This window comes from Delphinapterus leucas, chromosome 16 (genome assembly GCF_059928025.1).
Source record: "Delphinapterus leucas isolate spDelLeu-1000000601 "Yukka" chromosome 16, BTC_Dleu_Yukka2, whole genome shotgun sequence".
Lineage (NCBI taxonomy): Eukaryota > Metazoa > Chordata > Mammalia > Artiodactyla > Monodontidae > Delphinapterus > Delphinapterus leucas.
Genome location: NC_143144.1, coordinates 69339582 through 69461647, shown reverse-complemented (window position 1 = coordinate 69461647; position 122066 = coordinate 69339582). Strand labels below are relative to the sequence as shown.

At 43.4% G+C, this 122066-nt stretch overlaps 1 protein-coding gene across 9 annotated transcripts; it reads left to right on the top strand.

The window, feature by feature from the left end:
- Positions 1-16303: 16303 nt before the first annotated feature.
- On the top strand, positions 16304-62542 carry GPAM (glycerol-3-phosphate acyltransferase, mitochondrial). 9 transcript variants are annotated; one of them, XM_089898171.1, is made up of 21 exons: positions 16304-16338; positions 16856-16908; positions 18230-18360; positions 19523-19645; positions 21876-21949; positions 24525-24638; positions 26369-26515; positions 36799-36895; positions 37538-37674; positions 40523-40622; positions 41173-41385; positions 43180-43293; positions 44659-44744; positions 45485-45600; positions 47587-47657; positions 48451-48715; positions 49270-49406; positions 50580-50657; positions 51282-51422; positions 52939-53128; positions 54438-54971. In XM_089898171.1, the coding sequence occupies exons 2-21, from the start codon at positions 16872-16874 to the stop codon at positions 54698-54700; spliced, it is 2634 nt and encodes an 877-aa protein (XP_089754297.1). In that variant the 5' UTR covers positions 16304-16338; positions 16856-16871; the 3' UTR covers positions 54701-54971. The 9 variants fall into 9 exon arrangements, 8 of the variants coding, with proteins under 8 accessions (XP_089754297.1, XP_089754296.1, XP_022424494.1 ...); XM_089898170.1 differs by having other exon boundaries at positions 16334-16422; XM_089898173.1 differs by lacking the exon at positions 16304-16338 and having other exon boundaries at positions 16445-16908; positions 54438-54496; positions 54864-55274.
- Positions 62543-122066: the final 59524 nt, after the last annotated feature.

The following is a 122066-nucleotide window of genomic DNA, read 5'->3' as shown; positions in this document are numbered from 1 at the left end:
GGGTTGCTGTGAGAATTCAGTGAGAGAGTATTTGCGGCCCTGTGCCTGGTACAGACGAAAAGCTCAATAAATGTAGCTATTATGATGATCATTCATTCCTTTACCCACCAAATGTATTTCTGGTGCTTTCTCTCTGCTAAGCCTGGGGGGCTGCAGCAGTGATCAAGACATAGACGATCCCCGCTCTCATGGAGCTCACAGTCTAATGGGGAAGACTGACAACATGAAGAAAATAAATCAAGAGATTACTTTCAGACAGTGATAAGTGCTATAAATAAAATAGGACAGTATGAAGGAAAGTGCCAAAGCAGGGGACAGAAAGTTGCTAACTGAGCTCAGACTGAAACATGAGAATGAGTCAGCCATGCAAATACCTAGAGAAGGAATGTTCCTGGCAGAGAGGACAATAAATACAGAAGCCCTGAGCCAGGGGTGAGCTTGGGATGGTCCAAGAACAAAGAGATGGCCTTGGGGACTGGGGCAAAGTGGAGGTTTTGGGGTAGGGGAGACGGTAGAAGACAAGGCAACAGAGGTCAGCACAGGTAAAAGCATGTCATCGCTCACAGATCCTAAGAAGATGTTTGGCTTTTAGAGGCAGGGATGCAATCTAAGGTCATAATGGGGCAGAAATGTAACTGGGTCCTTGGCCTCATTCTATGACCTTTGTTGTAAATATATTATTCTTCCTCTTTGGTCTCTGGCATTCATCACTGTCAGAAATAGGAGATGAGTAGGGGCTCTAGTGAGCCCTAGTCGAAGTGCCAAGCCCATCACATGGCCCCAGCAGGACACATCCACCTCACTTGGGCTTTCTCCTTACAGTACCCCTGACTCACCAAAAAAAAAAGTCTTCTGGCCAATGCCATTACCTCTTTGAAATCATTCCTTATCAGGAGACTTTAATGCTTCTCCAGGTGGAGCACTTAAGGTAAAAATCAGTTAATGTAATCTTAAAACCCCCTAATAAATTTCCCCGCAACTTAAGACAACCAGATAATCATTTTGTCCCTAGGGTCACTCAAAATTCACAGCTCAATTCCCATAATTAGCATTTCTTTTGTATCTCAGTCATTGAACAGGGGGTGAAGAGCCCCAGTGATAATATTTTACCTGTTTGAGGTTTAAAAGAAAGCTTTGATACAATCAGATAAACTGCCTCCAGTGTTGCCAATAATTACAGCCATACAGTACGTTTCAGTTCCAAGCAGTGTGCATACTTGGCTCGCTTAAAGGTAAAAGTGTACATTTAGTTTATCAACTTTGATCCATTTGGGGTGACTCCCCCTCCCCCTCGTGTTCTCCTCTTCATTCTCCTCCTCTTTCATCACCTTTATCCTCACCAGAACCCCTTATTTATCGACCCCCTTGGCTAACAGTAGTTAATACTTCCTTTACAATGTGCAAGTATGTGTTTCTGTCTCATTTTGTTTCAGACATCCTTAAAAGAACAAGATCCAAAGGTGGCTCTCTTCCAAGCCATGCTTTCGAACACTGATTCTTAATCTGGGGTCCATGAATGATCATGGCGGGGGGCGATTATGAGCCCCCTGAAATGGAATGCAAACTTTTACATGTATGTTTTTTTTTTTAATCAGGAGGAAGTCTACAGTTTCATTACACTCTCAAAGTGTTCCCTGATTCTAAAAAGTTAGGAAATACTGCTTTAAAGACTTTACTGACTCAATCTATAACATGGTTATCAAAGGAAAATCCTAGAAATTTTCTATCTGAAAAAGGAACGTTTGTTGAGTTGGAGCTGGGCAAGCCTGTGATTCTCAAAGGCCACATTTATCACTTATGACCTGTGAAAGCAAGGGGGATTGATGGTTGTTGGGTCAAATGCAGCCTTTCTTTCAGAGGACTACATATTCTCCTGGGGATTCTTGTCATGACTGCAAACATTATATAGTTCCCACTATGCACCAGGCACCGTCCTAGAGCCTTATATATTTTAATTCTTAATCCTCACATTAACCCCATAAAGTATGTCCTATTATTAGACTTGTTTTGCGGATGAGGGAAATAGGGCACACACAGATTAAAACCATAGAATGAGCTTTATACTCAACATTCCAAGACCCTTCACAGGTCTGCATAATACAGTTTGCCCAGCTGTAATTAACGGCTCAGAATAATTATCATTTTGGATGTGTCTGAATGGCAGCCATGTTGTAAAACCGTGAAGCACATGCCTGATTAATAACAGGATTCCTATTTGTGCCACCTTTGGTTTTGTGAATAAGAACAGATTGCATGTCACATGCAGAGGAGAGCCAGCTGACTACTCTGCTTAATTTGAATTTGGCTAAGAGTCACCGTGGTTTATAAAGTGAGGTTATTGACCAAGTAGATAATTTTATTATTGTAACTATTATTTTTTTAACATCTTTATTGGAGTATAATTGCTTTACAATGGTGTGTTAGTTTCTGCTGTATAACAAAGTGAATCAGCTATACATATACATATATCCCCATATCTCCTCCCTCTTGCATCTCCCTCCCACCCTCCCTATCCCACCCCTCCAGGTGGTCACAAAGCACCCAGCTGATCTCCCTGTGCTATGCGGCTGCTTCCCACTAGCTATCTACCTTACGTTTGGTAGTGTATATATGTCCATGCGACTCTCTCAATTCATCCCAGCTTACCCTTCCCCCTCCCCATGTCCTCAAGTCCATTCTCTATATCTGCATCTTTATTTCTGTCCTGCCCCTAGGTTCTTCAGAACCATTTTTTTGTTTGTTGTTTTTTAGATTCCATATATATGTGTTAGCATATGTTGTTTTTCTCTTTCTGACTTACTTCACTCTGTATGACAGACTCTAGGTCCATCCACACAATTTGTTTTAAGAGTAGTGTTTTTTGCGGGGGCTGGGTGGGTAGGAGGCTTTATTCTTTTGGCAGATCCTCTCAGTCATTACAGATACTGCTGCACTGTTAATAAAAAGTATATGCTTCTCTGTAAAGCATTAAAAAAAAAAAATCCAAGGATGAGATGGCTGAGGTCTCAGCTCAAGTATCTCCAAATACATTGTTGTCCATTCCCTGACCTTTCCATGTGTTATAGCTGATTCACTTTGTTATAAAGCAGAAACTGACACACCATTGTAAAGCAATTATACTCTAATAAAGATGTTAAACCAACCAAACAAACAAAAAATCAAATTGTGACGGGCAATGAAAAGTGGATACTGTACAATAATGTGGAACGGAAGAGATCGTGGGGCAAGTGAAATGAACCACCACCAACCACACCAAAGGCTGGTCTTCATCCACAGATGGTGATGTTGTGTATATGTTGGGATTGGAAGGGAGTCCTCTATCATCAGCTCCTTCCGGAAAACCAAACGATTAATTCCAACAAGTACCACTCCCAATTAGACCAAGTGAAAGTGGCACTCGACGAAAAGCATCCAGAATTAGTCAACAGAAAACGCATGACCTTCCATCAGGATAATGCAAGACCGCATTTTTCTTTGATGACCAGGCAAAAGCTGTTACAGCTTGCCTGGGAAGTTCTGATTCATCCGCCATATTCACCAGACATTGTACCTTTGGATTTCCATTTATTTCAGTCTTTACCAAGTTCTCTTAATGGAGAAAAATTCCATTCCCTGGAAGACTGTAAAAGATACCTGGAACAGTTCTTTGCTCAAAAAATTTTGGGAAGGTGGAGTTATGAAGTTGCCTGAAAAGTGGCAGAAGGTGTGGAACAAAAGGGTGAATAGGTTGTTCAATAAAGTTCTTGGTGAAAATGAAAAATGTGTCTTTTATTTTTACTTAAACACCGAAGACACTCTTTGGACAGCCCAGTATCATCAGCAGTTAATGAGCAGGTGGCCTAGAAGTGTAGACAGACTGTCCTCTAAGAAAATCACTTATAAATAATCTACAGAGAAACCAACGTTGTGGGCATTAAGGTTTGTGTGATTCCACCCGTAGCCTATAGTGGTTACTAGGAATTCTACAATTCATGTATGTGGGCTAAATTTATAGACAGAGGTGAAGTAGGAACCCTGGACCAGAATAGAAAGCCTCTGGAAAAAGTAACTGTAAAATAATTTGATAAAGGGGAAAAGGTTTTGCCATCTCCTAAGCAGAATTGGATGTGCAACAGGAACAGATGAGGTGTAAGTCATCCTAACTGAGTGAAGGGTCAGACTGAATCCCCTCCCAAGACAGCGGAATAACAAAGCGGGGCTGGGAGAGAGGATTGCACCCTGTGACCCTCAATTATGGAAAGCCTGTTTTCTAATATCTTACCTTCATGTTGGAGGTCATCCTTGTAATAAACTTCAAATATTTTAAGGAATAATATGATGATGACCGTCAGAAAATATCTGGTTGAAACCGCAATCAGCGGCATCATGCTTATTCAGGTTTCACTTTATATCAGGCAATTTAGATCATTGGAAACTGGGTTGATAACACTCTTTACTTTGGAAAATTGTTCTTTTGGGAAATCTGTAAGTTAAAAGCCAGACACAGTTTTAAGGAGTATGTTTAGAATACCCAGGAGAATAATTTTCCAGAAGAAAATCTTAGAGCTTCTATGTCCCCAAAAGTAATGAAAGTAAATTTATTTAAAAGTATTCTAAAAATGAGCCTCAGCTGAACTTCAATTGATCTTCCTTTCAATTAGACTTAATAAGTAAGTTTCTAGCTTACTTTGAACTCATTAGAAAAAGAATAAATGCAGAGTAGTCCTGTTTCTCCTTGTCCCCTTCATGAAATTTTTTTTTCTTTTTTGACAAAGACTGATTCTGAGGGAAGAAAAATAAAAATTAGTCTGTCTACAGCCATGTCTAGCTTTCCTCTCAAGTATTTTCAAATTCCTTCCTTCAAGTGTATTGGGCACTAGTGTCTTTCTTTCTTTTTTTTTTTTTTTTTGGTGGTACGCCGGCCTCTCACTGTTGTGGCCTCTCCCTGTTGCGGAGCACAGGCTCCGGACGCGCAGGCTCAGCGGCCATGGCTCACGGGCCCAGCCGCTCCGCGGCATGTGGGATTCTCCCGGACCGGGGCACGAACCCGTGTCCCCCGCATCGGCAGGCGGACTCCCAACGACTGCGCCATCAGGGAAGCCCTGCCTTGTACTTAATTGTGGTGTTCTTATCCATTGTGGACCACCTCCCACTGTGTTGCTGGTTACCACTGGAGAGTTGGGCCCCTGTTCTCCCTTGTATTATGTTCTTCCGCCTACTCTGGCTCAGGAAGTTGGGGTGGGAGAGGAATGGGAAATCTGCTTCCTATCTCCCTGTCAAGCTTGGATACATGTCTTCCCCAAGACCCGTGAGTCCTGAGCCCCCAAAACTCTAGGTTCATATATCTCTCCTTGAATACTCCTGTTTCTAGAGCTACCCTTGTCCAGGACTCTTGACAGTTGTCATAGCCATTCACACCTTCCTTTGTTAGTATTGTTGTATTTAGATATTTGACAAATAGATCTTAAGAATCTGTATTGTACAAGGTACTGTTAGATGCTAGGAATACAAAGGAAAGGAATGGGAGAAATCAAGATGGACATTCAAGAGGGAAAGGCAGATCTTAAATGGCTAATTCTACAATTAATTAATATTCAATTATAATTGTGATAAGTCCCTTGGGGAAGAAGCATATGATATGGGGCCTGCCTTAGTCTGAGGGTCAAAAAGTTTTTCATGAGGAGGTGAGATCTGAGCTACGTTATGAAGCATGAGTTGGAGAGAAAAAAGGGTTGTGCTCTCTCTGCTGGCAGAGAAAGCAGTTTGTGCAATGGAAGAGTAAAGCCTGTTTTTCCTGGGGACTGAAAGAAAGAAAGGGTGACTGAAGTTGGAGAAAAAGAGGGCAAGTGGGAGGAGATGAGGGTGGTGAGATTAACAAGGGTGGAATGTGCCAAGCATTGGCAGTTCTAAAAACTATAAGGAATAATTGAAAAGATTTTAATCAGTTGGAGTGGGGATCAGGCAGAGAAATGGGGGTGTTTGACATCGTCAGTGTTGTACTTTCAAATGTTCATCCTGGCTGATATGTGGGGTGTTTGGGAGGGTGGTGTATAGAAAGCAGACATGAGGAGTCCAGGTAGTAAGCTGCTGTGCCGCCCAGGGAAGATGGTGGTGGCCTGGAATAAGACAGTTCAAGTAGAGAGGACGATAAAGAGATGATTAGTTTAAAGCTATCTAGAAGGTAAAGTTGCCAGAAGTTAGTATTCGATTGGATGTGGGAAGCAGTTAAGAATGACTCCTAGGTTCCTGGTCTTCTAAGGACAGAGTGTGGAATGAGAGTGAAGGAGGGCTTTGAACCAGCAAAAGATGCCAAGAAAGAACATTCAGGTAGGTAGAAAGAAATCCAGCAGGACGTGGGGTTGTGAAAGCTGAGGAAAGGCTTACACCCAGAGCTTGAACTTGCTCCACGAGCCATCAGTACGCAATAATCTGACATCAGGTTATACAACAGTGGAAGAAAGGTCCCGGGTAAGTACGGGCATGAAGAATCTAGCCTACATTAGGATCCCTCTCCCAGAAGACAAGATGCTTTGTTTACAGTCAGCATCTCAGCTCCACAAACCATGTTGGATCATATGTTCCAAGAACCAACAGCGGTTTTCAGAGAAGTGGTCTTAAGCAATATTTAGGAAGAAAGTTTTTCCTAAAAGACAATGTCTTCGGAGATGCAATTCTAGGCACAACAAGGACAAACTTTTGTGATGTCATATAGGGTAGTCTGGCCTGTTAGAGGCTCCTGAATCCCTTCATTCCAGATTGGGGCCTTTGCTTTATCCAGCCCAACCAGAAGTTTCACTGAGGTTGTTCTGATAGTCATTAGGGTTGTTCATAAATGTTTAGTTACCTTGTTTGGGGCACATGGTGGGATTACACCACCTCTTGCTTCACTCTCTTGCTTTATATGATGCTTTAGCTAATGAAATGGGAGCAGAAGTGATGTGTGGATTAAGAGCCAGTGCATGGTTCACTATACTCTCTGGTCCCAGCCTCAGCAATCAAGGAAGCAAGTGTCAAGATGGAGCCTCCCTTAGTGACCTTATAAGCAGAGCCCCTGTAATAACCTGCAGTTTCCATGTAACATAGTCAAATAAACTTTGTTGTCTCAAGACTCTGAGACATTTGTTACTGAGTCATAACCTAGCCCATCCTGACTGATACAGAGACATTCTTCCCAGAACAAAGTAAAGTTAACGGTTGCTATGAGTTCCAAAGATTTTAGGATAAATTCTTCACTAGGATTCAAGCTCAAAGGAATAGGACCTCTCTTTTGTCTTCAGAGTCTACGCAAGAGGAGACTAACAACAATCATAATAATAGCTACTATCTAGTAAGTCTCACCATGTGGCAGGCAATATGCTAATTATCTGTATACATTATTCCATTTTACCTTAAAATAACCCAGTAAGTGAACATTAGCAAATCCACTTTTAAAATGAGAGAATTTGGGGGCTCAGAGAGGTTAAATCACTTTCTCAGGGTCACACAGCTGGTAGATGGCAGACCATGATTGAAACCCAGGTTGTCGGGCTCCAAAGCCCTGTCACAACTCTCAGGCGTTCTGCTGGAAGGACTCGGGGTTAGTCCACTGATGTCCCAGCTAGCAGCAGCTCAGTGTTTAAGCCAGCCACCTCTTAGTATCACTACCCTCAGCTCCTTCATGAGTGGGGTTTAACATACAGATAAGCTTTTCAGACCTGGGATCTAGTGGCCCAGTCCTAACTCCCAGGCTCTCACCTATGCTGGCTGAGTAACGCTATCAGTTACATGTTTGGGCTCTAGAATCAGATGGATCTGAATTCAAATCAGGGTTCTTCCACATACCAAATTCACCTAACCTCTCCCTGTGCCTCAGTTTTCCCATATAGAAAATCAGGGTAATAATAGTTCCTAGCTCATGGGGCTGCTGGGACGATGGGTACCTTATTTGCCTACTTGCTCTCAGATCCAATCCCCATCCTTCTCTGCTCTACTTTATGTCTGGGGAGGGGCTGGGTGGGTGGGTGAGGTAGCCCCCCTGCAAATTCATTCCTTAGATTCCCCTGCAGTTTGCTTCAGCCAGTAGGAGGGCTGGCAGATGAGGCCAGAAAGAGGCAAAAGCCAGGGAGGGTATCCCCCTCTTTCTCAGGGGGCATCTCCAGCGGTGGCAGCTCTGTGATTTCGGCTCCCCCTAGGCAGCCCCTCTCTCCTTGGTCCCAGCTGTTGCCTAGGGGCTCTGTTAGCACCTGGCTTTGTCACTCCAGCCCTAGGGAGGGTAGTGATCTTCCATTGTTGCTAATCTCCAGGCTGCCTCACTATCCCCTTTTGTCCTCTCAGTCCTTCTAAGGCCTTTCTAAGTAGAATTCTGTATTAAAGTCTACCAGTGGCTGTCTGGCACGGGCTCTTTTTCACACAGCACCATGCCTGCTACAAAGGATTGCTTGAGATAATGCCTATGGAGTGCTAGAACAGTGCCTGGCACACAGTAAGTGCCCAATAAGTGGTAGCTTACAAAATGTACTTACCTCTTGCCTAGGTTCTCTGAGGCCAGTTTGCAGCAGGTAGGCCCCTGCCCACATCATAGCTCCTGAATCAATGCCCATTTCTCCTCCTCCTGGGCTGTCCAGGTCCACAGACCTGGGTTTGTTTTGATGCATTCTTTTCTAATCTTTATAAGGTAAAGGGCATGTGGATTCCGCCACAACATGTATGACATGTCACCATTTTATTTCTCATTTTTCAAACTTCTTACTACGGCTTAAAAAGTCCTGCTCTATCTGGCCCCTTCTGTCTTCCCAACCCCTCCCTCTGACACATCCCCTTCACTCCCTCCAGCCTGCACTGGCCTTTGTTCACTTCTGTCTGCCAAGCTCTGTCCTCCTTCAGGGCTTTGGCAGGTGTAGTTCCCTCTTTTTAGAAAGATCTTTCCTGGTCTCCTTTCATATCCTTCTCACACCCCAGCCTCAAGGTAGCTGCTCCTCCCTTAGAGAGGCCCTTCCCATCACCTTATCTAATGTTGGTCACCTCTGTTATTCTCTGTGACAGATGCTGTTGGATCTTCATTGCAGTTTCCAAAACTTGTCATGATTTTATTTGTTTGCTTGTTTATTACTCTCCCTACTGCCTCCCTCCCAACATTCCATAGGCTGTTAGACTATTAATTCCATGAGGGCAGGATCTATGTGTGACAGCCTCATCTGTGTATCCTCGGTGCCTGAAAAAGATGCTTGGCACAAAGCGGGCCCTCAGTCAATGTGTTATGCATGAATTGATGTTGAATTAATCTGTCTCCAAACTGCTCGTGTCAAGGGTCCCTAGAAGTCCAATGGTGATCAGCGTTGGGACTCCCCTCCTCTCCCTTTCCCTGGCACATGTGTTGTGAGCCAGAGGCCCTGGCTCTGTTCAGGCTGGCCCTCTTCACCACTGTTCCCTGCCTACACCCTGCACGGTGCGTGGAGCTCTGTTTTCCCAACGGGCTCAGCCACCGGGACCTTCACCGAGGCTCCCAAGACTCTCTATTCTCTCCATAGTGCTTCCACTTTCACACTCCTTCTGAAGATCTGCCACCTCTAGGGCCTACATTGGAGCCATCTCCAATCAGATCCATGAGCAGAGTCCTCCATCCTGAGCCCCTTCTCAGCACCTGGGCCTTCCTGGCCTCTACTGCCTCAGACAACCTCTCCCTGTCACACGATCCAGCTTGATTCCACAGAGGAAGTGAAGGCCCGTTCCGGTTTTGTCTCCTCTGGTGACCAAAGACAGTCAATAGTTTCTCATTTTTTGTCTTTCAGTAACAAAAAGGCTGCTAATGGCAATGACTTAGCCTCTTTCAACAGAACCTCAGGACTTAAACCACAGAGCCTGGCTACACTCCTGGGACAAGGAAAAATAACTTTCCTTTTTAAGAGTAAACTAACAGTTGTAAACAAAAGAACTTGACTTGGAAGCTAATTTCTTAATTACAGCTCTAGCAGTTACTGATTCAGTGCCCTGCTTCCAACTCTAGAGCTGGTGCCCTGCCCTGAGGCCCTGCTTGTGGCTGAAAGCCTGGAACCCTACCTAGTTCCCACTGGCCTTGCTTCCTGGGGTGCATCAGCTTTGTCCTGCAGCCCACACAGTAGATGCCAAGCCAGCTCTCCCAGAAGCATGACTGCCTCCTGCTTGGCTTATTTGAAGTTTTTGGCTTAATCTACTATGAAGCAGTTTTCAGTCAAATTGAAGTACCTGTTCTGTCACACATGTGGTAAAAGTGAGTCAGAGGGGATTCCATTCTCTTCTGGCCTAAGGTACGTTCTAAATGGCAGGCTCCAAGGTCACGTCCATTGCCATCCCCCAGCGTGATATACTGGCAGGGACTATTTCTCAATGCTCTTTTTCTCCCATATGTTTGAGTTATTCTAGCAGCCGGAATCACTGTGCTTAAAAATTAAATATGAGTCAGGAATGCAATTTGTCTGTAACAGAAAAAAAGATTTCAGTGGCTTAAAATCCAGAGGTGTGTGATTGATAATGTGGGGTTTGGACATTAAATTATAGAGCAAATGGGGAAAAAAAGTGAAAAAGAAGCAGTGCCAGCTGTATCTGTTCCCTTTTCCTAGGAAAGAAACACTTCTCCAGAAATCCTCAAGTTTGATTTTCTCTTAGGTGTCATTGCCCAGAACTGGGTCATAAGACCATCTTGGCTGCGGGGGACAGTTAGACTATTAGAGAACAAGATTATCATAATTAACTCAGATACTTTGATTCACTCTTTTCTCGGGGCTGGGCAAGAGATCACTCTGAATAAAATCAGGCTTCTGATAGCCAGGACCCTGCAAGGAATGGGTATTGGACAGACAGGTCTCATTGCCTGCCCCAGATCAACAGAGTTGTAGAAGCCACAGGCTACTGAACTTGATGCTGATTTTTGAATCTTTTGGGACACAATTATCAAACAGTTGCGTGTAAGTCTCCTAGGCTATCTTATCCTATGCTCCCTGGTGGGCGGTAGGTGTGCTGTACATGTTTATTAAATAAATGAATGAAGAAAACAAATCTAGAGGAAAGTGGACCATGGGAACAGCATAGATTCAGTAAGGGTAAGTCAGGCCAAACTTTATAGCCTTTAAAAGTCTGTGATGGAGTAATTGTTGTATTTGAGATCAGGGCGTGTCATAGATATCTTGTCATTGGATTTCGGCAAGTCAGTTGACACTGTTCCTCATAATATTCTCGCAGAGAAAAAAAAGCACACGTCACAATTTGACGGATGTAGCTGAAGCAAAACTTAGTGAGGAGTTCATAGCACTAATATATCTGTATTAGAAGAGAAGACGGGTCTCAACTCAAATCACTGATCTCAGTGCGGTATTTCAAGGTGTTGAGTCCCAGCCTTTATAAGAGTGTTTTCACCATCATTCAGCCCACAGTACTTTCTAATTTTCATTCTATTTATTCCTTAAACGGTGGGGTGTTTTTGTTTTTTTAGAGGCATGTTAGTTTCCAAATATTTGGGGATTTTCCAGATACTTCTAAGTTAATGATTTCTAATTTCCGTTGTGGTCAGAGTATGTTTTATGTGATGTGAATCCTTATAAATCTATTGAGGCTTGTTTTATGGCAGGTTTTACCAAGACACGTTCCGTATTCACTTGAAAAAAATGATATTCTATCTATGCGTGTAGTGTTCTATAAATGTCAATTAGGCCAAGTTGGTTGACAGTATTGTACAAGCCTTGTATATCTTTACTGATTTTCTGCCTAATTGCTCAGTTATGGAAACAGAGGTGCTGAAATTAGTTTGTAATCATGGATTTTTCTATTTCTCCTTGAAAGTCTGTCCGTTTTTGATTCATATATTTGGAAGCTTTGTACTAGATGCATGAATATTTAGAATTGTTTTTTCCCCTTGATGGATTGACTCCTTTATCATTATGAAATGATCCTCTTTATTTCTGGTAATATTCTTTGTATTGAAATCTACTTTGTATGATATCAATATAACCACCCATATTTCTTCTGATTATCATTAGCATGGTACATTGTTTTTCAATCGTTTAACTTATTTGTCTTTATATTTAAAGTGATTTCTTTTGATAGATGGCATACAGTTGGTTCTTGCTTTTTTCTCCAGTCTGACAATCTTTGCCTTTTAACTGGGGTGATTACTTATATGCATGAATTTAAATCTACCATCTTGCTATGTGTTTTTTCTTTCTCAATCCATTTTTCTTTCCTTTCTCCTCATTTACTGCCTTCTTTTGGATTCGAGTGACTTTTTTTTTTTAATGATTCTGCTTTATTTTCTTCGTTGATGTATTAGCTACAACTCTTTGTTTTACTTTTATGGCAGTTGTTTTAAGAGTTGGAGTATACATCTTTTTATTTTATTTTATATATATATTTTGGAGTATACATCTTTAACTTATCACAGTTTACCTTCAAGTATATTACACCACGCTATGCTTAGTATAAGAATATTACAACAACAGATACTTCCCCCTTTCTGGATGTTGTGCTGTCATCATACATTTTATTTCTACATATATTATAACCCCCCCATATTGTTTTTATTTTTGCATTAAGCTATTATCTTTTAAAAGAGTTTTAAAAGGGAAAAAAATTATTTACCTACAGATTTATGATTTCTTGAGCGCTTGATTCCTTTACGTAGATTCAAATTTCCATCTGGCTGTATTTTCTTTCTACCTGAAGGAGTTTCTTTTAACATTTCTTGTAGTGTCTGCTGGTGGTGAATTCTTTCAGCTTTTGTGTGTCAGATATGTCTTTGTCTTGTGTTTGAAATACATGTTTGGGGAAAGAATCCTAAACTGACAGTTTTCTTTTTGAGTACTTTAAAGATGCTGCTTCACTGTCTCCTCATTTGCATATTCCTGATGAGAAGTCTCCTGACATTCTGATCTTTGTTCCTCTGCACTGTAATGTGTCTTTTTCCCTCTGTTTTTAAGATTTTTCACTTTATCACTGGTTGCAAGCAATTTAATTGAGATGTTCTTTGGTATAGTTTTCTTCTTGTTTCTACTTAGAGTTTGTTGAGCTTCTTGGATTTGTGAATTTATAGTTTTAATCAAATATGGGAAGTTTTCAGCCATTATTTTTTCAAATATGTATTTCTGATATTTCTCCTTTTCTTCAGGGATGCCAGTTGCATATATATTAAGCTCACTGATACTCTGTTCATTTCTAGTTTCAGTCTTTACTTTTTTCTATTTGTGTTTCATTTTGGATAGTTTCTATTCCAACATTTTCTGGTTCTTTAATTTTTTTTTTTTCCAGTAACGTCTAACTTGCTGTTCATCCTGTACAAGTGATGTGTGCATGTGTGTGTGTTAAAAATCTCAGACAATGGTTTTATAATATCTAATGTTTGATTTGGGTCTTTTTTAAGTTTTCCACATCTCTACTTAACTCAATCTTTCCTCTACTTTCTTGGACTTACAGAATATAGTTGTAAGTATGTTTTAGTGTCCTTATTTACCAATTCTATCATCTCTGTCATTTCTGGGACTCTTTCAGTTAATTAATTTTTCTCCCCATTGTGGTTCATTCTTTCCTGCTTCCTTTTGCATCCCTGATGATTTTTTTTTTTTTTTTTTTTGCAGTATGTGCACCTCTCACTGTTGTGGCCTCTCCTGTTGCGGAGCACAGGCTCCGGACGCCCAGGCTCAGCGGCCATGGCTCACGGGCCCAGCCGCTCCGCAGCATGTGGGATCTTCCCGGACCGGGGCACAAACCCGTGTCCCCTGCATCGGCAGGCAGACTCTCAACCGCTGCGCCACCAGGGAAGCCCATCCCTGATCATTTTTGATTGGAAGAGTAACATTGTGAATTTTACGTTGTTGGGTGCTAGATATTTTTGATATTCTTTAAGTATTCTTGTACTTTGTTTTGGGATATTTTGTTCTTCTGAAGTTTGATCCTTTGGGGGCTGCCTTTTAAGATTTGTTATGTAGGTCCAGAGAAGTTTTACTCTACGGTTAATTTTACCCCACTACTGAGGCAAGACTTTTTGAGTTGCGACTTATGGGATTTTCCAGGCCTTATTCCTGGTCCCATATGTTCACTGGTTATCTTTCCACTCTGCCTTGTGGGAAGAGGCACACCACTCTGGTACTCTACTCCCAGTTCCAGCTGTTTTGGCCTTCCTGGTCTCCCAGTTCTAGCTTCTCACCTCAGAAAGTCTACCTAGCTCTTCCTAGATTACCCCTGTCTGCACTATAGCCTGGCAACTCTTTCTAGGCAGTAGGCTGAGGCAATCATAGTGCTTAACCTCATTCACTTCCTTTCCCTTATGGACCACAGTCCTGCACTGCTTGCTGTTTTATATATTTTGCTTTTTAAAAAAATTTTTTTTTATTGTTGTTGTCATCTTAGCAGGAGAGTAAATTCAATCCTTCAGTCCTTGTTGCTCCACCTTGGCTGACTAGATTGGATCTGGATTACTATAAGTTATTGTGGTTCTGTTGATAAAAGACTGCCAAGGGTGTCACTTGCTTCCAAAACAGTTCTCATTTAGTAATCTGTGCACTGCAGTCCACATCTCCTCCAAGTACCGTAAACTCTTGTGCAGTGGGTGTTGCAGAAGAGTTGCGTACAAATGAAGTTTATATAAGAACCTAATTTTCCCCTCTGGCTTACACTTTAATTCCTGTGGTGCTCTACGTCATTTCTCATTACTTTAACAGTGACTTCAAATCCTGTGACTTTCCTGTATTTTCTCCCCTCCTTTTCTTTTTCTTTCTTTCTTTTTTTTTTAATGTCAGGGGTCAGTAATCTGTACACAAATTTCATGATATTTTGGGATGAGAATTCATCTTATTCTAGTCATCATAGGCCTTAAATACTTAGGTGTGTGCTTAGAGCTAAGTTGTGTGGGGGGGGTTGAATAAAGACAGGGCCCTTGACTTCAAGGAGCTCAAAATCTTTTTTTAAATGAATAACAATTCCTGCTGTTTTGAATTGTTTTGGGATGGATTTACAAACAGAAGTAGGAAGTGCCAGAGAAAGAACTCTTGTTTTACTTCTTGTTCCTTAGCTTCAACAAGTAGTTACTGTGTTTACTGTTATGTATTTACTATAACAAAGTATCATAGTGATACCTAAGAAACAGGCACTGGGACTTCCCTGGCCGTCCAGTGGTTAAGGCTTTGCCTTCCAATGCAGGGGGTGTGGGTTGGATCCCTGGTGGGGGAGCTAAGATCCCATGTGCCTTGTGGCCCCAAACCCAAAATGTAAAACAGAAGCAATATTGTAACAAATTCAGTAAAGACTTAAATGACAGTGTGTTTATGGAGGGCTGGAGACATCAGGGAAGGCTTGGAGTCCTAGTTCAACACAGAACTTGTCAAATTTAGCTGAGAGAGGTGTGAGCACAGTTAGGAGTATGAGGGCCCAGGGCTTGACAAGGGACGATGGGAGAGGCTGAAGCAGGGGCTCTTGATGGAGAGCAGTGGGAAAAGTAGAAGCCTCTCTGTGTAAGCCTTAGATGCCAGGCTCAGGCATTTGGACTGTGGGAGCTGTGGATGGTTTTTGATGGATGGACATGGGCAGAGATTGTTTGGAAGAGAGGGTTAGGGTTCATGTGTGCAGAGGAGATGAGGACTGGTGGCAGAGGCGTGAGGGCAGGGATTATGCCTTAACGATCTTTGTACCTTCTGCTAGTTCATAGTTAATGCTTGTTGCTTAAGTGCATGTAAAAGGTTATCTTTTCCCTTCTAAATTGCTAATCTCTTGATAACCACTGGCCTTGTCAATGGTACAACAAATACTGTGAAAGAAACTCTTTGTGCCCCTTGTTAATTTGTTTCAAGGACCAAAGGCAGAGAAATTTGGACTCAGGCTCGTCCAAGCCTTATTTATCTCTCTTTTAATTCCTTATATTCTTCCTTTAGGAAAAGGCACTCAGCCACTGTTTGGAAAACTACACAACAGGGTCATTCCCAATCCCTACCTCCCTCATGCCCAATAAATTCTGCAGTCCTACAAATCTCATAAAAAGACAGCCCACGTGCAGGCTCCCAGGAGAGCCGGGCGGAGATACAAACTTCTAGAGGAACAGAGGTCACACAACGCAGACAGATGCACCCACACTCACGTGACTCAGCGCCCAGGCAGAATCACCGCGCGTTTAGGCAGCACACGCCGTACCTGGCCACGCAGACACACTTGCGGGGACACCTTCTACTCTCGGACCTATCCCCAGTGCACGAGGCCACGAGCCACGCAAAGCCCCGGCCGCCGGGCCCTGGCGCCTAGCCCCAGACCTGGCCCTCCCGGAAGTGGCTGGCTCTCGGCTGCGCTCGTCACCCCGGGCGCCGGTTGCGTCATCATGGCGCGACGTTGCAGCAGCGCCGGCGGAGGTTTAAAGTGCGGGTAGCTGCAGAGGTGAAGCCGGTGGAGCCGAGGGTGCGAGCGGCCAGGGCGGGAGCGGGCTGCGGGAGGCTGCTCGCGCCGGGAGCGCCGGGACAGGTGCGTGGTCGCCCTCTCACCGGGCCCGGCGCTACTCCAGCAAGCTGCCGGGCGGTCCGCTCCCCCCGGCCCTCTCCCTCGAGCTCCCGGGTTCCCCCTGAGAGATGGGGCCGGCTCGTGCCGGCGTGGGGGTCGGGCTTTTTCTCTCCCCGGGAGACCGGGCTGCGGCAGGCTTCCCCTGGGCGAGAGGGAAGTCCCTGTGGGCTCAGTCCCCCGCGCACCCGAAGGGCACGTGGAGTCATTGGCTTTGGCGTTGAGGCAGCAAGCGTGCTCTGGGAGCAGCTGGTGCTGGGGACAGTCCGTTGACAGATGACCACTGATTGAACTGAGCACTCACTGTGCGTCAGACACTGTGCCAGGCGTCTTAGGGGTATTATCCAGTCCTCCCAGCAGCCCAGGAGGTAAGATTTATCATATCATGCCCATTTTCCAGATGGGGAAACCAAGGCATGGAAGTTAACCGACTCGTCCAAAGTCACACAGATGGTAAGCAGGGGGGATTCGAACTCTGATCTGTTTGGCTTCAGAGCTGGCCCTCCTGCCTCTGTCGCTTTTAAAACCCACAGTTGGCTCCCCTCAGCCCACAGCCTGGCGCCTCCAGGATTCTCTTTTTTTTTTACGGGGGGGTGTACTTTTCAACCTTGGACAAACATGGGGAGGGAGGGGTGAAGCGTGCACTTCCTATTGGCACAAGACTGTTTCCACCTCTCGTCCTGCCCCCGTCACAGGGGCCAGACGAGTCTTCATTTTCCCAGGCAGCAGCTGGCTCCGCCGGTTGTAGCTACATTCTGCACCTGAAACTGATAGCTGAGTTTTATTTTATAATACAGAAGAGCTTTCATGCCAGGTGCATTGCTTTACTATTCCCTCCCCTCGCCTATTATGGTAGATTGTTACTCACATAAAATTGTTAAGAATGTGTATAGTCATGCTGAGGGTAACAGTTACCACTGTAAATCCACATGGGGATTGTAAAGAGATCGGCATCTGCCCTCCAAGGAACACTGTTAACTTGAACATGACCTTTCAAGGTTTTAAAGGACTAATTTAAGGCCAGGTGAGAAATAGTCAAATGCTAAAATAATTTGAGAATTATGTTAGAAAATTCTTATATTTTAAGTTAATATCTGTTTTCTTTAGCAGTTCACTGTTAGTGAACATTTTTTCCTAGGGTAGGAAAAGGCTTATTGAAAAGATATGAAAACTTATAAATCAGATATTTTAGAACAGTGTACTTTTGTCTTAGAGCTGTGTAGATGTATTAAAATTGCAAACATCATTTCATTTAAGGCAGCACAAGAAAATTCAGAGCTTAATTCAGTTTAAGTGGGAAACTTGAGAGGTGCCCTCATTACTGTTACCCATTTTACATTGCATAGTGTGTATGACGAAAAATTCCCAGCACATAATTTTTCAAAATTATCTACTTGTGTGCATACATGTAACTTTAATTTAATAAATGCGTATCTTCATACTTCCAGGAACTATTTAGTTACACAGGTGAAATAATTATTTGTCACGTACCTGAAATCAGCTGTCATTTACCCTTGTGAATTCATAGCTGTTTTGTTCATGAAGTCCAAAGATAACGAATGCTGTTTTTTGTTTTTTTTTAAAATCAGGATGGCCTGGATTCATATACACACATCAAAGTCCTTTTTTACACATTGACTAAACATGGGGAAGTCCTCCATAGTTCATTTGACATCCTATCATGGGGCAAAATAATATAGAAATCAGAATTTTGAGTTCTAGTATTTGCTCTCTGGATCCCTCATTAACTTATATGGTATACATTTTTTTATAGCACATGATTTGGGAGTTACGCTTTGTGACATGGATGAATCTGCACTGACCCTTGGCATGATAGATGTTTCTTATTTGCCAAATTCATCTGAATACAGTATTGGTCGATGTAAGCATGCAAGTGAGGAATGGGTAAGTTTAAGATACAGGTTAAAAGCATTCAGCCTAAAGATGTTCATTTCAGTGTGTATGAAGGTGGAAACACTGGAAGCAACAGAAATTCAAATAGAGGTTAATAGCTACAGAAACTACCTCCAGCTGTTAGAAGATTTGTTTATGAAGTCTAATATTTAAAAATTCTTATGGTATTATGTTATTGGGAAGAGAAAATTGGGTAGGAAATTTAAGTACAGTGATTATGTTAAAAAGCAATAGGAAAAAAAACCTATTAGTTGTTTTGGGTGGTGTAATTATAAAGAGATTTTTTTTTCTTTTCGTATCTGTTTTCCATGATTGCATTTCAGAAGTGTGAATTTTGTAATGGAAGTAAACTTTATTTCAAAAATTGAAAATAGGAGATTTTAGTATGTATCTCAATCCAAAGGGCATGCTTTTTTTTTTTTTTTGTATTGTTTTCCCTATGTCAATATAACATGGCATGTTTTAAATGTTTCCTGAACAGTATCTGCTTTAGATAAAAAATGATGTTGGAGTTTTGGGTGGTTTTTTGGTTTATTTTTGAGAATGTGATATCAGTGGGATTTGAGCAACTGATGAACTCAAAGTTAAGAGAAAATTATTTAAAACAGAAGAGCAGAGTTTGACCCTAATTGGATAGTATGGCTATAATTTAAATTCCAGACTTTAAACTCTATTGTTAGGATAAAGGAATATTATATAAGTTTACCTTGTTTTTCATTTAAAGTAAAATATTTTAAGCCGTATTATAACAACTTGTTTACTCTCTGAGTAAGGCCTTTGTAGTTCTTTTGTGGGCGTGTGTGATTTAAGAGGGAGTGAGGTGAATTGTTAGCATAGGGCTCCAGGAGTCCGACTTTATTCCTTCTGCTACTGTCAGAAGGCTATCTGACCTTTTATAACTTAGTTTTTAAACCTTTGAATGCTGCTTTCAGTGTTGCCAGCTATTGCTATTCTTAGGTGCTCAATTTTTGCTTATGTTCCAAGTGTTGGTCATAGAGGGAGCACCTTGAATGAAAAATCACTCTGAGAAACACATGCCACCAAAAAGAAAATATGTCAGAAGTTTCTCTTCTATCTGAAATAGCTTAGAGATCAAGTGGACAAGTATAATTTTCTTGTTACTGACACACTATTTTTTCTTAATATTCATTAGGGTGAGTGTGGTTTCAGACCGACTGTCTTCAGATCTGCAACCTTAAAGTGGAAAGAAAGCCTAATGAGCCGGAAAAGGCCCTTTGTAGGAAGATGTTGTTATTCCTGTACTCCCCAGAGCTGGGTAAGAATGCTACCTTTAATACCTTTGTTGACCTTTAATAAACAGAGTGAAATATGTGACCTAGATTTCCTACTTTGTGTGAATTTTATTATTGTGTGGTCTTAATGGACTTAATGTATTTTTAGAACTTAGGCCCATCTTTATAAACCAAATATTCCAAGTAAAGATGTTGACTCAGTTTTTCTTTCCATTCATTTATTCAGTGAATGTTGGTCTAATAGTTGATGCCAGACTATATTTTGTTTTGTTTTTTCATTTTAGTATGACTTTAGAGGGAGAGTAGATCTTACTTTAAGATAACCCTTCCAAAGAGTTGGTGGGAACCTTCATGTAACTTCAAGATGTTGCAATTTAGCACTGAAAGTTAAAATCCTAGCAAGATGGATGAGAGAGAGAGAGAGAGAGAGAGAGCGTGCGCGCGCGTGAGAGAGAGCTCACACACGAGCGTGGAGCAGGACAGAATAAGAAATTAAAGCAGTGGCTTTGCCCTTTTGCTAAGTGTCTGTTCCTGCGGTGGAGGGAGTGAGGGGTTTCGGTTGGCTCTGTGATAGGGAAGGATGGTCACTAGAATGTTATGATGAAGATTTAAGAAGGAGTGTGCATGCGCTTATTGTTCGTATTTGATGGAAAAACACAAGCCATACAAAATCTTCCACATTAGAGTGTAGTGTTTGGGAAGAGTCGATTGGATGAGAAGTATGCTTCTGAGGGCATTTTGCCAGAGGGATGAGTTAGCACAGGAATGTAGACTCTAATGTGGCTGTGTTCTAAGGCAGTAGACTTACCTTTTAAAACGTATAACTGGATGGTAAGCTCTCTCTGGGATGGGCCAGTTACCAGGACATTTAAGTGCCATTTATTAACCCTGCAATTTATAGAAGTTGCTTATAACCTGTGTGAATAGCTAACAGTGCTGTGAGAATTCTCCACTCAGGTTTGGCTTGGCAGAAAGTCTTGTATAAGGAATTTGCTAATCTGAGAGAGATTTGTGTGATACCCAAGCAGTTTATGTTAAATATTCATGTCTGCTCAAGAATATCTTGATAGAAATATTGTTCCTCTTAAATCACAAGTGCCTTGATGCAAGATTATGGTGGAAGTGAAGGATCATGGCCATTTCTAGTCTAGGAGTAAGGCCAGTTCAGATTAATAGGCCAGTAGAAATAAAGATTTAAATAGATCGTGTGGCTTTTCTTTTTGGATCTGGCATCTCATCTAATTCTAATTTTGAATGCTTAAAAGATCAAAACAATACCTTAACTCTAATGTGTTCTTCAGTCAGAAGAGAGTGTAAGAAATTATTTGGTGGTGGTGATGGTCTGGGGTGGGGATAGGTGAGTAGTATAACAGATAATTGATTTTTGCCTACGTATAGTACCTGATAGAGCTAAACTTGATCTTATATTCTTCCATGGCATGTTTTTCTAAAATAATTTTTGTTTGACAGTATTTTTGTAGTAATTTTTTGACATTTGCTACCTTTTCTATGAAATCCTATTTTCCTTTTCTCTAAGGAGATATCACTTAAGTATTTTGACATCTTTTGTTGAGGGTACATTGTGCTTTCTCAGCATTTATTTGTGGAAAGTTTACCTTTTTGCCCACATTGTTAAAGTTATGGCCTTTCTCTTTTCAGCAGAGCTATTTCTGGATTATCTTGCAAGATTACCTGTAAAGAGGGTGACCTTTAGCCATATGTTTTCTCATTAAGTAGACAGTCATTTTAGGGGAATAGAAAGACCACATTCTTTGAAGCAAGATCTGGGATTGAATCCTAAACTTCTGCAAGCCTCAGTTTTCCTGTCTATAAAATGGGGATAATAATTCTTATGTGTCAGGATTATTGGGAGATTTAGTAATCTCACAATAACTACATGATACTTAGCATAATATTTTTGTATTTTGAAAACACTGAAGTCTCCAGTATTCCTGTCAGTGACTTAAGCTGTCTCTGGCTTTAACTCTTTTTGGTTGGGGGTTGGGAGTAGGGCAGGAAAGTGAGAGACAGTAGTTCCTTTGAAAGCTGCTGCTGATTAGTTTTGAGTCTGTGACCTTCTTAGAAGGCTAAAAAGTAGTTTTCAATAAAACACCATTTTTCTTCATCTCAGATTTTTGAAGCAATGCCTTACTTTATGCTTGAATTATAAAAGTCCTCAAGAACTAATAATGTGAGTCCTTCACCAGCAATCCGGTCATATATTTATGTCTAATTTTATTTTGTTTTATGTAGGATAAATTTTTCAACCCCAGTATCCCATCTTTGGGTTTGCGGAATGTTATTTATATCAATGAAACTCACACAAGGTAAAAAGACATTTCTTATACTTCTAATGCATGTCAAGAGAAAAATTCCATAATAACCAGTTAACACACTTTAAGATGAATCTCTTTATTTATTTTTTTTAGAGTTAATAAGATACTAACTTCTGACACAAAAGGCTTTATCTAAAAATTGGAACCTGAGAAGACCTATTGCTATTTCCTGCTGTAATTATATAATATTTTCATGAGCATGTATATATCACTTCTGGCTTTCTTTACCTTATTGAAATATTGATGCTGCAGCTGAAATGTGCCAAAATGTGACAGAGATATGTGTGAGGAGAGGTGTAGGTTTGAATGTCTTATGATCTATTATTATTTTATACCTCAAAGAAAGTGTAACTTTTTGAAATCTGCCTATCTACAGAGATTTGGAAGATATTTTTCTCTATTGAACAGATGTTCTTTGATTTATTATTAGCTTAAGACTTTTCTTAGAATTCTTACTTCCAAATTCCAGGCATATGGGGATAGGCTGTTAGGCATCAGAGTGGGAGAAAAGAGGCTTTGTTCTAAGTGAATTTAGTCTAGGGGATGAGGAAAGAGGGGGAATGTCTGCGAGACAAGAGAGAAACGGCAGCTAAACATGCTACCAGTCCTTATAATTCTGAGATTAAATACCTGGAGTAGGTAAGTAGTAGGCTCAGGTGATGAGAAATACGCAAAATTCCATTAAAAAACTGATCCAAGAAGTCAAATACTTAAATTTTAAGTCTTTCTGATTTTACTACTCATTTTTGATGATGATATTTAAGTGAGCATGATAATATTTGGGTATATATTAAGTTTTTTTTGAATAGAACTAAAGTCAAGGGATGTGTTTTTTCCAATTTCCATGCTACCCTTTCTTCTCTCTCTCTCTTGCTCTCAAGTTTGAAGGAAAGAGGAGAAATTTTTTTTTCCTTTGGTTGACATGATTAAGATCCTAAGCAAAAGAATCCCATTGAGTCTTTTCTTTATGTAAGTAGATATTTTACATACAAAACCGAGGAGTTCATTTGTGGTCCTCAGTTGGAGGCAGTTAAGAAAAAAAAGCATATGAGATACACACACACACACGCACACTTTTTAGCGTATGTTGTATTGACCAGGCAGTGTGGAACTATTCATACACACACACACACGCGCACTTTTTAGCGTATGTTGTATTGACCAGGCAGTGTGGAACTATTCAGTGTAATAAGCTACCTGTGCAAGTGAGGTGGCTGTTTAGCTCTTCTGTGTGTTGCATGAAGCATAGCCTAAACATTTTTACACACACACACACACACACACACACACACACACACACACTGCTTTCAGTCCATTGTGAAGGGATTTCATCAAGAGTTTGGACTTTGTACATTCCAGTAATAATTTTGACAATGTTCACTGATAGAAGAGTTTAGAATTAAACACTTAACATATTGGGCTAAGTTTTCAGAGAAATGAGACAAAGGAAAGGAGGAAGAAAAAGAATGTCAGGAAGGAGAGATGAAGGAACTTTTTTTTTTTTTTTTTTGCGGTACGCGGGCCTCTCACCACTGTGGCCTCTCCCGTAGCGGAGCACAGGCTCCGGACGCGCAGGCTCAGCGGCCATGGCTCACGGGTCCAGCCGCTCCACGGCATGTGGGATCCTCCCGGACCGGGGCACAAACCCGTGTCTCCTGCATCGGCAGGCGGACTCTCAACCACTGCGCCACAAGGGAAGCCCCCTCGAATTACTTTTCCTCAATTGAAGTCTTTTTGGATCTTTCCAGAATTACTTTATAATTGAAATCTTCTACTGTTTATATGCTTATCATTATGGAGGACATGATAATGAGGCATTATATAATCATTACAAATGGTTTCAAATCACCACATAATGGAAGTTTGTAGCATTCTTATTCTAGATCCCTGTCCTTAACCCCCATCCAGATAACACATAGTCACTGTCCCTGATGGGAGTATGTCTTATTCCCTAGGTATGCTGAATGTGTTTTCAAAAAAGCTACCCAAACAGTAAGAGCTTCTGGCTTCATAAGCGCAGAGCACAAATATTCAGACCACTGTCTAGTTTCCTTGACTTCTCTCAACTGATCAACTTTGTCAAGTCAATTTGACAGTCAGTGATCACCTTAGAAGAATTACTGTAATAACAACAAAAAAAGTAGCCCTTCATGGTAGGAAAAGACTCCCAAATTATTTTTTATGGCCCATAGCTATAGATATAAGCTATATAGCTTATATATAAAGCATTCAACATATTTGGTTTTTCAAATGGTATTAAAGTAAGATGCTTTTCTTTTGTTTTTATATTTGGATTATTAGTTTGCGGAGTAACACTATTCAAGCATTAATACATAAATTCCAAGTTTAAGTTTTAGCTGAGAGTACATGAAGGAAATTAGAAATACAACTGTCTGCATAGCATCCTGAACTACTTACTAAGGAGAATTTGCTACAGGAGAACCCTAAATCTCTGGAATAGATGAAATGAGGATTTATTTTTACAGGAGGGGAACCTGTGTAGTTTAAGCAACTTGCTTTAGGTATTCCTAGAGTACTTCTCTGCTAAATCATTTTCACGTTGCAGGCATCGAGGATGGCTGGCAAGACGTCTTTCTTACGTGCTTTTCGTTCAAGAGCGAGATGTCCATAAAGGCATGTTTGCCACCAACGTGACTGAAAACGTACTGAACAGCAGTAGGTAAGGGTGGGACGCTGCTGTAAAGGGGAAATGTAGGGATGGGCGGTGGGTGTGGGGAAGTAATTTCCTTTATCAACCTTTAGTTTCTCTGGGACTCTGTCTCAAGAGGTGTTTGTGTTTCCAAACGTTCAATGCTCAAGCTCCAGAAGAAAGCAAGGGAAGGCAAGAGAACGGATGGTTTTGGTGCCATGTAGGAATAGCAGTCTTGTTTCATGCATTAATAATTGAATGGGCTTCTAATAAATGAAAGGCGAGTTGGAGTTCAGATATGCACATATTTCCAGAGTTCTCTGTTAAGTGTTCTGTAATATGAATGTTTGGGACAATGCATTTCCTATTTTATAGCCAGAAGAGAAGCGAGTTTGATATTTCTGTCAAATAATTGTTAAGTACCTGGGCACAAATTCTTGTATTAGAAAGTCATTATTAGAAATTTTAAGAGAATGAGATAAGTGTCCTTGCCCTCAGAGGATCTTGCTTAAAAATGGACAAGACTGACTTGAACTCAAAAGGATTGGGGAAATCGTTATGAAGCTCAGCCATTAGACTATGGGAGTTTGGGTGAAGGTTGGTTTCTATTCCACCTCATTGTTGTGGCCTGTGTTAGACACCTACCTGGATTTGGGAAGCTGGAGACCAGAGTGGGTTGAAAGATGCTTAGAAATGCAAGCCCAGTGGTATGGTTGTTAAGGGCTGAACAGTAGTGGCACGTAGTAGGTACTTTTATATTTATTGAATAAATGAGTGAATAGTTGATAATGGAGATATAATAATTACATGAATTACTTGCAAAAACATTCCTGGCTGTATTGAAATAAATGCTATTCATGGAATAGAATTAGGGATGGTGCATAAGTGTCATGTGGAATTGATCTTTCTGTAGTAACGAATGATGGGGCTCTGTGGAGTTTTGCTGTACACTAGCCTAAAATCAGCAACACTGGGAGAAAAAAACAATTATTTGAAACTCCCTTGGATTATTATATATTCTGTTTTCTAGGTAAAGCCCCTCAAGTATGTTTCATTCCATCCAGATATTTTGAGTAATAACTAGGATTTTAGAAGTGATTTAAGGAGGTTTAAACCTCATTCGTTCTTCCCTAAGCCATGTGGAAGATTTACAAGACTGGGTTAAATCTTCCCTTTTACCTTACTGCTTACTGGTCTGTGCTATTTAAATCTAGAGCTGTGCCTTTTTAAAATTACTGGTTTAATTTGGAAAATACTTGTAAATATTTATGTCCACCTTTGATCCCTCCTAGAGAGTTTTACAAATAGTTCCACTAATAAGCCACAATGTAAATGAATAATAAGTTTGGTATTCAAAAGAAAAATCACACATTACTTGGGCAAGTGGGCTTGGGATACCTCTGAATTATATGCCTAAAGGGATAATCTTCCTTTTCTTCCTTTCTGCCACAGTGTAACTTTGTGTCCCTCACAGCATAACTGGAACATTCAAATTCACATAGTTGCTACCCAGTGAATTTGAATTAAATTTTCAAATCTGCCTTCCAGCTTCCTCAGGAATTCATTGATTTAGGAATATAATATCCTTAATATTTAATAGACAGCCAAGGAAACCACTTCTAACTTGAGCTTATTCTCTTGTGTTATCACATAAAAGAGAAAGTATATTTTGTTTTGTGATTTGTTATCTGTAGTTTAGAAAATAATACAGAATGTAGCATAGAGCCAGTTACATTGTCTGTCTTCCACTTTGAAATCAGAGTACAAGAGGCAATAGCCGAAGTGGCTGCTGAATTAAACCCTGATGGTTCTGCTCAGCAGCAATCAAAAGCTGTCAATAAAGTGAAAAAGAAAGCCAGAAAGATCCTTCAAGAAATGGTTGCCACTGTCTCACCGGCCCTGATCAGGTATAAAAAGCAAAGCAGAAAACTTTCAGCAAGAGTCATCCTGTTTTGAGCAGACAGGACTGAACCGTTGCACTTTCCTAGCACAATGCTCTTGGTCCAAAAGAGGTTTTATCATATTCTGATGTTAAAAACCAACTCCTCTTTTTTTTTTTTTTTGCGGTGCACGGGCCTCTCACTGTTGTGGCCTCTCCCATTGCGGAGCACAGGCTCCGGACGCGCAGGCTCAGCGGCCATGGCTCACGGGCCCAGCCGCTCTGCGGCATGTGGGATCTTCCCGGACTGGGGCACGAACCCGTGTCCCCTGCATCGGCAGGCGGACTCTCAACCACTGCGCCACCAGGGAAGCCCTTTTTATTCTTTAACTGTCATGAGAAGTAGCACTTGGGAGGCTTCAAGGTGCATTAATCTCTGTCAGCTGTTACCAGCCATTGTATTACTGCTGACATCTTCTAGACTAGTTGTGAGCTGGGTTTCACGTGCCCATGTCTTTTTGTTTTCTTTCAGTTTTACTGAGATATTACTGACATACAGCACTGTATAAATTGAAGGTGTACAGCATAATGATTTGACTTACATATGTCATGAAATGATTACCTCGATGAGTTTACTGAACATTCATCATCTCATATAGATACAAAATCAAAGATATAGAATGAAATTTTTTTTTTCTTGTGGTGAGAACTCTTAGGATTTACTCTTAACAGTTTTCATATATAACATACAGCAGTGTTAATTATATTTATTGTGTTGTATGTTACATCCCTAGCACTTATTTATCTTATAACTGGAAGTCTGTATCTTTTGACTACCTTCATTCAATTCCCCCTTCCCCCACCACCTCTGGTAACCACAAATCTGATCTCTTTTTTTGAGTTTGTTTGTTTTGGAAGTATAATTGATCTACAACACTATATTAGTTCCTGTTATATGACATAGTGATTCAATATTTCTGTACATTTCAAAATGATCACCACTATAGGTTTAGTTATGATCTGTCAACATACGAAGATATTACATAGTTATGAACTGTATTCCCCATGTTACATTTCATACTTGTGACTCATTTATTTTACAACTGAAGTTTGTACCTCTTAATCTCCCTCACCTATTTCTTACATTCCCACCTGCCTCTCCTCTAGCGACCACCTGTTTTTTTCTGTATCTATAACTGTTTTATTATGTTGTTTTGATTTTTAGATTCCATACTGTATAAGTGATATCATACAGTATTTGTCTTTCTCTGTCTGACTTTTTTCACTTAGCATAATGTCCTCTAGGTCCATCCATGTTGTCACATACGGCAAAATTTCATTCTTTTTTTATGGCTGAGTAATATTCCATTGTGTGTTTTTGGGTATATGTGTGTACATACGACATCTTCTTTATCCATTCATCTATTGATGGGCACTTAGGTTGCTTCCATATCTTAGCTATTATAAATAATGCTGCAGTGAACATAGGGGTGCATATATGGCTTCTAATTAGTGTTTTCATTTTCTTCAGATAAATACCCAGGAGTGGAATTGTTGCATTATATGGTAGTTGTATTTTTAATTTTTTGAGGAATCTCCATATTCTTTTCCATAGTGGTTACCCTAATGTACATTCCCACCAACAATGTACAAGGGCTCCCTTTCCTCTACATTCTCCCCAACACTTGTTATTTGTTGTCTTTTTGATAATAGCTATTCTGACAGGGGTGAGGTCATATCTCATTATGGTTTTTTTTTTTTTTGTACAGCAGGTTTTTATAGTTATCCATTTTATACATATTAGTGTATACATGTCAATCCCAATCTCCCAATTCATCACACCACCACCCCCCTGCCACTTTCCCCCCTTGGTGTCCATACGTTTGTTCTCTACATCTGTGTCTCAATTTCTGCCCTGCAGACCGGTTCATCTCTACCATTTTTCTACGTTCCACATATATGCGTTAATATACGATATTTGTTTTTCTCTTTCTGACTGACTTCACTCTGTATGACAGTCTCTGGATCCATCCACATCTCTACAAATTACCCAATTTCATTCCTTTTTATGGCTGAGTAACATTCCATTGTATATATGTACCATATCTTCTTTATCCATTCGTCTGTCGATGGGCATTTAGGTTGCTTCCATTTCCTGGCTATTGTAAATAGTGCTGCAGTTAACATTGGGGTGCATGTCTCTTTTTGAATTATGGTTTTCTCAGGGTATATGCCCTGTAATGGGATTGCTGGATCATACGGTAATTCTATTTTTAGTTCTTTAAAGAACCTCCCTACTGTTCTCCATAGTGGCTGTATCAATTTACATTCCCACCAACAGTGCAGGAGGGTTCGCTTTTCTCAACACCCTCTCCAGCATTTGTTGTTTGTAGATTTTCTGATGATGCCCATTCTAACTGGTGTGAGGTGATACCTCATTGTAGTTTTGATTTGCATTTCTCTAATAGTTAGTGATGTTGACCAGCTTTTCATGTGCTGCTTGGCCATCTGTATGTTCTCTTTGGAGAAATGTCTATTTAGGTCTTCTGCCCATTTTTGGATTGGGTTTTTCTTTTTTTTAATATTGAGCTGCATGAGCTGTTTATATATTTTGAAGATTAATCCTTTGTCCGTTGTTTCATTTGCAAATATTTTATCCCATTCTGAGGGTAGTCTTTTCATCTTGTTTGTAGTTTACTTTGCTTTGCAAAAGCTTTTAAGTTTCATTAGGTCACATTTGTTTATTTTGATTTTTATTTCCATTACTCTAGGAGGTGGATCAAAAAAGATCTTGCTGTGATTTATGCCAAAGAGTGTTCTTCCTGTGTTTTCCTCTAAGAATTTTATAGTGTCTGGTATTACATTTGGGTCTCTAACCCATTTTGAGTTTATTTTTGTGCATGGTGTTAGGGAGTGCTCTAATTTCATCCTTTTACATGTATCTGCCCAGTCTTCCCAGCACCACTTATTGAAGAAATTGTCTTTTCTGCATTGTATGTCCTTGCCTCCTTTGTCATAGATTAGTTGACCATAGATGCATGGGTTTATCTCTGGACTTTCTATCCTGTTCCATTGATCTGTATTTTCTGTTTTTGTGCCAGTACCATATTGTCTTGATTACTGTAGCTTTGTAGTATAGTCTGAAGTCTGGGAGCCTGATTCCTCCAGCTCCGTTTTTTTCCCTCAAGACCGCTTTGGCTATTCGGGGTCTTTTGTGTCTCCATACAAATCTTAAGATTTTTTGTTCTAGTTCTGTAAAAAATGCCATTGGTAGGTATTGCACTGAATAGATTGCTTTGGATACTATAGTCATTTTCACAATATTGATTCTTCCAATCCACAAACATGGTATATCTCTCCATCTGTTTATATCATCTTTAATTTCTTTCAGCAGTGTCTTATAGTTTTCTGTATACAGGTCTTTTGTCTCCCTAGGTAGGTTTATTCCTAGGTATTTTATTCTTTTTGTTGCATTGGTAAATGGGAGTGTTTCCTTAATTTCTCTTCCAGATTTTTCATCATTAGGGTATAGGAATTCAAGAGAGTTCTGTGCATTAATTTTGTATCCTGCAACTTTACCACATTCATTGATTAGCTCTAGTAGTTTTCTGGTGGCATCTTTAGGATTCTCTATGTATAGTATGATGTCGTCTGCAAACAGTGATAGTTTTACTTCTTCTTTTCCTATTTGGATTCCTTTTATTTCTTTTTCTTCTTTGATTGCTGTGGCTACAACTTCCAAAACTATGTTGAATAATATTGGTGAGAGTGGACATCCTTGTCTTGTTCCTGATCTTAGAGGAATTGCTTTCAGCTTTTCAACATTGAGAATGATGTTTGCTCTGGGCTTGTCGTATATGGCCTTTATTATGTTGAGGTTCCCTCTATGCCCACTGTCTGAGAGTTTTTATCATAAATTGGTGTTGAATTTTGTCAAAAGCTTTTTCTGCATTTATTGAGGTGATCATATGGTTTTTCTTCTTCAATTTGTTAATATGGTGTACACATTGATTTGCGTATATTGAAGAATCCTTGCATCACTGGGATAAATCCCACTTGATCATGGTGTACGATCCTTTCAATGTGTTGGATTCTGTTTGCTAGTATTTTGTTGAGGATTTTTGCATCTATATTCATCAGTGATATTGGTCTGTAATTTTCTTTTTTTGTAGTATCTTTGTCTGGTTTTGGTATCAGGGTTATGGTGGCCTCATAGAATGAGTTTGGGAGTGTTCCTTCCTCTGCAATTTTTTGGAAGTTTGAAAAGGATGGGTGTTCACTCTTCCCTAAATGTTTGATAGAATTTGTTAGAATTCACCCGTGAAGCCATCTGGTCCTGGACTTTTGTTTGTTGGAAGATTTTTAATCACAGTTTCAATTTCATTACTTGTGATTGGTCTGTTCATATTTTCTATTTCTTCCTGGTTCAGTCTTGGAAGGTTATACCTTTCTTAGAGTTTGTCCATTTCTTCCAGGTTGTCCATTTTATTGGCATAGAGTTGTTTGTAGTAATCTCTTAGGATACTTTGTACTTCTGTGATGTCTGTTGTAACTTCTCCTTTTTCATTTCTAATTTTATTGATTTGAGTCCTCTCCCTCTTTTTCTTGATGAGTCTGGCTAATGGTTTATCAATTTTGTTTATCTTCTCAAAGAACCAGCTTTTAGTTTTAATGATCTTTGCTATTGTCTTCTTTGCTTCTATTTCATTTATTTCTGCTCTTATCTTTATGCTTTCTTTCCTTCTGCTAACTTTGGGTTTTGTTCTTTCTGTAGTTCCTTTAGGTGTAAGGTTAGGTTGTTTATTTGAGATGTTTGTTGTTTCTTGAGGTAGGATTGTATTGCTATAAACTTCCCTCTTAGAGCTGCTTTTGCTGCATCCCATAGGTTTTGGATCGTTGTGTTTTCTTTGTCATTTGTCTCTAGGTATTTTTTGATTTCCTTAGTGATCTCTTGGTTATTTAGTAACGTCTTGTTTAGCCTCCATGTGTTTGTTTTTTTTACGTTTTTTTCCCTGTAATAGATTTCTAATCTCATAGTGTTGTGGTCAGAAAAGATGCTTGATATGATTTCAGTTTTCTTAAGTTTACTGAGGCTTGATTTGTGACCCAAGATGTGATCTATCCTGTGCGCACTTGAGCAGAAAGTGTAATCTGCTGTTTTTGAATGGAATGTCCTATAAATATCAATTGAATCTACTTGGTCTGTTGTGTCATTTAAAGCTTGTCTTTCTTAATTTTCTGTTTGGATGATCTGTCCATTGGTGTAAGTGAGGTGTTAAAGTCCCCCACTATTATTGTGTTACTGTGGATTTCATTTATAGCTGTTAGCAGTTGCCTTATGTACTGAGGTGCTCCTATGCTGGGTGCATATATATTTATAATTGTTATATCTTCTTCTTGGATTGATCCCTTGATCGTTATGTAGTGTCCTTCTTTGTCTCTTGTAACATTCTTTATTTTAAAGTCTATTTTATCTGATATGAGTATTGCTACTCCAGCTTTCTTTTGATTTCCATTTGCATGGAATATCTTTTTCCATCCCCTCACTTTCAGTCTGTATGTGTCCCTAGGTCTGAAGTGGGTCTCTTGTAGACAGCATATATATGGGTCTTGTTTTTGTATCCATTCAGTGAGTCTGTGTCTTTTGGTTGGAGCATTTAATCCATTTATGTTTAAGGTAATCCTCTATATGTATGTTCCTATTATCATTTTCTTAATTGTTTTGGGTTTGATTTGTAGGTCCTTTTCTTCTCTTATGTTTCCCAGTTAGAGAAGTTCCTTTAACATTTGTTGTAGAGCCGGTTTGGTGGTGCTGAATTCTCTTAGCTTTTGCTTGTCTGTAAAGCTTTTGATTTCTCCATCAAATCTGAATGAGATCATTGCCAGGTAGATCTTGGCTGTAGATTTTTCCCTGGCATCACTTTAAATATGTCATGCCACTCCCTTCTGGCTTGTAGAGTTTCTGCTGAGAAATCAGCTGTTAACCTTATGGGAGTTGCCTTGTACATTATTTGTCATTTTTCCCTTGCTGATTTCAGTAATTTTTCTTTGTCTTTAATTTTTGCCAATTTGATTACTATGTGTCTTGGTGTGTTTCTCCTTCGTTTTATTCTGTATGGGACTCTCTGTGCTTCCTGGACTTGGGTGGCTATTTCCTTTCTCATGTTAGGGAAGTTTTCGACTATAATCTCCTCACATATTTTCTCGGGTCCTTTCTCTCTCTTCTCTTTCTGGGACCCCTATAATGCGAATACTGTTGCGTTTAATGTTGTCCCAGAGGTCTCTTAGGCTGTCTGTATTTCTTTTCATTCTTCTTTCTTTCTTCTGTTCTGCAGCAGTGAATTCCACCATTCTGTCTTCCAGGTCACTTATCCGTTCCTCTGCCTCAGTTATTCTGCTATTGATTCCTTCTAGTGTAGTTTTCATTTCAGTGATTGTATTGTTCAGCTCTGTTTGTTTGTACTTTAATTCTTCAAGGTCTTTGTTAAACATTTCTTGCATCTTCTCGATCTTTGCCTCCATTCTTTTTCTGAGGTCCTGGGTCATCTTCACTATCATTATTCTGAATTCCTTTTCTGGAAGGTCGCCTATTTCCACTTCATTTAGTTGCTTTTCCTGGGGTTTTATCTTGTTTCTTCATCTGGTACATAGCCCTCTGCCTTTTCATCTTGTCTGCCTTTCCGTGAATGTGGTTTTTGTTCCACAGGCTGCAGGATTATAGTTCTTCTTGCTTCTGCTGTCTGCCATCTGGTGGATGAGGCTATCTAAGAGGCTTGTGCAAGTTTCCTGATGGGAGGGACTGGTGGTGGGTAGAGCAGGCTGTTGCTCTGGTGGGCAGAGCTCAGTAAAACTTTAATCCACTTGTCTGCTGATGGGCGGGGCTGGGTTCCCTCCCTGTTGGTTGTTTGGCCTGAGGCGACCCAACACTGGAACCTACCTGGGCTCTTTGGTGGGGGTAATGGCGGACTCTTCCCAGAACTTCTGCTGCCAGTGTCCGTGTCCTCATTGGTGAGACACAGCCACCCCCCGCCTCTGCAGAAGACCCTCCAACACTAGCAGGTAGGTCTGGTTCAGTCTCCCCTGGGGTCACTGTTCCTTCCCCTGCATCCCGATGCGCACACTACTTTGTGTGTGTCCTCCAAGAGTGGAGCCTCTGTTTCCCCCAGTCCTGTCAAAGTCCTGCAATCAAATCCCGCTACCCTCCATGTCTGATTCTCTAGGAATTCCTCCTCCCATTGCCGGACTCCCAGGTAAGGAAACCTGACGTGGGGCTCAGAACCTTCACTCCAGTCAGTGGACTTCTGTGGTGTAAGTGTTCTCCAGTTTGTGAGTCACCCACCCAGCAGTTATGGGATTTGATTTTATTGTGATTGCACCCCTCCTGCCGTCTCATTGTGGCTTCTCCTTTGTCTTTGGATGTGGGGTATCTTTTTTGGTGAGTTCCAGTGTCTTCCTGTTGATGATCGTTCAGCAGTTAGTTGTGATTCCTGGGCTCTTGCAAGAGGGAGTGAGAGCACGTCCTTCTACTCTGTCATCTTGAACCAGTGCAATCATTGTGGTTTTGATTTGTGTTCCCCCAATGATTTGTGATGTGGAGCATCTTTTCATGTGCCTGTTGGCCATCTGTATGTCTTCTTTGGAAAAAATGTCTATTCAGATCCTCTGCGCATTTTTTTTTTTGCTCTACACAGGCCTCTCACTGTTGTGGCCTCTCCCATTGCAGAGCACAGGCTCCGGACGCGCAGGCTCAGCGGCCATGGCTCACGGGCCTAGCCACTCCGCGGCATGTGGGATCTTCCCAGACCGGGGCACGAACCCGTGTCCCCTGCATCAGCAGGCGAACTCTCAACCACTGCGCCACCAGGGAAGCCCCCTCTGCGCATTTTTTAATTGGATTGTTTGTTTTTTGATGTTGAGTTGTTTGAGTTTTTTGTATATTTAGGGTATAAGCCCCTTATCAGATGTATCCTTTTCAAACATCTTCTCCCATTCAGTAGGTGGCCTTTTTGTTTTGTTGATAGTTTCTTCAGTCTGAAAAAGCTTTTTAATTTGATTTAGTCCCATTTGTTTATTTTTGCTTTTGTTTCCCTTACCTGAGGAGACATATCCAAAAAAAAATATTACTAAGACTGATGTCAAAGTGTATATTGCCCATGTTTTCTTCTAGAAGTTTTATGCTTTCAGGTCTTAGATTTAAGTCTTTAATCCATTTTGAATTTATTTTCATGCATGGTGTGAGAGAGTAGTCCAGTTTGAGTTTTTTTGCATGTAGCTGTCCAGTTTTCTCAGCACCATTTATTATAGAGACTCTTTTCCCCATTGTGTATACTTGCCTCCATTGTCATAGATTAATTGCCCTTATAAGTGTGGGTTCCTTTCTGGGTTCTCTGTTCCGTTCCACTGATCTATGTGTCTGTTTTTGTGCCAGTACGTGCTGTCTTGATTACTGTAGCTTTGTAAGATAATTTGAAATCAGGGAGCGTGATACCTCCACCTTTGTTCTTCTTAAGATTGTTTTGGCTATTTGGGGTCTTGTGTTTCCATACAAATTTTAGAATTATTTATTCTAGTTCTGTGAAAAATGCCATTGGTATTTTATAGGGATTACATTGAATCTGTAGATTACGTTGGGTATATGGTCATTTTAACAATATTAATTCTTCCAGTCCATGAACACAGTATATCCTTCCATCTGCTTGTGTCATCTTCAGTTTCTTTCATGAGTGTCTTACATTTTTCCAAGTACAGGTATTTTACTTGCTTATGTAGATTTATTCCTAGGTATTTTATTCTTTTTGATGCATTTATAAATGAAATTCTTTTCTTAATTTTCCTTCAGATAGTTCATTGTTAGTGTATAGAAATGCATCTGATTTCTGTATATTAATTTTGTATCTTGCAACTTTACCAGATTCATTGATGAGTTCTAGTAGTTTTTGATGACCTCTTGAGGATTTTCTAAGTATAGTATCATGTCATGTATATACAGTGACAGTTTCACTTTTTCATTTCCACTTTGGATTCTTTTTATTTCTTTTTCTTGTCTGTTTGCTGTGGTGAGGACTTTCAATTCTGTGTTTAATAAAAGTGGCAAGAAAGGGCATCCTTGATATGTTCCTGATCTTAGAGGAAATGCTTTTAGCTTTTCACCATTGAGTCTGATGTTAGCTGTGGGTTTGTCATTTATGGCCTTTCTTATGTTTAGGTATGTTCCCTCCATATTCACTTTGTTGAGAGTTTTTATCATAAATGGATGTTGGATTTTGTCAAGAGCTTTTCCTGCATCTTTTGAGAGAATCATATGATTTTTATTCTTCAATTTGTTAATGTGATGTATCACATTGATTGATTTGTGGATATTGAACTATCTTTGCATCCTGGGATAAATTCCACTCGATCATGGTGCGTGATACTTTTAATGTACTGTATTGTTGAATTTGGTGTCCTAATATTTTGTTAAGGAATTTTGCATCTATGTTCAACAATGATACTGGCCTGTGATTTTCTTTTTTTGTGATGTCTTTGGTTTTGCTATCAGCGTGATGCTGGCCTCATAAGATGAGCACAATGCAGAAGTGTTCCCTCCTCTGCAATTTTTTGGAATGGTTTGAGAAGATATGTGTTAACTCTTCACCAAATATTTGGTAGAGTTCACCTGTGAAGCCATCTGGTTCTGGACTTTGTTTGCTAGGAGTTTCTTTTTTTTTATTACTGACTCAGTTTCATTACTGGTAATTGGGCTGTTCATATTTTCTATTTCTTCCTGGTTCAGTCTTGGGAGATTGTACATTTCTAGGAATTTGTCCATTTCTTCTAGGTTATCCGTTTTATTTGCATATAATTGTTTGTAGTAATTTTGTATGAACCTTTGCATTTCTGTAGTATTGGTTGTAACTTCTCCTTTTTCATTTCTGATTTTATTTATTTGGGCCCTCTCTCTTTTTTCTTGATGAATCTGCACATGCCCATGTCGTGGAGTGATTTGTATGCAGGAGAGGGATCACTCTACTCACCTAAATATTTGCTTGATCATTAGCTTCTGAAGTATAAAGTGTGCAATTAGAATGAAATGTAAGATTTTAGTACATAATAAATGGATGCTTCTATAAGTAGTATGTGTAAGGTCAGTTATTTAAGTTCACAATTCAGATGTACACATACACACACATACATGCACACGTGCTCATAAAAAGTCAATTACAGTCACTCACATTGTAGGTTCAAAACTTTAGGTAGACTAATGTCAAATATATATGTTTATATATATAAATATATGTATATACATTAAAAAATTTTTTAACTTCCTTTCAGACTGACCGGATGGGTGCTGCTAAAACTGTTCAACAGCTTCTTTTGGAATATTCAAATTCACAAGGGTCAACTTGAGATGGTTAAAGCTGCAACTGAGGCAAGAATTATATGAATCTGTCATTCTATATTCTCCACATTTGCAGAGTGATTTTGGAATTCTTTTTCAAATGTTTTCTTGTATACTGTTGTGCATTCCTACACATTTGCAAGATTTTCCCCCGTGTAAGATAACTACAGTAGTTATGTATTTGTGGGAGATAAGTGGGGTAAAGGAACACCTTCCAGCAATATGCAGGATTCCTTCTGTAAGTTATCTTGCAATAACTCTGAAAATCAGGTAGAACAATCCTTATTTTATACATGAGGAAATAAAGGCACATATAGATTAAGAAATTGTCCCAAGTCACAGCCAGTAAGCCACTTGCCCAGGATTTCAAACCAAACCAAGCTTGTGGCCAAAAACTATGTTCTTTTTATATCATTAGGGCTTCCTTTCAGAAGATATATAGTCAACTTGAACTCTTGTTTGTTCTCCTCCTTCCCTGATTCTTTTCTGTTGGTGTAGTTGTTTTTAGCTGGATGATATTAAATTGAAAGAAGTTCTTATTACGGAAAAATGTTTTTAAAGAATGAGTCACTAAGTAGCTAGCGTTTGAATGACTTTAACCAAATGTGAAGTTGCAAACTATAATTGAACTTTCCATCTGAATTTTAAATTTGGTGTTTTTCCTTTTGCTAGATGAATTTGCCACTTATATTTCTACCAGTTCATAGATCACATATTGACTATCTCCTGCTCACTTTCATTCTCTTCTGCCATAACATCAAAGCGCCATACATTGCTTCAGGCAATAATCTCAACATCCCCATCTTCAGGTAAGATCAGCTTATTTTGAAAGTTAAGGTATGAAGATTATATTTTGAATTTTTCTTTTTTTATTATACCTTTTGATACATTTATTGTAACGAGGACATTAACTTTTTTATTTTTATTATAAAAGTAATGCACGCTTATTGCAGAAAATTTGGAAAGTACAAAAAAGCATTAAGACCATCATCATTTGAACTTATTCGCAAAGCAGAAATAGAGACACAGAGGTAGAGAACAGATGGGGGAAGGGGTGGGTGGGATGAATTGGGAGACTGGGATTGACATATATACACTACTGTGTATAAAATAGATAACTAATGAGAACTGACTGTATAGCACAGGGAACTCTACCCAGTGCTCTGTCGTGACCTAAATGGGAAGGAAATACAAAGGGGATATATTTATACATGTGGCTGATTCACCCTGCTGTACAGCAGAAACTAACACAAGATTGTAAAGCAACCATACTCCAATAAAACAACAACAACAACAAAAGACTATCGTCATCATTTCTGTGTTTTATATGGGATATTTGGTGAACTGTGAATAGCTAAACTTATCAGCAGTATTTATCAAACATATAAAAGGCAATTAGAAAGATAAGATAGCAAACTACTATATCTGACTTGGCAGTGCGCAGGTGGGGTCAGGGTGGTGGTAGGCAGGTGGTAATGGTATAAAGGTAAGAAAGAACCTTACCTGTTACTTTGACCTCATAATTTAGTAGAGCTAGAAACATAATAATTACAGTGTAACATAAAAGGTATGTTTTAGAGGTTTTCAGGGGAATGCAGTGCATTCCATTCAGAGGGAATAGTATGTGAAAAGACAGAGTGATTTAAAAGCATGATATGGTCATGAACCAGCAGACAATTCTTAGACTCTAGGGTTAGAATGTAGGGTGCGTTAGCAGGGTTCAGAGGCTGGAGGTGGTGACTGCATAGGTGGTGAGAGTTAGGTCAAAACAATTTCTAAGCCAAGAGTTTAGACTGTATCCCATACTTGAGAAATGATACGTTCAGATTCGCATTTTGAAAAGTCATTCTGGATTAGAGGGAGTTAGATCAATTCTGACTCTATCGCAGTAGTTTAGATAAAAGGTAATGAAGGCTTAAATAAAAGTATAATAGTGCTCTTGGAGAAGAGGTCACAGATTTGAGAAGTATTTAGTTTCATACTTCAAAGTACAAAGCATCTCTCAGGTCAGCTCTGTGAGTAGTAGAGAGCACGAGGAGGATGAATGTGGAGCGACTGGAAGGGAAGCAGGCTGTGCAGGTGGCGCTTCACAAGGGGGCAGTCACTGCTTTGCGTGCCATGAAACCTGATCCTCAGCCTCGCAGTACGAGGAGCTCCTTCCTAATCCCTTGGCTCAGAGTTCTGTAGCTAATCTGATGCATGCATGTGGATGACTGAAGAGAAGCCATTCATTCATGCAGTAAGCCAGTACTTACCCAAATATGCTCTAGACAAGGGAGAACAAGATACATAGTCCTTACTTTCAAATAGCTCATAAAATAATGGGGAATGTAGGCAAACAGCTAGCTCTAATCCAGCGTGATATGACCCTACAGGGCAGACATGCTTTTCCAAGTATCAGAATATCTATGTTTTCTCTCATGGGTACCTCTTCCCAGTGTCAAGGAACCTGGAAAGTTGAATTAGAAAGTCATCAGAAAGGTGCTTAGGCGTGAAGAAGACTGTTCCAGCTGGGCTCTTAGAGAAGCCTTGCCCCATAATAGTTTGCCTCTTCTGTAATCAGAACAACTCATGTACTCATTCCCTCCAGGTTGGATTGGTTCTCAAGGTGGATCTCTGGGGAAGTACTTAATAAACATTGATAATTTCTCATAAGCCAACTTCCCTTTTCACCACCTCTATGCCAGTCATTGCTCAGCTTATCATTCCTTCAGACGTGACAGACTCTCGATAACCTGGCCTGTTTATTTGCAGTGTTCTTTTGTTACATGCCAGTCTGTACATTCACAAACCACTTTTCAAGGGGGCTTATTTTTGTGGATGGTTCATCTCATTTATTAAGAATTTATTCTGCAGAGTTTTACTTTCAAAGAGTGACATTAAGTTCTGGATATATCTTACTGTGGCCTCCTTATGCTGACTGTAGAAGATTCCAAAACTATATATTAATATTTATATTAATATCACTCTGTTTGAACAGAATAGGAGGAGGCTCTGAGTTTCGAAAAGTTGACTTAAGTTTTGGAAAGTTTCAACCTCATATCAAAATAATTCGTCAGTGCTGTAGACAGAGATGCGGGGTTGTGCGAATTGTTTTATTCATGTATGTGTAAATGAAGCAAATTTTGGTTTCATGTTTTGGGGGGATGGTTATGCTTGGTTCCAGTTTGATAAAGTTACTCTTGTCTTACTGGGATACTCTCTAAGAAATACTTACTTGAGAAGGTTTCCCCAAAGGAGCTTTGGTAACATCACATTCATCTTGTAGTAAATGTGCCATAGGAAAATTTTGGGATGTCTAAAGGTCAGTATCTTAAGACCCTGGACAGGGTTTTTAAATTTAGCAGTATTTTATAATCCTCTTAAAGTCTGTACCAGCACCTTTGCGGGATAATATATCGTGTAAACTCCTTTTGGCTTAGAACAGATGTAACAGAGCTTCATTATACACAGTGATGTTCTGAAAGCTAATGAATAATGTAAATGACTGAAACACGTCAATATATGGAAAATGGAAAAACGTCCACATTTTCACAATCAGCAACTCAAACAATACATGAGGTTTATATCCAAATGACACGTTTCGAATAACTTGGAATTTGAGTACTCTTTTTAAATTTTTCTTTTAAAAAAATTAATGCGTTCTTAAATTTATAGTACCCTTATCCATAAGCTTGGGGGCTTTTTCATACGACGGAGGCTAGATGAGACGCCGGATGGACGGAAAGATATTCTCTATAGAGCTTTGCTCCACGGGGTACGTGTGATCTCTAATTACTCTTAAAGTCATTATGGTAGCTATCACAGTAGAAGAAAATGAGACTTGATTCAGACTTTTTTTTTTTTTTTTTTTTTTTTCGGTATGCGGGCCTCTCCCGTTGCGGAGCACAGGCTCCGGACGCGCAGGCTCAACGGCCATGGCTCAAGGGCCCAGCCGCTCCGCGGCATGTGGGATCTTCCCAGACCGGGGCACAAACCCGTGTCCCCTGCATCGGCAGGCGGACTCCCAACCACTGTGCCACCAGGGAAGCCCCTTGATTGAGATTTTTAAAAAACAGTTGTCTGAGTAATTATTTTAGTGATTATTGCTTGGATATGGGTTTGATGATTACTTTTTGTTATCACCAAAATATAACATTGGAGAAGCTCTTTTGATATTATCTGTGTGAGCAAAATATTTTGTCAGAAGTTATAGGTTTTGTTTGTTTGTTTGTTTTGTTTTTTTAGGTTTAACTTTGCTGAGCTTATTCTAAGTTGGGTGATCTTGAGTTCATGAGTTCATGTTTTACTTTCTCCTTATATTCCAGCATATAGTTGAACTACTTCGACAGCAGCAGTTCTTGGAGATTTTTCTGGAAGGCACACGCTCTAGGAGTGGAAAAATCTCCTGTGCTCGGGCAGGACTTTTGTCCGTTGTAGTAGATACTCTGTCTACCAATACCATCCCAGACATCTTGATAATACCTGTTGGGATCTCCTACGATCGTATTATTGAGGGTCATTACAATGGCGAACAACTGGTAAGAGGACCACCTGCACAAAAGCCATCTTTGCTTTTCCAGTCTTTTGCTTTTAGATAAGTGCTTTTAGCATTAGTTGAGAATATTTTTGTTACTCTCTAATTTTATAACACTGTAGGAAACTTGGTAGGGTGGGCTTTCATCCCGTATGGCAGCCTGATTGGTAGGGATGATGTGGTAATTTCCTGCATTTGGAGGAAGTGGCATGATTAGATTAATCACGCCTTGGTCATGGGGTCGGGGAGTGGAAGAATACTTGGTACTGAGTTGCCACCTCTGCCCTGGGGAGGGTATACGTGGCTCGGTCTCCCCAGGGCTTATTGCTTATGTGTAGAGTTTAAGTTAAACCTGAAGAACTGGTGGGATCATGTTGGCAAAGCAACTGCAAATTAATTTTGAGACTGCAGTAATTTTTTTAGTGAACTTTTTTACTGAAGTAAATAGTTACAGAAGAATGCACCCGTCATACGCATGTAGCTTGAATTAGCACAAAATGAATACACCTACATGACCAGGACCCAGGCCAGGGGTGCTAGAAACCTCCCTTATCCCTCTCTCATTGTTTTCCCCTCGAGGGTAACCACCTATCTTGACTTCTTACCGAATAGATTAGTTTGCCTATTTTTGAACATGATATCAATGGAATATTGTAGTGTGTGGACTTGTTATCTCTGGTTTCCTTTGCACAAGCAACACCTGTTTGTTGTTACAGGTAGTTACAATTTGTTCATTGTCATAGTTGTACCGTATTGCAGTGTATGAATATACAATTTGTCTATTCTACTGCTGAAAAAAAGTTTGGTTTCCTGGTTTCAGCTGTGATCATTCTTGTACATTTCTCTTGATGACCATATGTATGCATTTTGTTGGGTATGTGCCTGGGAGTGGAATCAGTGGATCATAAAGTATATGTATGTTCAGCTTTGTAGATGCTGCCAAACAGTTCTCCAAAATGGTTTTACCAACTCACTATTCCTCCCAGCAGTGTGCAAGTTCCAGAGGAGTTTAGTTTTGTTCTTATTTAGTGTGGAAGTCTTGGTCATGATACTTGTTTCAAGCTTATTGCCCAAAACATATCAGAAGCTCAAGGACTCCTAATAATTGGAGGCTTTAGAAATAAAGTGATAGACCTGGATTATTATTATTATCTCTTGTGAGACCCCTCCTTGTGTTGCCTGTGTCAATTCTGAACATATGCTCCACTCACCCTGACTGCGTCTCATGACATGATATCTGAGTCCTGTGTCCCTTATACAGCTGACATTGTGCCTTATGTGTGTTAAATATTCAGGAAACACTTACTGAATGAAAAATTGGCTCAAAGGCCACTCTGGGGCTGAATTTGGCATTTGGTTGCCTAATGTTACATGCTTGGACCATCGTGATCATCAGACCACAATAAGGTGGCCTCTTCGACATCTTACTTTTATCTGAGAACTGCAGAACAGTTTTTCAGGCTGTTACATCATTTTTGTCCTTCAGTAGTTTGCAATTCTATTTTTGTGAATGATGTAAACAATGCACTAAATGAAGTTGTGTTAAATGTTTCCTTTTTCAATGGCCAAATTACCTCCCCAGTGCGTGATTACATCTTTTAGCATCTTGGAGTGCTAAACATTTTCTGACAGGTCTCAGTCAATGAATACTTATTTTCTTTCATTCGTTATTATCTTTTTCCAGACAAATCATTGGTTTCCATAAAAAAATTAATAAACTTTATTCTTTGGATAATGATGTTTGTGTATTTGTTAGCTTTATTTCTTACCATGCTATTCTTTCAAAATTGCAAATTAGGGAAAACCTAAGAAGAATGAGAGCCTCTGGAGCATAGCAAGAGGCGTTATCAGAATGTTACGAAAAAACTATGGATGTGTCAGAGTGGATTTTGCACAACCATTTTCCTTAAAGGTGAGTGTCTGTTGCAATGAAGCTGTGTCAGCCTTGGTGTAGCTCAGTGTCACAAGATCTGGGCTCTAGTCCGGCCTCTGATGCCTCCTCTCCATGTGAGTTTGGGCCTCACTTTCTTCTCTTATAGAATGGGGACTCTGACAAGGATAGTGTTTCCTAAATTATTCCACCGAAATGTGCGTGTTGACAAAGGAGCCTAAATGTCTATGTTTGGGAGATATCAGTCTCAAAATGTATTGCTATTTTTTTTAATTCATGAGAATTTTGCATGTTGCTTTATCTATATCAGTATTTTATATGATTTTTTTTTCTTTTTTTTTTTTTTTTTGTGGCACGCGGGCCTCTCACTGTTGTGGCCTCTCCTGTTGCAGAGCACAGGCTCTGGACGCGCAGGTTCAGTGGCCATGGCTTACAGGCCCAGCTGCTTCGCGGCATGTGGGATCTTCCCGGACCGGGGCACGAACCCGCGTCCCCTGCATCGGCAGGCGGACTCTCAACCAGTGTGCCACCAGGGAAGCCCTATGTGATGTTTTAAAATTGCCCTTAAGAGAAATTTTTCAAAACGTATCTCACAGCTGGCTAACATTGATAGTCTAGGATGATGCCGTATTCTACTGAGTGGAGTCTAATACTTACATAGTCAGAGGAATAGTGCCATCCTCATGGAGAAGCCTGGGGCTGGTGGGTCCCTGAGGTCCTGCAGTTTTAAATTCTTAAGATTTTCAGATTGGTAAAGGAGAAGAGAAGGATAGGGAGTTGGGAACCTAAAGATAAGGTGCAGAGATGTCCTGCTTCTCCTTCTGTTCCACATTTTGGTTTTATTTTGAAAGAGTCAAACTGCTATGCTAGATGAATGCTTTCTGGCCTTAAGTGCTTTTGACTTTTAGGGACCTCATCATTTCTTATCGCTTTTTGTTGTTGTTAATATTGCACAGCTTCTCTTGTTTATGATTTGCTTTTGAATTGAGGTTCTTTTGAGTATAACGTGACCTTCAGGTTGTCAGATTTCCTTTAGAAGGTATGGTTGATGACTTATCACTATTAGTAATATTGGGAATGCCAAATAATTTCATGAAGATATGAGAAAAGTTAAATTTTCCCCTTAATTTTTAAATGATTTTACTTAAGCATCATCCTGTTTTTTGGAGTTTCTGTTCTTAGATTTCATGCTTAACAACATTCTATAAGTTATTCTGCCGTTCTGAAGACAGTTTAGGATATAGAAAGTATTTCTCATGTTATGTTATACGGCTCATTTTATTAACATCTCCCTTCTTACTTTTTGAAGGTGAAATTATATTTTATATATGTTTATGAAAGTGAGACAGTGGGAGTAAATGATAATATTTTATTTTATTTTTCCAGGAATATTTAGAAAGCCAAAGTCAGAAACCTGTTTCTTCTCCACTTTCTCTGGAGCAAGCGTTGTTACCAGCTATACTTCCTTCAAGGTAAGGTTCATGGAAATTTTTTATACTGACCCGTCAAATATCTGTTATTTCTTCTATTGCATGGAAGAATTTGTTAACTTTATTAAGGGCATTCATGTTCTTGTTTTTACTTCCTCACTTGAGTGACTTTTCTCTTGGTCTGATAAAGGATCTTGAAATTATGTGTTTCCGTATCAGTTTGAAGGTTTTTGATTACTTGCATCATAAAATCTTCTTGATTTTGTGAATCATGTAAGAGTTCTTATTTGATTTATATTTTTGAATGTTTGAAATGTTCTTTTTGGTAGTAACTTAGGCTATGCATGTTGCATGTTCATGCAGCATATGAAAGAGTTTTCCTATGTGAATTTCCCAGAATTCAAATCGAATTGTCACTTAGAGAAATAGAGTATTAAGCCCTTCCTTTAAAATATGTTCAAGTATTGAATTTTTGAAAATGTTTTAAAATGAGGCGTCTTGCTTTATGCATTCTTTCTGCCGGTGAGTTCTGGAAGTGATGTACCAACAGACTATTTAGTCATAATTAAGTAACACGTTTTGGTCAGGAGAGTGTATTAAACTTAATAAGGTATATTATGGAGTAAAACAACCCATAGAAATAATCTGTCTGTGGCTTAAATTTAGAATATGTAGAAATTTAAAGTGTCTAATACATTGTATCTTAAGCCCATGTAGTATGCTTTGTGAAAGAGCGGGGTTATAGAAGTCTAATTAAAAAAACAAAAACAAAACCTTTTTAGACCCAATGATGCTGCTGCTGAAGGTACAGACACGTCCATTAACGAGTCCAGAAATGCAACAGATGAATCCTTCCGAAGAAGATTGATTGCAAATCTGGCTGAGCACATTCTCTTCAGTAAGTAGAATTCCGGTCTTTAATTCCATAATTCAGATACGGTGTGATGCAGTACGAACCATACAGGTTTTGGAATCTGCCAAAGTTAGATTCCACTTCTGGTTCTAGTACTAATACACAGGGGGTGATAGGTAAGTTATTAGAAAGAAAGTGGTGCTGAGAGGATTTGAGGTAACCCAGTGAAACATCTCACACCGTGCCTGATAATTAGCAGGTACTCATGTGGTAGTTCTTAGGCATTTAAAAAAATTGCCAAAATGATTTGTTGCTTCTTTTGCTTATGAATTAGTCTCTTTGAACTAACTTGTGGTACAACATCTAGGTTTACAGTTGCATGTCCCTTTCCCCTGTGACCCCATGATCATTTTTATCTGGCAAATATTTTGCGGCTGTTACGTGTAAATTTTTGTTTTAGCCGTGGGGAATACACACTGAATAATGCTTCTGTACTGAAAGACGTATGCTCTTCTCAGTGGGATAGTTGTACACAAACAATGCAAATGGGCGCGACTCAGAGTGGGGTGAGTTACCTGCAGAATTAGCCGTCCTGAAGTTCCGAATGGTAGCATGGTGTCGTGTTGTAGAGGCTGCTCTAAGATTGCAGAGCAGCAGCAGCGCGGGGCCCTTGGGGTGCCACCCAGGCGCGCTCTCCTCGCCATCCCTGTGCCTCCTCCCCGTCAGGTCAGACTCTCAGCATTTCCTGCCGACACCAGTGTGGAGGCTTCCTCACCTCTCCCGCTCCTTTCACTCTAGCTGCCTCTACTCCTGCTTTACGCCGGGCCAGGGTAGTCTTTCTGGAGCACATTTGATTGTGTCTCTCCCTTGCTTAAATTCTGGATGCTAAAAATAATTCATCCTTAAATGTTGTAAAGTTGTAAAATAAAGGTAAAACTCACTACCCAAATAACCAGATGTGTTGCTGTCTAGTCTATAAAAATATTTTTTACCGTTTTGTATTGTGCTATTTTCCATTTATAACACAAATAATTAAAAAAAACCTTTTAAATATCCTTTTTAAAGGCCAAATATATATGGTACTCGGTACTTTTTTGTTTCTTAAACACTGGAGACAACATCAATTGTGAATGAAGTATTTATTCATGAATTCATTATCATCTTAGAAAACCCACAGATGGTATCTTATTTTAGATTATTCCATAGATGTTCTCATATTTGATTCGTATGATTAATAATTTTCTACAAATTTAGAATATTGAGTTATGGACTATAGTCATTCTCAAATGTATTTCTGTCCCCTTCCTTCCTACCTCTGACCTGCCTCTGGGCCAGGTTGAAAAGAGGAAATTAAAATGTATTGAGCACCCATTACTATGCGTCCTGTGCCAGGTCAGTCATCTCGTGCTTACACAGCCCAGTAAACCAGGTGGATGCTCATTGTACCAAAGGGAAGCTGAGGCTTGGGAATTTAAGACATTTCCCCCAAGTCATGAAATTAGTGTAGAAGTTAGGATTTGACCCCAGATTCCTGACTTTAACTACCTGTCCCCATCCCCTTCCCCACCCCCCACCCCACCCCCACCCCGACTTTGTTGTAATGTGGTGGTGAATACCTGCAGGAGGAGTGAAGTAGAGTTGCAGGTGTAGTAGCCTGAGGCCAGGAACAAGTCAAGAAACACTGAAGTAGGATATCCTGTAGAGCTCTTAGAATAGGCTCATGCTTTGGGTCTTGGTATTTCCATAAAGATGTCTCTTGGTCACTGAGTAACTAACTTCCATTGGTTTGGACTGAGAGTGGACCTGTCTTAGACTGAATTCTATTATGTGATGAATAATGATCTCTAATGAGGTTCCATTGGCCCAGAACATGGTATAATGTTGTAACTTCCCTTTGGTAAATTGGTTATAGGAAATGTGGCAGAGGACTTTTATAATTTTAAATACTCCTGATTAAGATTTAGGTACTTTTAAAAAGTTTTAGCTATATTAAAAAAAAAGTGCAACTAAAGATCTGTGTTTGCCTTCCAGCCGCTAGCAAGTCCTGTGCCATTATGTCAACACACATCGTGGCCTGCCTGCTCCTCTACAGACACAGGCAGGTATGTCTGCAGTGTCACCTGGAGTTCAATAGAAAGCATGAAAATGCTTTGTCAGCTCTTCAAATACTTGTGCACTGATAGATTTGGCCCCCTTCCAGCTAGTCCTGTGAGATAAACAGTAAAATAAGCTGAGGACTCTGCCGACAGGTGCTTAACACCTGATGGAGGAAGAAATCTACATAAAAAAACCTCAGACTGTTTTATATGACAGTAAGACATTCTTTGAGTAATACAGTTAATGTAAATAAGGTGTATCTCATCAACATGCGGAAAGTATTCTGATAGCTAATGGTTTCCAAGCTATTTGATTTGTATTTTGGACCTGCGCTCTGCCTTCCCACAATACACTTGTCTAAGCCCTGTGATGGGAAAGACTGTGTCTGTCTGTCTGTCTCTCTCACAGTCATGTTCTCAACACCGAACATAGTGCCAGTATATAGACACCAAATAAATATTTGTCAGATAAATATTTAGAATGAGGGGAATTCTTGCTAAAAAATAAGTACTTCTCACTTTCAGATGGTAGCTTCTCCCTTTTGTGATCTTACGTGCTCGTATCACGTGTTGTGGCTAGAGTAGTCTCTGGATGTGGAGTACCTTGACATTCCTGGGGGACAGCTTTTTAACCAGTCTTCTGACTTTCTTTACACGGTGTTTTGGCTCTTTTTCTGTGTGTGCCAACAGCGAGCTGCCGGAAAGCCAAGGCAAGAAAAAAAATCCTTGGAACGGTCTCTTCCTCTTTTGGGAAGGAGTTTTTCTGTTCTCAAGAGACCACTTCTGTCTGTTTCTCTAGGGAATTGATCTCTCCACACTGGTGGAGGACTTCTTTGTGATGAAGGAGGAAGTCCTGGCTCGCGATTTTGACCTGGGTTTCTCAGGAAATTCAGAAGATGTAGTCATGCATGCCATACAGCTGCTGGGAAATTGCATCACAATCACACACACCAGCAGGAACGATGAATTTTTTATTACTCCCAGCACAACTGTCCCATCAGTCTTTGAACTCAACTTCTACAGCAATGGGCTGCTCCACGTCTTTATCATGGAGGCCATCATAGGTATGTCGGACCCTGAAATATTTTCGTGGCAAATAAAATGGCCAAAAGCACATGGTGGTGTCTACTTCAGTTTGGATGATAGCCCCTTGTTTGAGGGAATGTGTTGCTATAGTTTTAGTTTTCAAACAAAAGTGTCATCTGCTATGTCACTGTTTATCGCTTATTCTTACATTTATTGTTCAACAAGTAGTAACTGGATTACTGTATGCATAGTATTACACGTTTTACTAGGGAGGAGAGGTAAGATGTCTTGCTGTTCATGAGCTGAAAATCTAAGTGAGATGAGACATACACGACAGTGAAGTGAGTGGAGGCAACAGAGGAGACGGAGAGCGGACGGGATGGAAGCTTCTGAGGAAGGTTTGATAGGGTTGGGATCACATGGAATCACAAGAAGTAAATTCTGAAGGGATTTACTTAAATTTCTCCAGTGAATGCAGATAATTATCTTTGATGTATTAATAATCTGTTGAGGTGATCCAGCTAATCTGAGCCAGTTGAAGTTGTTCTTGGAGACCCAAGGCTGCCGGCTTCATTGAGCTTTTACTTCTCAGCCTGCAGCCTTTACGCAGTTCTGAAGAAGAGGGGCCCGGGAGCGACTGTGTCTCCCAGCTTGATCAGCCAGGAACAGCTGGTGCGCAAGGCCGCCAGCCTGTGCTACCTGCTCTCCAACGAAGGCACCATCTCGCTCGTAAGTGAAGCCTCTTTAGTGTTGCCTCTTCTCTTTTTCTTGAGCGTCTTTGTGAAATCATAAAATGCTTTCCTTTTAGAGAGCTTTTGGCCCATTATTGAAGCTTTATATCCTGCTCCTGGGTCTCCATGACCACCAGACCATTATGTCGTTACTATCTTGGTTTGCTCTTGGGGTCAGGGGTCAGTGCTCCAGCGAACCCTTCGCGTGCTGTGCGGTGTGATAGGACAGATGGCTCAGCGTCCTCTATCACTGCGATCCAGAGGTATTGAGCTCTTACTGTGCTTAAGCCACTGGGTCAGGGCTTTGTAAATAATTAACATGCCCACTCGTGGATGATAGAACCGTAGAAGATAAGAGTCAGAAACAGTCATAAAACTCATCTGCTCAACCCCTTCTCCTTTACAAATGGGGAAAGCAAGGCCCAGCGGAACTAATGAGCATTTATATTATATTTAAATACTTCTAGACATTTATAATGAGGCATACATATTAAGCAGTAGAGAGATTTTTTTCCTCAAAATCATCAACAAATAGAATTTATATTTTAAAGTCTGTTCTTTTCCACTTATATGAACGTGCCCTTGGACATTTATGAGCACAGGTATTGTGAGTACAGCTCTCCTCCACAGCGTTCTTTATATATGTTATGTTTGTGGTCCTGTTGGGGAATCTGTTTTGCATGAATCTTGGGGGCAGGGCGGGAGGGGACAGGGTAGATAAGGCTCTCAAGTTTGACCTTGTCTTTCACTTGGGTCTTCTTTGAGTTATTTGAATACATGTTGTGTTTCCTCATCCACCACCTTTGTGTACAACATTTACTGTAAGAGAGCTTTTGCAGAGAAATTGTCTTACAAAGGAAGAAACAGGTGTAGGGTCCTGACAAGCAGCCCTTCTAAGGCCTTGCTCCACTTGGGGAGACACAGCTCAGGAGCCCCCTCTGCAGGTGGTGCTGCATTGGGTGCTCTGCCAGTCAGGTTACAAGGTCTCTTCTTTTGTCCACGACATGCACTCATCAAGAGGGCGGGCGCCGGAACTCTTAGGGCTTGCCCAGTGGAGGGAGGCAGGTGATACTGGGGAAGTATCCAGCAGCTACCTTGTATACTATTTTCTGTCTTTAAAAAAATAAGTGGAGGACAGTGACATTTACATTGAAATGCCTTTTCTTTTTAGCCCTGCCAGACGTTTTACCAAATTTGCCATGAAACAGTAGGCAGGTTTATCCAGTATGGCATTCTTACAGTGGCGGAGGTAAGAGCACATGCTTGCCTTTGTTTGCCTTTATTTAGTTTCTTGCTCTTCAGTATCTTTCCTACCAGCCACCTGAACCAATAATTCCACTCGATATATAGTCGAGTCCAGATGAGATGAAGAGAAAAATAAGAATGGGGAGAATAAATGTCCTTTGGGACTGCTTAATATTTTGGCTCCTTTTGTGTAATGGGTGTTGTGTAAGACGTATCTTGACTAGATTCCCTGACATCCAGAAGTCTCCCTTCCAAGATCAGCTCTTCTGCATATCTGTGTGCTTGTAGCTTGCACATGTGCATTTTTCTTTTTTGAGATTTTGTTTTAATTTTGGCACCTTTAGTATAGAGGGTATGGCCTGAGAAAATAGGTACCAATTTAGGAGAGGGAAGGGTATTTTATTTGATCTGTCTGGTAGCTTTCGCCCTCACTCTTTCTTTTTTCCCTCCCCTGCTGTCTTCCGAGTGATTTTGAGTTTGGAGAGGGCAGTGGATTGATGTTGTGAATGGCTAAACAGAGCAGAGTAGGGGAGGGAATGAGAGAGGACTGCTTTGTCTGGGGTCCAGCCGGGCAGGTGTTTGCGTGCCTGTGCATGTTTATTTACTCTTGGTCATCTCCCTGGCATAGCCAGATGATCAGGAAGATATTAGTCCTGGTGTTGCTGAGCAGCAGTGGGACAAGAAGCTTCCTGAACCTTTGTCTTGGAGAAGTGATGAAGAAGATGAAGACAGCGATTTTGGTGAGGAGCAGCGAGATTGCTACCTGAAGGTACTTGGGTGAGGAGTTCTGGTGGACGTGGCAGTAATGAGTTGAGGCTTATGTTGCCACAAGTTGTAAGGTTCTTTTTTTTTTTTTGCGGTACGTGGGCCTCTCACTGCTGTGGTCTCTCCCGTTGCGGAGCACAGGCTCTGGACACGCAGGCTCAGCGGCCATGGCTCACAGGCCCAGCCACTCCGCGGCATGTGGGATCTTCCTGGACTGGGGCACGAACCCGTGTCCCCTGCATTGGCAGGCGGACTCTCAACTACTGCGCCACCAGGGAAGCCCTATGAGGTTCTTATAAACTGGGACTCTGGTGACTAATTCACGTTCAGAGCACCCACAAACTATCTGGGGTGCTTTCTGCTCAGTTAGGATACTGAAACTGTTTGAATTGAATTAATACCTTAAATTGTTCAGTTTGGGTATAGATAAATGGAAAAAGAGACAAGAGTCTGAAAATTCGGGAAGATGATCGTCATAGGTGATACCTTTCATGACCCTCTCATCAGAATGCACAGGTGCACACCTGTTTACCCACACCTGCACTCACTCCTAAAGAGGCAGAGTGGTTTTGTTCAGTCATCACTGAAGCAAGGCAGGACCGCACCAGGTATGGGAGAGAATTAATATTCAGCTGCCACTGGCCTGGGTGCTCTTTTTGAGCCATGCTCAGTCTTGCCATCTCCCCCAAAATTTCCTACATCAAGCGCTTTGCCTTCAATTAAGACAAATCCTATCACAGGAGAAAATTTGATTTTTAAAAGATTGTCCCTGCTTTAGAAAAAGCAATTTTGTCTAATTTGTAATTTTAGAAATTAGTAATAATGACCCTTCTTTTCTGAATACCCTAAGTGGATTACTCTCTTTGCAGCGGGATAATACCCCTAGTTTACACACACACACACACACACACACACACACGAGAGTCCAAATGACTTTTGGAGGTTTTCCATGTTGGGTATTATTAGTTTCGAGATGGGGCAGTGATCTTGCTTCCACACTCCAGAGAGGCTCGTCTGAACGTGCATGTTTTGGGGGAGGGGTGCAATGAGAGCGCCTCCTGCCCAAAGCACCCCGTCATCACCACCACCATTCCCCCGCTGTGCCGGACTGTGGGCCCGAAGCCACGTGGGGATGGCAGGCAGTGAGGGATGGGAGGGACTGAGATGATCTCAGGGGTCTCGGCATGTGGCCTTTTTGCACACTTGAGTGACCGTCGAGCCAGGCTTCAAAGTCTGGAGGGTCCGGCCTCTGGAGCAGCTATTTTCAGGGATGACAGTACGGCATAATTTCTCTAGGCAGCTGTTCAATGAGCGCAAACCTCAAGTACTTTGAATGTCAGTGGTTACAATAAAGAACGCATGTCAAAACCAGTAGTCATTTCCAGGGGCGATTCTGCGCACACGGAGCAGTAGGCCGCTTCTGTGTGGAGGCAGTGAGAGGCCGTCTTCTCGAGCCCCTGGTGCTCTGAGGAGGTTCCTTTGTCCCCCAGTGACTGGGTCTCCCGCCCCTCCCCTCCCAGGTGAGCCAGTCCAAGGAGCACCAGCAGTTCATCACCTTCCTGCAGAGGCTCCTTGGGCCTTTGCTGGAGGCCTACAGCTCTGCTGCCATCTTCATTCACAACTTCAGTGGTCCCGTTGCAGAGCCTGAGTATCTGCAGAAGCTGCACAAATACCTGATAACCAGGACAGAAAGAAGCGTTGCAGTGTATGGTATGTGTGAGCCTATTTTGGCTTCTTTTAAAAGCTACACATTTTTCGACTATAGGAATCTGCTCATTGTGGATAATTGGAAAAGAGAATGCAAAATTATCCTGACCTCTAACTCCATAGATTACTACTACCACCTGTTTGGGTGTGTTATATAAATTGAATGATACAGATAGATATTCTTATGTCTGGCTTTTTTCATTTAACTTTGTAAGTGAGATTCATACATGTCGTTGCATGTAGTTGTCTATTCTTGTTGCTTTGTAGTATTCCACTGTATAAGTATTTACCACATTTTATTTATTCACATCCATCATTGATGGATATTTGGGTGTTGCAGTTCAGAGCTACTCTGAATAGTGCTGCTGTGAACATGTTTGAATGTGCCTTTGGGTGAACACAGGGACTCATTTATGCTGGGCTGTATAGGAGAATTGCCTAGTCACAGGGTGTGGTGGGTTCAGCTTTAGTGGGTACTGCCGAGCGGTTCTTAAGTGCTGAACCAGTTTGCACGCCTAGTAGCAGTGGGTGTTTCATTTGCCCCCCATACTGGCCGGCACTTGGCACTGTCTGCTACAGAAGAGGTGTGATTGGGGTGGGAGTAGCATTTTATACAGTTACGGTTTAGGACTGAAACTACTTTGAATCAATAATTTTTAGAGCCGTGAGGGATCTAGAGATAATCTATCTAGAGATATCTAGTTATAGTTATTAGAGATATCTAGATCTCTCTTTCTATAGATAGATAGATAGATGTGTAGATATATCCCTAGATATCTCTCTAGATCGCTATCTAGAGCTAGAATCACCTCACTTTATAGATGAGGACACTATTCCAGATCACATAGCTAGTTAAAGGGCAACCTGGGTTTAGAATTCTTTTTTCCCAACCTCTAGACTTGTGCTCTTTCTGGTCCCACTGGTGTAGTAGTCATGTATGCATCACTGTGCAGTTTAAAAGAATTTCTACACACTGTCTTGAGTCTTACAAAATTCCTTCAAGATGGATGTTTTGGGTGTTTCTCTTTCCCTTTCTCTTCTCTCTGTCCTTCCCTGCCTCCCTCTCTTCTTCCCTCCCTGTTTCTCTCCTTATCCCTCTCTCCTCTTTTTTCCTTAAAAGATGACAAAGTAGCTTTAAAGGAACGGCAAATCCTTTGAGGCCTCACAGGTTGCCGGTAGCGAAAGGGAGCTTGACCCAGTCCTGGGACTTGCTCTGACCCTCTCCCTACCTCCCGCGCTCTGACTGTGGGTATTGGGGTTTACTTTGTTGCTGGGCCTAAACGTTTGACGGGGGCTTTTTCTTTCTTCACAGCTGAGAGTGCCACCTATTGTCTTGTGAAGAATGCTGTGAAAATGTTTAAGGATATTGGGGTGAGTGTCCCCTGCTTATGGTATAAAAGAGTGTGTTCACGTCTGTCTTCTTTCCATTTAGATCTAGTCTATGTGAGGCACCTTTGTGTTGGGCTGAACCCTGGGAGAAGCAGTTTCTGCTGGATTAATCATGCAGGCATTTCTGGGGGTTGGGAGAAGAAGGGGCACGTTGAAGGTGAGGTCCATCAGCACAGATTTATTTGAATGTTTCAGAATTTTCCTGGTTTTCATCTTCATTCCAAATGAAGGTGTCAGTGTGTTTCAAAATTCTACTACGGTTTTGGTGGGGATGTTAATTATGCCATGTGATTTTCAGTTATTTTCTCTTTTTTTTCTTGGCTGCGCCGTGCGGCATACGGGACCTTAGCTCCCCAACCAGGGATTCGAACCCATGCCCCCTGCATTGGGAGTGTGGAGTCTTAACCACTGGACCGCCAGGGAAGTCCCTTCAGTTATTTTCTTGTGCTTTTACCAATATTTCTAGAAGTATCCTCATGTATCCCTTATCTTCACATATCATTTGGAACATGAGTTCCATGAAGGTACTAGTGATCTTTGTAAGGGAATATTTGTGACTTTATTCCAACATAAATTAAAAAATATAGTACACTGGTTGAACTCCACCCCCAAAACCCCACACCTGCCCCCATAACCTCCCCACCCCACACTCGCACACGCCTACACGGACGTTTACTTCAAGCCCGCATATGGCTCTGCGTGCCTTACTGCATTTTCTGGTCTAGGACACAGAGCAGGGTTGGTGATAGAAATTCCACCCCCCCCCCCGACCCTTTTTGGTTTGTCTTTAATTTAATCTAAACTTTCTCTCTAGGTTTTCAAAGAGACCAAACAAAAGAGAGTGTCTGTTTTAGAACTCAGCAGCACTTTTCTACCTCAGTGCAACCGGCAAAAACTCCTAGAATATATTCTGAGTTTTGTGGTGCTGTAGGTAACTCCTGGCACATCTGGCCAGTGACGAGTGTGGGACGAGTCCCTCGTAGGCTCCTGCTTGTGGCTCGAGAGTGGAAGGTGCCATCGTGTGGTCGGGCCTGACCTGTCCTGATGTGACCTCCTGGAAGACAAGTGCCTTCTCCCCTTCATGATCTGTGATCATCGGACTCTGAGATGACACAGCCGCCTACAGATCACACTTTGGGGGCCCTCAGCCTCCGTTCACAGTTCATAATCAGTAGATTACAAAATGAAATCGCAAACGATTATTTTGGAGTTTATTAAAGATTTACATTTTAAGTATAACTGTTAAGGACTAATTACTGTGATGGACACAAAAATGTAGTTGATTCTAGAACTGAATCTTGTATAGATAGTATACTTAACGCTGTCAGGTAATTTGTTGGCGTATTTTCTGATTAATCGTTAATGCTTCCTTTAAAAATAATTGCGTCATCCATTCCCTGGATTTTTTTTGTTGGTTTTTGTTTTTTTGGTTTTATCCTTGTCAATCGTAGCTAAATTTTAAGTGGGAACACTTTTCATCTTAAAGTGCTTTACAAATGAATGGGCTAATGTACATCACACCCAGGTATCACTGTGCTGTCTGTTGCAGTCAGATACAGAAAGTGTTTTAAGAGCTAAGTGAAGACACAGTATTAGTTTAGGTCAGGAATAGAGATAATGTGACCAAACAGCTAACACCAGGAAATAAATTTGGCTGGCGAAATTCAAGATAAACCTGGCCAGAAAACTGACTTTGAAAACGTTTGTTCATGTGAAAAAGTGCCATTGAGTTTTAAATGACCAGCAAGTATTTAGGAACAACTCCTATTTTATGTCTGTATACCTTCCCACCCCTCAGGTAGTACCTGCCTATCACAGGTACAGCTGTTTCTTAGAGAGAGCAACTGTACTAACTTATTAGCTTGGCCTGATAGCCTGTGTTAAAGTGCCCTGGCTTCAGGCTACTGACCCAGTCCTCTCATGCCATTCAGACAGGTCGTGCACTGCACGTCTTCTGGGTGGCTGGTACGCACTCACGTTGGGCAGAGTACAACCTGCACAGTATATGTGATAGCCCTGCGGACTGGCAAATGGTCGGAGGCATTTATACGTTTTTTAGCTTTGAGGAAGAAAAAAACCATGGTTCTTTAAAAATGTGTGTGGGTTATTTTCCTAAACCCTGATGCCACATAGTGGCAAATAATTATGAAAAATTGTTCATAACATGTAGGTGCCTTTTTGTGAGCAGGGATCATAATTGTTAGCTAATTGTGGTAATTATAGTGATTTAAAAATCATGTGATTAAACGTTTTCTAACAGCTTACTGTTCCTTCTCTTCTCTCCATGGTATTATGGAATAGGAATTTTTCATGATGAGTATTGCAGGTAATCTTTGAATTTAATCGAAAAGTACTGAGAATTAAGGTTGTGCTTTCATCTGCTTGGATTTTAAACACTAATAATATCTCATGAATATTCTGTGTGTTTTGCGAGAAGGAAAGGCACTAATTGGTATTTCACATTGTATGAAGCTTTTGAAACTCAGAGCAATAATGCCATGCTTTTGTGATTTTCTTCCACTCTTCTCAAATTCCGCATTTAAAATATATGTTTTCTTTGTAGGCGTTCACGTACTATTAAGCAGTTGTCAGTGTTGCAGCGTCTCTGGTGTGAAGCGGGGTCTTCCCCACGTAGCATTCCTTTTTCCTAAGTAGGATGGAGCTCTGTGTTTGGGGGAACAGCCAGGGAGGCTTATTTATCCCCTTGTGTGTTCCTTGTCTAGGCAAGCAAATATTTCACTAGTCTCTGTTACTCATCCACTAAATTATAGACCAAGGATTACTCAGACCCTTTAAGTCAAGGTTGGGACTGACCTCCCAGTGGATTCTGCTGCCCCGCCTGTGACTTCTGCTAAGAGCTACTGCGGCACCAGCCTGAGCAGGGAACAATGGCTTCTCTGGCTTTATTTTTCCCTTTCAGTTGGTTTGTTTTCTAGAAATCTTCTCAGATGCTTTGGGGAATGCAATATATGATTTGCTAGCTCTCTCTCCACTTAACTCACTGTGAGAATAAATATGCATGCTTTCTGTAATTAACTGGTGCTTTGAAAACCTTTTTTAAGGAAGACAAATCTCAACCAAAGTTCTGCTCATCCAGACAAGCTCACCCTCGAGTTAATTTTCGCACAGCTCATTCTTGAGTGCCTCGTTACTGAACGAACATCCATCATCCCAATAAGGCTTCCAGATAGCACTGTTTTGCTCGAAGATTTATTCTTGTTTTCCAAAAGTGAATGGCTTTCCTGTAAGATTAAACAAACTAGGTGCTTGTAAATAATTTACTACAGTTTACTCTATTGCATTTCTATAAAACTGAAATGCATGTCCTCCAGGGGAAGACAAGCTGTGACTCAAGTTAAAAAGCAAACAAAAAGACCCAATAATAAGCAATGTGAAATTGCACTCTTTGAAAATGAGAAAATCCTAAGAAATTCAAAAGAGGAGAAGGAATTTTCACTCTCAAAATTTAAAGAAAAACAAAGGGAAAGAACTAGCATGAAGTGTGTAGAACTAGTAACAGTTATGACTGTGAGTCTTCTCAGATCTATTCAGATCTATTAAGTCTCACAAAGCCACAAGAGTGAGTGGGGGAAACATCAGGGATTGCAATGAATATAAGATTGTGGAATTTCCAATCTCAAGGGGAAAAGCATTCCCCAAAGTTCTCCACGTATATGAGTGCTCTGTGAGATGTTCATAGGTGTTTTGTATATAGAAAAAGTGTTGCTGGTAAAATAAATTTGCACACGGACCCTCTTTCCTAGAAACTCACAGTGCACTTTAGTGCAGTAAGGGCTCAGGGCCTGCCAGTACCAAGCCTGTTTAACCCAGCACTTCCCAATCTGTGTGATCCCAGGGCCTTTTCCCCCTTTGGGACACCTGTGGACCTCTCCTTAGGGTCATAGAAAACATTTTGGGAAACACTATGTTAGGTAGTTCTGTAAGGGGTCAAAACAAGAACTGCCATGTGGCACAGAGGCAGAATTTGTATGCATTTTGTATAATCAAATGTTGCATTTAATGGATGTATATTTCCTCCCCTAGAGACAATAAGCACAGAAAACTATAGTGTAGGTGGTCAGAGCTCTTTTCTTGGATGAAAGACCAGCCCTCAATGTGTCTCGGTTTTTCACTGAAAGTAGCAAAGTTAACACTAGGATTAATTGGGATAAAAAATGAAGATTTTAATTCAAACCTAGAAGAAAATATTGTACAATCGAATGCAGCTTTTTATCCACAGATAGTTCTAGTGTTTAGAAACGAGAGGACTTACCACTGAGGTGTATAAGATTTAATTGGGATGTAAATCTGTCTTTTAAAACACATTTTAGGAACTTGAGACTTAGCATCTGGCATTTCAGTTTAATACAAGCTAATGATTAAATTTGAAAGAGACTTTTGACTTTATTTCTAAATGTCTAACGTTCTGAAAAGCCTTGATGGAAGGTGTTAAACTATTTGCCCATTGTACAGAGAAGTGTCAGATTGTTATAAAAAGATTTATTATAAAGTACCATGTGACGCTGTGGGTGAAACTTATTTGGAAACATTGATTTTTATGCTTGTCAGTATATTGTAAGAAGCACAGAAGTGTAGTTTTGTTTTAATAAACCGAAAAGTGAATATATTCTTGATGTCTTGCATTTGTAGTTAAAAGTTCCCTACATAATTCATTGTACAAACGGTTCTTGTTTGACTTCACATAGGCCTTTATTAAAATGCTTATAAGAAATAGTCTTACATAAATTTGTGAACCTGCAGTGCGTGATTTTATTATTGACCCAGAGCTCTTCAAATTTGATCAGGCATTTGGGGATGTAGATATCTACAGCTTGGCTACTGCCCTTCTCTGTAAATATTCACATCACAGAGAGATTCTTTGGGTTTCTGTAAGTATTCCTTTAAACGTGGTGCTTCTGATATATTTTAATATGTTTAAGTTTATAAAAGCATGAACTGAAGTCTTAGGTTTTTCCCACTAGTTCATGATAGTTGCTCAAAAGAGTTTACTTTTTTTGACAAGTAAGACAAGTATTTTACTAGAGCACAGTTTTCTGTGGATGATTTGAAACTGCTCAAATGCAGCCTTCTCTCAAAAGTGTGCCCCCTGGAAAGGGTGTTAAACAGGTGCCTGGTGATGCCATCCATGCCCTTTGGGTGCATGACAGTGCGTGACAGGGCAGTGAACCTGATCAACACCCAGGATCATCCCATGTGTTCTGCTCCAGCTTCTCGATCTGAACTTTGTACTTTAGCGCCTTTGATTTCCTCTGGGATGCTGTTGCTGCGCGACTGTGCCCTCACCCTTTGGTGTATTCGTTCTTTCCTTTGCATGAGCAACTTTCTTGCTCCTGCATTGTGGACTTAACCTTGCCTTCCGTTCATCAAGGCAAAATTCTAACTTTTACAACCACTCGTTTTTAAGTGGATATTAATTTTGAAGTCCAGTCTTTTAATGTTTAGTCCTATATTCACTAATTGTAGTCCCAGTTATGCCCCTTTTAGACACCTTACAGTCTGTCTGGTACACACCTAACTAGCAAAATTCTGATGTACAAATAGGCATTTTCTGAATTGTCCACAGCATCTGTGATGTCCGCGCAACGGCCACTGCTTAGCCGTCTCTAGATGCCAGCATAGCTCCTGCATTGTGTGACTTGTACCACAAAGCTTGGCATCAGGATGCTTCTCAGCCCTCAATCTAGGAAAAGGAGGCCTCATCCAAGTTGTGTTCTGTATGTGGATTTTATATAGCCTTTCAAATCTGTTGTTATTATTTTTAAGAAAAGGAATATACCAGAGAGAGCATGGGGTTTGAGGAGCAAAAAACTTAAGATTGAGTCTGGCTCTCTTCTGCACATGCTGGAAGACATTGAGCTGGTCACCTCACCCCAGTGAACATACATGGGTGTCCTCTGTGTTGTATGGGGACAACAGTGGATTTCTGAAGATGAAATAAGGTGGAATGAATGCAGAAGTGTTTTGTAAGCTTAAGAGTGTTACAACTGTGTGGTATTTGGTTTTCTCGATTTCCTACTTAGGAAAGAAATGTAGCTCTGAAAGGGAAATTAGGAGTCACCTGGTATTTGGCACCCAAGTTTTACAGAAGAGGACATCACCGGTGCTCGCACGGTAAGTGATGATAGAATCTAGAACAGAAGCAGCATCGTTGGACCCTCAATCCCACCCCACTTCAATCCCACTTCAATGACCACCAGCCAAATGGAAAGTGAACAAGAAAGCAAAATGATCAAGTCCCATCCAGTGAAGTAGGGACCATCCTTGTGTTTGGTGTCGACCTTGGCAAATTATAGGTACATAAGGTTGTGAAACTGGAAGGAAGTTTATTGGCTCCAGCAAAACAATGCGCTTGACATGCTGGTACCTGGGACTTCTTTGTGGGTACAGAGTTGGGCACTGCGCTAAGAACTTTCTATGCATCACCTCAGTCCTCCGGGGGTAGGTACAATACTATTAGCCCCATCTTACCACTGATGAAACTGAGGGCTGAAGCAGTTTGCTGAAGGCTTCTGCCAAGGCAGAGTGCAGATTTGCTCTCCATCATGGTGACACACTTTTCTCTGGGTTTGCAAGTTCTGCCCTTGTCCTGGAACAACTGACAGGCACAGAGGAATAAGGCAGAAAGCAGTATGTCTCATCAGGACAGGCGGAAAAGGACGTAAGGACTCTTTCCCTTCACCTAATTTCCTCTTGAAAAATCCACTGTTAAGGGTGTCCCTGTATGATTCAGAGGGCAACCATGTCACCAAGGTGATGTATCCAGCTCGCAGGATTTCTCAGAAGCCCTCCTACACTGTTCCCTTTGCACAGAGGTAAGCAGAAGGAGAGCTTTTGAGGTTGAAGACGGCTAGAATTTGTCGCCACTTACTGTGGATTTGTCATGATGCAGAGCCCAAATTCAGCAATGATTAGCATATGTGTTGGAGGGGATCACGGAGAGGAAGTGACCATCGGTTGACTGGAGAGTTGGACCCGGGCAGCAGGAGACTCCTCACCCCCTCCTCTGTCCTTGGAATGTACGTGCTGCTCACTATTCCCATGCTGACAGCCATTTCAAGGATGCAGCCTTGAGCGAGTAAGGTGTTCCCGAGACCAACTCGACTGAATACGTGATTGAACCCAGTTAAGGCCTCTGCATAGACTTTTAAGATTCTAGCTGATGGGGGCAGAGATCTACCGTCTGGCACCGCCCAAGACAATCCTCGTAGGTAAGTTCCCTTATTAAACCTGCCACTACCAATCTGGAACAGTCTGCCTCTTCCTCTGTTCTCTCCTTGCCCTCTGTGGAGAGGGGCCAGTTTGCAAACCAACAATGTAATAGTATTTTTATGAACGTGTGTGCCGGGTGCCACGCTGATCATGAGGTAGGGGTCCTAAAGACCCTAAGAGGAAACTGAATGTAAGCTATTTCTCACGGTCATCTTGCTGGCAGGCTGTGGGGCTGGTTTCCAAACTTGATCTTCAACACTGCATTTTACAAGGGCTCATTGGAGGCACTCAGCCTCCCCAGTGGGTCATGTCTGGAAGAGAGAACAAATAACACTGGAACAGAGTCTGGAGGTGGCGTTTACTTGGGAGGGGTTTTGAGCACAAGGCAGGCTTTGGCTGGGCTTGCTCTGAAGTCTTCCACTGTGTTCACTGAGTTGGAAAAGTCTCTGCCTCTTGTGCAGAAAAAAAAGAAAAGTCTCTGCCTCTTGTGCAGTTCCACCCTGGCCTCCCACGCTGCAGGCTGCAGTCCTGGCCCCTCCACTTGGGGTCAGGAGATAGCCCTTCCCTCCCAGGCACTGCATAAATCACTTCTAAATCTGCAATCCTGAGACAGTAATGGTATCAACAGGGCCACAGTTTTTAACGCTTTAAAGACTCTAAACTGCAAGTCTTTTTTTTTTTTACATCTTTATTGGAGTATAATTGCTTTACAATGGTGTGTTAGTTTCTGCTTTATAACAAAGTGAATCAGTTATATATATACATATGTTCCCGTATCTCTTCCCTCTTGCGTCTCCCTCCCTCCCACCCTCCCTATCCCACCCCTCCAGGTGGTCACAAAGCACCGAGCTGATCTCCCTGTGCTATGCGGCTGCTTCCCACTAGCTATCTACCTTACGTTTGGTAGTGTATATATGTCCATGCCACTCTCTCGCTTTCTCACAGCTTACCCTTCCCCCTCCCCATATCCTCAAGTCCATTCTCTAGTAGGTCTGTGTCTTTATTCCTGTTTCACCCCTAGGTTCTTCATGACATTCTTTTATTCTTAAATTCCATATATATGTGTTAGCTTACGGTATTTGTCTTTCTCTTTCTGACTTACTTCACTCTGTATGACAGACTCTAGGTCTATCCACATCTCTACAAATGACCCAGTTTTGTTCCTTTTTATGGCTGAGTAATATTCCATTGTATATATGTGCCACATCTTCTTTATCCATTCATCTGTCAATGGACACTTAGGTTGCTTCCATGTCCTGGCTGTTGTAAGTAGAGCTGCAATGAACATTTTGGTACATGACTCTTTTTGAATTATGGTTTTCTCTGGGTATATGCCCAGTAGTGGGATTGCTGGGTCATATGGTAGTTCTATTTGTAGTTTTTTAAGGAACCTCCGCACTGTTCTCCACAGTGGCTGTACCAATTCAGATTCCCACCAGCAGTGCAAGAGGGTTCCCTTTCTCCACACCCTCTCCAGCATTTATTGTTTCTAGATTTTTTGATGATGGCCATTCTGACTGGTGTGAGATGATAATCTCGTAGTTTTGATTTGCATTACTCTAATGATTAGTGATGCTGAGCATCCTTTCATGTGTTTGTTGGCAATCTGTATGTCTTCTTTGGAGAAATGTCTATTTAGGTCTTCTGCCCATTTTTGGATTGGGTTGTTTTTTTGTTATTGAGCTGCATGAGCTGCTTATAAATTTTGGAGATTAATCCTTTGTCAGTTGCTTCATTTGCAAATATTTTCCCCCATTCTGAGGGTTGTCTTTTGGTCTTGTCTATGGTTTCCTTTGCTGTGCAAAAGCTTTGAAGTTTCATTAGGTCCCATTTGTTTATTTTATTTTATTTCCATGTCTCTAGGAAGTAGGTCAAAAAGGATCTTGCTGTGATTTATGTCACAGAGTGTTCTGCCTATGTTTTCCTCTAAGAGTTTTATAGTGTCTGGCCTTACATTTAGGTCTTTAATCCATTTTGAGCTTATTTTTGTGTATGGTGTTAGGGAGTGATCTAATCTCATACTTTTACATGTACCTGTCCAGTTTTCCCAGCACCACTTATTGAAGAGGCTGTCCTTTCTCCACTGTACGTTCCTGCCTCATTTTTTTTTTTCTTTACATAAAGTTTGCTTCCATCTCTGGATTGGGAATTTTTACAAAATCTCTCTTGTTGAAGTCTTGCAGCCTCATTCACTTTTCCCCATAGATGTTCCCTCCCAATAGTCGACTGAAATAACAACCCACAATACGAGAGCTGTGAGTTTCAGTTTTATGTGGGGACTTCCTGAGGATTATAGCCCAGGAGACAGACTCTCAGATAGCTCTGAGGAACTGCTCCAAAGAGGTGGGGAGAGAGGTCAGCATGAGAGTGATCCTGGAGAAGGGGTAGATGTAATCAGGCACACATCTCCACAGGAGGTTGTTGCCAGTCACGAGAAGCAGGTGTCTCAGTTAATGACTTTAGTGCTTGTATGAGAAGATGCAAGAAATCGGGTTCATAAAATTTTCTCCTGAAAATATCCAACTCTCTGAAGGCCTGTTCTGCCAGTTTTCCCAGAGCACGGAGTGCCTCATTCCTGATCTTTCCCCAATCTCCTTTCAGGGTATGTTAAAGGTCAGCAACGGCGGTGGCTAATGACTTAATCCTTGTAGAACCAGATGGCGAATGACATTCTTTTCGTTGGCACAATGCAGGCATAAAGCAGGCACATTAATTTGGAAAGTATGTCTAACTTGGGTGGTAGAACACAGCCATTGTCTTTGATCAGGATGAAACTTAAGTTCATTGGCAACAACGTGCATTTAGGTCGTTCTTGATGAAAATTCATTGTGCTTCCCTAAGCTGCTGAACCAAGAGGTAGGTTTGCATGGTGTATCCATGGTTCCTGCTTTAAGTCAATTTAATTAACAGTAGAGTCTTGTCAGTGCCCAGAAAATAACTTTACATAAATAAAGGTAAAATGCAGAGGTTGAAAGAGTAATTGTCCGAAAGGGCGTTTGAGTCTCCGGACACTGTGAGGGGCCAGAAAGTTGCAGACACTGAATATGGGAGTCACTGCAGCAAAGCCCTCCGCACAAGCACACAAAGACAGACAGCACCAAGAATCAGATGAATTCCCAAAAAGCCGTTAGGAAATCAATTTTAAAAATTGCAAACTAATTCTAAAGGATTACATGCTTTGCTATTTAAAGTAACCCCGCTGGCGAGGTCTTTAGTTACAAGAAGTTCGTCAAGTCTGCAAACGAGAGTTAGTATCTGATTATATGACTTTGGGCAAACACTTGATTTCTCCCATTCGTAAGTTAGGGCAAAAAGTAACGTCCCCACATCTAGCACGTCTATCACGGGAGTGTTGGGAAAACCACCTGAGCCAGTGGGTGATGCCTTGAAAGTGTAATTTATTCTCTAAACGTAAAGACTGGCTTCTGCTCTGGTGCTGGGTTTTCCTGAGGCAGAGTTCTCACAGTGGATCCTGTAGGACCCCTACCTGTGTGCCCGTGGCCACCACCGGGTCACCCGTGGACATTCCTGCACCTTTGTCTGCCTGGATCTCCCTGCTGAGGGCCGTCCCTGACTTGGGAGTACGTGGAGCCACCAGAGCCTGCTGGAAGTTGCTGGTGAGTCAATACCCCAGCAGTCATGGTCATCCAGCGGGGTTTGGGTTTGTGGAACTAGAAGATAAACAGCCCCTCATTGGAACAATTCAGAGGGTCCTCAGTGGGGTTAAGCTCCAGCTGGCCATAGCGGTGACCCACTCATTATTCCCTTTTCTTGGGGTGTGATCATTCCTTCTCCCCCTTCCATGTCTCCCTTTGCCTGTCCGTTACTGGTGCTTCCTGACATCAGCTCACACGTCAAGGACTGGCAGCCGAATCCTGTCTCAGGAGCTGTTTTCAGGGGAACCGAAACGGAGGCAGAGTCCTCACGACTTTTCATTGACTAGACGCTGAGCACAGTGATGTCAAGAGCTAGTGTTTCCAAAGTCTGTTAAGTTGGACTCACCCGTGCGCTGTCGACACAGGATAAGTAGAGCCAGAGAGAACGTGGCATTTCTAATTCCCGGTTTGACGTCCGCGTTTGAAGATGGTGATGAGTGGGTCTGTAAACGCTGTCCTGCCTCCTTTGCTGGTTGCCAGTGAGAAGGATCAACATGGTGGTTAGAGAGATTAGAATTCAGGGTGGTAAAGATTCGGGGAGTGTAACCAGCACTGACAGAGTCTAGAGGTAGGCAGGGGAGAGGAGGCCATGTGTAAAGCATGTGCTCACCTGGGAGCAGCGCACTGTCTCCTAGGGGACCCAGGACCTTACCCAAGAAAGGTTAGCTAATAATATTGTAGTTGGTCGAGGCAAAGACAGAACTTGCTGGGAGATCTGGGTGGCGACAGGGGTCACATGGCAGAGTCAGTCTTTAATTGGGCCTGGGAAGAAGGGCAAGAACCAGACAATGGGAACACGAGTCCTTTCAAAACCTCACCTGATAATTAAATTTGAGTAAACTTAATATTAAAGTTCATGTGCAAGACCTGTGTACATAGCCTTAATTCATCCTGCAGACTTGCCTAGTTTGGTAATTTCGAAATGTCAAACAAATGGAGTCAAAGCTCAAGATATCAGATTTCTCTAAAATTGTAGCAAAATTCTAGCTTGTGTTAAAACTATTAGAAGATCTGGCAGCATTGGGTCTGTACTCCACATGGAACAATGGGTTAATAGTGAATAGAGGTCATTTACATGGGGTATGCTTGTTATAGTTCCGCCTCCTGGATTGGCTGCTGCACGGAGGTCAGGGGTCATTGAATCATTGGGCTTGTGCAGTTTATTTTATTTTTCCAAAGCAAAGAGCAGAGTCTCTAAATGCGCGTCTTTATTTAAAATGAAAAAAAGAAAGCCCTTTGAGTGTGAGGAGAATAAAGTAATGCGTATTGAGCATAAGCGAATTGCCAGTCGCTGCGCTAACAGCTTTACAGGCACGACTAGCTTCTCCCCATTTTACACGCCCGGAAATGGAGGCGCGGAAGTCTCGGGAAGCGCTTCAGGCATCTTAAGGGAATCTTAAGGGAATCATGGCCAACCTGCCGCTCAAACCCTTGTTCTTGCTATGGCATCCGGGAGTTTCCTTGACCTTGAGCTTCTTCCTGTTTGGATTTCATGATCTGGGTGTGATAAGTCCCCGCTGTGACCACATTTGGGGGTGGGTTAGGGATGAGGGTGGTGGGAGGGAAAAGGAGGGTGATGCACTAAGATGTGGGGCTTTATGATTTCCCCATAATTTAAAGCCCGCCTCCCAGGACCCACACGTTTGCCTTGGGAGTTAAACGTGCCCAATCCAGGACAAAGAGGCCTCAGCTGTTTGAGGAGGGGAATAGAGGGCTGGCGTTGAACGTGATGCGCGGGCCAATCGCAGGTGTGGGGCTTCTCGGGGGGGGGGGGGGTGAAAGGAAGGCCATGACCGCGAAGTCACGGGCGAGTCCGTTTTCACGGCTTTCTTGGGGGTACAGAGCTCCGACCCGCCAACCAACTGGAGTTCTGAACAGGTAGGATCCCCGCGCAGTAGTCTGGGGGCTTCCGGGTTATCTCTGTGATGTGCCTGCGGTCGAAGCGTTTATAACTTTGGGATTCTGTGCCCAGAATCTGGCGAAGGCTCCCTGGGTTCGGATCCCAGTTCCGCGCTCACCAGCCCCGCGACCTGGCGCCTGTTTCTTGATTAACCGTCTCCACTTAACTGGGTTTACGAGGAAGTAATGAATATTCACGAAGCATTTAATACCAAGCCTGGCACACACATAGTAAATGCTTTATAAATGTTAACCCTGTTAAAGGCCTCCCCTTTTCTGCTGACTCAGAAAATTTTCCCTGGGAGCCCCTGCTTTCTCTACCTCCACCTGCCCTCTCGCTCCCTCAGCCAGCGTTCGCAGAATATTCGGGTAGACGCTGTGCAAGCCACCCGTGGTCATGACCCTAGTGCTCTGTGCTTCCCCAGACTCCAGCCTTCCTGAGGTCGGGAAGTTTCAGAGGCGACTTTGCTTGAATCTGGGACGCAGGGATGCAGGGTGTGGCCGCGCCACGCATTCCAGTTCCGTCCACGAGGTGGCGCTGGAACTTCATCTTGGGCTCCTAACCCGGGGCTGAAAGAAGGACGCCGCCGTCCAGACCCTGGGACTGGACTGTGTGCTTCTTGCGGGGGGTGGGCTTTCGGTGCTCCTTAGCAATGGGGCTTCTCACCGATTGCCGCAAATGAGACTCCGGGATGGATCCTCCAAGTGGAGGAAAGGGACAGGAAGAGACAGGAACGGAGACGGATGGGGTATAAGGGGCAGCAGCGGGCGTGGTTCCTGCAGCCCCAGCTCTCCGTCTATGGCCTTGTCTCTGCCAGTTGCTCTGTGCTAGTCCAGGCTCTGGTCACTTTGTCACTCTCTCCGGTCCCCTGCCCACCTCTGCCTTGCAGTTCATCTTCCATGCGCCTTTCTGCTCCTCTTTTAATACCCCCGGAGCTCTCCAAGACCACCTCTCCTTTCTTTACCCTCACTCTTCACTACAGTCAAACCCGTCCTTACCCTCCTCCACGCCTTTGCTTCTGAGTTTCTTTGTCACCACCTCTGCGTGTTCAAATCTTATTTTTCCCCCTTGGGTCACCTGGAAGTGATTGTTCCTTCTTCTGAACCCTCGATGCATCTCTCCTATGGCACTGGACCCTTTCATTCATTCATTCCAGTCCTCATGGAGCACCTGCTGTATGCAGCAAGGTACTGGGGATGCAGTGGTGAACAACACTGACATCTCCGCCCTCGTGGAGCTCACGTTCTCCTTGGAGAGACAGGTCTAAAAGGAGTAAACAGAGGTGCAAATAAAATGCAGACTGTAATGAGCTCAGTGAATGAAGCCACTGGGGTGCTGTGGGAGGTGTAATTGTGGGGTGTGGGCTCGGGGAGTCTCCTCTGAGCAAGTTGACATTTAAGCTGAGAGCCTTAAGGCTGAGAAAGAGCCGGTTTTGCAAAGGGGGCTTAGGGGTGGGTCGTTCCTGCAGAGGGAACAGCATAAGCAGAGCCCTACTGGACCACAGAGCAGCTGGGAGAGGCTGGGCAGCCCCTGAGCCACGAGGCTGCCAGAGCAGGGAAGCCACTGGAGGGGAACTTCAAGGTTCAAGCCCTTTAAAGAGTATTGTGGCTGCTCTGTGTACATGACCTGGGGAAAGGGGAGGAAATGAAACCACAGGTGCAGCGAGAGAGGATGGCGTCTGGGACTGGTGGATTTGGGGACGCTCTGGAGATTGATGGGCAGGTGTGCCCTGTCACAAAGGCATGGGACCTAGGGTCAAGTTGAATACCAGCTCCGGTGGCCGGGGCTGGGGCGGGGGTGGGGGGGTGGGGGGGTGGGGGGGTGGGCGGGGGTGGTCACTGCCTCCCAAGAACTGTGAGGGAGGGGCTCCGAGCACGTGCAGTCTGGGCAGCAGAGTGACGTGACTGAGCAGCCAGCTCTAGGGAGGTGCAGGGGGCCACTACGCGGCAGGGACAGTGGATGTGACATTTGATGAATGGACTCAAAACTCCCTGAGGGCAGGAAGTGCGCTTGATTAATTGTTGCGACCATGAGAAGCATTTCCTGGGTGGCCTCCCTTTGGTAGAACAAGCATAAAGATTTGATACTGTTGGAGACGCTGGTGTCAAGCGGACTGAAGCAGGGCCCCGTTTGCTGCCTGCCACCCACTGTCTTGGGAGCACTGAGGATGCCTGGCGTGGCTACAGAGTGACGGGCCCAGGGCGGGCTTTTCTCCTTGGCTCTGTGCCTGGGACTCCAAGCCCTCTCGGCCCTCGCTGCTATTGCTTAAGCAGTGAGCTCCAATCCCTCTTCCTCCCCCTTCAGGGTCCACCTGCATACTTCTCCTCTGAAAAGTGGGGTGCTGATGGTTTCAGGAGTCCTGTAGTCTGGCTTGCCTTGCCGAAGGGGAGAGTGGGTGCCTCCCATGCTTCCCAGAAATGCCTCCTGGATGCCTGAATCATATCGGAACTTCACTCCTAGCAAAGACTTTGCCGGCTCTAAACTGACTTCACAGTCAGTCCTACAGTGTAAAGTTTGCACCGTAGTAAAATTGAGATCCACATAGCAAGCTGGGAAGGGCCGTAGGGAGAAGGCACACTGTGTCTGGGACCAGTGGGAAGACGGGGAGACGCTGAGGAGGGGCAAGGGGAGTAATGCTGAGGCTGGAAAGCTGGTGTCCTGTACATCACAGTTTTGCCCTGGGCCGGCACCTCTCTGGGAACCTTCACTTTCTTCCCGGGGTCAGGGAAGAAGGTCCAGGTGGAGCCCGGCCCCCACCCCCGTCCACTAGAGGGCGCCAGCACCCTGCAGTTGCTGGTGCAGCTTCAAAGGCCACTGATTGTGGGAGAGGTTTCGGGTGTCTCAGGGCCCTCAGAGATGCCATCGTGCCTGGAACTGCGACCTTGTATCCCCTGTGCCCTCTGTTCCTATCTGCTGCTCAGATGTGGCTGCTGTTTGCTTGGGCATCTCACACAGATCAGCTCTGGCCACACCATTGCCAACATGAGCCCCGGGGAGTGGGGACCCCTGGCCGGTGCCTGGGGGCTTTGGGCTGCTGTGACGAACCTCAGAGGGGCTCCAGGAGCTGGCCCCCGTATGCGCAGTTGGGTCTGCCTGCCCAAGAGCCTGGGGGTGCCTGCGGCCTCCTCCCTGTGGGGTGACTCTCCTGGGAAAGAGACTCTGTCTTTGGAGTGTTCCTCTGCCTGTTCCTCTGCCCTTCAGGGCCTAGCTGGTCCTGCCCTCGGTAGGATCTCATCACATCCACTGGCCCCGGGTGCCTACTGGGTGCTGGCTTCCGGCGAGCAGCTGCCTGGGAGACAGTGAGTGGGTGGGAAGGTGGTGGTCCTGCAGGATGGGGCTCAGAAGCAGCTGAAAGGCTGGGGTACCCAGTGAGGGGGGAGGGGAGGGAAAACAGCAGTAAGAAGAGGAGGGGGGAGGGGGAGGGGGCGGAAGAGGGCAGTGAGCTGCTCTTGGAAGCCGGGCGAGCGTTCCGACTTCCAGGGGGGTCTCCATCCAGAGGAGATTTGGCCCAGTGGCCACGCCAGCTGCTTCTGTTTAAGAATCTGGAAACCAACTCATGAAGCTGGCTCTGCTCCTGGCTTCCAGAGCCTTCTAACCTCCAGGCTGCTCTGGGCCAGGGAACCAAGGAGGGATGTTATCCTTATTTTGCTCTGGCCTTCAATCCTGGGGCCGAGCTCTCTGGAGGAGCCAGGGAGACGGACTGTCCTGGGCCACTGGGGCCTGTGTGCCCCACGGGATCCACAGAGGCCCCGAGGGCTGCAGGTGCGGGCGTCACGTCTGCAGAGGTGTCCGTTGGTGCGGTTCTCGTCGCCGGCATCTCTGAGCATCGCAGGCCGTGGGGCTGCACCGAGTTCTTGCGTGGGTTTCCTGCCTTAATAACGTGGGTTATAGGCACGCTGGCCAGGCTGCAGTTTCATCTCCCAGTGGGTACAGCTTCTGCTCTGCATCCGGAGGACCCTGCTTATCTGCTGGTCTCCAGCAGCCCTTTCTCCGGTCTGAAAGTAATCCCTCTTGGGGCCAGTAGTGTGACGGGCTTGTGATGCTAATTCTAGAAATCGTTGGCAGATGATCTCCATCATAATGAGAGTCTTAGTGAAAGCAATTGTCCGGAGCCCGAGGACTCCTGCAGAGCCCTTGTGGAACACGAGGGGATCCGATGACAGGGAGGACCGGCGGGTTGGAGATGGTGATGCTTCTGAAGGCGAGGATGATAGGGGGTCGCGTTGTGAATGCAGGTTCCGGGAGGAAACAAGAGGCAGTGGGCAGTGGCCAGATTTACATCCATTCTGTAAGGCAGTGTGACTGTAAGTATGACTTTATAGATGAGGAGAGGCTCAGAGAGGTTGAGATTCTTGCCCAGGGCCATACAGCAAAGCAGAGACAGAGCAAGCCTCGGAAGGCAGATTTCTGCATCCTGAAAAGTTCACACACGCACACGAGTGGAGAGAGTAGCGAACAAGCCCCGCGCTCCCATCACTTACATTCAACAACCGCCAACCCCAGGGCCGGTTCCATTTCATCTGTATCCTTTCTGCTCTCCCACCTGTGGATTATTTCAAAGCAGATCCCTGACATTGTATCATTTCATCCATAAGTATTTCGGCAGGCAGCTCTAAAGGCTAACGATTCTCTTTTAAGACCGTAATCACAATGTCATTATCACACCTGATATCAGGTGCGTCATTATCACTCTAGTCAGTGTTCAGTTGCCTCAGTTTTTTTTAACTGGTGGTCAGGATCCAAGTAAGAGCCACGCATGGCAAGCAAAGTCTTTTCAGCTTCTTTTGAGCTGCAGTTTTTCTCTCCCTCTCTTTTTTCCCCTGCAGCGTACTTGTTTAAGCAATCTGGTCAGTTATTCTGTGGCTCCCCACACCTGGCTCTGCTGTTGGCATCTTTGAGGTCCTGTACAGCCTGTTCCTCTGTCCCGCATATTTCCTGTAATCTGGAACTTAGATCTGGAGGCTTGATCTGATTTAGGTTCAATTTTCGCAGCACCAGCATTCTCAAAGCATAAGATCGAAAGGCAGGCTGCTGAGCTGTGTGTGTGTGTGTGTGTGTGTGTGTGTGTGTGTGCGCGCGCGCGTGCGCATGTGTGCACGTGCCGGTACCCATGGGCTGTTATATTCTCCCTTCCGCCACCTCCTAGAAGCCACTGCTCTCCCATGGCCACAGCCTCCTCTCAAGGCTACAAAACTGCTTCAAGGCTACTTGTCGAGGAACAAATACAAAGTGTTCCCTTTCTCAAAGCCGGTCCCCTGGGATGCTGCCTCAGAGAAGTCGTCTTCACTGGAGACAGAATTTATTTCGATGGCTGGGTACCGGTTTCCTCCTGCCGCCTCCTTCCGTTGCCCATATTTTGACTCAGGGTCTTTCCTGTCAGGGACCCTACAAGGTCTGAGAACCCAGCATCCTCTTCCCACCCCCTCCTCTTGTTCAGCCCCAGCTCTCTTCCGAAGCTGAGAAGTTAGACGCGAACCTCTGCTTCTACCCCGGAGGTCCTGTGGGCTGATGGGGCAGACTGACATGGAAACTGCAGCGACAACCATCACCCAAACGCCCAGCCAGAGGTCCCTGGGGTTGCCCTGGAAACCGAGGAGGAGAGCTGGGGAGGGTCGGGAAGCACAGGTCTGCTCTCCTACGGGGTGAAAACCACCATCCAGGCGGAAGACTGAGCCTGGAGGTGTCAGCTGCAGAGTGGAGAAAGAGGCCTTGTGCTCAGCTTCTAAGATGCCTGTCCTGGCATCTGAAATGCTTGCTCTGGGAGCCATCCATCAACGCAAGGGTATTTCCTAAGCACCTCTTCTGTGCTGGGGGAGAAAAGGGTCATCTCAACATGCCTATGGTCCGATGGCCAGCTGATGACCAAGAGTACAAAGAACAGGGAGGCATTCTTTTTTTTTTTTTTTTTTTTTGCAGTACGCGGGCCTCTCACTGCTGTGGCCTCTCCCGCTGCGGACCACAGGCTCCGGACGCGCGCAGGCTCAGTGGCCATGGCTCACGGGCCCAGCTGCTCCACGGCATGTGGGATCTTCCCAGACCGGGGCACGAACCCGTGTCCCCTGCATCGGCAGGCGGACTCTCAACCACTGCACCACCAGGGAAGCCCCAGGGAGGCATTCTTGACCCCTCTTGTTTGTCCCTCACATCCAATCCATGGCTGTGTCAGCTCAACATTTAAAACAGATTTTATTTTATTTTTTGTCCGTGCCGCACAGCTTGTGGTATCTTAGTTTCCCAACCAGGGATTGAACCCAGGCCCTCGGCAGTGAAAGTGTGGAGTCCTAACCACTGGACCAGGCAAGTCCCCTGAACAGACTTTAAATTGGTCCCCTTCTCTCCATCATCTCCCCACTGCTTCCCATCAACTCCTACCTTCTTTCTTACACACTTTAATCCATTCTTACATTGCAGCCAGAGTCATGTTTTTGTAACATAAATCCCATAATAATCCTCCTCCAGCTAAAATGCTGTAGAGGGTTGAATAGTGTTCCCCCCAAATTCATGTCTATCTGGAACCTCAAAATGTGACCTTACTTAGAAATAAGTTATTTGCAGATGTAATTAAAATGAGGTTACACTAGATTAAGGTGGGCCTTAAACCCAGTGACTGGTGTCCTTATGAGAAGAGGACATCGCAAGACACAGAGAGAAGAAAGCCACGTGAAGGCAGAGGCGGACCGCAGTGATGCATGGAAGCCAAGGAAGGCCAAGGATCGCCAGCAGGCAGGAGAGGCTGGGAGGAAGCATGGAAGGACTCTTCCCTGGAGCCTTCAGGGTGTGCACAGCCCCTGCCAACACCTTGATTTCAGATTTTACCTTCTGGAGCTGTGAGAGAATAAATTTTTATAGTTTTAAGCCATGCAGTTTGTTATGGCTGCCCTAGGAAACCAAACCCTTAATAAATGGCGTTCAAAATTATACCTAGAATAAAATCCAAAACCATGGGCACGTCCCACCAGGCCCAGCAAGGCCTGGGCCCCTCTGTCCTGCCACCCAGGGCCTGTGCTCTTCTCACACCTCATGTTTCCCTGTCTCCCTGATATTCTGTTTTTAACTTCCATCATAGCACTTTTTACAAGTTGTAATTTTGAATAGACTGCGATGCTGTTTCCTTACCAGACTGTGGGCTCCTGGTGGGCACGTGTGTCTGTCTTGTTGGTCCTGGATTCCCAGCTCTTTATACTGTGTGTCTGGCACATCGTAGGTGCTTCATAAATATTTGCTGAATAAATGAGCCCAACATGTACAAGTGAAAATATTTCATGGGATGAGACTGTACGGAGGGTCAAATCGGGGTCAGTGGGACATGGAGAGGAGGAGAGGCCTGTGAGTTTGAGGGAGGTCAGAAATGATTTCCAAATGATCCAATCCACAGTCCCCAGGGAAGACACTGATGAAAGAGGGCCCGTGTCAGCTTTCTGTCTCATCGTAAACTCGGGGAGGCTCATCCCTACGTGCCAGCCCCCTCTGCCAAATGGACAGAAGTTGGCGCTGCTTGCTGGTGAGGCATGGCCCGGTCTGAGGAGCAACGGCCTTTCAGCTTTCTGGGCTGTGATTTATGGGCCCCAGACAGAGGGCTGGTGATCATGATTTACACGAGCCTCGGACCATTTGGGCCAAGCGACTGTGGGCAATTACATCACCCGACAGAGGAGCTTTACGGCACAGGCAAGACACCGGGGCCTCGGGGAGCCTCTGCTCCATCTCCAAGTTTACAGATGGATCCACCGAGGCCCCGAGAGGGCGCATGACTAGCCCGGCATCAAACGCAGGTGTCCTCTCTGGGGCAGCGCAGGACTGGAACCCAGGGCTCCCTAGGCTGGTCCTTCCTCCCCATGGCCTTTCCTTTTAAAAAAAACTCAGCAAAAACAAAGCAGAGAACCCCTCCTTAGGCTCTCTGGAGGGCTGGCATTTAAATCACTTGAACTGGCCCAGCTTTTACTTAAAGATAATAAAGGTAGGGCTTCCCTGGTGGCTCAGTGGTTGAGAGTCTGCCTGCCGATGCAGGGGATACGGGTTCATGCCCCGGTCCGGGAAGATCCCACATGCTGCGGAGCGGCTGGGCCCGTGAGCCATGGCCGCTGAGCCTGCGCGTCCGGAGCCTGTGCTCCGCAACGGGAGAGGCCACAACAGTGAGAGGCCCGCGTACCGCCAAAAAAAAAAAAAAAAAAAAAGATAGTAAAAGTAACAGTTCTGTTTTATTTAAAAGTTAAACTTTTTAAAACTTCTTAGCTTTTCCACCAACGTAGCCAGTGCTGACAGGTCACTGCTGTCCTTCTGCAGCCTCTGCTTCTGGCTTCGCTGCCGTTTTGATTCTTTGATGTCTGGGAACCTGAGATGGACGGGGGTGGAGGGAGCAGAGAGGCACAGGCCAGAGGAGGACTGTGGTCTCGTTTCCTTGTCCTGGCAGCAGCCCACCTCATCCAAGTGGAGCCTAAAAACCCAGCTTTGTGCTGGGCACACAGTTGGTGCTTAATTAAGATTGACTGAGGCCATGAACAGCCCTGAGTACTGGTAGCTGAGATGATTGTTTTGGTGACTACCCATCCGCTGCATCATCATGGTCTCCCTTATTTATAGAAATGCAGCATCTCAGAGCTAAGAGGACCATGCAGTGCATCCCCACCTCCGCCACATCTGTCCAGGTCAGAGACCTAGCAGTCATCGTTGAGTCTTTCCTTTCCTCCCTTCCACGTGCAACCCACCCACTGGAGCTGTGGCTTTATCTCTGCACTGCATCTCCAATGCCCCTCTGCTCTCCATCACCAAGGCCCCACCATCATCTTGCTCCGAGAGAAGCCTTTTCACTGGTGCTTCCTGCTACCCGTGTCTCCCATACCTTCCATGTTTCACAGAGCAGCTTTAAAAGGGGCGATGCTTTTAGGAGGAAAGTCACTCAAATTATGTCAGTTCTTTGCTTAAAACTGTCCGTGGCATTTTTTGCACTTGGAATAAAATTCCCACTCCTTTCACAGCTCACAGATAGGGTCCCTGGCAATGCCTACAGCCTTGCAGCTCCTGACCAGCCTCGACCCGCTATCTCGCTGCCAGGCCTCCCCTACTCTCACCCCGCCCCTGCCATGGGCTCCCCTGCCCGAGGCGCTCCCCTCAATTCCTGTGGCTGCTTTTCCTCAAGACCCTGCAGGTCTACCCTCTACCCCCCACGCACAGTACTCAGGGGTCACCAAACTCCGTGGGTCAAATCTGACGGCAGCCTGCTTTTGTAAATAAGGCTTATTGGATCACGGCCCCGGCCGTTCCTTCACCTGTTGACTTTGGCTGCATTGGGGTTACAATGGCAGAGCCAAGTTGTTGCGACACAGACCATATGGACCACAAAACATAAGATATTTACCATCTGGTCCCTTCTAGGAAAAGTTTGCCGACTCCTGTTGTAGCTCAGCCTTTTATTTGCTTTCTTGATATCATTTTTCACATATAAGAATCAATGTATGGGCTTCCCTGGTGGCGCAGTGGATAAGAATCTGCCTGCCAATGCAGGGGACACAGGTTCGATCCCTGGTCTGGGAAGATCCCACATGCCACAGAGCAACTAAGCCCGTGAGCCACAACCACTGAAGCCCATGCGCCTAGAGCCCGTGCACCGCAACGAAGAGTAGCCCCCGCTCTCTGCAACTAGAGGAAACCCGCGCACAGCAACAAAGACCCAATGCAGCCAAAAATAAATAAACAAAATAAAATCTAAATTTTTTTAAAAAAAATTTTAAAAAACCATTAAAAAAATCAATGTATATATTTTCATGTTTACTTTTATTTTTGATCTGTCTTCCCATAAAAATGTAAATTCCCAGAGCATAGAGGCCTTATAGGACATATTCACACCTGTATGTCCGAGCATGGGGTTGGGCATATAGGAAGAATTCAATTATTTGTTCACCAAAATAAAAAAAAAATGATGACATGGCCCAGTAGTTTCCTAGGACTAATCGAGTAATTAGTTACTGGTCAGATCAGCGTTTTTGGATTATCTTTAGCCTACTTACCCCAAACACATGGACATAAGCCCTGGAGGACAGATGAGCGCCGACTGTGTGTTTATGTCACTTCTTGCTCACAGCAGTTGCACCTGGACACAAGCTCTTCCATTTCTCTTCCAAACCTGTTGGCCTCCTGGATAATTTGGGGGAATAAATTGGCTACAACTTATTAAAAATGGATAAAACTTTTCCCTTGCCAGGAGTAGACAGGATGGAGGAGAGACAGGCTAGCTTCTGGAAGAAGGAGCCCTGAGCATCATGTTCTAGCCTTGACGCCGTGAACTTGTCACGAATGGCCTCCATTTTTTTGGACAGAGGTAGATTGTAAATGACAACTAACTAACTGTGAGAGCCTGTTCTCTCTGGGCCTTAGTGTCTTCATCTGGAAAATGAGTACAGAATTACTGCTGAACAGTTTCCTGGGGCTCTTGTTAAAGTCAGATTCTCCGTGTGAGACCAGGTGATTCTGACTCACAGCTGGACCCACTGGATTAAAGGTGTCTGAATTCTCATATCTCATCTTTTCGATGCTAATTTCTGGTTCAGGTTCCTCCACACGCATGTGTTCTGTGTCTTTGGGCAATAGGCCTGATGTCTCTGAGACTATATCACCCTATGACAGGCTCACATTTTGAAAATATTAACTGTTATTTCCTTTTCCGCCTTGGCCCTTCCATTCATTGGTGCGTCTTCTCTTTCCCCATATCCCTCCCTGTGACAGCAGTAAGGGGAAGGAAAAGGAACCCTCTTCCTGGCTTTCAAGTTTCAATAGCCTAGACCCTTTGAGGACCAGAAAGGACTCATATCAGAGGAAAAATATTTTGGAGGAAATAAGGCATATGGAAGGAAGACCCTCTCCATTTCTATCTCTGACCAGAAGAAGACTCTCAGGGCTGCAGGCAGAGAGGCGACTTGGAGGGGATGCAGGGATGGTGTAGACATGGAGAGACCCCATGAGGGGCTTGGCTGAGCCCTGGAGAAGCAACCATACAGATGTGTTTGTGGGAGCCGAGGGCAGAGGAGACTCCTGCCTGAGCCCGCAGGACCTCAGAGAAGAAATGGTTTCCTGAGGAGTTTTGATAAGCAATGTCCTGATAGCTTCAGAGTATCCTCAACCTAAAATGAAAAAGGAGCAGTGGATGATTCTAGGGGGTCACGAGGCCAAGAGCAGCTTCAGGGGTAGGGGTGGAGATGACTCTGCAGTGTCCTGCATGGGCAGATGACGGCAACATCCAGGTGGCCTTTCTTCTCCCTCCCCCACCCAACCTCAGCGTTGCGTAGGCCTTCCTGAACCTTCTGTGCAATCTCAGGGAATAAGGAGGGTGGGCCTGAATTAGCTGAAGGTATTCCACCAGCTTGCTCAAACTAAAAGGAGTATTTTCACCTAGCTTGTGCAAATCTGGGCTTGAAAACAAGCACCAAATGGGATGAAGTGAGGTATGGTGTTTTAAAGTGCTGAGAAAGTTGGTTTGGAAGGAAAATGCAGAGAGGGAGGGGGAGGGAGAGAGAGATTGAAAAATCAATCCCCAAGCTGACAGCGGCCCAGATGGTGGGCACCAGATGGGAAAACGATGATCTACAGATCAGGTCCTGTTAACGAGACTGATGGCAGCCATAAGAAACCACCTGCAGCTGGCTTGGCGGAAAATCTGGCACTCGAGCATGCGGCTTCGAGTAATCCATCTCGGGAACCACTGAGCCATGAACTTGTTGAATGGTAGCCGCTGGAGACCTGCGCAGCTCACGCTCAGCTGCAAACGGTGGAGGAATCTCTGACGCTGGGAGGCCAGATGGCGCGAGAGGCGGTGATGGTCCCAGGGTCCCAATGCAGTGAGCGCGCGCTGCGGCAGATGCCGGGGTTGACAGCTCCCGGGTCAGCCGATCTCACGTTGCCGGAGCTCCCGGAGCATTTGAGAGGCTCATCTGTTCGCTCTGTGGGTGCCATTTTCTTCCTTCCTCTTCTTTTCCTCTGACCAGCCTCTGCCCTTTGGCTCTGATGGAGCCTGGTGCTTCTGCTTGCCTCCACCTGCGAGAACCAGGCTGGTCCTGATTAGGAACTGAGAGTGTTGCAATGAGGAGAGATGGACGGTGGAGCATAGTGGGTGCCAGAACTCTGGATCCCAGTCCCGGCTCACCCCTACCTGCGGGTCCATGAGCAAGTGACAAAACCACTTTAAGCCTCGGTTTCCTCGTCTGTCAAAAGGGGTACCTACCTCATGGAATGGGTGCAAGGATTCAGCGGGTAGCATAAACAGAGTGTTTAGTTCAGTGCCTGGCACCTAGTCCCTAGCCCCTACTCAGTAAGTGTAACTTCAAGACACAATCAACCACACCCACGCACAACCCCGGACATAGCAACGGTCCCTGGAGCATCGGCACGACACAAAGTCCCCACAGCACGGGAGCCCAACACTTGGCTTTCCTGGTGGGACCATAACTCTTCCAGACCTCAGTGATCTTGTCTTTATGCCTGTTTTTCCTGCTTCCGGAATGTGCTCTCTTTTCCTTCTCCGCAGGGAAGGCCTTGTGAGAGTCTCAGCTGCACGTGATGGTGGAAGCTGACTCTTCCCAGGCAGAATTGTATTAGAGATTTCCATTTCCTGAAACCCTGCCCATCGGATGCAGCCTGTTTCCAATTACTGTACCTACCAGTAATTAGATGAGAACAAACTGAAAAATGGCTTTCATGGGAGCCACTGGCGCTGGATTGGCTTCAAAGCTTTTAACCTCATTATTAATAATAAATGTTTCGGTGATGAACTCTTGACCATGCACTCATCAAACATCCTTCCTCATAAGTACGTTTCACTGGAGAGGCAGTGTGTGTGGCGGAAGGGGGCTGCCTAGGAAATCGGAAGAGTGGAGTCCAGATCCTTGGTTATGCTTCAAAACTCAATTCCTTTCTCTGTGCCTCAGTTTACTCATTTATAAAATGAGAGGGTTAGACCCTGTGACCTCTGGGATTTCTTTTACTGATTTATTAAACTTGAACACTTGCAGGAAAAAAAAATTAAAGCACCAAGGTCTAGAATCATTAGCTCAAAGTGGCAGTGACCAATCAGAGCCCTCTGATTTTTAGAATTACTTCTCTGGGAATGAACCTCTAGTGAGGGATGACACTCAGGGAAGCTTTAGGAGGGAGAGGTTGAAAAGTGACTCCCTGTGTTGACATGACTTTTGTAAGAATGTTTTTTGTGGTGTTTTTTGTTGTTGTTGTTTTTTAATCCAGGGCTATTCTGGATTGGATGGAATCATGTCTAAGTAGTTCTTGACTTTTGATTTTCATTGGAGTTGTCTGGGGAGTTTTCAAAATTTCTACGCCCAGGTCACACCTGGGAACAATCCCAGTGGAATCTCTGGGAGTGGGTTTCGGCATCAATAACTTTGTACAAATTGCCCGTGTGATTCCAACCTGTGGGTGAGGTTGGGAATCACTGGGCCATGACAGTACATTCCAAACTTTCATGAATCACTGGCGATTTTGCTGAAATGCAGATTCGGATTCAGTAGGCTGCAGTGGGACCTGAGAGGCTACATGTCTCACAAGCTCCCAGGTGGTGCTGCTGGTTCTGGGACCACACGTTGTGTAGCAAGACCTGGAAGTCTCAGCCGTCTGGCTCTGCCGTCAGAAGCTACACATCCATGAGAAACTCAGGCTGCAGACATCCATCCGGGAAACCTCTCTGCCTGCCCTCATCAGTAGAATGAGACTGGAAAGTGTGGGTGCCCTCGTCAGGCTAAAAATTAGACCCTTCTTCAAATGGATAGTCTTTAAATATTTGTTCATCATATTTTTTTTTAGTAGGGTTGTCATTGGTGTTGGCAAGGATTTTTAAAAACTGTGTCTTGGGGCTTCCCTGGTGGCGCAGTGGTTAGGAGTCCGCCTGCCGATGCAGGCGACACGGGTTCGTGCCCCGGTCCGGGAAGATCCCACGTGCCGCGGAGCGGTTGGGCCCGTGAGCCATGGCCGCTGAGCCTGTGCGTCCAGAGCCTGTGCTCCGCAACGGGAAAGGCCACAACAGTGAGAGGCCCAAGTACCGCAAAAAACCAAAACAAAACAAAAAAACTGTGTCTTGAGTGTTCTGTCTGCCTCAAGGAGAGTGAGCATTCACAACTTTTAGAGCTGGACGGCATCCGAAGCTCCTTCTTCTGCTTTGTGACTCTCCCACTGTGCATCTCAGCAGGCAGCCCTGCTGCCATTCACGTGGGCTGACTCAGCCAGATGATATCCCGCCCCAGGGCAGCCTGGGAAGGGCCTTGGTCTTAGCTTGGAAAACTGGATGCTTCTGCTTAAGTTTTTGACTCGAGCAAGGAAGTGCCTCAGAGGTGCAAGAACAGTTAGAGTTGATTGAGGCAGCAGTGAGTATATCCAGATCCGGGGGTGATGGTGACGACCATGGTGACCCATGTAGAGCACTGGTGGCAGTTGTTCTTAGCCAGTTCCTGCCTATGGTTTGACCAAGGCTGGGATTCTGACCTTCCAGGCTTGCTTGGTTCCAGGCATCCCTCTGATTTTGTGAGCTACTCAGTACCCCTCCAATAAATGTATTTTTGGCCTGAATAGGCTTCATTTCTATCGGTGAAATCAAGATGCCCAGTTGGTACATAGGGTTGTTGCTAGATGAAATGGGATAATCCATGTAGAGAGCTTAGAGTTCCACCCAATGCATAGGAGACAACCAATCAATGTTAGTTATGTTGATGAAGAAGAGGAAGGCGTGCGGGGGGTGGAGGTGAGAATAAGAAGGATGCGGAGAGGGTCAACATTGAAGGGACTTGCTTCCGAGAGAGATCAAGAAGACCTGGCTCAGGACATGCCATAAAAGTTTAGACCTGGAGGGCTTCCCTGGTGGCACAGCAGTTGAGAGTCCACCTGCCAATGCAGGAGACAGTGGTTCATGTCCCGGTCCGGGAGGATCCCATATGCCGCGGAGCGGCTGGGCCCATGAGCCATGGCCACTGAGCCTGTGCGTCTGGAGCCTGTGCTCCGCAATGGGAGAGGCCACAGCGGTGAGAGGCCCGCGTAAGGCCAAAAAAAAAAAAAAAAAAAAGTTCAGACCTGGAAAATAAAAGGGAACCAACCATGTGAAGAGCATTTGAAGGAGGCCACAGCCTGTGCACAAGCCCTGAGGAGGTAATGAGACTCAGATACTCCGGAAATCGTTGCAAGGTCAATGAGGTGGGGGTATGGTGACTGAGGGGCCACGCATGAGTTGCAGCGTGGAGTCGTGGGTTTTCTGAGTCATAGTAAGGAATTAGTATTGAACGTTTAATCATCAGAGCATTGCCAAAGCGTTGCCAACCTCTGTCCCTCCTCCCAGCCGTGGATTCCCTCTGGTTGATATCTAAACCTGGCCTGCCCTAGCACTTGTCATGTTTGAGGTGGAGCCTCAGGAGAGGGGATGGGCAGCCCCTCTGCAAAATTAGGACATGTGTGAAGTTGGTCTTGGGGGTGGAGCGTCCACCTCCTTGGATGGGTTGCCCTTCGTGCAGGCTTGAACGTTCACTGCATTCATCCCTCTGGCTGTGGAAGTCTTTCTTGGGAAGACAACTCTGTTAGTCAGTAGGGGATGGGCTATGCCGTGGTAACCAATGCTGTCCAAATCTCAGTGACTTAACACAGCAGACGTGGGTCTAGCAGCTCTCCAGGGCAGCTGTCCTTCGTGCAGTAACTCAGTGATTCTGACTGCTTTGATCTTGTGGTGCAGAGGTGCTTCACCTCTTCGCGAAGCTTCTGGGTCACTGGGGCAAGAGATGAGAGAGATGGAGGGTCAAACACCAGATCTGCAATGTTGGTCACTGCTCATTGCCCAGGACTGGTTATATAGCCTCACTTAAATGCAGGGGGGTTGGGAATGTTTGAGGAACATGATTATTTCTGCCACAGCCTCTAATCTAATCTAGTTGAGTTTCTTACCTAAGAGAAACCAGCATTAAAGACCAGCACTTTCTGTTTGTTGCTACATCTTGATTAAACCCCACAACCATATAAGATTAAAACTGATATTGTCTCCATTATAATATGAAGAAACACAGGCTTGGAGGGTGTATTACTGAGGACCCGTGGTTGCATATGTTAAGAAACCAGTTTTAATTGGTGTAAGGCAAATAGAGAGGAATTTATTCATGTAAGTAGAAATTCTAAGGCTTCAGGCATAGCTGGATCTAGGGTCTTCGTGATGTCATCAGGACTCCATTTCACGGTCTTGGTTCTACTTTCTGCTGTGTTGGTGGGCTTACTTGGTGTGACAGCCTCAGAAACTTCAGGTTTATGACTTCTTAGTTTCAAATATAGTAAAAAGAGAGATTTCCTTCTCAGAGGTCCCAACTCCAAATCCCAGGATTGAATCACCTTGGTCTAACTTGGGTCATAGGTCCTGCTGATTCAATCCATGTGGCTGAGAGGCTTGAATATGCTGACTGACCTCTTGGGCTACATGCCCACCTCTAGAGCTAGGGATGGGGTAGTTAGATACCTTCTACCTGAAGGAAAATGATGGTTCTATTACCTGGAGAAGAAGAAAGAGACAATGCATAGGCAAACCAAGAAATGAAGAAAGTAAGCATGTGCTTCAGTACATTTCAATAATGTGCATAAATTTTACAGCTCTTAAGTGACAGTGAGAGGTTTTGAACTAGATTCTACTTGACCCCAGAGCCCATGTTCTCCCAGTTGTGCTCTGAGCACTGGGTGAACACTTCTGCCATGTGCCCTCCTGGCACCCAGTCAACCTGGTGAAGCCAGGGTTCCTTCAGAGACAGGGAAATTTGTCTCCCAACAGCCCGTTCCACTTTGGCAGGGTGCTCCTGTGGAGTGAGACAGGCCTTCTTCCTCTGAAGGGAAACCAAATATTCCCATCCATGAGGAGGATCACAGTGTAATCCTGGCTCCAGCCATGGCATTCCAGGATGGCGCCCCCTTTGAAGGAATTTGTGGCAGAGAATGTGGGGAGCAGAGGTCAAGGACGCGTGAATCCTTGAGGCCCTGAGATTTATAGCAGGTCAGTACCTCCTTACTGTGCCTGGGGTAGGAGGCTCTGGGGCTCGCCCAGAGTCCAGACTGGGGGCAGGAAGGCTGCTCTAGGCCCGGAGGGGCGGACACAAATGAAGGTGGTCCCTTTAACACACACACTGACCCCACTAATGTCGTAGCCGACTTTGCTTCATGTGGCTTTGTCCGTGTTCATGGGGGCTGCATCTGCCCTCTTCCATGTTACAGTCCCTTGAGGGCAGGGACTGTGATGTCTATTTCCAGTAAGCCATATGGATCGCTTAGTAGAGATGCCATTTCTGAACGTTCTTTGAGCAGGTAGGCTTGAAGGAGGGAAAATGTAGGTTTGCTGTTCATGTGCTGTCTCTACTAAGACTGCGTGTGTGTGTGTGTGTATCTTATGTATATATGTGTATATGAGTGTGTGTCTGTGTCTCTGTGTCTCTGTGTGTATGTATGTCTATTGTGTATATGTGTGCTTGTGTGTCTGTGTATATGTATTTGTGACTCTCAGTGTGTGCATATGTATGTGTGTGTGTATACATATGTGTCTCTCTGTGTGCATGTATATGTGTGTGCCTGTGTGTGTCTCTGTGTGTATATATATGTCTTTGTTGTGTGCATATGTGTGTGTTCGTGTGTGTGTGTGTGTGTATGTATGTGCAGAACATAAAGTTTTTCCCTGGATGGTGGTCTTGCTGAATAAAAAGCATGTGAAAGGTGTTTGCCTTTTTATGTGATAATCCAAGGCTGATAATACTCTTGCTTTTCCTTTGCTAAAAGGAAGGATAGAAAAATATGGCCAGTGATATTTTCCTGGTGGTTCATAGCTGATGGCCTTGTCAGCTGGAGGCACCTCAGGCCCCCACACTATGCAGGAGCCACAGCTACTCTGAGATGGCAGAGGAAGGGGTCAAGGGCTTACCGTTTACACTGGCTGGGAGCTCGGAGCCTGAAATCTCTTCTCTTGCTGCCTCCGCTTCCATTACTGAAAAACTCACATTATTCTCACCTTTCCAACTACCAGTGCCGTCACTTTCCACCTCCAGCCATGCAGCTTTTCCTCCTCCACTTCCGTTTTATATGGTTTTGATTAAGATGGAGAAAAAAATAGGAAAAAAAACAAACAGTGACCCACTCTGGAATTTGACCAAGTATGGATTTTTTTTTTCCCTTAATGATGTCAGTTTTCTTCTTTGAAAAAGAAGGGGCTGGACTGGTGATCTCACTGGTCCCTTCCGACTTTCAAGTCAGTTACAGCCCCTCCCCTGACTCACCACCCCCAGCACATTCTGGAACCCGGTAGAGAGATGTGTCTGTACCTAAAGCAGCTTTCAGTGTTAATTCTCTGCAATCTTCCTAAATGAGTCAGGAAAACAGCGAGAGAGAAGCAGGATTATGGGTCTGGGGGTGTCCACGAAGACTGGCATGATGTGTGGAAGGAGTCCCATGAAACCATGGTCCTCCTGCCCCAGAGGGTCTAACGAGTAGGTCTGGGGTTCAGCTTCAAAATCTGCATTTCTAACCCATACTCCAAGCTAATTCTGGTGCAGGTAACCCACGAACCAAACTTCAAGAGATGTAGCCATAGACCAGAGTTACGTAACCTTGGTATCACTGACATTTGGGCTGACGATTCTTAGTTGTGGGGAGCTATCCTGTAGGGTGGTCAGCAGCATCCTTGGCCTCTACCCACTAGATGCCAGTGGAAACCTCCACCTCCCAATTGGTGCAATCAAAAATGTCTCCAGACGCTGTCAGTTGAGCCCCAGGGGTAAAATTGACCCCAGCTGAGAACCAGTGCCATAGACGGTGCTTCTCCTTGAGACCCATAGGCACACATTTGGAGATAATTGGACACTGAGAGCATTTGGACATCATGAGCACCAGGACCCACCAGGCTTCTTCATCAATTGAAAAGAGCATCCCACTAGTGAACGTCCCTCTAGCATTTGCTCTAGGCTGAGTGCTGTGCTGAGTGCTTTGTGTCCATTATCATTTTTGACCTTCCCAGCAACCTTATGGTGCTACTTCTATTATTATCTCTATTAAACAAGAAAAGTGTGTTAAATCTTATGTACGAATGGTTGACCTGGGATTTACACTCGGGCAATCTGATTCCAGAGGCCACCTTGTAAACCACTGTGCTGTGTATATATGCATGTCTTTGTACATTTCCTGAATAATAGACTTCAGTCTTGGCCAAACACCAGGAAGATGTGATTTTAGGTGAAATCACATTATAATAAAAATTAAGGGATGCCTTTTGAACTAAACCTCCCTGACCGGGGACCAGGATACATCGGCCTGGGGAGCAGCATAGGGATAAAGCCCCATCCAGGGCACGTGACCAGCCACTTCCTTTTGTCCGTGTTCCTCCCTGCTTGAAAAGTTTTGGAGTGTCAGGGAGCAAAGAGAAGCAGTGGGGGAGGGGAGGTGACACGCAAGAGGACGTTGAGTGGGGTTTGGCACATCTGTCTTCTCCACTGGGAGGTTTTAGGTAAAGTTCTTTGTAAATTTTTACAAATACCACCAGAAAAACCCAGTGGGATAATAGGGACTTTGGTTGGGTGGTGCTGTGAGGATTCCCACGGTGCCTGGCTTTATTCCCTACAGATTAGCAAGTAGGGAGAAAGTGACAGCATCCTTTAGAATGGTTATTGCATCTGCTAACGAGCATATTGCTGTAATAGTTAAAATCCTTCATGTCTGTGTGGACTGGAAATAAGAAAAGCAAGGAGAAGTGGACCGGGAGATGAGCGTGACCCCAGAGCCCTGGTGAGCTGGGAATGCCTTTGAGGTGTGCCAAACTGTGACCAGTGTGTCAAGTTTATTGTCCTGGAGCTGAAGATGCATTTGAGTGGATGGTTGAGGAGCAGCAAGATGGTGAGTGGAGCAGATCCTTGCTGGGGGTGGGTCAGAGTACCGATTGTTACAGGACAGAGGAGGAGGCATCACGAAGGGCAAGCCAGTGGCAAAGAAAGTTGGCCTGTGTACTGGCACATGAAAGGGATTTGCCTTGTCCGTACATACGGAGAGTGTGGTCCAGGCACAAGCAGGTGTGTCGAAACAGCAGCCCTGCTGCTGAAGGGGGTCCACATGGATAGCATAGTGGTTGCTGAAAACAAACAAATTCTGAGTCCTGTGTCCATTGAGATCTTTGTTTGCAAGTGACTGAAACCCGATTTAAACTGATATAAGTAAAAAGAAAAAGCAGAAAACAAACAAAACTGTCTATGTGCAGAGGGGTGGGTCATTAATTCACTTAATGGAAAATTCCAGAGGTAATTCAGTTCAGGCACAGGTGTATCGAGAAGCTCAAATGCTGTCAGTAGTGCTTTGTGTCTCTTTGTCTTTTGGCATCACTCTCTTCTGTCGGCCACGCCCATAAGCAGATTTTCCTGCACGATGGTCCCCAAGTGTACCTCGCTTCAAGTCCAGTAGAAAGAGAAGTCTGCGGTCCCTGATTGTAGTCTCATTGGCCAGTACTGGGCTCTGTGCTTTCCCCGAACTGGGGGTTTAGGTCAGGCCCACCCAAACCACGTGGCCAGAGGGGGAGAAACCTCATGGGCTTCTTTCTGATGGATTCAGATGGGCAACTTGATCTTTTCTGCTCCACGTTGAACAGTGACCTACAGCCACAAGCTTGCTGATCATATGGGCTTCACACAAACAATTCCTGTCCCTAAATTTCCCTTTCTGTTATGAGCTTGGGCTAGCAATTTGATTTAGGATTAACTAAATCAAATTGCATTAGGATGCTAACTGGTCACTATTGATTTAAAAAAAAAAAAAAGTAAAATCCAGAGTTGGGTTTACTGATAAACACCACATGAAATCATAGAGATGAACATAAAACATCTTTCTTTTCCTCCTCCCTCCCTCCCTTCCTTCCTCCTTCTCTCTGTCTCTGTCTTTCCTCTAATTTTTAACGTGTGAGCTTCTTAAAGGCAGGCCAGGTCTTTGTGTCTCTCCTAAGTCTTCCGACGCCCAACCCAGTGGCTCCAACAATTTCTTGTAACGCAAGCTGATTCACACAACCCTCAGGAACAGAAAAGCCTTGCCATCCTGCGGTGAGACCACCAGACAGCAGAGGGGAGGGGAGGGGGGCGCATGAACATTTAGTTTATTTAATGGTGGCCTTGACCACAGCTGTGGTGACAACTGGTTTCCAGTCCAAGAAGTTTCTGATTGAAAGGCTCAGTACAGCCTCCGCACTTTGGGTTTTACAACCCAGGACTATCTTCTTTTGATCCTATCTTTGGTCCAAATCCCCTTTAGGATCAAAACAAGGTCTTAAAGAGGATCTGTGCCAGCCCCACCTCCCAGACTCCAAGCCAGATCTTTCCCCGAGGCCAGTCAGCAAGACCACGTGCGGCTGCACCCCAAGTTCTCGCTTCTTTTGTTGGGTTCTGACCTTTGCCTCATTCACCGAGGACATGACTAGAGCAAAGGGTGTGGTGATGCTCAGTGTAGCCTCAGCTGGAGCCTCTCTGCTTAGTGGAGGCTGATGGGACCCTTGGTTCCCTTCTCTTTGGAGGCCCAAGAACATGAACACTTTCTTTTTTTTTTTTTTTTTACATCGTTATTGGAGTATAATTGCTTTACAATGGTGTGTTAGTTTCTGCTGTATAACAAAATGAATCAGTTATACATATACATACGTCCCCATATCTCTTCCCTCTTGCATCTCCCTCCCTCCCACCCTCCCTATCCCACCCCTCCAGGCGGTCACAAAGCACCGAGCTGATATCCCTGTGCTATGCGGCTGCTTCCCACTAGCTATCTACCTTACGTTTGGCAGTGTATATATGTCCATGCCACTCTCTCACTTCATCCCAGCTTACCCTTCCCCCTCCCCATGTCCTCAAGTCCATTCTCTAGTAGGTCTGTGTCTTTATTCCTGTCTTACCCCTAGGTTCTTCATGACATTTTTCTTTCTTAAATTCCATATATATATGTTAGCATATGGTGTTTGTCTTTCTCTTTCTGACTTACTTCACTCTGTATGACAGACTCTAGGTCTACCCACCTCATTACAAATAGCTCAATTTCGTTTCTTTTTATGGCTGAGTAATATTCCATTGTATATATGTGCCACATCTTCTTTATCCATTTATCCATTGATGGACACTTAGGTTGTTTCCATCTCCGGGCTATTGTAAATAGAGCTGCAATGAACATTGTGGTACATGACTCTTTTTGAATTATGGTTTTCTTAGGGTATATGCCCAGTAGTGGGATTGCTGGATCATATGGTAGTTCTATTTGTAGTTTTTTAAGGAACCTCCATACTGTTCTCCACAGTGGCTGAACCAATTCACATTCCCACCAGCAGTGCAAGAGGGTTCCCTTTTCTCCACACCCTCTCCAGCATTTATTGTTTCTAGATTTTTTGATGATGGCCATTCTGACTGGTGTGAGATGATATCTCATTGTAGTTTTGATTTGCATTTCTCTAATGATTAATGATAAGAACATGAACACTTTCTACCCACAATTTATCTTCACTGCATATTCCCTCGTCTCCCCTGAAATCACTGATGGCACTCTTATGTTCTACTGATATTATCGGGGTCTTATAGATCCCATGGCTTTATATGGACCTTACATTCTCAGAAGACAGCTTTTCATTTTAATGTGGGGGGTGAGGAGGTCTAAATCCTATTCCAGAACTTTAGGCTTCAAAAAGCCATGGACATCATTACTCATTAAGAAAATGCAAATCAAAACCACAAAATCCCACTTCATCCTCACTAGGATGACCATAATAAAAAAGATGGACGTTAATAAGTTTTGGCAAGGAGGTGGAGAAAGTAGATCCCTCAAATACTTCTGGTGGGAGTTTAAAATGGTGCAGTGATCTGGAAAATAGTCTTGCTGTTCCTCAAAAGGTTAAACATAGAATCACCGTGTGGCCAAGGAATTCCACTCCTAGCTGTACATTAAAGAGAAATGAAGACATATCCATGCAAATACTTGTACATGAATGTTCATGGCAACTTTATTTATAGTAACCAAAAAGTGGAAACAATCCAAATGTCCATCAACTATGAATGGATAAACAAAATGTGGTTTATCCATGCAATGGAATATTATTTAGCAATAAAAAGGAATGAAGTACTGATATATGCTACAACAGGGATGAACCATAAAAACATCATGCTAGGGCTTCCCTGGTGGCACAGTGGTTAAGAATCCTCCTGCCAATGCAGGGGACACGGGTTCAAGCCCTGGTCCGGGAAGATCCCACGTGCCGCGGAGCAACTAAGCCCGCGTGCCACAACTACTGAGCCTGCGAGCCACCTACTGAAGCCCGCGTGCCTAGAGCCCGTGCTCCGCAACAAGAGAAGCCACCACAATGAGAAGCCCGTGCACCACAACAAAGAGTAGCCCCTGCTTGCTGCAACTAGAGAAAGCCCACGCACAGCAACAAAGACCCAACACAGCCAAAAAAAAAAAAAAAAAATCATGCTAAGTGAAAGAAGCTTGTCACAAAAGACCACATATCACATAATTTCATTTCTATAAAATGTCCAGAATAGGCAAATCCACAGAAAAAAAGTAGATTAGTGGTTTCCAGCAGCTGGGGGGAATGCGGAATGACTGCTTTATGTATGGTGTTTCTTTTGGGGGTGACGAAAAGGTTCTGAAATTAGATAGTGGTTATGGTTGTACAGCTCAGTGAATATACCAAAGACCATGCAATTGCACACTTTAAATGGGTGAATTGTATGGCGTGCAAATTGGATCTCAATAAAATGGATCTCTATCTATCTATATATATATATACATGTATCTATCTGTATATAGAGAGATGACGGAAGACATTAGCTGAAGAAAAAATTCAGTGTTGAAGTTACTTCATAAATAATAATGGTACAATGTCCTTTTGTTCTCGCCCCAAGCTAATCACTTCTGATCATGTGTTAGGTCTGTAATTCTTTATACTAATTTATAACAGTTCTTGTTATTGAACAGAAAGATTTAAAATCCTCAATTTTAAGAACAAATATGTAACCTAGATGCAGGGCAGGAATAAAGAGGTAGACATAGAAAATGGACTTGAGGACATGAGGTGGGAGCGTGAAGCTGGGGCAAAGTGAGAGTAGCATCGACACATATACACTACCGAATGTAAAATAGTTGGCTGGTGGGAAGCAGCTGCATAGCACAGGGAGATCGGCTCGGTGCTCTGCAATGACCTAGAGGGGTGGGATAGGGAGGGTGGGAGGCTCAAGAAGGAGGGGATATGGGGACGTGTGTATGCATATGGCTGATTTGCTTTGTTGTGCAACAGACACTAATGCAGTATTGTGAAGCAATTATACTCCAATAAAGATCTATTTTAAAAATAGATAACTAATAAGGACCTACTGTATAGCACAGGGAACTCAGTACTCCGTAATGGCCTATAGGGAAAAGAACCTAAAAAAGAGTGGATATATGTAATGTATAACTGATTCACTTTGCTGTACAGCAGAAACTAACAACATTGTAAAGCACCTATACTCCAATAAAAATTTTTTAAATTAAAAAAAAAAGAACAAATATGTAAATCTTAACTTTGATGGTGTCAGTCCATGAGGCTATGTTTGTTGTGGGAAAGGGGCCTTTTGATTATGAAGTATTAGGGAAGCATCTCACAGCTCAGAATGAAAAAGGATAAATAAAACTCTTAAAGGAAGTATCATTTCTCTCTCAAGAATCAACAATGTTATCATTTATAAGAGAAATTCAAAGTGTTTTATTATTCTCAGGCCTTGCCTAGTGTGATGACTTATGGGGGCTCCTTTCTCCCCAGGCTCTGCTGTCTTGTTTTTAGTGTCAGGGTCAGACCTAGGGGCGGCACTTTGGAGGCTGGTGCAGGGGCACCAGAGGAAGCTTCTTTTCAACAGAGCCAGAGTCAATGTCCTTAGCTGACCAAGAGGACAATCTTGGAGCCACAGTTGGCTGTAAGCAACTTGATGTCAGGGACTGGGTCTCAGCCAACTGGGTATCTTTAGGACCCAGCATCGCCTCTGGCACATGGTAGGCATTAAATATTAGTTTCTTGAACGGTAAATGTTAACTAGAAGGACACAGTGGGTGACACAAACAGTCACAGACCCTGGCAGAAATAGTAAGGAAGACGTTAATCAAATGATCACACACAGATGCAATTATAAACTGTAAAGTGCTTTAAGGGAGAAATATGCGGGGGCATGTGGAATTATTGATGACTGAATGGCCACATGAAACCCCCATAAACTTCACCTCTGGAACACTTTTGGTCCCTGTGAGGGGATGTGTTTAGACACAGGAGAAATTAGTTCACCTCACCTGTCACCAGGGTTCAGATGGTCAGGACTAATGTAGTGAAAGGAAGACTGCTGGTCCCAGCCTGCCTCCCTGTTGAAGGTGGGAAGGGCAAATGGATAGGGCCTCCTTGGGAACCATCTTTATTATGTGGAACATTGGTGTCCTGTATCACCAAGTAGGGTCCGAATGCAGCCAAGACGCAGGAGAGCAACTGGCCTCCAGTGAAGAGGAGACTCTGTTCTGCCCTCATGTGGTGAAAGTGGAGCATGCTTCCCTCCACCCCCGCCGCCGCCTCTGAGGTTTCGGTGTTCTTTATGTATATGCCATGGACCATGGTCGTACTGGCCCGTTAGGGAGCCCATGGTGTCCTTCTCCATTGCTTATTACCTTTATTGTTTTGAGGTGCGCTTGTTGTAATGCATTCTGACTCCATGTCCACCAGCCTACTGGATATGTCTCTGCTTAGCAGCTCCATAGAAACCTGGTATTTGAAATATCCACAGATGAGCTCATTACCTTGTGCTCCTCTACCTCCCCAGCTGTGTCCTTTTCTGTAGTCTCTGACCTGGTAAATGGCATCCCTGGGCAGGAAATCTGAGTGGCTTCCACACTACCTCCCTCTCCCTATCTTCCCAGGGCTAATCAATCACATCCCTATTCACCACACTCTATATATTTCATTGAATTTATCCTCTCTTTTCTATCCCCAGTGCTGCTATGTGAGTGATTTTACCCCACAACTAATGCGATGGCTTCTTACCAGCTCTTTTTGCCTTCCATCTGGTCTCCCCCTAACCCATCTTCACTGTGTCCCCAGATCATTCTAAAATGCTAGTATGACCACATTAATGTTCCTGCTTAAAAGCCTTTGGTGGCCCCCAGTGCTTGTGGATCAAGTCCACACTCCTTAGCGTGGATTTAAGGTTCTGCACTGCCTGGCCCCGTGGATGTCTCCAGTGTATTGCTTGCCACCTCTCCAAACCTTGCCCTGAAACTCCCCTGAGGGCTAAGATGTTTGCACCTCTGTCTTGCTCACGCAGCCCACTGCGCGAGCTGCCTACCTGTGTTATACCCTCATCTTTTAGATTCGGCTCAAGAGTCACCTCCTCTATGAAGCCTTTCATGATTTCTTCTTTCAGACCCCATCCAAGATGAGACTCACCACTTCCAATTTGCAGGATTATATTGCAGAGAAATCAAGAGCAGAGGGTTTGGGGGCAGAAAATCCCAGTCCACACTTTGGTGCCATCATTTATTCTCTGTGTGACCCAGAGCAGCTTACTGAACCTCTCTAGGTCTCAGTTTCTCCCTCTTTAAAATGTGGAGATTATAGTACCCTGCTCAGTTCTGGGTTAAATGAAATAATCCATGTAAAGTTCCTGGCACATGGGAAGCCCTCAGTAAATGTTTCCTATGATTTGAAGCCCCCAGATATTCTGAGCAAGTTCCCACCCTAGGAAGGTAATGCCTTCCCATGTCCTTATTTATATCTGTGAACCCATAGCTAGACCAGATCTGATGAAGACAGGCTGATGTTGTTTCCTTAGTTCCTAGAATGGTGCTGGGGAAAGAATAGACTTTGAACAGTAGACTTTTAGTCACTGTTTAAGGAGTAAGTGGAAGTACAGTTGTAAAGGAAGGTGGGAATAATTTCATAGCTTCCTGTTGTGTCTCAGTGTGTCTTAGGAAATCAGTTAGCTACAGTTCATCGATGGTATGTCTGACAGTGGACCTTGCACGTGGAGATCTGGGCCTCAGGACAAAGAGGAAGATGAAAACACAGCAAGTCCTGTGTGCTCCCTAATTCTCCATTCCTCAGCCTGACATGTCAGACGTAACCTTGTTTTTTTCTGACATACGGGGGCATCTCTCAAATAATGAAACTGTATACTTACGAAGAACCAAACCTTTAAAAAATTAAGTTGCTTGGTCAAGAAATACATAGAGAGTATATGGGCTTGTTCTTTTATTAAAAGTTGATCACTTGATTTGCTGTTTGTCCGAGTAATTGTTCTTGTCCATAGCAAAAACTTTCCTAAATGTGAGGGACATTGGCCTCTTTGGTGGGAAATGGGGCTCCTTCCAGGAACGTTACCAGTTATCTGCTTCATTTGGCTGTAAATAAAATGTAAACAAAACGACTCCACCATCTAGTCATTTTCTGATAGAGCTATACGTTTAATCAAAACAGACAAAATACTTGTCTGGAAATTATAGTGTGTGCCTTCTGTAAATGTCACCAGCAGCTTTAAGTTGAGAGGAGTATGTATTGCAAGGTAAAGCAAACAGTGCAAATGCACATCTTACAGAAATCCATAATTAAACGGAGTTTTCCCGGTTAATGCTTTAAGTCACAATTTGTCTTATAAATCCAAAACTCCTTGTGTATCACTCACCATTAATCAATTGATTGACTGGTAAAAAAAAACAAAATAAGCAATTCTTGTGAAATATTTATGTTTTTTTCTTTCCTGGAGAAAATTCTATTTAGTTTGTGATATCATAATCTGTGATCCTGATAGCGATTTGACCCTTTCTAATTCTCACGTGTGTGTTGTTGGAATAGAAAAGATGGGTTGTGATAGGTAGTGAAATTTATATCATTAGAGGAGTTTGGCTTATAAATGGGTACAGATCACTGGATTACTAAAGGGTTTAAAGGGTCCCTACTGTTTTATTTTACAAATAATTGGAATAAAAAGTAAGAACCGGCCTCTCTTTTGGTCAAAATATTCCAAATTTCTTAGTATCTCGGTTGCCTGGGTACTCTCCTTTGCTCTATTTCCCTTAATCTTAGATATCTGTTGTTGTAGAATCATAGAATGTTAGCTCAGTATAGTACTTCGAAGGCATCCCCAGTTGGAAGCTTCTGGAAAGATTCTCAGTCTTCTCATTTGGTCTTCTGTGTTCAAAGCTGAAGGTACTTGGGCCTGACTTTGGCCCAAGAAGCCAAATGCCTTCTTTTCCTTTGCCCCTTTCCCCACCGTCCTTATATAAGCTGCACCAAAGTAATTATTGGTCACCTTTCACTCATTTTGCCAGTTGCTGAGACCAGGGGTCACGGTCATGAACTCCACTGAGACACGCGATAGTTCCTAGGTGTCTCTAATAATCAGTGCTCTGTGTGTGTGATCAACTGAAGCAAATGAATTATCTGCTGGTATAAAGCTGACATCATGGAACTAGTTTTGTTTAATTGAGTTAGTTGTACTGTTTGGTCTAATAAGTTGTGTGAAAAACTTCCCATGTCTCTGCCTGCCTTTATTAGTTTAAAACTTGGGTCTTTTTTACTGTTGGTGCTTAGAATAGGTTTTACTGTGATTTGCAATGATCTCTGTCAGGTCCACTGTGCTTTAGTACCTACTTTGTACTGTAATGGGGTAAGTCAGTGGAAGACCACGCCCTTTGCTTGAGCGCACCACATGAAAGTATCTCGTGTAACTTCATAAATTATTTGTAATTCCAGGCAATGTTGAAACTTCAAACTTTAGAAACAAATTCCATCCCTACTCCCCTTGAAATTACTTAAAAACCTAACATCTCTCTGCATGACTGGAGAGCCTGCTGTTCAGTTCAACTTTTCTTTTTCCCTCTTTTACGGTTGCTTGGCTGCATCATGTAAACCTGCTTTCTGCCTCAGCATTTCCATCTTCTGAATACAGCAGATCCTTGACATTTGCAGATTTCCCAACTCATGGGATTAACTATATTCTAGAGGCCCTGATGTTGTTTGTAGTTTTGTAAAGACAAGAATTAGAATTGTATCCACCATAGGCTGGTAAGCTAGAGCGAGGCCCTCTGCTAATAAAGCCACCTTCCCGACCCCAAAGCTTTGCATAGAATTGCTTCTCCATCCATGGAAGGTACTAGCTGCCTCTAGGTAACTTCATCTTTATTCATCCTCAGGCATATATTAAAGGACTAATGATGGATTACAGAGACATATATGAATGTGGGGTTTGTGATAGCTTAGGACACTGTTTCTCGACCTTTTAAAAAATGACCGATGCCTGGGAAACACCCCTAGAAATTCTGATTCATTTGGCCTGGGGTGGGGCTGAAGATGTGTATTTTTAAAGGGCTCCCCAGGGTTTTTCTCATGTGTAAACAGGGTTAGGAACTGATGGACAAGGAGATACCTCAATCCTTCATAACCCCCAGCTCCAGTTTCAAAGACTTGAATGATTGCCCATCGCTGTTAAGAGAAAGACCCACACTTTGAACCTTCCCTAAGCCAAAGCTTCTCATGATCTAAACTCTGCATCCCCTCTCCAGCCTCTTCTGATACCACCCTCATTTTCTCTGTCCTCCTTTCAGCCCCTTGTATGTACCACACTCCTTCCCCCAGTGACCTTCGGAGGCACTCTTTCCTTTGCCTCGAGTGCGCTTTTCATTTCTCTTGCTCCAGTGAACTCCTAGGCATCCCACACATCTTAGCCCGACCACCATTTTCTCAGGGAGGCTTCTCCTGACATCCCCTGTCCCCCGACACACACACACACACACACACACACACACACACACCCCTAGGTGAAATCCCACCGTCACTCACTCTCACACTTCCTTATAGCACTTACAGTTGCAATTTCACACTGCTTCCGGTGATTTTTTGCCTAATACCCATCTCTCCAACAACGCTGTCAGCTCCATGAGGACAGGAACCACGTCTTCTTTGCTCTGAACCCCTCTTCCCAGCATGATGCTTGCTTAGAGTTGGAATTTCAGACAGACATTGAGTGAATGAACGAAAGGTTTGTGGCAACTATAACTGTCACATTGACTACTCCATCATCAGAATAAAGAAGGATTTTCATTCAGTTAGAACTAAAAGAAGTTTACTAATTGCTGATTAAATACAGTGCAGAACATCGTTCTAAGCCAGAGGTTCTCGCCCTGGGCATGACTAACACTTCGGGTTGGATAATTCTTTTGGGGGAGGGGGTGCTGTGATGTGCATCAGAGGAGTTTGAGGAGCATCCCTGACCTCTACCCACTGGAGAGCAGTAGAACCCCTGCCCCAAGTTATACCAAACTAAACCAAACCAGAATGTCTCCAGACACTGCCAAACGTCCCCTGGGGTCAAAAGTCAACTTCGGTTTTTCTAGGTGACCTAGGGAGAGAGACCAGGATCAGAAGTTATAATGACGACCTATAGCGATGAGACTCCATCACGATGATCTATCACTCTTTGAACCTCTGGAAAGGAGGAACTTGGTCGTTGCCTAACTCATCATGGACTAATTCCTGGGGAAAAAAAAGACTTGAGAGTGTCGAGTTCTGCGAGGAGGGCTTTCTTCTATGTGCCCCTGGAAATTTAGGATTTAAGATAAAAAAATTAAGGGTGCTGGCAACTGATGATGGTGTGGTTTTGTGCACCACCAGGGTCCTCATAATAAAGTCTGGGGGCAGTGGCAGGTGCATGAGGTGCCTCCCAGAGCCCTTCCAAATCAGAGTCTCTGTTTTGTGTCTTTTTGGCAGTGTGTGGTTCCCCAAAGGTTCTCTACTTCACTTGTTTCTAAGCCTGGCCAATCATCAAAATGCTAAGGAGAGCCTTCTAGAAGTAGACACGCCCAGCCCTCTCCTCTGGGAACTCTGATGAGTCAGGACAGGGATCTGAGCTTGTGAGGGGCTCTCTCAGTCAGTGATGGTGATGACCCTCTGCATTTGGGGACACTCACCTGAGCCACAGGTGAGTGCAGAGCCCTCAGCCAGTCCTTGGGCACCTAAGCCCGTTAACCTTGGGAAGTAATCAGGGGTTGAAGGGTCGGCGTGTAGGTGTGTGTGGCTGTCTAAAGGCTGTGGGACGGGCCAGCAGGCTGTAAGAAGGGGAGGTGGTCCGTGCAAGCGGAAGCACATGCTGGCCTCAAGTAGAGAAGGAATGAAGAGAACGTTTAGATCAGGGACAATGCCTGTAGCACCAGAAAGTTCAAATCCTTTATTACCGAAATCCATTTGAATTCTTTTGGTTGCCAAGTGGGGTTCTCATTTTGAGTCTCTCTTTCTCAATGAAATAAATCTCCCGGTATTTTCTTAATGTTTTTATGTGGGAGAAAGAGAAGGAAGATGTGAGAAAGATGATCTTGACATTTTGCTCCAGGCAAAATTTCCATCTACCTTGAAAATGAGAAAAAGTCTAGGAACCACTCACCAAATAACATCTCCATCTGGGCCTCTTGGGGCCATGAGGGTGAGTGCAGGGGTGTGTGCAGTGCTCTGGGCGTGTCCAGCTTTGCCCAGGAACTTCAATGTGGTCAAAGACAACGGGGGGCAGAGTAGGGACGAGAGCTCATGTTCTCAGTGAGCTACCAGCTTCAGGCAGTAAGATTTCCTCACATATTCCAAGTAGCACTTGTAGACTGTGTAACAAGTTCGGTTTGTAAGAATCTGTTTAAAAGATGTCAACACACACGTCCAAAAAAAAAAAAAACTCTTGCAGGGAAAGAGTTAGTCACGTTTCCTATTGCAGACAATTTGGAGGGATGGAGTTTGGATTACAGGACATGAGTGCAATACAAATGTAATTGTTTGGAGGTAATTTGAAGAAACATGAAGTGTGCTTGTACTGGGAGTTCAAGGACATCAAACAGTCTTTACATGATGGAGTTTGGGGTAAAAGCTGTCTTGGAAATTACAGTCTGAGTCCTGAGCTGTCAGTCTAGGGACTGGGTTCTTCATTTGGGGTGAACTCTCTGCTCTCACCAAGAGGAAAGCAGCTATTCTGAAAATCCTTCACCGTTCACTGATTTCTCTTGCAGCTCTATGTAAATGGACTCTTGATTTCTTAGCACTTAGTTTGACCACAGCACATAATCCTATGGATGTTGCTTATGATATGGTTGGTTCTTGAGGTTTTTAGCGGTGGCAATGCTTAGTTGGGTAGAATTGAGATTGGCTTTAAAAAGATTTCTATATTTCCCCCTTCTGTTAATTCCAGTTTTTGGAATGGCTGACTAAGGTGCAAATTACTGCTTATAGAGGTGGCATTGAACATATGTCTGCATAATATCTAGGAAGTTTAACTTGGAAGGAGCATACATGGGGAACTTAAAGCAGAGCTGTAGAATCTGGGTATCTGGGTGTGTGAACACTTACTGGGTTATGTAGTGGGTAGAGTTCAGGGCCTGAATCCAGACTGCCCAGATTCCAATCTAGTTCCATTACTTTTAGCTGTGGAAGATTAATAGGTTCCCCAAATCCATGCCCTTCGCAATGTGTCTTTGCTCCTCCCATTAAGGGATGGAGTCTATTTCCCTATTCTGTAAATCTGGGCTAGCCCTGTGACCTGCTCCAGTAGACAGAATGCAGGGAAAATGATAGTGTCAATTCCAAGGCTACACCTTAGTTTAAGAGTGCTTACGTACTTGTACTTTCACTCAGAACACTGTTTCTGCCCTGTGCACTTGGGAATACTGTTTCTGCCCTGTGCACTTGCAAGAGCTAGCCTGCTAGGGCACGACAGACCGTGTGGAGGATATCAGAGGCACCTCAGCCAACAGCCAGCCAACAGCCAGAAAAGAGATGCCTAGAAACAGGCAGAAACATCAACTTGCAGGTGGCGGCAAAAGTAGAAGCATCATAGCCAAGAAGAAAAAAATGCATAATTGAGCCAAGCTTGAATTTTCGGGAAGTTTTGGGAATTTTTGTAACTCTGCAATAGCTAACTGACACGTTAGTGAAGTCACCATGGGACGTGTTGCTTCGTTTTTTGGTTCCTGTTCCCTTGACGGAAGAATGGGTATAGAACTGTTACCTCAGAGCAATGCTTGACGCTCTCAGCCCAGTGCCTTGTGCAGAATAAGTGGTAATAGGTGTCAGTCATTATTCACACGGAGGATTTACGGTCAGGCTCAGCCTGAGCTAGTTTTGGGATAGCTGTAGAGAGCTTCAGCCTCTGTGTCCCTCTGGGAGGGAGGGGAAATATGAATAGGTAGGTGGAGGTTTTTCAGGGCTTTTTCTACTGGTTCTAGGAAAATGGGAGGAGGGAGAGAGGCAGTTCTTATCTTTGGAGGGAAATCTGTGCCAGTTCCTGGGGCCCGCAGGGTAGGGATGCAGGTGTTCCGAGTCCGGGCTGTTTGCTCTCTGCAGCCCAGGCTCTGCTGTCACTGAATCCACAGGATTTGAGCTTTGAGCATCAAGTAAAGCAATCATTTATTTTATGGAATTGGATGCTTCAAAATAAAGGAACACCAGATTGGTGTTTATTCCTATGTTAGTTAGCGGCAATATTGGTGAATCTCACTCTCTCAGGTTTCAGCAGACACAGACGCAGAAAAAGATCTGCCCAGACACGACCAGAAAATTCCCCAGGCCCGGGAAGTGCGAGGGGTTGAATGGTGAAGGCACAGAGAAGCAAGGTGGGTGTCAGGCAATGAAGGGCACCTGGGGACCCAAGGACACAGACATCTAGTGGCGAGCTGCCTCTGACCCCTCTTCCCAGGCCCCTGCTACCGGTCACGACTAATCTCCTTCTAACACGGAGCTCGGTTTTTCCTGTGTGAGAAAATATACCTCCAGAGATGAGCCCAGGTTACCTGCTTTATAGATTATTATTTTCCAGTTATGGAGGAGCCTGTTTGCACACTAGGCTCTGTGTTTGGTGCTTACAGGGACGACAGATATCGGAAGGATGTAGTTTCTATCCTCAGGAAGCTTAAATTCCTGAGGTGGTCTGTCACTCTATGTCAGAATCACTTGAGAGCTTAAGGGAAGAGCGCTGTCTGGGTTCCACCACAGTCTGATAAACCAGAATCTCTGGGGCGGGGCAGGGCACTGGGGCACTGGTATGTTTCAAGTGTTCCCCAGCTTTTCCTAATGTGCAGCAGGGGTTGAGACTTGCTGACTTGAATGGCAGGCACTTTTCACATCTCAAATAATAAGAAGAGCAGAGTGCTTGCAGGGTTGGTTAATTTATGGTTGGTTAATTATTTCAAGTACTCATGTTATGTTCACATTTCTTCTCTGCCGTTTTTTTTGTGTGTGTGTGGTACGCGGGCTTCTCACTGTTGTGGCCTCTCCCGTTGCAGAGCACAGGCTCTGGACGCGCAGGCTCAGCGGCCATGGCTCACGGTCCCAGCCGCTCTGCGGCACGTGGGATCTTCCCAGACCGGGGCACGAACCCGTGTCCCCTGCATCGGCAGGCGGACTCTCAACCACTGCACCACCAGGGAAGCCCTTCTCTGCCGTTTTTGCCCTGTTGGCTTTTGCCTCAGCTTCATGGTTGCAAGATGGCTGCAGTGGTGCCAAGCATCACTTCCTGATGAGTTGCATCTTGAAACATAACAGGGATGACTTCTCCACATAGATTTCTTTCTAAGAGTGAATAAAGCCTTTCCCAGAATTCCCCCAGGAGATTTCCCTTTTAACCCATTGCCCAGAATAGGATCACATGTCCAAGCCTTAACCAACCTCTGGCAAGGCAAGTAAAATCATTGTTATCTGCTGAGATCAATTCGTGGCTCACTCTCCTTGGGCTGGAGAGGCAGTCACTTACTCTGAGCCTGTGGCCAAGCTGAGCGTGAACCACAAACAATATTGGGACTTTGTCAGGAGGGAATGAGGGGGTAGGAATGGCTGGTGGATAGTATCTGGCAAGAGAGGGTAGGCTGTGCTGTGGTGACAAGTAAAACCCAGCACCCCTGTGGTTTAGCACAACCTGAGTTTCCTTTGGGCTTCCCTGGTGGTGCAGTGGTTGAGAGTCCGCCTGCCGATGCTGGGGACACGGGTTCGTGCCCCGGTCCGGGAAGATCCCACATGCCGCAGAGCGGCTGGGCCTGTGAGCCATAGCCGCTGAACCTGCGTGTCCGGAGCCTATGCTCCGCAACGGGAGAGGCCACAACAGTGAGAGGCCCGCGTACCGGAAAAAAAAAAAAAAAAGTTTCCTTCACAAGCACAAAGTCTGACTCAGGTTAGACAGAGTTCTCCATCTGGTGAATTGGTGCAATGCTCCCATATTCCTCCATCTTGTGAGGCCCCCGTCTCACCACGTGGCCTCCGAGATTTCTGCAACAGGGGAGAGAGTGATAGCAGAGGCATCGCTTTTAACTTCCAACCCGGAAGTGACACACTTCACTTCTGCTCATTTTCCGTTGAATGGATTTAGTCGGTGGGTCCTGACCTAACTCTAAGGGTGTCTGGGAAGTGTGGGGGAACACGTGGAGAATTTCATGGGAACTAGCAGTCTTTTCCATAGCAGGCAACTAAATCAGAAACAGAGGCATAATTCAGAGGAAGAAGAGGGTGCTGGGTCCAAACATGCTTGTTGGTTGTGTGACCAGCTTTTGCTTCCAATCTCTTTGGACTCCCATCTTCTCTGCTTCTGGGATGGAATACCAGTTGCCACTTGTACTGGTGCGTTATGGAGATTTTTGTTTATATCTTTTTAAAAAAATGTTTATTGGAGTATAGTTGATTTACAAAGTCGTGTTAGTTTCTGCTGTACAGCAAAGTGAATCAGTTATACATATACATGTATCCACTCTTTTTTAGATTCTTTTCCCATATAGGTCACCGCAGAGCATTGAGTAGAGTTTCCTGTGCTATACAGCAGGTCCTTATTAGTTATCTATTTTATATATAGTAGTGTGTATACGTCAATCCCAATCTCCCAGTTTATCTGTCCCCCACTTCTCTTGGCCACTCCCTTAGGCAGATTTTCCTGCACATGGTCTTTAAGTGTGGCTTGCTTCAAGTACAGTAGAAAGAGAATTCTTCTCTGGTAGCCATAAGATTGTCTTATCTTTAAAAAACATTTGTAAAGAGCCTCTGAGCACCTCGGGGGCAGGAAACATGTAAATGTTTGGTGTCATTACCACGCTGTTTGTTGGTACCAGAAGCTCCAGTCATTACTCAGCTGTGTGTCTGCATCCTGATGTGGCAAAAAGTGATAATATTTACATTTAGAGAGAAAAACGATGCCCTACAGCCTTGCTCAGCTTCCTCTTGCCTTGGTTCAGTAGCCCTAAAGACTCCTTTCTTAACGCAATGAGTCATTTTCCACTAAGTGCTTGAATTACTTTCAGAGAGCTGTTATACTGACTCATCTGCTTTTCCAAGAGAAGGTGGCTCATGTTTGTTCACAAATGCAAGTGTGTTTGTACAATTGTGGGGCTCTGAATTGAATGTTGGAGTTCCAAACCTTTTGATACAAACATCTTATCCTTCAGAGAGACTATAAACTTTCCCAGAGCAAAAAAGTTCTGACTTATCCTTTCCATAGTACCTAGCATGGTCCTGGGTTTACAACGGGAGCTCTGTAAATCCAATTTGATAGGGAATAGATGGCCTGTTTTATCTCTAGGGCTGGAATGTGCTCAATTCTTAGAAGATTTTTGGGTGACGTACAAAAAAGGTCAACTTTACTTTGTCAGTGTGGGTTATCTATTTCATGGTCTCTTCTAGGCAAAGTATTTATCTCAGAATGGAATCTTTCCCCTAGGCTGACACTAGGAAATAGCAGTTTACAGATGCCTAGAAAACACTAAGTACTTTAAAACAAGGTTGCGTCATTTAGCTGAAGGTCATGAATCTGGTGATAATCAACCGTCAAAATGCAGCTAAGACACAGGAAGTAAGCAACAAAAGACCTTTGGAGCAGATGGAAGGCATAAGAAAACTCTTGTGTTAAATTTCCTCATATCAGAATTCCTAGATTTTACTTACAGTTCAACGACCCCTGTTGAACCCAGAGTTCTGAAAGAAATGATCCTCTGGTCTCATTGAATGTTATAGCAACAGTCAGTACAGTTAAAGAAATTATGCTTTCCATGCAATGCAATGAAGTCATTTAGAATGATAATATAGCTCTATCTTGATTGACACAGAAGTATGCTCACTGTCACTGAGAAACAAGGCCGTTTACAGTTTATGTAGAGTTGTCCCTTGCTTAAAGAGACAGCGGGTGTGTGCTGGGCACTTATGACAGCAGTGGATTGGATAGAACTGGCCCCTGCCCTCATGGAGCTTACAGTCTGGTGGGAGAAAGGGAAGAATCAGTAGTAACTGCATTATGACAGGGTCAACAGTCCTGTGATTGGTGCTTTGAGAGTACAAGGCAGACCAACCACCCCAGCCCTGGGGAGTCAGGGAGGGCTTCCTGGAGGAAATTATATCCAATAATTATTATATTATATTGTGTTGCAGTGTGCTTTGCTGTATTTTATTGCATGGTATCACATAATCAATGACATAATTAATAATTAATTATTGTCAGTAATAATGTCTAATCTAGCACCAGGGAAGGAGGTTGAAGGCAGGGGTTTGGAGGGATGAGAAAACTCTTTTGGACAAAGGGGTCTCCATGTAGGAAGGCTTGAGAGAGGCCTTGATTGGAGGAGCTGAATAAAACTCAGCTTGGCTTGCAATTAAAAAAAAAAATAGCACTGGTACTTTTGGGTGTTGAAATTTCGAGTTTTATTTACTTTCTTCTTTAGGAATATCTATTTTTGAATATACATATAATGAACATATTTTATTGTCCAATGGGAAAAGTTCTATAAATTTATTTTTGCTTAAAAAAAAAGACAGTGTTTGCTGTCTAGAATATTTACTTAGGTGGCTTAGAGCTTTGGTTCTGAAAATGGCATGTAAATCTTACCAAAGTTCCATGAATTGAGCATAATAAGGAAATTGTGCAATTATCCAAGGCTTTATTTAGATTGCCAAGGGAAGATGATTCTCTGTATTGTGTGTTAATTTGGACTGGCCACAGGAATGCTCCATTTTACTCTCAAGAAGGACCCTGCAAAGGACCGATTGCAGAGATTCACTCTGCCTTTTCCGTTTCATGAAAATACAAGCTCTGAATTGTTCTTCAAAGAACTTTTTTTATCCCCTTGGTGGAAGCAGATGGGTTTTAGAAATTCATGGGAGGCCTCTGGATCCCAAATCCTTAAGGAAGAAATGTTGCTAAATATTCTTTTAATTTCTTCCTAAAAGTGGGGACAACTCCAGTCCCTCAATCAGTAAAGCAGGCTGCTCATATCCTTCCCAAATAATGACAAGGGTGGGCAGTGGGATGAACTGAAGAATTGGATGCAAAGTGCCTTTGTGTGTCCTGTAGCCTCACGAGGCATCTGTAGACTCATCCCAAAGAACCAGGCAAGAAGGAGAGTGTTATCTGGGGACTATTGTCTCTACATGTCATGTGTGAGCACAACTCACTTGAATCAATTTTTCCTGCCTTCTTGCTCTGTGATATATTCTAGGATTCACTGAAAATGAGCAAATACAATATGGTGTGATTGAATGCTAAAGTTGGGGAATAATAAGGGGCGACGAGAATATCCAAGAGGGAAACCAAGTCCAGACCAGTGGTGGTCATGGAAGGTGCTTGGGGGGGCAGATGGTTAGGATGAGGCATGAAAATAAGGAAGAGTTAGTCAGGGAAAGGGGGATCCAGAAAGGTTGGTGGTGATTAGGCAGGATCTAGCATGTTCTACAAGACAGGGTGAGCTAAGCAGAAGATGGGTGAGATACACAGGGGCCAGCTCCCGAAGCACCCTTTATACTATGGTCATGAATTGAGATTTTTCCCAAGGCCAGTGGGGGACCAGGAAAGTCACAATCAGACTTGCATTTTAGAACGTCCATTCTTATTGCAGGAGGACAAGAAACTGGAGGAGACAGGGAGGCTGGTAACAGATCGCGAGAATGAGGAGGTGACCCAGCTTTGGAGATGCAGGCTCAAGTCCTTCTAAGAAAAGAAAGAGTCAACCTTAATTTATTTGCTCCTTTCTCTTAAGGAATTGCAGTTAAACAGACCAGATTTAAGAGTGAGTGGTTCAGAAAAATGTAGACAGGACTTTTTAAATTTTTGTTTGTTATATTTGTTTGTTTTATTTTTTAGATTCCACGTACAAGTGAAATCATACAGTAATTGTTTCTCTTTGTCTGAATGATTTCACTAAGCATAATACCCTGCAGGTCCATCCATGTTGTGGCAAATGGCAAATTTTCATTCTTTTTCATGGCTGAGTAATATTCCATTGTGTATATATACCCCATCTTTTTATCCATTCATCTGCTCATGGACACTTAGCTTGTTTCCATATCTTGGCTATTGTAAATAGTGTTGCTATGAACATTGGAATGCGTATATCTCTTCGAATTAGTGTTTTTGTTTTCTTCAGATAAATACCCAGGAGTGGAACTACTGGATCGTATGGAAGTTCTCTTTTTAATTTTTTAAGGAACCCATACTGTTTTCCATAGTGGCTGCACCAGTTTACATTTCTGCCAGAAGTGTACGAGGGTTCCTCAAGGTGCTTCTTTTAGATACCACAGGTTACCTGGTGACGGCTGAGCAGCTCTAGGGCTGCGGCTGGTGGTGGATGCAAGAGAATTGTGACATTTATGTACAAAAAACTGGTACAAAACAGCTGCTGAGTTCCCATTACCCCTGCTCCTATAAGGCAGTGGTTCCTCTGGGGCTGTGGAGTGACTGCAGTGTCCTCTGGAATCCATTTATGCCTCAAGCGTTGCCTCTAGGCTGAGTAAACAAACGTTTACTATGCAGATGTGAATCTTCAAATTCATGTGATAAACACAATATGAATACATTTCTAAGTGGGATGAATTCAGAGTAGTTTTCTTTGTGGATTTTCGCCATCTAACAAAGCTACAAGGCAAATTACTATTAGGTGGGGCTCTGAGAAGTATTTTGTCATTAAAAATGTCCTCCTATTTAAAGGTTGAGAACCACTCAACCTTTTGGAGGGAAGCATGAAACGTAGCCTCAGACCCCACCTATCACCGGGCCCTGATTGATTACTGGGTACAGGTCTGGATACAACCCAAACAGGTGCTTTTAAGTGGACTTCCATGAAGAACCGGGACACGGGGGTGGATTTAACTGAAGTCCTCATGTCTTCTTCCTTTGATTCCTCCTGCTTCTCCGTTTCTGATTTAGCACTGGCATCCCTTCTCCTTGCAAACTGCAGTCCTTACAGATCGCATATGTGACCTCGCCTAAACAGGACTTCAACTTGGGCTGCAGACACCGGATGCAGTTGCACAGCATGCCCGTGAAATCTCCTGATTTGATTTGATGGTGATATTAACAACCATAACTAACATAAAAACACTGTGAATAGCAAGAAGCTTGACATTTATGGAGCCTTTGAAAATGAGCCTTGCCAAGCCTGGCCAGTCCATTCTGCAGGGGCTGAACAAGCAGAGTAAGGGCAGGTGTCCATGTACAGGGAAGCAAGACAGGTGGGGAGGAGGAAGCGGATACAGCCCTGTCCTGGAGCAAAACCGCAGGACTCCGCATTTTAAAATACAGGTGTCCAGGTCCCAGCTAGGCTGGACCCAATCAGAATCTTTGGAGTGGGGAGTGAGCATCTGAATTTTTTAAAACTCCTAGTGTAGTCGCCTTAATGGGCATGAGTGTCCCCAGAGGGCTTGTTCAAACACCGGAGGAGGGGCCCAGAGTATCTGATTCAGTAGGTCTGGGTGGCGCCTGAGAATATGCATTTCTAGAAAGTTCTTGGGTGAAGCTGTTGCTGCTGCTCTTCCGGAGACCACACTTTGAGATCCATTGCTCTAAGCTCTTAGGATACTGGTGCCAGATGCATTTGCGCCTCTAACCTTGTTCTGTGAGGGCCTCAAGTCTTTCCTTCCACCGTGCCTGGAAGAACTTTGAAGACAAATCAGATTAGTAGTATGTTTTCCTTGGACAGCCTTAGCTCCAGAAACAGTTTTAGAAAGTCACAAATGGTTTGGTCTACAGTCCTTCATTGCTTAGTGAGGGGCCATGACAAGATTGTCATAATTCTTTTCCTATGTGAACTCCACTGCATAAGTTTATCTTACAGTGCTTGTGTGGGCAAGTACAAACGTAGCTACAACACTGGGCGGGTGGTCACTTGACTGTAGGCATTTCTAAACTTTCAGCCCTCACCTGTGTGCCGGCTGGGTTTAAGGGATGGGGTTATGGGACTGTTGACTTAGTGTCAGAGCTGCCATGGTGCATATTGCTTAATATAGCTAGATGAGTCAGGCTGGGACCAGGCAAGACCACACCCCTGAGTGGGGACAGGCACTCGAGGCAGTATCTAGAAGAAATGTCAATAAATAAGGGGTGGCTGGGATTACCCCGGTGGTCCAGTGGTTAAGAATCCACCTTCCAATGCAGGGGATGCGGGTTCGATCCCCAGTCGAGGAACTAAGATCCCACATGCCACGGGGCAACTGAGCCCGCGCACCCTAGAGCCCACGAACCCCAACTAGAGAGAAGCCCACGCATCCCAACGAAGAGCCCGAGCGCTGCAACAGAAGATCCCGCGTGCCGCAACTAAGACCCGATGCAGCCAAATAAATCATACAGAGTGAAGTCAGTCAGGAAGAGGAAGACAAATACCGCATGCTGACACACATATACGGAATTTAAGGGGAAAAAATGTCATGAAGAACCTAGGGGTAAGACAGGAATAAAGACACAGACCTACTAGAGAACGGACTTGAGGATATGGGGAGGGGGAAGGGTAAGCTGTGACAAAGTGAGAGAGAGGCATGGACATATATACACTACCAAACGTAAGGTAGATAGCTTAGTGGGAAGCAGCCGCATAGCACAGGGAGATCAGCTGGGTGGTTTGTGACCGCCTGGAGGGGTGGGATAGGGAGGGTGGGAGGGAGGGAGATGCAAGAGGGAAGAGATATGGGGACATATGTATATGTATAACTGATTCACTTTGTTATACAGCAGAAACTAACACACCATTGTAAAGCAACTGTACTCCAATAAAGAGGTAAAAAATAATAATAAATATTAAAAAAATAAATAAAAAGATGTGGCGTCTCTGATGGTTAGCACCAAGCGGGCCATGCTGCAGTGTTGGGGTGGAGCAGGGCAATGGGGAATTCAGGGGCAGGTGATGCTTGGAGACCTAGGTGGATGGTACCAGTAAGGGTATGAGTTCTCTGTGATTGGGCTGAGACGTCTATCAGGGTCTGAGAGAGGACAGATGAGAATAAGGTTGAGCTTCAGTCCTCTGGGGATGGAGGTCCGAGTCCAGAATTGAAGCATGGAGAAAGAGGCAAGCTTCTATGAATGAGGCACTGAGTTTTAGGAGCAAGACAGATACTCAAATTGGGTTCAGAGTTAGGGCCAGAACACCCAGGAAGTGGGTAAATGTGATGCCGGAGTCGCCCAAGTGCCTCCTGCCCGAAAACAGGCTTGTGTCAAGAGAACAGGCAAGGTGGAGCCTCATGACAGAGGCTAGCTGACCTCTGCTCTGGAGAGAGGTATTTTATTACAGGTTTGATCTCAGCAAGGTCTGATACATTGGGGTAAACCTGCCCACAGTGTGAAACTTATATGCATTTCTCTTACCTAAACATCAGTTGAGCTGCATTAAAATGGTTGCGTGAAACATCGTGCCACTGCCTGAATATTCTTCAGTGGCTCATGCTAGAACCTGCTCGCCCAGGTGGCCAGTATGTACTTCCAATCTCGTGTCCTACCATGAGGGAGACGTGCCCTGAGCAGAGGCAGTGGATTATAGTAGCTTCCTAGGGATCTTCACATAGAGATGGGCTTAGTAGGTTAGAGTAGCTACTCCGTTTTGTTTACATAAAAGATTTTCCCAAGTTTCTTCCTCTAGAAACAGACTTTGCCCTTCTGGCTAGAGGATGAGCCCGTGAGCGAGGCATGGCTAATTGTAATCAACAATGATACCTCTAAGGGGTGGGCAGGTAATCATTGCAAGATCAACCAGAGTCCTTCTCTGTGATTGAAATATGAACACAGAGAAGTTTCCCTCCCCTTCTGCTGGGTTTGCTAGGTTGAATTTGCTGGCAGCCATGTTCCCAACGTATAGAAATGGCAACATGTAAGGCAATGCAGAAATGAACATGGATAAGAAAAAGATACAGGGCTTCCCTGGTGGCGCAGTGGTTGAGAGTCCGCCTGCCGATGCAGGGGACACGGGTTCGTGCCCCGGTCCAGGAAGATCCCACATGCCGTGGAGCGGCTGGGCCCGTGAGCCATGGCTGCTGGGCCTGAGCGTCTGGAGCCTGTGCTCCGCAACGGGAGAGGCCACAACAGTGAGAGGCCCGCATTCCGCAAAAAAAAAAAAAAAAAGCTACACATGCCCAGTACGTACCGAGTAGTGATGAACATCTGGCTCTGGTTCGTGCATCTTGTTCTTCAATTTTTTGAGCGGTTTTCCCAATGGTGAAGGCTAATAAATTCACCCTTATATTTGATTGAGTTTGATTAATAATAGATCCCTAATTAATACAGTGTGTGGATGGGGAATCTCAGAGGGTGTAGAAGGAGCCCAGAGGACTAAACGTGAAGATTAGTAAAAGCTGCCAGTGAGCTCTCCTGGAAGGGTGGACCAGTGAGAAGTCACCCCCTGGAGGATGCTGAATTGGAAACCTAGAGAACAGAATCCTGGCCCTGCTCTGTCCCTGGCTGGTTATATGAACTTCAATTTCTGTATCTTTAAAATGAGTGAGTTGAGGAACTAGATTTGATCAAGGTCCTTTCCAGGTCTAGCTAGTAAAGCTGCTTACCCTCCTTTTCTTTGAGGTATTGGGAGCGGTGCTCGCTCCCCTTTACATTATGAGCTGAAATCTGGGCTCCAGCCCTTCCTTTCCTTGCCTCTGCCTCTAACATCTGCCTTCTCCAGTTCCTCTTTACTCTGCTGCTGCCACTGCATTGAAAGAGCCCAGCTCTTGTCACGTTGAAACCCTGCAGTGATGTTCCATCAGCTTCAGAGAGTAGCTCCTGTGTCCTGTCTTGACGTCGAAGGCTCTCCAGTTCTAGGCTCAGCAGCCCTCTTTCCAGTCTCATGGAATTACAAAGCTGCAGAGACTCTAGAAATCAGTTAGTCTAACTCCTTTACTCTGATGGAAAACTGAGACTCAGGTTGTGACTTCCACAAGCGTAGGATCCGTCTCCACCATCATCCCATCCTTGGCATATGCCCCAAGCTGCCAGCTTTGGAGAGCTCACCTTCCCCTAGTGGGTCAAGTCCACTCATCTCTGGGCCTTTGCTCCCACCATCCCCTTGCCCAGCACACCCTCTTTTCACATTCAAGCTCTTGGAAATACTGTGGCTTCCCAAGGCTCATCTTCAGAACCACCTTCTGTGTCCCAGGCTCCCTCAGCCAGGATGAACTGCCCTCTCCTTGGTCCTCTCCTAGTGCTCTGTGCCACTCCAGGAATCTTTACTGCTTTTTTCTTTGGGTTTTAGGTTTGTTTCTTTTTCTTTAACACAGGGAGCTTGCTTGAGAAAAGAGGTCTTGTGTCCGCCATGTCTGAAACCTTCTGTGTGTCCAGCACAGTGCACCCACTCAAGAAATAATTGCTGGGTAGAATCCATAAGATTTGGTGATGGTGGTCATGAGGGGGTCCCTGTCAAAGTGCCCGGATCCTGATACCGAATGCATCTCCCACAGGAGGCCTCTCTGGAGCACAGGGTGGTTGGAATGAACTCTTGTAAGGATGCTAATAATTTTGGCTCATTTAGTCTTGTCCGGGGCAATAACATGTTTGAAACCCATCAAACCTTGGAAAGTACAGTGTGTTGAAATGAGGTGATTTAATTAGCCTTTACAGGCTAATGAAATACATTCTGGTGACACATAGTTTTATCTTTTGGGGAGGCGGCTGGGAGAGGGTATGGAGTGGGGTGAGGGATGATTCATGCCAGAAGCCTTAGATGCTTATAAGGTCATATCATACATATCAGAACAGAGAACAGGGACAACACTGCACATATTTTCACTGTCTTTTCCTCCACCTGAACTAGGACTGTGCTCTAAGCAGTTATATTTACCTTGAAATTAGGCCATAAGATAAGAGATTGCGGAAACCAGAGGCTCGATTTCCCTGAAATGGGGTGGGGCTGCACTCTTTGTGTTTGGGGCTTGCAGCGGGGAGGTGGGCTGGTGGGGGCAGCAGGCACATGCCTTGGCCACCAGGGCTATGCTGCGGGCTCCCTGACAGACCACCTACACTCCCAGTATGTCTAGACTTCTGCACTTCGAGGCTGGCCTTTTGAGCATGTCCTGTCACTGCAAAAGGGAGCACGAGTGAGAGACATTTTCCCGTCTACTGCATGCATCTCCATTACTTAGATGAAAGCTGGGTGCCCCGGTGTGAGAGCACATGTTCACACCCCTCCCATCCATCACCCTTGCCTCCTGCCACAAAGCCTACCCTACATCCTAATCCAGCTACCTGCTCCCCAGGGAATCGGTTTGCAGGGTATAGGGGACAATCTCTGCTTTTGCTTTCCATGTTGGGGCTCCCAAGTGTTGTCGTGTTGGAAGGTGAAGTGGAGACGGCCGAGAGAGACAAGCAGCGAGGTGAATTGAGATGAATTACTTCGTCTGGAGGTCAGCGCCCTGCGGTGGGGAGAGGAATGGAGAAGCAGGCGGCAGCCAGGCCAGAGGCCAGAGGCTATCAGCTCATAGGCCCCGGCAGGTTATTTCTCACTTTGTAAAGCCAACGGCCAGGCTTTAAGATGTGATTGTTCCTGTTTTCCATCATTAAACAATATACTGCAGAGAAATTTCCATTTAAAATAAAATTAGCCAGGGCATAAACCTATTTTGGTCCTGCCAATGCTCCCTGCTTAGTGATGGTCAAAGAAATTCCACAAGGTTCCTTTGAGGTTGGAAGGTTGGATGAGATGGAAAAAGAAGTTTTTTATTTCTTTTTTCCAAACAAGTAGTTTGACTTTCTTAATTATTCTAGGTCTGCTTCGCTAAGATACCTCCTCACCTGCTTTATTTCCTTTTATGACACAAACCTACTCCAAGTCTCTGCTCAAATGGGAACCCAGAAAACTGAAAGTGGTAAATAATTATGTGGGAGCCCAGTCAGCCTCCAAAAATATGGGGTGTGTGTAATCTTGGCATTGGGCATGAATGGGGCAGCAGGAGTGGTTTCTTTCCATAAAGGATGAAGGGAAAGGGTTTAGTTAGAGCAAGGGGGATTCACGTAAGACATTTGGAATTCAAACTTACAAATCATCTCATTTTACAAAATAGGTGTCCTAAAAATCCAATTAGAAACTCAAGGAACTGCAGATTAGCTAATCCAATCTTTTCCATAAGATTTATAACAAAAAGAGGCAATCTTGTGTCACACTTGTCTCCACCTCTGACCCTCATTCCAGAGGCAATGACAATTGGTACTTTACCAGTTACATGCCTCCCACAAAAACTTTCATATTTCTAAGTACCATGCATATATACTATTATTTTTAATTTTTCAATGTCAGGTATTATCCATTGATTTCCTTGTATTGAAGATAATGATTTACTTTCTTATCATGACATTTTCTCTCTACTCTGCCTCTCAGTGGTTAAAATATTTTGTTAATTCGACATCCAGTGTTTATCTTATTGTGAATATATGTAGTCCCAACTGAGAAGACATACACACACACACGTGTGTACAGACTCCGTCATTCTGGAATCTCCCTCCTTCACCATTTCAGTGGTTCCCTTTGCCTGTTTTCCATACCGGAGCCCCCATTTCCCAGCTCCTCTGTTTCCCATTTGTTATTTATTTTTATTTTGTTGTCTGGGTGAGGATTGTTCTCCTGTAGCTTCCTGGGAAAGGGTGCATGGTCAATATACCTTTGAAAACATGTGTGACTGAAGATGTTATGCTGTCTTCACATTTGATCAGTAGTGTGACTTGCTATAGAATTCTGGGTAGTAAATCATTTCCTTCAGGATTTTAAAGACTTTTCCTTTTACCTTGTTATCCCCTTCATTGTCACCCTTGAGGAATGTGATTCCATTCTGATTCTCAGTCCTGTGACCAGCCTGCTTTTCGCCTTTGGAAGTGTGTAGTATCCACACTCTGTCCACAACGTTGTGAACCATCATGATGATGGTCTTGGTGTGAGTCACTTTTTCTTTCTTTGAACTGTACTTGGTGGGCCTTTTAAATCTGGAACTCAAACCTCTGGTTTGGAAACGTTTCTTTAATTAATTTTTTGGTAATTTCCTCTGTTCCTGTCTTCCTGCTTTCTCTTTCTGGAATTCCTGTTAGTTGGTTTTCCTGGATCTATGCTAATTGTCTTATCTTTTCTCCTCTCTTCTTATTTCCCACCTTTTTTGGACTTACTCTGTGGGAGATTTCCTTAACCTCATTTTCCAGACCTTCATTGAATTTTTCACTTCTGCTATCATATTTTTAAATGTTCGATAAATTTTTCATATCTGCATGTTCCTTTTTAAAAGATAACATCAGGCTTCCCTGGTGGCGCAGTGGTTGAGAGTCCGCCTGCCAATGCAGGGGACACCGGTTCGTGCCCCGGTCCAGGAGGATCCCACATGCCACGGAGCGGCTGGGCCCGTGAGACGTGGCCGCTGGGCCTGCACGTCCGGAGCCTGTGCTCCACAACGGGAGAGGCCACAACAGTGAGAGGCCCGCGTACCACAAAATAAATAAATAAATAAATAAAAGATAACATCATGTTCTTCTTTCATGGTTGCAATATCTTTTCCTATCCCTCTGAGAATATTAACTACAGCTTCCGTTGGGTTTCTTTCTCCTCTGCTCCCTACATACTCTACTTCCTCTGAGTTTCTTTTTCTGTTTATTATTTTGATTTCTACCTTTCCTAGTAGACACTTTTCTCAAATATTTGAGGATCCTTGGCTCTCTGCTCAGCTTTTTTGGTTTTTACTTGGAGCAGATAAGAATGTTTAGAAGCTAGGTACAGTGGTGGGCTCCACCTTGGGTGACAGGGGAGCTCTGTTTCAATGGGGAACTTCCAACTGTTTCAGTATCCATAGGTCATTGCTCTTGAGCTTTTGATTTTTCCCAGAGAAAAATTTTTCCAATTTTCTGTCTGGAGGGTATAAACCTGCCTGAGCCTGTGTAGAGTAAATTGGGAAAGAGGGACCCGAGACTGTCACTATGTTCTTTTTTTTTTTTTGAGCTCTCTTCCTGGATTTTTTCTTGGATTTTATTTTATTTATTCTTTTATACAGCAGGTTCTTATTAGTTATCCATTTTATACATATTAGTGTATATATGTCAATCCCACTCTCCCAATTCATCCCACCACCACCACCCCCGCCACTTCCCCCCCTTGGTGTCCATATGATTGTTCTCTGCATCTGTGTCTCAATTTCTGCCCTGAAAACTGGTTCATCTGTACCATTTTTCTAGGTTCCACATATGTGCATTAATATACGATATTCATTTTTCTCTTTCTGACTTACTTCACTCTGTATGACAGTCTCAAGATCCATCCACGTCTCTACAAATGACCCAATTTCATTCCTTTCTATGGCTGAGTAATATTCCATCATATATATGTACCACATCTTCTTTATCCATTCATCTGTCGATGGACCTTCAGGTTGCTTCCATGTTTGGGCTATTGTAAATAGTGCTGCAATGAACATTGGGGTGCATGTGTCTTTTTGAATTATGGTTTTCTCTGGGTATATGCCCAGTACTGGGATTGCTGGGTCATATGGTAGTTCTATTTTTAGTTTTTTTTTTTTTTTTTGCGGTACGCAGGCCTCTCACTATCATGGCCTCTTCCGTTGCAGAGCACAGGCTCTGGACGCGCAGGCTCAGCAGCCATGGCTCATGGGCCTAGCCGCTCTGCGGCATGTGAGATCTTCCCGGACTGGGGCACAAAACCATGTCACCTGCATTGGCAGGCGGACTCTCAACCACTGTGCCACTAGGGAAGCCCTATTTTTAGTTTTTTAAGGAACCTCCTTACTGTTCTCCATAGTGGCTGTATCAATTTACATTCCCACCAACAGTGCAAGAGTGTTCCCTTTTCTCCACACCCTCTCCAGCATTTGTCGTTTGTAGATTTTCTGTTGATGGCCATTATGACTGGTGTGAGGTGATACCTCATTGTAGTTTTGATTTGCATTTCTCTAATAATTAGTGATGTTGAGCAGCTTTTCATGTGCTTCTTGGCCATCTGGATGTCTTCTTTGGAGAAATGTCTATGTAGGTCTTCTACCCATTTTTGGATTGGGTTGTTTGTTGTTTTAATATTGAGCTGCATGAGCTGTTTATAAATTTTGGAGATTAATCCTTTGTCCATTGATTCGCTTGCAAATGTTTTCTCCCATTCTGAGGGTTGTCTTTTCGTCTTGTTTGTAGTTTCCTTTTTTGTGCAAAAACTTTGCCGTTTCATTAGGTCCCATTTGTTTATTTTTGTTTTTATGTCCATTATTCTAGAAGGTGGATCAAAAAAGATCTTGCTGTGATTTATGTCAAAGAGTGTTCTTCCTATGTTTTCCTCTAAGAGTTTTATAGTGTCCGGTCTTACATTTAGGTCTCTAATCCATTTTGAGGTTATTTTTGTGTATGGTGTTAGAGAGTGTTCTAATTTCATTCTTTTACATGTAGCTGTCCAATTCTTCCAGCACCACTTACTGAAAAGACTGTCTTTTCTCCATTGTATATCCTTGCCTCCTTTGTCATAGATTAGTTGACCATGGGTGTGTGGGTTTACCTCTGAGCTTTCTATCCTGTTCCATTGATCTATATTTCTGTTTTTGTGCCAGTACCATACTGTCTTGATTACTGTAGCTTTGTAATATAGTCTGAAGTCAGGGAGCCTGATTCCTCCAGCTCTTTTTTTTTCCCTCAAGACTGCTTTGGCTATTCGGGGTCTTTTGTGTCTCCATACAGATTTTAAGATTTTTTGTTCTAGTTCTGTAAAAAATGCCTTTGGTAATTTGATAGGGATTGAATTGAATCTGTAGATTGCTTTGGGTAGTATAGTCATTTTTACAATATTGATTCTTCCAATCCAAGAACATGGTATATCTCTCTATCTGTTGGTATCATCTTTAGTTTCTTTCAGCAGTGTCTTAGAGTTTTCTCACTACAGGTCTTTTACCTTCTTAGGTAGGTTTATTCCTAGGTATTTTATTCTTTTCGTTGCAATAGTAAATGGGAGTGTTTCCTTAATTTCTCTTTCAGATTTTTCATCATTAGTATATAGGAATGCAAGAGATTTCTGTGCATTAATTTTGTATCCTGCAACTTTATCACATTCATTGATTAACTCTACTAGTTTTCTGGTGGCATCCTTAGGATTCTCTATGTATAGTATCATGTCATCTGCAAACAGTGACAGCTTTACTTCTTCTTTTCCTATTTGGAGTCCTTTTATTTCTTTTTCTTCTTTGACTGCCATGGCTAGGACTTCCAAAACTGTATTGAATAATACTGGTGAGAATGGACATCCTTGTCTTGTTCCTGATCTTAGAGGAAATGCCTTCAGTTTTTCACCATTGAGAATGATGTTTGCTGTGGGTTTGTCGTATATGGCCTTTATTATGTTGAGGTAGGTTCCCTCTATGCCCACTTTCTGGAGAGTTTTTATCATAAATGGGTGTTGAATTTTGTCAAAAGCTTTTTCTGCATCTATTGAGATGATCATATGTTTTTTCTTCTTCAATTTGTTAATATGGTGTATCACATTGATTGATTTGCATATACTGAAGTATCCTTGCATCCCTGGGATAAATCCCACTTGATCATGGTGTATGATCCTTTCAGTGTGTTTTTGAATTCTGTTTGTTAACATTTTGCTGAGGATTTTTGCATCTATATTCATCAGTGATATTGGTCTGTAATTTTCTTTTTTTGTAGTATCTTTGTCTGGTTTTGGTATCAGGGTGATGGTGGCCTCGTAGAATGAGTTTGGGAGTGTTCCTTCCTCTGCAACTTTTTGGAAGAGTTTGAGAAGGATGGGTGTTGGCTCTTCTCTAAATGTTTGATAGAATTCACCCGTGAAGCCATCTGGTCCTGGACTTTTGTTTGTTGGAAGATTTTAATCACAGTTTCAATTTCATTACTTGTGATTGGTCTTTTCATATTTTCTATTTCTTCCTGGTTCAGTCTTGGAAGGTTATACCTTTCTTAGAGTTTGTCCATTTCTTCCAGGTTGTCCATTTTATTGGCATAGTGTTTCTTGTAGTAGTCTCTTAGCATGCTTTGTATTTCTGCAGTGTCTGTTGTAACTTCTCCTTTTTTATTTCTAATTTTATTGATTTGAGTCCTCTCCCTCTTTTTCTTGCTGAGTCTGGCTAATAGTTTATCAATTTTGTTTATCTTCTCAAAGAACCAGCTTTTAGTTTTATTGATTTTTGCTATTTTCTTTGTTTCTATTTCATTTATTTCTGCTCTTATCTTTATGATTTCTTTCCTTCTACTAAATTTGGGTTTTGTTTGTTCTTCTTTCTCTAGTTCTTTTAGGTGTAAGGTTAGGTTGTTTAATTGAGATGTTTGTTGTTTCTTGAGGTAGGATTGTATTGCTATAAACTTCCCTCTTAGAGCTGCTTTTGCTGCATCCCATAGGTTTTGGATCGTTGTGTTTGCATTGTCATTTGTCTCTAGGTATTTTTTGATTTCCTCTTTGATTTCTTCAGTGATCTCTTGGTTATTTAGTAACGTATTGTTTAGCCTCCATGTGTTTCTGTTTTTTATGTTTTTTTCCCTATAATTGATTTCTAATTTCATAGTGTTGTGGTCAGAAAAGATGCTTGATATGATTTCAGTTTTCTTAAATTTACTGAGGCTTGATTTGTGACCCAAGATGTGATCTATCCTGGAGAATGTTGTGTGTGCACTTGAGAAGAAAGTGTAATCTGCTGTTTTTGGATGGATTGTCCTATAAATATCAATTAAATCTATCTGGTCTATTGTGTCATTTAAAGCTTGTGTTTCCTTCTTAATTTTCTGTTTGGATGATCTGTCCATTGATGTAAGTGAGATGTTACAGTCCCCCACTATTATTGTGTTACTGTCGATTTCCTCTTTTACAGCTGTTAGCAGTTTCCTTATGTATTGAGGTGCTCCTATGTTGGGTGCATATATATTTATAATTGTTATATCTTCTTCTTGGATTGATCCCTTGATCATTATGTAGTGTCCTTCCTTGTCTCTTGTAACATTCTTTATTTTAAAGTCTATTTTATCATGAGTATTGCTACTCCAGCTTTCTTTTGATTTCCATTTGTATGGAATATCTTTTTCTATCCCCTCACTTTCAGTCTGTATGTGTCCCTGGGTCTGAAGTTGGTCTCTTGTAGACAGCATGTATGTGGGTCTTGTTTTTGTATCCATTCAGCAAGCTTTTGTTTTTTGGTTGGAGCATTTAATCCATTCACGTTTAAGGTAATTATGGATATGTATGTTCCTATTACCATTTTCTTAATTGTTTTGAGTGTGTTTTTGTAGATCCTTTTCTTCTCTTATGTCTCCTGCCTAGAGAAGTTCCTTTAGCATTTGTTGTAAAGCTAATTTGGTGGTGCTGAATTCTCTTAGCTTTTGCTTCTCTGTAAAGCTTTTGATTTCTCCATTGAATCTGAGTGAGATCCTTGCTGGGTAGAGTAATCTTGGTTGTAGGTTCTTCCCTTTCATCACTTTAAATATGTCATGCCACTCCCTTCTGGCTTGTAGAGTTTCTGCTGAGAAATCAGCTGTTAACCTTATGGGAATTCCCTTGTATGTTATTTGTCAATTTTCCCTTGCTGGTTTCAATAATTTTTCTTTAATTTTTGCCAGTTTGATTACTATGTGTTTCGGGTTTCTCTCCTTGGGTTTATCCTGTATGGGACTCTCTGTGCTTCCTGGACTTGGTTGGCTCTTTCCTTTCTCATGTTAGGGAAGTTTTCAACTATAATCCCTTCAAATATTTTCTCTCATCCTTTCTCTCTCTCTTCTCCTTCTGGGACCCCTATAATGTGAATGTTGTTGCATTTATTGTTGTCCCAGAGGTCTCTTAGTCTGTCTTCATTTCTTTTCATTCTTTTTTCTTTATTCTGTTCCACAGCACTGAATTCCACCATTCTGTCTTCCAGGTCACTTATCCATTCTTCCGCCTCAGTTATTCTGCTGTTGATTCCTTGTAGTGTATTTTTCATTTCAGTTATTGTACTGTTCATCTCTGGTGTTTTTTTCTTTAATTCTTCAAGGTCTTTGTTAGACATTTCTTGCATCTTCTCGATCTTTGCCTCCATTCTTTTTTCTGAGGTCCTGGATCATCTTCACTATCTTTATTCTGAATTCTTTTTCTGGAAGGTTGCCTATCTCCACTTCATTTAATTGTTTTTCTGGGGGTTTATCTTGTTCCTTCATCTGGTACATAGCCCTCTACCTTTTCATCTTGTCTGTCTTTCTGTGAATGTGGTTTTTGTTCCACAGGCTGCAGGAATATCATTCTTCTTGCTTCTGTTGTCTGCCCTCTGGTGGATTCTGTCACTATGTTTTTTGTGGACTTTTGCACAGGACCCCTGCTTTCAGCATTGTACTCTGAGCCACAGAGGTGCCTGGAGGCTCTGAGTTCAGAGTCCCTTTGGTTCTAACCATTGAACTCTGCAGTTTTCTGCTGGCGTAGAATAGGGGCGTGTGCTTGCCAGCGTGGACTAGAGTGGGATGGAGATTTGTGAATCTAATTATTCCTTAGACCTTCAGCCTATCCAGCTCCATCCATGTCTTTGAGTTCAGAGGCACTTCGTGCCTCCAATAGCTGAAGCTTCCTGATAGTCTACAGAATAAACAGGCTTAATTTTTAGTCTCTCCCACTTCTAGCTTAGCTTTTAGGGTTTTTGTTTGTTTGTTTTTTGTTGCCCATAAGTTTATTAGGATAATTCCTTTTTCCTTTTATTAGTTTTGTTGCTGTCATCTTCTCTACCTTCTCTTTGTCTTATTGGGTTATTGAAAAAATTCATTTACTGAAATGATAGAGAATTTTTCTTTAAGAAAGCAAAGGTAAATATGGTATTTGATCTGTCATGTTTAACAGAAGGCTCCCCTCTTCATTTTATAACTGAGAAAGCAGCCCCTGAGAGAGTAAAGCATTTGCCTAAGGTCATTTACACATTTAGAGGAAGAGTTCTCATTGCAAATCTTTCAACTTAATCCAAGTCTATTTAAATTTATCTCCTAAGCTCCTGAGAAATTTTTCCTAAGTCATACTGAAACTATGTGAGTCCTGTTTTAAAGGCATTAATGGAAGTATCACCAGCAGTGTCACCACGAAAACATTTCTTGATTTCATTTATTTAAAAAGCTTTTATCAAGGACCTCTGATGGGCCAATAAAATGGCACATAGTCTAATATATGGACTCAAACAACAGTGAACACAAAAGAGATTGTGTTTTCCTTTGTAAAGGTTACTGTCTAGTAAGGAAGAAAGATGCCTATCAAATACTCACAGTCAGTGGAATTTCACCTGCTGGCTCTGTGACCACAGTCATGTTACTAAACCTCTCTAAGCTCAAGTTCATTGTCTGTGAAATGATTTTACTAAGATGTGAGGATTAAATGAGATGATTCATGGAAGGGGCTTAACACAAGGACTGAGCCACTAAGTTCTTGATTAAATTTAGCTATATTATTTTCATTATTCATAGCTATGAAAGAAAAGTGAATAGCATTAGGAGAGATTATAAAGGGTGCATGTGTGTGCACATGTATGGGCATGTGTGTGTGCACACTTGTGGTA

What these genes read in the sequence shown, in the direction of transcription:
- GPAM (XM_089898171.1), top strand. Translation starts at nt 16,872, where the DNA reads ATGGAAGTTAACCGACTCGTCCAAAGTCACACAGATG. An exon ending in ATCAATGAAACTCACACAAG is followed by an intron (nt 21,950 to 24,524) that starts GTAAAAAGACAT and finishes TTCACGTTGCAG; the next exon opens with GCATCGAGGATGGCTGGCAA. An exon ending in TCCTCTACAGACACAGGCAG is followed by an intron (nt 47,658 to 48,450) that starts GTATGTCTGCAG and finishes CTGTTTCTCTAG; the next exon opens with GGAATTGATCTCTCCACACT.